Genomic DNA, 121,776 nt, shown 5'->3' with positions numbered 1-121,776 from the left:
CATCTTGGCCCTGTGTGCTCAAGCAGCATCACGGCTGGTTTCCCTGAGGGAAGGAGAAGGTGTCGGGGGAACATGGAGCCATGGCCCCAGCAGCTGGGTGCCACCCTGGTTCTGAGGGACTCTGGCCTTTGCTCCCAGATGGCGAAATCCAGATTGCTTTATGCGCCTGCTTCTGCTGTACTTTGCCACTTGCTTGGGCTGCTGTTTTGCTATCAGTTGGATGAGGATCTCTGCCTGTCTTCTGTGACTTCGCTGACTGCAGTTTTCTCAGCTGCCTTCTCTTCTTAGGAAGGGAGCAGGGAGTCGCTTTGGGGGGTTTATCGTAAGTCAAGGTCTTGGTTTGCCAGACTTGCTCTTTTCTTCCTACTTCCACTGTTTCACCTCAGGTTATCCGTTCAGTCTCAAATGTGCAGGGCCGGATTCCTCCCTCTTCTGTCCTCCGTCCATTTTCTTTGCTCCAGCCTTTGTGGTAGCTTGTCTCCAGGACTAGAAAAGGAGCCAGTATTTTCTGTGCTAACAAAATGAGCATTGTAATGCAGTTGCAGAGTGGGTGGATGTGATTGCCGACAGACATATTCCTTCTGCTAGGGTGTGGATTAAACCTCAAGGTGACTTTGTTCCTGCATAAATTCACTAACTTTCCCCAGGGAACTGAAGGGGCAGGGGTGGGAGGGGAGAAGTATGATAAATGAAAGTGTCGGAAGGAAATGCACTTACATAGCACGCACTACCAAAGCATAAATGTGTGCTCTGTAAGGAGCTTTCAACATAGCTTAAGGTAGCATTCCATGGATTAAAAAAAGCCCAGGACGATGTTTAGCTGAGAAGTTGAGCATGGCTCTCTGCAGGCTGCTATCCCAGTGTAATGGCCTGGGTAAGTGGATTAGCAAGCAGCAGCGTGGCTTGTTCAGGGTTAGGCAGGCTTCGAGAGGAGCGAGGAGGGCACTGTTCCTCACAAGAGGGTGAGACGGAGGCAGGCAACCTTTGCTGCTCTCTACCCGTCAGACCTGTTCGACACTGAAAGCTGTGGCAGACGGTTGGGTTGTCATTGCGTGCGCTTGCTGGGAAGGGTCCCATGGAAACAGTTCCTTTCAGAGCTATCACTTGTCCTTATCTGCCATGAGGTGGGTATGGTGACAGCAAATCACGTCTTGGGACACTTCTTCTCTGCCTTTGTTGCCATGGGAATCGGTGTCTTCCGTAGCTTTGTCTTCTGTGAAAAAAGAAAAGTACTGTTACCTCCCCTGGCTCACCCACCAAAATGTGCCGAGGATGAGGGGGTTGTGGTCAGCCACGTCACACCTGGAGCAAAACGTTTGTGCCAGGGACGGGGCTGCGAGGTCACTTGTCTTAAAATCTCATCTGGCCACGCACGTCCCTCTGCGGTAGTTACCACGTCTGCGTTATGGGGTGGTGATGCAGAGCACAAAGCGGTGAGGCACGCTGGCCCAGGTAGCCCTGCTCCATCGCCCTGGGTGTCAGACATAGAGCTATCTGACCTGGACAGAGTAACAGGGCTGGGACCTGTGCTTGCACCCGCTTCACGGTTAGGTAGAAGAACCTGGGTCACGCAGACGTCTGACACGCCAAAACATGATGTTGTTCCAAAAGTCTGGCACGGCCCAGGGGTTCGAACGCCCGTCCAGCGGGGACTCAGGCGGGGTCCCCTGCCTTTGCGGGAGAGGGAGGCTGGGGGGGGGACAGAGATGCACCAGACTTGTGGGGAGAGGTGCTGTGTTTCGGCTCCCTCCCCAGGTGACTGAGCAGCCCCCGGCAGGGATGTGGGAGCCACGCGGCCGGTCCTTCGTAACCAGGAGGCAAAGGCACTGTGGAGCCTCCGAAGGGACCCCGGGAGTTTCCGGGGAGTGGGCTCCCAGCCAGGAGCCTAACCCAGGATCTGCATCTGTCTGGTGCTTCAGCTCATGGCCAAGCCCCGTTGAGTATGGTAGCAAGAGAAGGGAAACTGCGCTTACAAAACGAGCCTTAACTCTCAGGGGAAACCGTTCAGTCCCTGGAATTTTCCATGCTGTATGGGGAGCCAAGGCTCTCGTTCTGAACTATCCTGAGGTGATACGAGAAATCAGCTCAGTTCAGAGAGCTCCCCGCCTTTGTACCGCACGTCTCGTTCCTTCCTCCCAGCCCTCGCTTGTGTCATTTCTTTAGATTGTAACTGATCTCTATTTTAGTTATGCTTCTCAAGCGGATTCTGATACCGAATTAAAAGATATTTATCTGCCCAAACCTCCTACGAAATAAAGAAGTGGTGTTGTTTCCATGGTACGAATGAGGAACTGAGTCAGAGGGAAGCTAAATGACACATCTGAGGTTACCCAAGAGTGCCGAGTGCTGCTGGGAACCGAATCTGGCAGTTCCTCTCCCCGCTGCCAGAGTCCTCGCCCTCGCCCTCCGCGGTGCTGGATGTGGGGCATCGCCCCGCTCTGCCCCCAGCCTTTCATCTCGGCTGGGGCCTTTGGACTCTGAAATGAGCCATAAATGCAATCAGCCTCTTTCAAGGGGAAAGAGTGATTTATCTCAAGCCCTAAACTTTTGGCACTGGAATTAAAAGTAGAATTTGAACTGGTCTGTGAAAATAACCCCACAATTACAATCCAGTGCTTTTGCTTAGACTTCGGTGTTTGTGGTGCCACCTTCTCCTGGGGAAGTGGCTGTGATGCCTCCAATTGGCAAAAGGTTCATATTTGTGCTGAAGTTGACATGGGTTTTGGAGCTAAAAATACTGCACGCTTTCAAACTGTGCTGCTTCATGTTATGCAAAGAGTCTTCTCGATGATCAGTCATTCGAGTCAGAAGCGATTAAATGTAGAAATATAGATGAGAAATGTGGAATTCTGGAGCAGCAGGAGAGAAAAGGCCATAGCAGTTTAACCTGGGATGGAAATAAAACATACAATTCTCTCTCAAAAATGTGTGCAAGTGCTGTATTTTTAAATATAAAAAGTATCTATGTAATAAGCTGTTTTAAATGAGTCATTCAAAAATGCAGGAAGTTTCACTTTCTCGTCTAATAGATGTGTGTTTCTATGTTTACCCTTTTGCATATGTATGAGTATATACACGTATAAATACATGAAATGCTCACACTGTTGTAGCTCAAACAGTTTTTCCATATTTCTCCCTCTTCAAGTGGGGTTGTTTAGTCTTCAAGGATATTCATCACAAAATCCACTTTAACTCATGCACTGCTAATTTAACAGAAAGGGGCTTCAATTACAGCTTGAAGCTGTTTTCATTGCCCTTGACCTCTGTCCGCAAAAGGGCCTTCTTGGAAGTTGTCAAGAATATCGAAATAAAATGACGGGATAAAAACAATGAATAATAGAGAGTGGGCAGCTGATGAGTCACCACGAAATACCATCAATGGAATATGCTGAGCTCCAACTCGGCTCGGTCTGGCTACCTATGCATCATTGCCGAGTTCTTCGAAATGTGCCGCTACAAACGGCTGATGCAGTCAGCTAACCGCAGTGAAATGGTACAACTTCAAAGCTCTGGGAATAATAAAAGTCATATCTGCCACTGTCTGCTTACTCACCCTTGAAACAAGCCGGTATGAAAGCAGCAGAGAGCGATTTAGGCTCACAAACAAAATGACTCGCAGGCTGTGATGTGTTAGAAATTAGTCACGTTTCCGTCTGTGCTTCTGATTTTGCTCAGCAGCCGTCTGCGGTGCCTTGGCCCCCGCCTGCCATCCTGGAAGTTGGGCCAGACGGGAGAAGCAGGGAGTGATGGGGGCTGAGGGCTTCCTCCGGAAAGGAAGATTGAGCCCTCCAAGCTGCCCCACCGCACGTGGGAGGGCACGGTCCGGCGCAGGCAGGCAGCCCTGGATGCCGGCATGGCCGTGCCGTCGCCTCTGGCCAGGCATTTGCACGGTGACCTGCTGCCGAGCGCTGAGATTTGCCGGCGCTGCCAGAGGCAGGAGCCATGAAGGCTGGGAAGCGCCGTGGGACAGAGCGTTTGAAGGCACAAAGGGATGCTTTACTGGCCTGGGGCTTCTCATTCAGCGGATTCCCCGGCGTGGACACCTCCTCAGGGAGGTCTTTTACCTTTGCCAGAAGAAAGGAGGGAACAGTCGCCCCGTTGTTCTCAGGCTCCAAAACTGCTGCCCCTCCCCAAAACTGTGGGGCCGGTGGGGGGCTGCTTTGGTGGCATTTTTCTTTCATGAGTCTGGGGGTGCGTTAGCCTGGTTTTCAAACACCTTCCTCCAGCCTTCCCCTTATTGCACAGCCATATACTTCTGCTGACAGGCAGTAAACCAGCAGTTAAAACCAAATCCCTTTCTGGCCGGCTCTGTGAGCTCCCCATCCCTCCTCCTCCAGCCCTGCCGTGCTGCTTTTGAGGACGGGCGTACAGAGGTGCATTCATCGCAGCCACAGCGTTTGCTGGAGGTGGGAGCTCGGTGGCTGCCGTGCCCGGAGCCCAGTGCATCTTGCTCACCCCAGCGAGCCGCAGACACTGTGGGCCAAAGCCAGGCCCTTTCCTCCGCTTCTTCTGTCCTGTGAGCCCAGGAGGCTGCTGGCATTTCCACCCACCGTCCACGAGAGTGGAGCCCCCCGTGTACAGCGGCGTGGGCACCCATCACGTGCGGGATACCTGTGCTGGGGTGCCCTGCGGTGGGAAACAGCGGAGGGAAATGAGCCTGGGGCTGCAACGCTATGCAGAGGTGGCACCTCGCTGTCCTCGCCCTCGGAAACAAGGTGCCCAGCGCACAGGGAGGGAACAACGACGCTGCGGCAGCACTGGTGCCACGCTGGGAATGTAAAGGGCCTGAGCAGCGGGCGGGTTGATTTGTGGGATGTGCAGCGATATATTTTCCCTAGCGCTCTTGTGTGTCCTGGGTGGTAAAGCGTGCTGAGCCTGCCAGGTGCTCTGCCGGAGCCCGGTTCTTATCAATCGCTTTTTCTTTCTGGCCAGTACCCGGTCGCAGGGGACACAACCAGAGCAGTGGCATGGCCGAGCACAGGGGATGCCCACCCGCCCGGCGCGTCCCCCTGGCACATCCGCCAACAGACGCGGTGCTGCACGGACCCCACCTAAAGCTCACAGCCGCCAGGGCAAGAAAACCTGCACTGGCTCCGGTCTTTCAAATAAGAGCTAGGCAACATTGCTAAATCTGAGCAGACGCTGCAAGGGCTGCTTTTAATCAATGAGAGGACATCTCGCAGGTGAGGCCAGCTCCCCGCCGCGGGGGCCTGCAAAGGGACCCCCTCCGAGGGGGTTACCCAGCGCTGCCGGCAAAGCCCCAGAGGCCCGTGCTGAGTTTGGGCTGCTTTAATGTTTAACAGATGCAGGTGCACCTCCGCAGCGCAGGCAGCGGAGCAGGAGGCTGGCGGTAGCCAAAAGCGAAGGGGTTTTACAGCGCGTGCTGCAGGCGCTGTTTGAAATGTTAATATCACATCATCTTGCTTCTTACTTTTCTGAAGTGGTAAAGCCCAACTCAAGCAAAAATCTGCCATTGGCGCTAATGAGAGTCGTACATATCAGTCTTTTCAGCAGCTAGGAATTAATACAGAATATTTTATCCTTTAAAATGTTGGGCAAACATTAACTAATCCTCTCAACACCCTTCTGGGGTAGGTAAATATTACTCTCTCCCAGGTGCAGAAACTAAGGAGGAAAAGTTACATGATTTGCTTAAAGCCACAGAGGGAATCAGGTGGGGGTAGAGATGAGGGGGAGGGTTTTTATAGCTTGTGCCTGTGCTTGGGCTCGTTGCAGGTGCTGCTTCTCAGCCAGTGTTGTTTCATAAAGTCAGTTGTGGCGGCGGGGAAATGTGCTGGTGCCTCCTTAGTGCTACACGGAGCGCAGCAGTCGATGCACGAGCACGCCTGCCGCTGTACAAACCGGCGACGCTCCGGGGTCTGCCCAGGGCACGGACAAAAGGAAGGGCTTTTGGGGACAGGGTTTGCAGGGATCGCGCGGCTCTGCAGAAGCCCTCTCTCTTTGAAGTCAGTAAAGTTTCAGTCGGTCAGCTTCAAGGCAGGACTTAATGCTGTGAAAAGCTTGTCGCTTCCAGGCTGAGCTTGCCGTGGGTGGGGGGTGCCTCTCAGGGGGCTTAGCCCCGAGCCTCCTGCCTTTAAAGTGGGTGGTAAATGTTGTCTGCAGAGCTGGACTTGTTTATCTTTGGGATTTACATAGCAGATACAGTGGCGGGACGGCCCTGTGTTTGCAGACCTGGAGGGGAAGCTGTGTACCCGCTCCTGCCAGCCCGGTCCGAGGAGGGGGCTGCTGCTGTGGGTGTCGGGGTGCTGCTCCTGCCCAGGCTCAGCCCTCCCGCAGCACCCACCGCTGCCCTCGGGTCAGGGCGAGGGTGGCTCTTGGGAAGCCAGCGCCTGGTGCTCCGTGGGACGCTTGCCTCCTCTTCTTCGCAGCTGGGATTTTAAATGTCCTCGTAGCGAGGGGTTTCTCTCATTGTGTGCAATTGCACCACGCTAACCTCTCCCTGCTCCCGTTCCTGTGGCGTGTTGGTTTGTCTCCTTGCTTGTTTTCTCATCTCTGACCTGGCCAGGGCTTCAGTTCACAGGTGATCAGATAAAATTCAATGGAAATGTTTGTGCGTGAAGCCGCTCTCGCCCGCAAAGATAAAGGACACCCAAGTGCCTCCGAGGTCGTGCTGGGGTTTACCGAGTGTTTGCCCAGCGGGCTGTGACCATGGCCGCTTCAGGGCAGCCACTGTCCATTGGAAAGCCCTCGCTTGTCATCCCCTGGCCCCATTTTGGATTGGGTGCGAGGCAAGGCCACGTAGTCAGGGTCTGTTCCTGCATGATGGGCTGCTGGGGAGGGCTCCTGCCTCTGCCGCGTACTGCCCGGGCTCTTTTAATTAGAGACACATGGTTTATTATTTAAAAGAATATGCTTTCCTGGTCGTTTGTTAGGATCTTGTATCCGAGAGTGCTGCAGCTTGTGAGCCTTAAATTAAGCCGTAGGCAGGACATTGAGCACCTCGGGAAGGGGGTGCTGCAGAACTGGAGCCTATTGTTCTCGCCCTGAATTGCAGGGAAGCTCTTTCCCCGCGCCGGCTCTTTTACTTGGTAGCCAACTAATACACACGGCGGTTTGTTTCTGTCTCCATCTGTTCCAACTTCAGTTTATTCACGGCTCTGTAGGTATTGTACACTCTGCTGCTGCTTTTTTTTCTTTTTTCTTTTTTTTTTTTTGATAGGAGAGCCTCCCCTTTTCACGGTTCACTTATTCATTTTGTAGGTCTCTGGCTTCCTTGTCAAGTTTTCTCTTTTGTTGTATTAATTGGTCTTAAATCTATAGTCAGGTGCTGCGCGCGTGCTTCCCTTGTACACCTTAACCATCTGCTGTGTTTCATCTCCATGGCACCCAGGCCAAATTCCAGCTCTGGTAATGACATCCTGTCTCCCTGCATTTTCCCTGTGCTTTTAATTGGCTTTAGTTCCCCCCCTCCCCTTTTTTTTTTTTTGTCCTAACATGCCCCTCTGCTCGGTGGCAGGGAGAGGTAGGCTTGGGCGGTGAGGGGCTGCAGGCTGCCGGCACCCACCTGGGGCAAGACGCCTGGCAGCCGGCAGCTCTCCTGCCTGCGAGGAGCAGCCACAGCACAACTTGGTGACCGGAGAGCAAAACGGGGGAAACGTATAGATTGGAAGCAAGATGCACGTTTTCAGCACTGAAAGCAGTTGTATGATTTTCGGAGGCATGTAGGGAATTTTGCATTTCCCTCAAGTCTTTTGCAGGAGAGTAGGTGGCTTTCTGAAACGGGTGCCATTTCCTCCTGCCTGTCCTTCTGTCCAAACAGACCAGCTGTACTTCCTGGAGGAGGGCAGAGCAACTCCTGATAATGTTTACCTCTGGCTTTAACACTCCTAGATCTTGATACCTTTGGAGTAAAACCTGATGTGTCCAAGTGAGCCCAGAGCGTATTGAAGCTCCAGGAGTCTCGCTGGTGCTGTCGCCTGGCTTATCTGACACTTTAATAGTGCAGCAGTTGTTAGCTTTACAACCGGGTTTCAGGAGGACAAGACTGGTGTCTGTGTTTGGGAATTGCTCTGTGCAGCACACATTTTCCTGCAGGAGAACTGAGCGGGTTCTTGCTACTCTTTTTTCCTTTTCTTTTTAAGTACTGGATTCTCATATTTGTTGAAAAAATCATCTAATGCTCAAAACTCGCTTAAAAGCATGGCCTGAACCTTTTATGCGCTTTGTTTATTCCTTGCCAGTCTGGAATTTTTATCTTCTCTGCCTAATGCTGTTACTCCCAGTGACAGCCCCAGCCGTGGGGTGAGCCGCTGGCAGGGCTCTGTCTTGCCTGTGCTCTCCAACTGGAGTCCTTAATGCCACAGCCCAGCACCAGCTGTCGTGCCGAGCCCTGTACCGATGACTGTGGGCACCCAGACCGTGGATGGATGGATGGATGGACGGACGTCCTTGCACTGTTACTGCTCGCTGCTTATCATCTAACCTCAGTTTTATTGGAACAACTTTGTGTGGTTTAATGTCAACGGTCAGACCTCTGCTATCTCGGTGTGGTTAGCTGCTCATTTGTATTGTTTTACGTGGAGCAACCTGTCTGGGGATTTCTCCCTGGCTGTCACCTTGGTGGGAGTTCAGGGCATGGACCCGTTTCTGCCTCCTTTCCGGTGCCGGCTGGGGTCCCCAGTGATGCAGAACGCTCACAGAGGGGCCTCTGCATTGGGCTTCCCAAGGGTGTCTGCATGTCCTGCTTTCAGGCATCACCGAACAGGAGAAACAGCGACCGTCTCCTTCGTAAGGGTGATGGCCAAGAGCCCCGGGAAGGGGCCATGCTCTTTGGGATCCACTGCTGAGCCTAGCTCGTGCCTTTCCCGTCCAGAAACCCAGCGTGCTCTGCAGATCGCACCGTGAAGTCTTGGAGAGGACTGAAACTGCTGTTGTCTCTGTCCTCCCCAAATCCAGCGTGCTCTTCGTGTGGGTTAGAGGTTCCCGGGCACCTTCTGAGGCTGCGTGCAAGCGCTGTGCTTTGGGCCACGTGCCCCTCCATTTCCTTGGCATCGGGTGGAAACCAGACTGTTTCACCCATCACAGAGCGGCTTGTAGGGGCAAACAGTCCTACTGGCCAAGTCAAAGGACTAAATTGGACGGCACGGCCAGGTGCCCAATGCAGGGCTGGGGCTGAGGCTCATGCCACAGTCTCTGGCCAGGGCTACCACCAGACTCTTGCCAGCTCCGTTCTTAAGTGAATTAATCCATACTCAATTAACTTCCTTCCTTTACTTTTCCTACAATCTTGTGTGCAGGTTATGGGATGGGTTGGAACTCTCAGGTGCATTTAAATGTTGGTAAAATGTGTATAAAATGAAATACCCCCACGCCTTTGTGCTTATTGGCACTTGGCAACCCAGCCAGTAGCACTCTTACAGCTTTCAAGCAGTCTGGGTGCGTAGCCTGGAGCGGCCGGTGCCCATGGAGAAGGTGGGTGCCTGGTGAGGATGGCAGCAACACCTGCCTCTTATACAGCATTTTGTAGCAGGTAGAATCTTCCTGGCCGAGTGGAGGACCAGTAGTGGAGGCTGGGCTGCAGGCCGCTCAAAAGCAGGGCAATGATTGGCATCACCTCTTGCCTCGGTAGGCAAAATGTCCACTGGACTTCAAATGCCTGGTGGTGGTTTGCATTGCTTTGGAAATGCCAAAGGAACGATTGGGACTGTGGGAGTATTCAAGGGAGGGTTGCCACATGAAGTTATGTCACCTCCTGGGCTTCTGTGAACCAGTGGCAGGAACGTCAGGGCTTGTCCTTGCAGAAGTCCTCTCGCCTTGTTCTGCACAGACTTTCCCTTGAAACAGCAGTAAGCTGCCCGCACTCCCGTCCTTCTAGCAGTGGAAGATAAAGTCCTTGTACCGATGTCTCCCCTAGCAAACCAGCACTGAACGCATGGGGAGAAAGACCAGTTCTTATCAATTAACAAAGCAGTGCAGCTAGCAATAAAACCACCATCAGTGAATAACCCTGCAAGCCCCGATCCAACAAAGTCCTTGGAATATTATATATTTTGAGCCTTAAGGTCTTTGTGAAGATGGTGGCCTGCTTGGCAAGGTGTTAAGAATGCGCACATGTGCATGTAGGAAAGTGTCTGCCCTGAAATATTTAGAGTCCAAGTGCACGAGACAGATGGCAAGGGGCAGGGGAAAGGAAGGGTTATGGATCGTGTTTCCCTGACAGGGAGTAGGCTGATTACAGGACAGACATTTTTAATAGTATTTGGAAGCACGGAGATGTTGGGAGGAGGTTTCCCTGATGAGTCGCTTGCTGGGACGCTTCGTAGCATGGCCTTTGGTGCATCTCTGTGTGATTAAATGTCCTTGAAAATTTAGTCTTTGACTGGTGAGACTTGGGAGTTCAGCACCAGGTTTTTGACTCTGAAGTAGTCTTTTAACCATGGCAGCATCCTTAATTTGCTACAAGCTAAGACTTCTAGATCAGCAATATGTTGGGTCAGATTTGATTGTTTCAAATGCATGGGTTGGTTTATCAGTGTAGTGGGTCAGTACTTTGCTTGTGTTGGCCCCTCCCGTAGCTCTAATTTCTGTACTGATGGAACAGTTTGGGAATGTTCATGGATTTATCACTGCTCTCACTCCTGTGAGAGGGAGAAGTGTTTTTTCATGTTTTGCAAGTAGATGGTGTGGCATAGAAGAAATAAGTGTTTTTTTAACTCAGCGTCAGAGAAGAAAGCGTTGGCATAGCGTTAGAATTGCCTCAGGTGGGCAGCATCCTGCCTCCCCCGCGGGGATGCTTGCAGCAGGGAGCAGAGGTCCCCTGGTTAAGGACTCAGTCGGTGCTCCCTTCTCCTGCCCCTTTCCTCGTTCCCACAGATCGGATCAGCCCTCTGTGCCACAGCCTGTCACCTGATTTATAGGAGCCATAAACTGCAAAGCAGAAAGAAATAAAAATACTAAACACTTAGTTTTTTAAAAGGCCAACAGTGCATTGAAGTCTTGGTGATAATTTGCTCATAAAGAAATATTATGCTTCAGATCACAATCTCAGGCTGCAGATGGAGGCTGAGAGCTGGCCTGAGTCTCTCCCACTTAGGCTGTAAAAGGAAGGGAATGGGATGAAAAAAACCACATAGCATGTGGGGATTAGGCTTGGCTATCTTGCAGTCCATCATCTCCTGTGCCTGGGAGGTTGTGTGGAGAAGTGCTGATGTTCTCCAGAAAAAAACCTTGTCCTCTGCTGGAAGGACAGCAAGCTCACGGAGGGATGGGAGGTGAGAAGAGAGGGAAGGATAAAAATCCATAGGCGGCAGTCAGACAACTGAGATTTATCGTTTGTGTGGAAGTGTCCAAATTGTTGGGTCGAGGGCTGTTCCCCTTGGACTAAGCAAGGGGTGTTGCCTACTCTAACTGTAATATTGTCAGCCTGGCTAGGCCAAATGCTTGTAGGTGCACTTGGGAAGCACTTGCCTTTAATAATGGTTGCTGAATACCGATTTTTGCTCAGTGCAGATGGGCCTCTCTGTTTCCAGTGGTGAAAACCAGCCCCCAGCCAGCACAGCACCTGTAAGAGCAGAGAAGCGGTAGGTACGTGCTTCTTCTTAAGCTTCTACTTAAGGTTAGACCTTAAGTGGTGTCAGTGTTTGATGGCTAGGGAGGTCTCCTGGCTGCCCCACGCAGGGCCCTGCTCTGAGTGGATAAAATTCCTTTCTGGTTAAGCTTCCTGCTGCAAACACTGCCTGTGCCTGTTTATCTGCTGGGCTTGCACTGGTGACTGGCACCCAGCGACTAAAAGCAATGCATTTCTCCAAAGGAGATCAAGGATTTCACGGCCAGTTCAGTGCAGCCGTATTTTCTCCTATCTGATCGTCTCCACCTTACCCTGTCAAACCACCTATTAGTCCACTGCCATCTGAAATTAATCTTGCTGTGATGCTCTAGGGTTGCAGGAGGGCAGGAAGGCTGTCAGCAATTTATTTGATTTTTTTTTTTCGTTCTGTCCTTTCCTTACATCCTGCTGGCGGGGAGGCTGCTGGCAGCGCTGCCTTGCGCCCTGAACAGCAGAGAGCTTGGTTCCCTTTTTCAGGTCTTCTTCCTACAAGAAAATTTTCTTTAAAAGACAACCTTGCTTCCTCAGATACCCATCCTAAATGTGATGATGTAGGGCCATTTACAAAGACATGGGAACCGGGAGGAAATTGTCACTTCTGGGTTTTTTGGGTTTTTTTCCTTCTTTTTTTTCCTCTCCCTCAATAATCAAAATGAACATATTTTCCGGGAAGCCTTAACTCTGCTCTGGGACTCATAATATCCATGAAGTCCACTATTCCAGCTCTGTTCCAGGTGGAGCCCCAGCAGTGTTGAATTATCACCTCCCCTTGGTCTGCTGGCCACGCTGCCCCTGACATTGCATGCCATGCAGTTCATGGTGTTGAGAAGCGGTGAGAGCATGCTGCTAACTCATACACGGCTTGGCATGCCTGTGAATCCCAGGTCCTTTTCAGCCGGGCGACTACTCAGCCAGTCAGTTCCCAGCCTGCGTTGATGCCTGGTGTTATTCCTCCCCAGGGCAGAGCTTCGCACTCCCCTTCCTGTGCGTCATGAGGTTCCTGTTGGCCCAAAACTTGGGTTTCTCAGGGTTGTTTTAGATCCCCAGTTTGCTGAGAGTACGGTCTTTCTCCCATGCTACATTTAAAGGGTTTTTATCACTCCTTGAGAACCACTGAGTTCAGCCTGGCTGTGCCTTAAAGGCTTGCTGGCGATCTCAGCAGACACATGTCAACCGGAAAGGAAGGGGCAGGGTACTGCATTTCAACAAGGACTTTCTTAATTAAAATAAGAAGGCTTTAACAAAAACAGATCCAAAGCTCAAGTAGCCTGGTTGAAAAGGGAATCTGAGGTATTTAACTTCTCCCACAAAGACACCGCTTGAGCAATTCCCCACTTGCCGGGGCGGTCCTGGACTCGGCAGTGCCTGTGCTCCTGGGGCAGGAGATGTTCCTGCCCTCCTCGTGCAAGCAGGAGAGTTTCAAACACTGTTTATCAACCCCAGAGAAGCAAGGGCATGAGTCTGGTTTAACTCTCCCTGGGAAAAAAATAACTTTTACTTTGTAAATTAATCCAGCCAAGAGTGTTCCCTCCTCTCCAGCCCTTTACAGTATTGAATGTTGTAGGAGGAACCTCTCCGGGACAGAGGGCTCGCAGGCTATTTTTCCTCTAGTTAGAATGGGCAGTTCATTATCTTGGAGAAATAAAAACTTTCAAAGCTTTTGGCTTAGTGTTTCCTGAAATGTTTAACAGCATGCTCTTTGCCTGTTACCCAGAGACTGAGTTCCTCTTCGCGGTCAAGTTTTCTCTTTCCCTCCTCCTCAGTCACCGAGAAGCAAGGGCCTTGTTAGTACATCTTTGCAGGGAAAACAAATGATCGTGATGGCCAAAAGGCACCATTTCTTCTGGTAAGTGGCTGCAGAAGTGGAACTTTGTTCCTTTCTCCAATTGTATTTGCTTCTGCAAACGTGAGGGAGAAGGGATGCTTTGTCCCACCAGACATGAAGTACACTTGGCAGTGTGGTGAATTTTTAGCGATGCCTTTTAATAATACACAGAAAGAAATCAGCTCTGAACTTCATTCCCCCCAGACCCGGCCTTTGATTAAAAGGCTGCAGGTGATGTGTCCTTGCAGGTCTGGCAATAGGCACTGGTACCATCTGAATAGCAATGAGCATCTCGCTTCTAATAGGGCTAAAATAGTGGCTCTTTGTGGGTCAGAGTAAGCAATAGTTGCATGTTCACAACTGGTGCCAGAAGTGGCTGATAAATCACTGATCGCTCCAGGAAAATGCTCAAAAATGAGGAACACTTCCAGTAACTTTACTTGGATGTTCTTAACCCTGACCTTCAGGGAGCGCAGATACAAAGAATAATACACAGATACTGTTCATTATAAAGTTTGTAAATAAAAGCACTTTAAACAACAGAACTATATGTTCTCTGGACATCTGCAGGTTTGGATAAGCAAACAAGCATGCTTATGCATCGTCCTTTAAGTCAGTGTAGGCTTGTCTCTTGGGTATCAGGTCTGATGCTGTTACCTACGCCGGTTTGGGCGGTAGCTGCAAAGTGAGTGAAACCTCTTTGTCTCTTTTGCTTGTGAGCCTGCAGGGAAGCCGTGTGTAGCAGAGGATGTTTGGCTGCCCCGCTGGTGGGGAGACAGTTATAATTGCTGTGTAACCCCTTCTCGCTGGATAACTTGATCGCTGCAACAGGCGTACGCTGGGGTAAGTAGTGCCGATCCCAGGTCAGCCAGGATTCAAAGCATGGTACCTGCTCAGTGACTCTTTTGCTTTGATTTTCTTTCTGGTGTCTCCTGCGCAGTGACACCTTTGAAAGACTACATTTGCAGCTCCATCCATCAGCGCTTCTCTCCCAGGTTTAGTTAGTGATGGGCTCTCGTCTTCCTCTCTGCTTTGGTTAGTAAGAACCTCTTTTCCTCTGTGCCTTTCTTGCAGCTCCTCTGCACGTACCCTCGCTGCCACCAGTGGGGTAGGCTTTCTGCCCACCAGTGGGGTGACCATGTTCCATGTCTGCCAGGGCACTTTCCCTTCCTCTGCCTCCGAAGGAACAGCTCCCCAGGGAGCAGTGGTCAGCACAGCAGGCGGCGGATAGAAAATCATCCCTGGGATGAGTTGCTTTTGGAGGTGACCTGGCTTGTGTGGGCTTAATGGCCTGACAGGAGACTGGCTGCAGGAACCACAGCAGTCCCCTTGCACGTGACTGTCCCCCGCTCCTGGGAGAAACAGTCCCGTTGCTCTCATCTGATGCTGAGGTACAACGCTGAATCTGTTACCCATCCGCACTTGTCCAGCGGCAAATCAATTAATTTTCCAAGTGACATAGTCTATTGAACACTTCTATAAATTAGGGCACTGGAGGCGTAATTTAGATTAGGGTTAAGTTCCAGCTGCAGGGGAGACACTTCAAATGTGCAGTGCGTGTGCTGACAAACCCGCTCATCTCACCGGAAAGCAAATAAATCTGCCTTCTTGGTGGAGAATTTCCTCCTAAACCTGGGGACTGTTTCAGGCTTCGCTGGGGCGCAGAGCTGTTCTGTCACGAGAGGAGGAAGGAGCCGTGGCCTGATGGAGACGGGTGCAGTAGCTGAGCAGAGCTGAGTCCTCAGGCACTGGGTGGTGAACGAACACGGTCCCACGACCCAAACGCACAGCGGCGCAGGGGAGGTCTCTGGGCAGATGGGGTAGGGGATGCTTTCTCTGGACATCTCTTTTATTCCTAGAAAACCTGTGCGATGTGCTTTTCAAGTCCACTGTTCCAGAAGAGCAATTAAACACGTGCTGAACTTTGATCGTGCGAGTGTTGGCGTTAATAAGTTACAAACTGACCCGAGTGCTCTGCGGGAGCCGAAGGCTGCCTGGGGAAGTTCCCTGCTTTTCAGTGAGGGGCACCTCGTTACACTCCATCCCGTGCTCATCGGCTTCATTAACTCAGGCGGCCTCTCCAGCTCGGACGCCAAAACGGCTCTTGTAGTCACTTTAGTTCAGCTCCGGTCTGACGCAACCGGCCCTCCAGCTGCTGAAATGCCGCTGTGCAGGAACACCAGCTCGGTGCAGGCACAGGGCCCGGGGGGCAGAGCTGCCATGTCCCCATCTGCCTGGGGAAGCCGGGAGGTGTCATGGAAGGGGCACGGAGAAGAGAGGCCAGTAGCTCTGCCACCAACCCACTGCCAACTCCTTCCCCTTTTGCTGACTTTTGACAGTCCAAGATGAAGGCCTTTTGCTTTATCTGGCTTTTTGCTTTAACTGCCCTCACAAAGTCTCCTCTTAGTTGGGGGCTTTGGGAGCAACTGCCTTGCTTCTGCAACTTAGATGTTACTGGGAATCTCCCGTCCACTGAACTCAGTGCGAGTCCTGCTTATAAAGCACGAGCATACTTTACAAGAGCTGCTGAAGCTTCACTGTGAAGTGCAAAACTCAAAGAAAGAAGTGATGCTGCTTAGATATCAGGGTTTCTACTCCTTTTTTTTTTTTTTTAAAGTAGGAATTTTAGAGTTTTCTTTAGCAAAAACTTATTTCTGAATAAACCTTGTTTGGAGGCCTCCTAGTTGGTGGCCATAGGAGCTTTTTTTGCAACAACTACTTAGAATTTATTTAAAAGCCACCAAATATAATGAAAAATAGGAAGAGAAACTGAAGTTTGGATAGAGCCTTCCTCTTTAATGTGCACTCCTTAGTACCAGAAAATGACAGAAACTGGTTTTCCCAGCACAAAACTGAGAAATGGGCTCTTTAGTTGTATGTATACAGCTGCCTCATTACCATCCCTGTCCCTTACAGACACCCTTCAGGCTCCTTCAGCAGCCTCTGTACAGTAAGTCCGTGCTCGTTCCCGGACCCTGCTGCTCTCTGCGCCGGAGCACCCAGCGCTGCGGTCCCAGCAGTGGAGCGGTTGCGTGCCACGGCTCCTTCTTGGTCCCAGGTACCATCTATCAGGACTAAACTTTTCCCTCAGTTTTGGAGCTTATCTTTATTTCTTTGCTTACATCCCGTTGGCCGTGTTGTCCAAAGGACACCCACCTTGCAGTTGTTTCCACGCGTGGCTGAGATCGCTTGTGCGAGCAGTGCCTGCGGGGTGGTGTGAGACAGTCAAAGGCGGGCAGGGCAGGGACTGCACGGGCTGGTGTGCCGTGTCCGGATGAGCAGTGCCTCTCCGTAGGTCACTTGCTGGAGCCAGCCCACGTGCCGTGGCCTCTGTGGGGCCGGGCAGCGCTGTGGTCCCTCGGGCAGTGGCACTGGCATCGCGGTGTCACACTGCTCCCTGGACTGGAGGGACCTAGCTTGCCCCTTCTTCTCTCCGTCCTGGTCCCTCTAACGCCAGTGTGCGGTGGCGGTGGGAGGAGAGCCGAGTGGTGTGCTGCAGCTGGGTACTGACCCCTCGGGAGGGCTTGGCAATTACGGCTCTGCCCTGAGACAAGGGAATCTGGGTCCTGGCACCAGCCCTGCAGGACTTGGGGGAGTGTAATGCTGCAGCCGCAGATGTGACTCGCGTCGGGGGGGGCACGGCCACCGCTCGACAAAGCGGCGGAGGTTTGGCAGAGGTGTCTGTGCTGCTCCTGAGGCCAGGAGGGATGCGCGGAGCACGGTGGGTGCTCAGTGCACACCGAAGTCCGTGTTGCCCGATCTGCTCCCTAACGCAGCCTGGCAGGGCTTGCCGGCCATGCCGGCCCTGCATCAGCTCTCCCACTCCCCTCTGCAGGACCAGGTGACCGCTCCCCACCTCCCAAAGGTGTCGCAGGGTCAAATCTCTGGAGGGAGCAGGAGGTGCTCAGGAGGGGGCTGCCGGGTGCCCCGTGGCTGCGGAGAAACAACCCCCCGCGTCCATCTGTCTGCGTTGCTCTGCAGCCCCCTGCTCCTTACCTGCCCTCTGGGGCAGAAGGAGCGCGGGCCAGCGCGCCAGACGGGCACGTACGGCGGGGCGAGGGCAGGAGGCTTTTCGCACGCGAGGGCTTCCTTCAACAAAGCCGTTTCTGTCCTGCTCCCAATATTTCTGCCTGTGCGGTTGGGGACTGGGGGGGTGGAGGAGCACAAAGGATCCCAGACAATAGGGCGAGCGGGAGCATTCCTCACACCCATGGCGGCCGGCGAATGCGCTTTGTCTCCAGCCGCTGCCTCCCTCATTGCGGGGCCCGTCGCTGCGTCCTCCCCGGCTCCTTTGTTCCCGCGCTGCCTGCCAGGGGTGAGACAGGCAGGTGAGCGGCGTGCGAGGCAGGGGGCTGGCGACGTGCTGCGGCCGGTGCATATTAATAGATTTCTCCAGCCTGTCGCTGGGTGTTTGACTTGATTCATGAGACTCCTCCGTCTTGGGGACGATGGATGAGGCCGGGAGGGAGAGAGCGGGGAGAGAGCTATTGTCTGCCCGGCCTGGGGCCCTGCCAGTGCCGCTCCGGCGGCTGCCACCGCTGCCCCGAGCCGCAAAAGCGCTTTGCACCTTTGCCCCGACGTCCTTCCCGACGTCTGTCCAGGGCGATGCGAGGGGGGGACCGGCCGATGCCCGCGCACCGTGCGTGTCCCTGCAGCGTGAAGCCGCGCAGGGGAGAAGGCAGGCAGGCGGCATCCCAAACGCGCTGCCTCGAAGTGCAAAAGCAATCGCGCTCCCGTCGCAACGGGCTGCGTCCAAGCAGGGCTGCTCGTACAGTGAAAACGCTTCCACCCGGTGCCTTAGTGGCATCAGAAATTGAACACGGAAAAGCCTTTTGGTGCTCTTTCCTTTTAATGCCAGCCGTAGATTTTACACTAGATTTTATGATTGGCTATGATTTTTGAACAAAATAAATACGCAGACGGTGGACAGATATTAGCCAGGCAGAAATCAGCCTCTGTCTTGAAAACGTTGATTCAGGTTCAGCATTTGATAATGCTCATATGGAAAGGGTGTGTATGGTAATACCAGGGAAGGAAAGCAAACAGGACAGAGTGTACTCCATCATGCTGACAAAGACCTGGATTGTACATGCTGGGGTGCACATAGGATTGTTTGCATATTCAGCCGACTCTGTCTTCTCTTTTCCCCGTCCCCGAGCATCGGTGGTGCCTGAGCTCCTTGGGGAGCTGTTTGAGTTGGGGGGACAAATGTGCATGGGGGAGGGGGGCGAAGGAGCACGTGGAGGAAGGATGAGAGCAGAGAGGGTGCTGCTTTCGGGGGCTACAATGGAAAGGGGCTAGCTGGTGGGATAAAGCTCCGGGGGTAGGATTTATCGGACTGAATGTAGGAAGCTCCAGCTGAGCTTGTCTGACTGCTTTCCTTTTATGTTCCTAACATGCAGCTCATCCCATCCTGAACTACACATCGAACAACACATCTAAATTGCACTCCAGAGCAAAGTAAAGCTCCCAGGTTTTATTTCTTTTTTTCTTTGTTTTTCTTTCTTTTTCTCAGCTTTCAAGGAATGAAGCTGAACTGAGGGGGAAAGGAGCATTTATTCCCAGGGGGTAAAGAGAGGAAGGCTGAAATTCAGGATTTTCTCCAGCAATAGCACTCCCCAGATGGCAAACCCCATATCTGAGTTTTCAGTAAACCTACTGGGACTACAAAGCAAACAAATCAAGAAACGTCAAGGTATATTTACTCTCCTGTTAACCTGCTGCTCCCGCTCCCTCTCTGGCTCACGTTGGTGGCACGCAAGGGTGCACCTCGACTCTGCGTCCCGGGAAGGGGGCACGGCTGCAAGCCCGGCCGGGGAGAGGTGACCGAACGAGGACCTGGCTCCCAACTCCTGCTCTCTGTCCATCGCAGCGTGGAAAGGGGGTGCTGGAGGGGAGCCTGCGTTGGGAACAGCGGTGCTCGGGGGCTGTGCCAGCCCGTTGCGCTGTCTGCTCTCAGCGAGGCAGAAAATTGGTTGTAAAGGGGAACTCGCACACACCTGTTTGCAGCTGAAGCCAAAGGAGCTTATGTTAGAGGTCACCCAGACTTGACTGCTGTCAAACATTGGCTGCAAGTGAGACAGGTTTCCTGAATGCCACAATTTACTTGGTGGCACATCCAGAACCTCTGGGAAGAGCTTTTTCAAATAAGCTTGCCCTCAAGCTTTTTGGAGGTCTCTTTTTTTCTTTTTTTTTTCCTTCTTCCTTCTTATAAAGAGAATTAGGCAATCACAGCCTTTTGATGAAGTTGCCTCTTAGCCTCTTGCTTCATAGCATGTGGGCTTCCTGAAGAATGAAGGAAATGCTGATAAATTGGGTGTAGGAGACTTGCCTGCCGTTCCTTTCCACGTCTCACGTTCCTCCTTGCGCTGCCCTCGGAGTGCATCCTGCCCCTAGTTGCTCTGTTAACTTGTCTGTACTTATAACACTCTGTACATAAAACACAACCGGGCGCTTTTTGCTCTGATTAAAATCATGCTGTGTAAAAGAAAATACAAATTAGGTCTGGCCTTTGGGCTCCTGACAAGTTTCCAGCACCGCTTTCAGCACCACAGAGATTGTGTAACTCCGCGTCCTCCACGCGGTGACGTCCGTCATGAGCTGGGCTGGCTGCCGCACATCCAGGTTCAGCTGTTAATACTTCAAGCAGCTTTTAGCACTGAAGGAGGAGGAGAGATTGCCAGCAGCTGGGTGAAATGCAGGAACCTGCTTTTTCTTGCTAGGGGACAATGATGCAGGAAGGGGTAAAAGGAGGAGGATTTCCTGGGTAATTCCCCAAATCTTTGTGCAAATCCCTCCCGGTCTAATGTGTGCCGAGTGGCTGGGGAGCCCAGTGCAGGGAGAGATAACGCTTCAGTACAGGATTAACCCTTGAAGGAAGAGTACAGTAGCATCTTATACAAACTATGGCTTAAGTTTGCCAGATCTTTTATGCAATGAAGCAAAGGATGCTTTCCTGCTTCCTCTAGGGATTCAAGCTGGGTACGCTATGTTACACCATTTCGGCGTTGCTAACAGAAGGGCTGAGGCCGCAGCTATCATGCGTTTTTGGCAGAAACCTTTAAGTCTCGGCGACTTCCTCCGCGGACGCTGAACCAAACGCTGTCCAGACCCGCGAGTGAACGAGTTGCAAACGATATCGCTGGTTCGAAACAGCGCGTGGGCACGACGTGGGCGAATGTTCCCTGCGCTGGGTGTTTTCTAAAGGTCTCTGAAGCATGAGGCATGACTGAATGACTTGTGTTTTCTTTAAATGACGAGTGGGTGAATCTTGAATTGTTGGGCTGCTTTTATTTTTGTTAGATGTGTGTGGGCTGACAACATGACTCAGTATTTTCTCTGCAGATGCAAAGATCATATTGCCAATTCTGGGTATACTTTGGGCAGTTTCATGCAGGGAACTGAAAAGCTTTTTTAGTCCAGAGCTTTGCTTTTTGGCAGCCTTAAGCCTCTTGATGTGAAAATAAAGAAGTAATTTTAAAAATGAGTGCTTTTCCAAAAGGTACGAAAATACACTAAAGAAATGACTGAACATGGGAAAACTACCTCTACCCCCATGTTTTCTCAACAATTTATCTGATTATTTTCATGTTACTCTGGAAATGTCCATTAACGTCTGATTTTTCTTTCTGATACTCCCTAGTCTCGATTGCTCCTGCGCCATCTCTTTGCCTGCTGAGTACGATCTCTGGTATTTGTTTAACCGGCCGTGCCCTGCCAGGTGAGAGCCACCGTCCTCTGACTGATGGGTGTGAGTTCTCCCCCTGCTCCCAAGAGACAAGCAGGTGTATTTGTGTGTACATGTATGTGATTCAGCCAGGACCCAGAAGTGACAAAAGTCCCAGAAAATTTCCCTTTCTCCCTTCTGGCAACTTCCCTGCCCTGCTCCCCCTTCTTTATCCTCCCTGTATGCCACCTACAGTGTATGGCATGTGCTCTGGGAGATGCACAAGGCCAGGCATGGGCTGTGGATGCTTCTATTGTGCAACGATGAGTGCTTTCTTCTCCCATCCCCTCTTCTCTGCTGCTGAGCAGAGTGCTGGTAGTCATGCCCTTGATAAGAATAGGTTGCTTGCTAAGACCCTTACCTCTAATCATAGCCCAGCATCCCAAAGCCACTGATAAGCTAATTTTCCCTGCTGATACCAGCCCTCAGCACACCATGAACCTTGCTGAAGATCTGGGAATGGCTAGACAATAATAGACTTGTGGGTGAAGGATGGTGTACGGCAAAGGTGGTCTTCTGGGAGATTAGAAGATGATGTGCCTACAGATGTATTCTGTAGAGCATGCAGGGCGAAATGAATTCCATAGACCCTGCTTTTTTGATCTCTAACAGTAACCTTAACCACAGAAAAATTCCCACGCTCACCCCCTAGCAATGGCCTTGGCTAATGTGACCTGTACTTAGCACCATGACCCAAACACCACTACGATCCTGACTCTATACTGGCCCGTACAACAGTGAGCCATACCTGACTGATAGCTAATTATAAGCCATATGCACAAGCATGTATTGTAGTGCTATCATCTTCCTGTCATTGTAGTTCCTCAGTCCTAAGCTCTACTCCCTGTTCCTGACATTTTCTCTAGCCTCCACTGTCCACCCATGGCATTAATTCACCCCAAACTTAAGGTTGAGTGCATTTATCGTCCTTCCAGACCTCATGGGAAACCGCCCGATTTGTTTAGCACAAGCGCCTTTGCAGCCCTGTCCCAGAATGACACGAACTGGGTACCAGATCTTATCATACCTCTGCAATCTTCACATTATTCAGGAATAATCCTAAATATTCAGGAATCAGCCCTTTTTACCCCGAAGCCTGATTCCAGCCTTAACCATAAACTATTAAAATCAGCCGACACTCCCCCAAACATAACCCGAAGCCCTCTGTCTCACTGAGTACCAGCACTCAGGCTTGCCCTGAAGAGCAAAGGAAGAGGCAAAGGAAGAGGCTCTTTACTCCTTGGTGTCCCGATCTCTAACCCTGACTTCAGCATTTGCAAACCTGCTGCTCTTTATATGGGCCCGTACCTCTGAGTGCCAGAGCCGTTCACCCCTGCCAGCCCCAGCCCTTGTGACTGCGTTTCTAAGGTCTTTGCTGGAGTCCAGGCATGGGGCTGGGAGCAGCCAGCAGGGCTTGCTGGGTGTGGAGGCTGGAAGTTGTGTTTGTCAGAGGCTGTGCTCGACGGAGCAGGGCACGTTGTGGTGGAGTTTAGGGTGGAAAGATTTTTTGGGGGCATGGCTTGAAGGGTCAGCTGGCTTGCTCCAGCTGCTGAGGGGATGGTAGGCTGGGTGCAACCTAGAGCGTGGGGCAAAGGGAAGCGTGACACTGCCTGTACATCAGTGAGAGAGCAGGGAGGCACGCTGGCACAGAGAAGCAGGGATGATTAGAGAAGCCTGAGAATGGCTGCTGTGTTTCAGTGACCCTGTTCCTTTCTTTAAACAAGCCTCATTGCTCCTGCCTGCTTACTTCTCCCTGCCCTTCCACTGGTTCTTCGTCACCATCCCCACCCCTTGTCCTCCTGCCTCTGGATCTCCAGAGCTACTTGCTCCTCTGGAGCTGGTTCTTCAGCCTCCCCAGCCCTGTGGCACTGCTGCCTCGCCTGCTTTTGGCAGTCAGATCTCATCCAGGGGCCAAGCATCTGAACCCTACGTTGCTTATTACAAGGCGCTCCGCACCCCATATTTCATGTCGGCATGTCTTGCTGGTTGGTGAGCTGAGGATGGAGAGGGCTATGGCCCCAGGTCTCTTCAGGTGTCAATATGTTGCTGTGAATAATGAGCTCAATTCTGAAGTTTTTTTGGGATTGGGCTCTAAACTGGCTTCATTTATTTGTTTATATTCAAGGTTGGTAGTGCAATTTTTGTTTCTAAACTGCATTTAATGAGACTGTCCAAAACCTCTCCAAGTTTCTGGGAAGAATGCTTATTAAAAATGGCTTTGTAATTCTTACAGTGTGTGGTCTTTGGCTTTTCTGAACTTTTGCTGTGTTACATTCAAGTATAGTTTAGCGTAGCTGAAAGAAAGCTTGGATAGAGAAAAGCTGACAAAGAGCAGATCAGACTGAGAGGGAGATGGAGCTGGTTTACGCTTCTGTTTTTTGCAACCGATGAAGGAGGTATTCCCCACCTGCTTAAGGAGTGCCCACAGCAGACTGACTCACTAACACACCTTGTTCCGAGAGAAATCACAACAGCAAAAGGATGTTGTTTGTGGCAGCAGACAAAGTGCTTATTAAATGGCAAGCTTTGCTTTGGATGCAACTTCTTTCTTTTCCAAAAAACCTAAGTTTGTTCCACTGATCAAGGCTGGAGAAGGGAAGGTCCCCACGGAGTGCTGAGACCAACCTGCTTCCTCATTCTTTGCACTCTCGTCGTTGGGCAACTTTCTCCTACGTCAACTGAAAACTTCCTCATCCAATCCAGTAACACTGGACTCACCCTGAACAAAACAAGGTCTCCTCCCCACGTAACGCACGTTAGGCAGCCTCACCCCCATCTCTTACAGGAATACCCAACGGTGTGCTTTGCCAAGCTGATTAAGCGTTTTGTCATTTGCAGACACCTCCTGAAATACAACATGCGTGTATTTTTATGGCCACTTTGGATAAAGTTACCACTGCAGCTGGTAACTGCGACTTCAAGATAAAACTCACCACGTGACAACCTAAGAAACAGCGAACGAAGGAGCAAGAAATTGTTCATTTTCAAACTCCAGTGTGGCTACATATACTGACGCTTCGTTGCACAAACAGAGAGTAACAACTTTAACTTGAAACGGTTGTCTCTCAGTAGCTGTTACAGTACCTGTAGTTGTTTCTGCAAGACCTTGCAGGCCCTACCATTCATATGCATCTTCCTGGGTGTGCTTTTGAATCAGATTGATAAAGGAAAACAGTATTTTTCATGAGAAAGCCTCTTGGTATGTATTAGTTCCAGAAACCCTGAAATCACCATTTGTTACCTTACTGGTGTTTTTTACCCCTATTAAGCTTGACATCAGCTTTTTAGAGGACTGATGTGTCCGTGGCCACATTCCGAGTTGCTGAAATACTGGGATGCATTGGAAAACAGAGAGTACCGGAACGGGTCAGAACTGCATGTACTTTCAAAGAAGGTCAGGGTTTGGTCTGAGAACCTGGTATTTCTTAAAGACGTGCTCTACATTTCCTATATTTCTCTACTTCATTCTCCATTCAGTCACACAGCCTGCATGCTGGATTTATTTGTTTTACGTGTCTTTGCTGTCCAATTTGCTGCCAAATCATCATCTCGTGTTGCTGCCTTATATAAATGTTAACATTAGCCAGCTTCACAATAACAGCCTGGAAAGGAAACATTTACTTCTGAGCTTCCCCCTGCCAAACAAACGTACAGTGTATGTTTTTTTGTGGCTACTGGTGGTTAAGGGCATGGGATGTAAAATTATAATGCTGTATGCACCGTTGGTCTATTACAGTTATGATCACTGTAACATGCACTTCAACGTATCTGTTGCTTCACTTTTAAACTGGTACATTCAGCGTGGAGGACTTGACTCCCCATTCCCTTATACAACATAATCTCCATAGGTCCTTGAGACTCCGCCTGCCAGCAGGAAAAAAAAAATAATCTCAATTTTAAACTCTACTTTTTTGTCCTTGATGACATATAATGAATGCATCAGTGTTACTTTTGTGTCCTGATAGAAAGGGTGACGGCATGGAATGGGACAGGGATGCAAACATATGCATAGAGCTTGACAAGAAACAAACCCATTGCAAACCCCAGCTCAACAGCCTGAAAACAGAGGCCTGTCTAGACTCCATAAAATCAGACGTGCCTCTGCCCTCAGACCCCTCCAGGAAAAAGCACGGCTGCATGTCCACTGTAGCTCTGTACGGCATTTGGTTCACGCACCGATGGGTTGGGAAAAATGTTCTTCAAAAAATGCAGTAAACTAATGCTATTTCATCGACTTGCTATAACCCTTGGTTGGGTGTTCAGCTACTTTTATTGAATCCACATGAGAAGAAACGTTACCACCAAAGAAGACGACCTCCTTGAGCCGCCCGTGTGGGTCCCGTGGTCGGAAGCAACCAGGACCCGGCTGCTCCCACCAGCCACCAAGCTCGGGACGGAGCTGGCAGCCCAGGCCCCGAGGGGCTGGAGGCAGGAGCACGGCTGCTCCAGGACACCTGCTCCGACCAAGCTCCGCCGGTTCCTCAGCGGTGCCAGCCGCAGAGGGGTCTCCGCCAGACATCACTGCCGGCCTCCCCCTCCGGCCCCGCAGGCCGAGCCCCCCCGCTCCCTGGCGGCGGCCCCTCACCGGGGCTGGTGCTGGCTGCGGGAGGCCTCCGCTCAGGAGGGACCAGGGCGAACCAACCGCCGCCGCACGCGGCCCCGCGGGCAAGCGCCGGGCCGCGGGCAGCCCCGTCCCACGGGCGCTGCCGCCCGGCGGGTGAGCGGGGGCCGCCCCCGCGCCTGCGCGGGCGGCCGCGGCCCGACAACAAAGTCGGGTCCTCGGGCGCCTTCGGCGCTGCTCGGCCGCTTCCGCCGCCGCCGCCGCGGTTACATAAGGGGAGCCGGCGCGCGCCGCAGCCCGCCTTCTCTCCGCCCGTGTCCTCGCGGCACCCTGCCCCTCCCCCTCCCCGCGTGACACTGCCCGGGGGAGGGGGAGGGGGAGGGCAGGGCCAGCGCGTGCCTCCCCCCCGCCCCGCCTCCCGGGGGGAGGGGCGGGCGGCGGCACGTGCGCGCCCCTCCCCGCGCCCAATGGGAGCCCGCGCCCCCCGCGCACGCTCAGTTCCAGCCGCTCCGCGAGACGGCGGGGCCGGGCGGAGGGGTGGGGGTGGGGTGCGGGCCGTCCGCGGTGCGCAGGCGCGGCGGGGACGGTCGCCGTGCGGGGAGGGCGGGGGGGGGCGGTCCCCCCTCCTCCCGCCTCCGCGGGGGCCGGGTGACGCACGTGCGCGCGCCCCCGCGCGCTGTTGTTCGCTCGCTCCCGCGCCGCCTGCCCGTGCCTGCCTGCCGGCGGCGGGGCGCGCGCGGCGTGTGGGGCTGGCACGCGCGCTGTTGTTATTGGTGCCGCCGGCCGCGGCGGAGGGAGGGGGAGGAGGAGCGGGCGGGCGCCTCAGTCAGTGAGTTCTTTAAAGATGGCCGGAGCGGCGGCGGCCGCCGCGACCCCCGTGTACTGCGTGTGCCGGGAGCCCTACGACGTGAGCCGCTTCATGATCGAGTGCGACATCTGCAAGGACTGGTTCCACGGCAGGTAGGCGCTGGGAGCCGCGCGGGGCCGGGCGGCGCGGGGAGGGGAACCGCCGGGTCGGCCGGCCAGCGGGCACAGGCGGTGGCAGTCACCCCCCAGCCCCCCCCCGGTAACGGCCGGGGGGACAATGGCTGCGCGGCGGTGGCAGGGGGGTAACGGGCTCCTGCCCGCTCCGGCTCCCCCCCGCGGCGGTGGCAGCGGCCGGTGCCGGTGAGGGCTGCTGTCCCTGGGCACATGGGTCCTCGCTTGCGAGGGGGCGGCCGGGCCGGGCGGGGCGACCGGGCGGGGGGAGGCCGGTTATGAAAGAGCAACAGATGCGGGGCTCCCAGGCCGGCGGTTTCGCTGGCGGGGCCGGCGCCACCCTAAAGTTGAGCCGGCTTTGGGGAGGCGTAGTGTCCCCCCCTCGCCCCGCTCCCCCGGCGGGTCTCTCCCGGGACAGGGCGGTCTCTTCGCGGAGGAGGCACCGCGCCGGGTGCCGGGGCTCACCCCCGGCGGGGCCCGGGCTCCTGCCTCGCCGTGCGTTTTGTTTGGGGTGGGCGACTGGCGGGGGACGGAGGAGGGTCGCCCCGCTCCTCTCGCCGCTTTGACGTTTCCAGCCCGGTCCCGAGCGGCCGGCGCCGACTCGCGTGTGTTTTGCGAGCCGAGCGTGTGAATAATAAAGGCCCGGCGGCAGCCTCCCGGCTGCGAGCAAGAGGAGGAGGTGGAGGTGGCGGTGGGGATTCACGGGCAGTTGAACAAAGGAGCAAGTTGGGGGCCCGTGGCTCAAGCGGCTCGGCCGGGCTGGGGCTGCGAGTTGCCGCCCCCATTATGTGGGGAGCCCCGGCGCCGGCGTGCGGGCCGGGGAGCTGGCGGCGGTGTAGGAAGTGCCTTGTGATTGACAGCAGGACATTTAAATACCCCCCGTGTAACAAAAACAGGCTCCCGGCGAGACAGCCGCCTCGCCCTCTGCTGGCGCGGGGCGGCAGAGCCCGGCCGAGCCGAGCGGAGCCGGCTGCCGCCAGGGCCCCGGGTCCGGCGGCCCCCGCGCCCCGAAGTTGCCCGGAAAGCCGTGACCGCACCGGGGCTTTGCACCTCGCCGGCGCAGCCGTCCGCTTAACAAAGCGGTGCGCCGGGGAGGGCTTCCCGTCGTGGCGAGGTGTCGTGCGGCAGCGCGCCGGCGGTCCGCCGCGCTCCTGGGCTTGCCTTTCAGCTCTTGCGCTCAGCGCTTGCAGCACAGAAACGGTGGTTGTGTGGGGTTTTTGTTTTCTTTCTTTATTTTTTCTTCCTTCCCCTCAATGGCAAAAGAAAAATGCTGGCTAAAAGTAGGTTGCGTATCTAGGTGTTACTTAACAGTAATTATTACACATGGGTGTTTTCTTGCCACGTTTTAGGATGAAAGGAAGGCTTTCAGTATTTCAGATGTTGACTTGTACATATGTTGGGTTGATTTGTTCTTTGTATATGGGTTTCCCTCGACTCAAACCACAGTATAATGGAAACTGTGAAAAGGGCTTTGTAAACTGTAAAAACTGGCAAAGCAGAATTGTTGTACCTTTAAAAACAACCACTGATTAATATTTTTAACTAGACTACTACTACTCTTGCCAGTACTGTTGTTTGAAGCTAGATGCGCAACAGCTTTTTTGGATTACAGTAGCTTCATACAAGTTTGTCAAAACTTGGTCGCTGCTTGTACTAAAGGTGCAGACATCGTCTGAAGGTCTTTGTAGGGTTACAGGTTCTCTCTGTTGCAAGTATCTTTCTGCGTTTGTGTGTTGCTCTTTCACTCTCTCTTGGCAATTGCTCGGCTTACATGCAGGCTTAACTTAAATGCCAGTCTTGTGCACTAGTGTTACTAGGGTACAAGCGAACTAATTTCTGAAATTGTTATGAGGAGGATTGAAGTATTGACTGTCTGATACAAAGGTGGGACAGACCACTCTATAGCTTTCTCAAATCTTGATCTGCATAAAGATGTACAGTGGTTCCTGTGCTTGAGCTCTGTCATGCAATTGGTAGAAAAACTGTGCTAGCACTGAACTGCTTTGATAGTCTGAAACCCTAAGTGTGGGAAGTACACAAGCCAACAGGAGCTGGCAACAGCCATGTTGCTCTGGGATTTCGTTGCATGCTCACCCAGTCTCGTGACTAGGGGACAGGATTGTGGGAGACCGTTGTCCTCTCCCAGCTGTGGTCTGCTCTGGGAGTGCCTTTCCCCTTGGTCTAAGAGTATCTGAAGACTGTTACATAGCTTGTGAAAGAAAATATGCACTCTCAAATCTTGGTTTTTGGTGAACTTCTTGGTTTCATGCTTTCTTGACACTCACCACCCCCCTCTCCCCCCCACCAGCCTGTGGAATGGGATTGCTGTGACTTTGTGTTAAGAAACATATAAACCCCATGCTTACTTAAGGCTGTGGTGTGCTAGCATGTTATGTAGCACGTATTATTGGACTACGGACTCTTTGCTGCCTTCTTATGTATAATCAAGAGAGTTCTTTAGCGATACGCTGGAGGCAGGACAAAGTCTGTTCTGACAGAACGCTAGTCCCTTTCAGTTTTATGTGATATTTTTTCTGGATGTTTTTGCACTATTTGTCTTACTATAAATATATTATCAATATATTGGTATTATCAAATATGCATTTTGTTGCTTCTGGCAAATATTTGTGTAAAAGCAAATGTTTTGCTATGCCTTACAAGACTGCGAACCTACATTCTGGGTTTTAGTTACTCTACAAGTGGGCCTGACGTCCGGCCACAATCTTGTGTAATTACCTCTTGCTGAACAAACGAGCATAACGTGTGTGTGTCTGTGAATGTCTGTGTGGTGTTGTAGGCTTCATCGCTTTCTTGAATGGCTCGCAAGAGTGGAGAGACTACGGAGACTGAGATGTCATAAACTGTCAAATCTTTCAGATGGGCAAATCCATTTATATTTTAGACAATTTCTGTATTTTCCCAGTCTTTTTATCTTCTTTAAATGAAAGCGTCACATTAATCTGCTTCCTCCTTTCTGGCTTGTCTAGAATATACTCCAGCTAGAATGCAGCAGAAAAATGTTATGCTGCTCTAAGTGTTCAACTTTTTCTTGACACCTCTTTAAGTTCTTGGCTTCATCTTCAAATGATATGTATCATAGCATGATAACTTCTCGTTCTGTCTCCATTCGTTTTTTGATGCTCTACCTCAGTTAGTAGGTTAACTACATACTGTCATATTTTCTTGCTTGTGTTTTTTACTGTGATATATGTAACCTTATGCACAGAATGCCTTTTTTTTTTTTTTTGACCGATCTTGCAGTCAGCTCTGTTCTTGGAATGTGTTTGTGGAGTTTGCAGAAATCCTGTTGTCAGCTTTGAAAATTTTGTCCTTTTTTCTGTCCATGATACCTGTATTCAACTAGATTTATGTGCATTGCATAGATGTCACTTATTCTTGTAGACCAGATTTCAGGCAGGTGGTAACAAACTTAAGTTTAAGCATATAATTCAGTTTTTGTCTGCGCAATGTGATGTTGTCTGTCATGCTTCAGGAGTAAATTATTGTAGAGTTGGCTTTTTAAGGCTGTTTGCTTTGTAAAGCTGCACTGGTACTGTACTGGGTGTGAAGGAACATGGAGAAGTCAGTCAGGCACACTGAGAATTAAAAATGCAGGTGCCCCTATGAAGTTTTCTGTGTAGCACTTTTCCAAGGGATGTTTTGTTTGTCTGCAAACATACAGTGAACTTCTAGCATGTCTCAGTGACAAATAGGGTGATAAGTTATCAGATGTGTAAATGTCAGTTACAGTAGCGGTCTCTGCCTTTTAAAATGCCTGTAACCTTTTAAATGTATTTTTTTATGTTAAAAAAAGATTTTTTTGAAACAAAGGAAACTTTTTATTCTTCAAAGGCAGAGCAGTGGGGAATAGGAAGGGAAAGCATCCTTTTTTGTTCAAAATTAGTAATTTTTCCAAAAATTTCATAATGGTGTCAACTTTGGTGTCTCCCCCTCAAGGAGAAGAAAGAAAGAAACTGGCCCATCCAGCTTTGCTCAGCTTGCATCTTTGGTGTTTTGTGTAAATGAAACTTAAATTTAGAAGCCGCAAATCCTTTTTCTTTTATACATTTTTTATGTTTATGGAAATAAGGATTTCATTTGAGCAGGTTAGAGGGCAATAAAGGAAATACAGCACTAATCTGTATGTATTGTATGTATGTACATACTTCCGTTGCAAGACAAAATCAAATTGATTAAATTTATATGGAATTGTTTTTAAATTGATAGCTCTTGCTCTCAGGATTAATTCTGTATTCTGTGTAGCCTTCTTGAAAGAATTAACTTTTTTTTTTTCCTTTCCTAGAGCAGTTCATTGATGGTGTATAGGTGTATAGAACTCTGCCATTAAGTGTTTGCTGTTTTTTACAGCTTTGTCATTATTAAAAAACATTTAATAACATCATTTGAAAAGAAAGGTGGTTCATGTACCTTTTGAGGATGATTATTTAAATTGCAGATGCCTTGAGGCTTTCTTCTTAAATGGAAAAAAATTTCAGCGCCAAAATCGCATCTGAACTAAGTTCATGTAGAACATAGGTTTTCTGATACTGTATAGATTTGAGCATGTCTTCATTTGGTCTCTGAAGAGACATAAAATTTCTCAACCACTCCTTAATCTGATCTCAATTTCAAAATCAAGGTTCCCTCTTGCAGCTGTTAAGAGGGACCTGTACCATGTAACCTAATGCACTGGTTTGTACTCTGCAGGTAGGCTTTCCCCTTAAGAAACGAAAGAAATGTACGTGCTATAGTGACTACTTTTCCTGAATTGGTTCTTTGTTTTGGAGCTTTATACATGAGGTTCTGCACGATGGGCTTCACCAACTCTGTGCTGCTGAAAGAGGCTGTCCCACTCCTGGCTGCGTGCTGCTATAATTTCTCTTTTGCTGGTTCAGTGCTTGTCTGATTGCTTGGTCAGTCAACTCTGCTCAGAAAACTGACAAAACCCATTCTTTTGCTGGGTTAGCTTTTTGTTGGGTTACTGAGCTGAACAAGCTCGTCAAGGGGGCTAGGATGAGTCCCAGGCTGTTGCAAAACACTGAAGAGGACTGTGCTGCTGGAGATAATAGCGGGTGGGAAAAGACAGGGGAGTTGCCCATTTTTCTTCCTCACTGCTCACTTTGGGATCAATGGCTCACCCAGTTTTGTGGAACCTTGTTTTTGTGTCTCAGTCACCATATGTGATTCTGCTTTGAATCTGATGGCCTCGGCCCAGACCCATCTGCTCATCTAGTGGGGTCCATAGCAAGCAAGGCCTTTTCAGTGCAGCTGCAGCATTGCAACCCCGGAGCATCATCTGTCTGCAGAGACAGGCGAAGCTCCTGCGTCTGTCTTAAAGGGACTCAGAGGAGAAAGTATGGTGATGCTCATGTCAAGAAACGTGGAAACTGCAAAGAGAGACTGTTACAAATGCCTTCTGGTACAGACCTTCTGTTTACAGAAAACTAAGGCCTTGTAATTATAAATGTTCAGGGGCCTGAACTGAATCAACAAATCATTATCTGGTCACTAAAGCTTCGGTCTGGCACCAGAGGCTCTTGAGCTGACTTTCTGGTTTTTATAATATATGAGCTTTAAATTCTTCCTGTGGCAACTGGGTGTATGTTAGGGAAGTGTTTTAGACCTCAAGGGAAAGTTAATGTGTTTGCTAACCGTACTTTTCTTCGGTTTAGCCTTGTTTCCTCAGAGGTAAGATGGAAGCCTCAGCTTAAGTCCAATGAGCTGTGTGTCCTCTGCCAAAGAATTAAGTGACTTCAACTCTTCTAACAATACAAAAGCTGAAACAGTTTTGGTTAAACTGAGAAGAAACGAATATTAATAAGGATGCCAGACTAGCACTTGTGTAATTGGATGTCTGTTTCCAATCCTTTTGTATTCTTCATTTGAGCAAGCCATTTTTTCCCTCTCAGTTCCCATCTGTGAAGTGGGAAGACATTAATATATATTAAAGTAGATGTATTCTACCATAATGAGCACTGTAGAGTAGTAAGTATTCAGAGTTCTTCAATTTTTGAAACTGTGTAATAACATGTACAATTATATGTACAAGGTTTTTTTCTTTACAGTTTTCTTGAAAAACTGGCTTTATTTGAAGTATGTATACTTTGAAAGTTAACACTTCTTTCCTTTAGATCTGTAATTTGGTAAATTTTTTCATTTGATGTTCTGGAATAAAACATAGTAGATGTTTTAGAATATGCATTCTGACATAATAACTAGGACAAGGAAAAAAAAGTATTGTCCAATAAAGACCTGCAAGAGAACTGAAGGGTACATAATTCAGCTTTTAAAATTAGAATTGCAATAAGATTCTAGTGAATTTCTAAACAATTATTAAATGCTAATAGTTCTCATTTCTAAAGTACAAATTAATTATTGCCTATTCTGTGTTACTTACAAGATACAAAGATTCAGAATTAGTGATTTAAACACTACCTTTAATTTTTTGTGATGTTACAGTTGATCAATATCAATATTTTTTGTATTTTTTCTTTGGCCATTTTTGACTGTGCAAACGAAGGCAGTGTAAGTCTTTATGTGTAATGTAACTGGCTAATAGTGAATTTTTTATTAGCTAGTTAATTTATAATGATTTTATATTCCAAAATGTCATTTGTTGATGACTATGTAGCACTTTAGTATCTTCCTTTCCTTTTGTTCTATTTTACATGCTTGATTTGGCTGAAGAATTAAAATGTTTTCAGAAGGCTCTGTTTTGTGACTTCTGTATCTACAAACTACCGAGGTAAGAGAAGTCTGAGTAGGGGGCTGCTGCTTGGTACACTTCTGTATATATCTCCTAGGCGCTACAATGCAGAGCGTGAAATATTCCTTTTTTTTTTTTAACTTATCTTGATCTGTTTATAATGCTGAGTTCTCTTACAGCAACAAAATGGCAATAAAATGTATTAAGCCTTACAGTGGAGTATCACTCTGTTAACTGTCAATGGACAAATCACATTAATTTTGTTTTCATTTGTGGTTTCTAGCTTTTTTTGTGGACAGTTTTCATATTCATTAGCAGATATCTTATGCTCAGTGCAGTTTTCTGTGCACTTTCTACATCATCTTTTGAAAGATCATGCGTTACAGTGTCTCAATTCTGTTTACATGACGGTTTGCACAAGTTGAAGATGAACTCATACTCTTCATGTAAATATTTGTACTTTCCCTACATCATTTTAAAATAAAATACCATTGTCTCAAAACAACTCTGAGTAATCAGTAAAGACTTTCATAGGTACAATGTGCATGCTTAAAAAACAGAAACATACTCAAGTTTTACATTTATCTCATTGCTGAAGTATGAAAATTCAATTAACAACATTGCTATTGCTTTATTAGCATCATAGGAGAGATATTTTAGTGAAATATACAGCTGTTAAAATAGCTAAGCGATTTTTCATTTGTCAGTCCTTTCTAATGTATTGTAACATTAGCTCATGAATACGCAGAACTAACAATCTATGGAGTATGAATAGTCTTGAAATGTCTGCTGTATGGTGGTAATGTGGATTTATGTGGCTAGTTACATCTCCTCGGGTCAATTCTGCTTTTGAATGGAATTAATATTTAATACTGTTTTCTCCATTACTTCAGCATTAACTAAAGTAGACTTTAAAACTGGTCTTTCTTTTTGAAAATATTGAGTTCATTGTTGCTCAGGCAGGCATAAATGCTGATGTTTGCCACAAAAGCAAGAAAGCTTTTTTTGAAAACCTTCCCACATCATGCTGTCTTAAAAGCCAACTGGAGTAAGGATGACTGTTCTAAATTTTTAATATATTGTGGTATGAAGTCTATTTATTTTCATTTGAAACTGTCAGCTGACATTGCAGCTAGCCTGGGAAATTAATTTCATAAATTTAATTGTGTTTGTTCCATTTACATTAATGCTTTATTCACTTAAAGGCTCTTTAAAACACTGTTCATGAAAATGTGTGCAAGGAAAGGTGACTTTCTGAGAAATGAAGTATTTGATATTGAGGATATAGGATTGATCTGATCTGTCATTCTTACCAGTTATCAGGCAGTATTTGCTGAACAGACTCACAGTTTCCTTTTGGGATATTGATGTCTGAGGGCCAATAAACAAAGGCCTAATTGAGTAAATGAAGAGCAACCAAAGAAATTGCTATGTCTTATTACCCAATAGTACTTGTTCTGATTGGCCTGCCCAAGGTACAGATTTTTAGTTTTGCTTCAATAACAAAAATATTTGGATCTTTTTCACTAAAGGACTATATCATGCTCTTGACTTGCAAAACTCACTGTCAAGAACAAGCAGAAGTGAAATGAGGCACTGCAACTTAACATATGACTTTCAGGGGTACTGACGGACAGATCTGTGAGCTGCAAAGTGCAGTATGGGGTGGTCTAGGGACAGTACCAACAGTGAGACAGCCATGCTAATGTGCCATTGTGCCCAGGCAAATGTTGCCAGTCTACCTCTCAGGATAGTGTTTTCCCTTTTTATTTCATGAGGGTGTGCTGTGTTGACATGCCACAGCCTCAAGCCCAAACACGCTTACCTAGGCATTCCTCTGTGCTCTATGCTTATGTAAGATAGGACCAAAAGCATGTTAACAAAAATGGTGTACACATGTAGTCTGTTAAATCTCATGTTAAGTTCTGACTATGGTATTTGTCTGCTTGGTGGATACATCAATGTGATACAAAGGTGAGCAGCAACTTGCTGCCTCTGATGCTGTGCCCCTCCTGTGTGAATTGCTAGGACCTCTGAGGGCATCACTTTGAATCTCTTAATGCTGCAGTAAAATGTGCTGCTCTGATGTAATGAGTATAGGAGAAGTAGTTTAGAATACTGTTCTTATTCTTACTGAGAATGAACAGGGCAGTTGTAGTACTGAGTGATTGGACTAGCATCCTTGCTGAAACGTGTCTTATTTAACTGAGTGAAAGCATATGCCTTGGCTGTAGCTTATACTTCCAGCATGGTCAGCTGGCTTTTGCTGGAAGCATCATGAAACTCCAGTAAGAAGGATTTAGGTATGAACTAGAGTTAGAAGTATCGTTTGAGTAGATCAGAATTTTCTGAAGTGAAGATGTAACTCTTAAGTGCTTCTGCAAATGTTACCTCTGGCTTTTATATTTTACCAGTAAGGGCAAATTCTAGTTTAGTTTTGGTTTTTTGGAATTGGTGTCTCAGCTAGCATTGCCAAATGAGAACGTACTGTGCATTCTATTTCCTGGCCCTTATTTGAGTGTGGAAATAACTTTATTGGCTAATGAAAAAAAACACAAACCCTCCACTTTAGGAGTAAAAAGCTTTATTCTTCTATAGTTAGTTCTGGTACTGGATGCCAAAGAGACTTATTACCAGAAGAGAGATCAAAATCTTGTATATTGGTGAAAGGAAGGTATCATTGTTGGTGCCAGTGCTTGACCTGTTAATGTGAGGTGCCATTACCTGCTTCTTACAAAGATGCCTCACATATAAGTGGTCTTTTCCCAGAATTGGTTTCCTTACAATAAGCAATAGATCTGAGATATCTCTACAATCCTGTTTATTGCACATTAGTGCTCCTGTGCCTTTTTTCTTTCCTCCAGCACGTGAATGTCAATGCATGTCTCCTTAATTGGCTGAATTTTTGTCTTTCATAGGGTAGCACTTCATCTAATTCTCTCTTTTCTTTGATGCTACACACAGTCTTAAACAGCAATGTTATGTGGGGAGAGGGACAAGGAAATGAGCCAAAATAATGAAAAAGTAGTAAAACATGGGAAAATAAAGCTTTAGCCTTTAAGTATGGTCACACGGTCAGTGAAATGATTTTGAGCAAACATCTTGTTCGTCTGGACTAAACTTACATGAAACAGGCACTGGTACATTTACATCATGTAATTAAAAGTGAATTGCAATGCATTCCCTACTGCTCTTGGTGCATGTGTGCTGAGAATGGAAGTGAATGCATCCCTGCAGTATGTGATGTCAGTTCCCAATGCAAAATACATGGAAAATTCCCAGGGAGTTGCTTGTGGACCATATAACAGCTTGAAGCAGGAAAGTCTCTATCTGCAGTTTTCCACACCATCCCAGGACAACACTAGTAAAATACAATATGTTTTTTATTACACATGATGTTAATAAATGTTTTGAATAGTCTGTTTTTCTGTTGTATTTTTTGTACAGCTAATGGGGAATTTGGAGACACAAGTAGAAGGTGAATGTGTTTTATATACTGGATTGTTGGTTAACACAGTATATCTTATAATGCCAACCTGAGGAACCTGGACAAGTCTCTTTCCAGTGTAAGTCTTACATTGCTCTGAGCCTCTGAGAAATTCATCAGCTTTCTATGAAGTTTGTGCACCGTGATACTTTGGAACAAGGCTTTTGTTAGGAAATGTTCTCTATCCCTTAATATGCTTCCCAGGATTGTGTATACCCTCATATGTGTTTGGAAGAAAAACTGTAAATCTCTATAAATGATCATTATTGGGAACTTACTGACTATATGCTAAGAGGCTGGGAGTAAAGCAGGTACTTCCTTTTCAAAACTCTGTACCAGATACAAAGAAACCTGTAACTGAATGTGACTTCTGGTTTTCAGGTGTCTGAAAAATCAGAACTGAGATTAGGAGATTTTTCTGTTCTCATGGGGTATCTACAAAGGGAGTAAGCAACATAGTGAACAAGAGACAGTCTTCTAGGTGAAAAGCTGGATGGAGAGAGGACAGGAAAAAGAAGACAATGCAGAAGGAAATGGGTAACAGAACAAAGACTACGTGGAGAATATTAACTTGTACTGCAGGAGTCTGGAGTTTTAAATTTGAACATTAATTTGTGAGTGAAAAAAGCTTCTGTGCTAAAATATCTGCTGGAATGACCAGTCACTCTGAGGTGAAGTGTGGAAGATCCATGTTCTAATGCAGCCAGTAGGCTTGCTGATACAGGTGCATGGTTGAGTTTTTGATTTGATGGAAACTACTTTATGGTGTGCAGGAAATAAGAAGTGATGATTAACATTAATTTAAATTTAAAATGCAGCTTTCTGTATCTTTCTCTGAATGGAATCTAACCTGAATCAACTGCATCAAGTCCAGTCTTAATTCTTGCATTTTCTGAAGATAAATACACAGTTTGAGGTTGTCTTATGTAACTCTATGGTTTGAATTGCTAAAAGTAAAAACTGTCTTTTAAAAGAAAGCTGACTCTGGGTGTATTTAAATTGATGTACTACCAATTATATTGTAAGGTTGGGGAATTCTCACTCTTCAAGTAGCTTGACTATGTTTAGTTTTGCTCAGTTTCATAGCCACTGCTATGTAATACAAACAAACTGATAAACTTTTCTTCTGTAATTGAATTGTAAGAAAATGGGTTAATACTTCACATTCAGTGAATTATTGAACTCATTAAAGGCTCTTTAGAGATCACTGACCTCTAAATCTTTATCTAGGAAACACTTGTGGTAAAGGACTGTTCTCATGTGAAGTATTTACTACTTCTTGCTAATTATTAAAGAAAAACCTTTTTGGTGCTTTCAGATTATGTCAGTAGAGGTCACAAAGAAAAGCAAAACGTTACTATCACTTTCAAACTAGAAAAGCAACAACTGTTAAGTGTTTCTTATATCCAAAAAGTCTGTCAGGTATGAGTCAGGTTTTAGGCAAATTTAAAGTCCTCACCAGTTCCTAAAATATTTAGAGAAATGGACAGCTCTTCCTTTTTTTAAAGAAGAACAGGTGCATTCATAGTCAGGGGATAGACTGGTATGTTCCTGTAGGAAGCACTATTAAATCAGAAGACTAAGAAAAAGTATTAGTATGTCTTAAGATGTGCAAAAGGTTGTGCTGTAATGCATGCTAACTGTATGTATTTATTCACTAATGTCAGGAACAGGGACCAGAACTCAAGATAATTTTGTCAATGTCTGAGTGCCCTAACCGGAAGATTGTTTGGGTCATGTTACATTCTGTTCTGGGCCCATAATTCTTGGATTCTTTTCTGCAGAGTAAGAGGCCTTAAGTTGGGGAGATAAAGAGTATCTTTACATAAAAAGTAACCTGGAGATGAACATTCCCTTGCGATGTGTGGGCTTGAACTCCCACAACCTGAATAAGCACTGCTTCCACTTCACTGGGAAAAGCAAAATAACTTTTCCCTTCTCCAATCCCAAAATATAACTGGTTTTTAGTTTCCGGTACTTTGAAAATATGGCAGCTGTGCTTGCCTTCTGGCTTAGATGCCAGGGAAAGTGTCGCAAGCTGGCTGGGTGTGCAGGGCGAGCAGAATAGATGGTGCTTTTGGAATTTTCAGGTCAAGTGGTGAGGTGCCAGGTGAGTGTAGGTACCTCTGTGGTTAGCTGTCCTTCTGAATTTAGGTAGGCTTTAGGGGCCAGCATCCTTATTTAGATATTGCCCTAATACCTTTATATAGATGCATCCTTTTTTTGTGTGTGTATTCTTGCAATTTCTCCCTCATTCTTCTCTACGCTGCATTTGAGAGTAGTTGTTCATTGCAAGGCTGCATCCTTTACTTCCAATTTTAACTAATCCACTTAGTATCAATTGATGTAGAACAAAAGTCCTCTGGTAGTCTTACTTTGGTTTAAACCAGATTTATAACAGTGCAGTGACAGACCCAAACTAATCCAGAAAGTTTTGATTTAATAACTTTCACAGAACTACTGAGATTGGAAGGTATCTCTTAAGATCGTCTAGTCCACCCCACCTGCTCAAGGAGGGTCAGCTAGAGCAGGCTGCTCAGAACTGTGTCCAGCTGGGTTCTGAGTATCTCCACAAATGGAGACTGTGCAACCTCTTCCAATGGTTGATCGCTGTAGCAGCTAAAAAATTAAATACATATTTTTTTTTTTCCCTTGAGTTCAGATGGAATTTCATATGCTTTAATCTGTGGCCATTGCCTTTTGTCCTGTCACTGGGCACTACTGAGGAAAGTGTGTCATCTTTTCCCTCCCATCAGGGGAATTTATACACATTGATATTTACATGCATTGCTAAGATCCCCTTGCGCTTTCTCTTCTCCAGGCTGAAGAGTCGCAGTGCTCTCAGCCTCTCCTCATCTGAAGGATGCTTTAGTTCCTTAATCATCTGCGAGGCACTTAGCTGGACTTGTTCCAGTATGCCCATGTCTCTTCTGGGGATCCCAGAACTAGACCCAGCACTCCAGGCATGGCCTCACCAGTGCTGAGTAGAGGCGAAAGATCACTGCCCTCGACCTTTTGGCAACGCTTTTCCTAATGCAGTCCGGGAGACTCTGGGCTGCCTTTGCCACAAGGTTGCATTGCTGGGTCATGATCAGCTGCTTGTCCACCAGGGCTACAAGGTCCTTCTCTTGCAGTGCTGCATTCCAGCCGCTTGGTCTCCAGCGTGTAATGGTGCAGATACCCTTGCAGACAAAGCCTAAGACCTGTAAGAATGTGTACTTTCACTCTTGAATTGCAAAGACATAATTTACTTAGTTTATATCAAAACATTTTCATATAATCACTTCTTGTGGTATTGACACCCAAGATAAAACACTTGGATGTGTTGCTCTTTGGCAGACTTCCTGTCTTCTCTCATGGAAACAATTAAACAAAATTTGAGTCAGAAATTTTCTCCTGAAGAATTAATTTCGTGTTTTTCACAGTAAGTGAACCATAATGTCTCCTCTAATTTTTACAGGAATGGTAAATGTCTGTACTCATTTTCAGGGGACCTTTTTGCAGTAGGTCTTCTTCTTACCGCTTCATACTTTTTCTTGTGCATTTCTTTGAGCTTTCTTGTTCGAATGTTACTGGTGTTTTGCCCACTATGAAGAAGGCATTTAAGAGCTGTATATACCTACCTACACTAGAGCGATACATAGATAAAATCTTTTTTTTCCCCATCTAAAAGCTATGGAACTGAGTAGCACAGACTGTGAAGTAAAGATTCCCTCCAAAAGTGTTTGTGCATAAAATCTAGAATAAAATATGTGGATTTGTGCTTTTGCAAATAATTTAGATGACTTTAGATAGCTTATGGTAGAGTAAAACTGGTTTCAGTAACCTGGATCTGAACTCTTTAGAGTTTTAGATTAAAATCAGTATGTCAAATTACATCCAGGATAAAAATAATTGATGCAGATAAAATTCAATCTTAGTGCTGATGTAACTCATCCCCCAAACTCTATTTAGCTTTGTTCTGCGCTATTTGAAGTTTCCACGTGGTCTGAAAATTACTGTGCTTCATTAATTTCATCTGAATAGTATTGTACAGTTAGATTTCTGTAGATGGAATAATGTGTAAAAGTAACTTCTTGACATGTTATGGACTGCATGGATGCAGTTTTGGCCAGTGTGCCCCTCTGGACCTCTATAAGCAGCTGAGAATCCAATAAAGATCTCTAAATTATGGGCATTATCTAGTTGATTGAAGGAGCTTATTCTACTTACTTCTCTGCCAGCCAGCCAATGTAACATCTGATATTTAAACTCATTATCTGTGTATCTGAAACAGTTTGCTTGTATCATAGCTTAAATAGAAGTTAATGTAATCAGCTACTCCATCTGCGTTTGAAATGAGGATGGTGAGCTAGAGATGATGAGCCAGTTTGCTCTCAGATTTCTTCAAAAACGAAGCGTCTGTCTCTACTTGCTATTGACTGCAAGTCTATTTGCCTTATAAAAGTAAGGTATTTTGAAGCTGTAGGAGCCATCCTGTATTATTTTATGTTGTGGTTAGAAGATGCAGAAATTATTCTGCTTACCAAAAAGCTTACTAAAAAGTTCTTAGCAATGTCTGGAAAATATTATAGACTGGAGGGGGAATTACACAGTTGAGAAGCAGAGGAGTTTAAAAATGTCTTTGTGGGGTGGTGTTTTTTTTCTTTTTTTTTTTTCTTTTTTTTTTTCCGTAAAGGAGTAGAACTATTATTTAATGAGTTGAATTTTGAAGGCAGTAAAAGATTCATTTCAGGTACAGCTGCAGAGACTCTGAATGCTATTGTGAGTGTTAAGGCTACTTAGGAGGCTCCAGGAGGTCTTTAAAACCAATCTGGGTCAGAAATTTTTAAACCAGTTAGGTGATACATTGTATTCGGTGTAAGGAGCCAGTTAAAAGGTGTGTAAAGCAGGCTGAAGCCAAATTTGCTATTGCTGCAGTCTGTAAGAGCAGCAAATCAGTCATATAGTAACCCAGGAATAAGGGATTTGCAGCAATGGAGTCTTAAGGTTGTGCTAATACTGGTTACTGGTGCTAGAACGTGGGAGACAGAAAAGGGTATCGCCTAATGTTGTTAGCAGAAAGTCATATTTTCAAATCATGCCTGACCTTTTTCAGTGAAGGGGCATAGTTTAAAAACAATCACTAGCTTCCTCATCAATTTCCTCAGGCTAGGAAGCCATTGTGGGTTTGTTACTGTTCACCTCCAAACCTTTTTTTATCACTGTGCTTGAGAGCAAGACAGATCTGGTGGTGTCTACTGACAGTATTACCCAGGATGTTGAAAGCTTTACAGACTATGCATTGCATAACATAACACGATACTGATAGTACTTGTCATGCTTCATGATCTTTCTAAACAGCTCATCTTTTATTAGGCAACCTGATCTTTCTAAACAGCTCATCTTTATTAGGCAACTGGAATAACCAGCTAGTACTCTCTCTATTGGAGGCTGCAGTCCATGCCCTTCATCGATGAGGAGCAGTCAACACTTCTAGCTGTTGAGAAGGAAGTGGAACTGCTGAAGACATACCAACAAATTCCCAAATGAATTAAAACCTGCTTTAAATGTACAGTGCAGATCACCTAAAAGAGGTGGTTGGCCTAATATCTAATATTGAAGAGATGGGTTTGTTATGTAAGAGTATTATATTAAATAGTATAATTTGTTTGTTCAGCTTGGAGAAGGTTGAGGGGTGACCTCATAGTAGTGTGCAACTTCCTCAAGGGGGGCAGTGGAGGGAGAGCTGTTGATCTCTCTCTGGTGACCAGCAACAGGACACAAGGAAATGGAATGAAGCTGCATTGGAGAAGTTCAGGCTGGACATTAGGAAAAGGTTCTTCACTGAGAGGGTGGTCAGTCACTGAAACAGGCTCCCCAGGGAAGTGATCACGGCACCAAGCCTGTCAGAGTTAGAGGAGTGTCTGGACAACGCTCTTAGTCATATGGTTTAGTTTTAGGTAATCCTGTGAGGAGCAGGGAGTTGGACTCGATGATCCTTATGGGTCCCTTCCAACTTGAGATAGTCTATGATTCTATAAATGTTTTTTTGTGAGACTTGAGTGTAGGTAATTCTGGAATTCAAGAACTGCTGTGAGTGAATGTGCAAGAACCATTAGTGAGTGTTTTCTACTCAATCTCTAAAAAATAAACCCCAAACATTAAGTCTTGTTGTTTCCCAACAAGCTCGCGTAAAGTGATATTTCTTTGATTAAGAGCAGGTAGATACATTCACACTTCAGAATGGTCATCATGTTTCTCTCAAACTAGGAGGTGGGAATCTAGCTGATAATTTGTCCTTCTGATTTTGTCCTGCTTTATGGAAAGCCATGTTTGATGTGTTTTAGAAATGTGGCTTTCAAACTGTTTGGGTTACTTGTTTGTTTTTCTGATCTGTTATAGTTACTGCTGTACTTCAGTGAATTACTGGAAAGAGTGTTTTGTAGGCAAATAACATATTGGTAGTGGCATGAAGTCATACCTCTGCCTGGTACTTGCATCAGCTACTCTTGTAGCTGGAGCTACAAATAACTGGTCTCAAGGAACTGGTAAAACTAAACACTTCATCAAAGAAAAATTGGGATACCTAAAGGCAGTCAGACTAAGACCATCTTAAATGCTGTGCTATCTAAAAAACCTTGCTTCACTTATGGCATCTAGTGACAATATATGCATCTCTTGGACTTAGTAACTTCTTTTTTTGATGTTGTGCAGGGTATATAATTAATTTATAGGAATTTTTTTCAGATGCAGAGAGGGATGTTTCCTGCAATCTACTTGTTAAGCTATTGGCAATTTATCTATTAGATCAGAGTAGTTCTGAGTATCAGAGAATAATGAGAATGAAGTTCAACACTGACTGGGTCTAGTGACTTCCATTGCCAAAAGGGGCAGTCCTACTTCTCATACCCCTCTCTCCAGGTTACATAGTCCCACTCCTCTCATGGATTGGCTGTGTTAGTTGTCCCGGCTGTGCTGTAAGCTAACTTGATAAACAGGTAGAAAACTGGTTAGGTTAGTTTCTGTCAGATAAGCGAGTGAAAACAAGTTGCCTTGTAACTAGGCAAGTACCAGGGCCATTGCATGGAAGGGGAATGGGAGCGCTTGGAAGGGAATGAAGTGGCTGCAAGCTGTTAGATCAATGCAAGCTGTATCGTGTCATTGCTTCCTAAGATTTGTTTGTCATTTGGATTGAACCTCCGTTTCTCTTTGTAGGCTGTTTGTGATTCAGTTAATTTCTCTCTTCTTTCCTCCCCTTCCAGTGCCCGGTCTCTTAGAAACAAGTAACTAGTATGTCTATTCTGTGTACAAAAGGCCCTTGCTACCTAATAGGAAACTCTGCACTGGAACTGGAACTGAAATTTGTGTTGACTGTGGTCAGAGGACTTGGGATGCCAGTAATTCTTAAAACCACATCATACGCAATGTTTCATTAAGCTGGCTAGAGACAGAGTGATAATTAACAGGAGTCTGTATGCAAGTTGGCACTGAGGAAGATTAAGACAAAAAGCTAAGAATGTAAAAGTTGAGGCAAACAAATGTGTGTAGACAATATATAACAACAAAAAAGCTTAATTAAATTTCATTTTTTATATCTTCATTCAGGAAAAGGGGTGGCTTTCACTTGCTGTATTACCGTTGTCAGAGTTGCTTTATTCCTGGATGAGTGAAGGTTTAATTAACTTGTCTGCTGACTTTCCATTTCCACCTTCTTGTTATCTCCATAGTAGTAGAGCTTAGCCTGTTTCTTCCTTTTTCTGTTAGGGACATAGTGGTAGCAGTTTTGGGTAGTAGTTTGTTCTCGAGTAGAATACAACCACACACAAGCACTCAGTTAAGATGTCTGTTTCAAGAGAGCTATGGCAGCTGTTTTAAATGGGTTGAAGATTTTGTGGTTTGGTGTATTTTCTTTTTCTTTTTTTTCTTTTCATAGAATCGAGACAGAGTGTTGGTTCTGCCTTTAAAACCTCTGTGGTTTGAAGGTATTATTTTGAAGTGCCTTTTTTACTTGTTGTAAGGTTTTGTTTTGAGGTTTGTTGTGCTTTTTTTTTTTTTTGGTTCTCATTTGTAAGCACAATTTATAACAGATTAACCTGGAATTGAAATAAGGCAAATTATGTAAATAAGATGCAGTTACCTGTCAGAAGCTTTTACTAGGTTCTGGAATATCTTAGCGGGGAAGAGGTGAACTTTTGCTGGCTTGGAGTCTTGAGGCAGAGATAGAAACACATTATGGAAAAACTTTCTTTAAAGACCTAGAAAACCTTTGTCACCAGTGTATAGGTAGACAGTTAATTTTTGTCTTCTTTCCTCCCCTTCCAATGCCCTCTCTCTTTGAACCAAATAATTAATATGTGTATTCTTCAGTGTGTAAGGCCCGTGCTACCTAATAGGAAAACAAAGCTGTTACAGACTTTGCATTATAACCAGAACTAAAATTCATGTTGGCTGTGGTCAGATAAATTGGGACTCCAGTATTCCTAGAATTACTTGAAATCCAGTGTTAATCTTTTTTCCTGCATCAGTTGTGGGAGGGACAGGATAGCTCTCATCTATTTCAACATGCTTCTAGCAGTTGCAGCTCCGCTATGACACAGTGCCTAAAGTAAGATTGGGCTATTGTTTCTCCTTTTCTTTGGTGTGTCAGTCTGGCCATGCTGGGAAAATGAATGGAGAAAGATGGGAGTCTGAACCACTACAGAGAATCTGAATTCCTGACCCAAGTGCTTTGTTTCATATGTGAAGGGTTGCACTGATTACTGGTTTTAAAGTGCTAAAAAAAAATTTCTTCAGGTCAGATTGATGTACCTTTTTTTCTTTCTTTCCTATAAATCTTATGTCTTGATTCACTTGCTGGTGTCATCCTGGTTTATCTCATCTAATTGGTTTCACACTGAAATAAGGCCTTCAACTACCACTGCTGCTTTTAAAATGACTTTTCTCTCTGCTCTCACTGACATGCTGTTTAGTTTTGAGGTCTGCTGTAGTTTTCTTAAATGTTATTTTTCTGATCTTCTTGAGGCAGCTTATTTTGCTAAAATCCACACTGAAAGATCTAGGCTCCTTCAGACCTTCATTTCTGTAAAACAATGATTTTAAAAGGACAGGGACAAAAATTAATTGTAAATACTCTTTTAAAGCAGCTTGGTGCAATCAGTCTGGTTGGGAAGAATAAGTAGAAATCTCAATTGGCATAGGAAGGAGGGAGAAATTGGGTATGTGCTTAACAGATGATACTAAACAGAAGGAATATGTCAGAAGTACTTTGGTAATGTTAACTTGGCCTTGTCAGGAAATCATCATTAGGAAAAGTACTTCTCTCATAAAATTGCTACATGTAATCCATGATGGTCGATGTTATTATTAATTAAGCTGGACTGTGTGTATCTTCCTAACAGTTTTACATTGTAGTGAAAAGCTTGTTTGCCTTTAATGTGTATTTTTGCATGTAAAGCTCTTTGGATTTCCTGAGCATGTACTTCTTTTGACTGCAGTTTGAACAGTCGTTTTACTTTTTTTGCTTAAATTCCTAAGAGTTACAAAAATAATTGTATAGAAAATCAGCTCTCTACACAGTCTTTTCATAAACGTACATGATTAGAAGTAAGATTATGCTGATTATACCAAATATTCAGTTGTCAAAGTATTTTGTAAAAGTAATGGCCCTTTCTCTCTTAACTTCATTCTAGCTATTTCAATAAATTGAACTAATTGTACTTAAATTCCAGATCTTGGAAAAAAGCATGTGTTCAGTTTCAAAAACGTATGAACTCATTTTCAGACTGGACTGGAATTATGGAATGGAAGAATCAGTGTACAAATAATGTACGTCAGTGTTGTTTCCCTGAGATCTTAGGTACCATGGTGATTGTTGAATACACAGCTACATCCCTAAATGTAGGTAGAAGGTTTTGTTGTATCTGTAACTGAACCTATATCATTATGTGACTTGATAGCTTTGTTCCATTGGTCATAATTTTCCTATTAGGTTTCTACTTTTCAGAATCCATTCTGTGGAGTTGAGCTTTCTTTGACGAGATGTCACGTACTGATTTTATTTATTTTAGCCTCTGTGTTTTGAGGGAGTGAAAAGCAGTGTTACTTGAGAGAAATTATGTATACTGATTTTCTTTTTCAATGGAAGAATGTGTGTGACTATTGCCATTAAAAGCATTGTCTGCAAGGATGGCACTAGTATAGCTATCAAACTTTAAATTTTATTTCTGGAGGTCCAGGAAGTCAGAGCCGTTGGAATGCCCTTTGGAAATCAAAATAGATCATATACCTGTCTGCATGTTTGTGTTACCACAATACCTCATTTCAGAGGAATATTACATAATTCAGAAGCAATAGGGTTCAATTACATTAGGGAAGTCTAAACTTGTGTAATGAACATTTACATTTTTAGTGAGCAGTATGATGGTTAATCTAAAGTGGATTAAGATCTGTTAGGACTTTGGAAGTGTCAGAACAGATGCCTCTGAGCAATCAAAGGTCAGAGTTTTAGGTGTATTATAGCATGCAGCATTGTTATTCTTGGGGTTCTTGTGTGTGTTGTAGGATCATGCAATATTGAATAAGTTAGTGTATTTTGAGGTATTTTGAGAGTTGGCCTTACCTGTAATTTTTCTGTCCTTAAGAACTTGGTTGGTAGAATGTGTATGAGTGAATATGTACTAAAACTATGTATGCTGTTGGGCCAACATGCATATATTCTATACAAATCTAAAAAATGTTTTGTTTTGTTTTGTTTTTTTTTTTCCCTGGAGAAAACTGGTAGCTCTGAGAGAGGGGAATGTTTGCTACAGATAACCATTATTCTGTTTTGTCTATTTTTAAAATTATTTTTAAAAAGTGTATTTATGCATGGTATTTGAGTTGTGTTTATACCAGTTGTTCCTTTTTAAAAGGTATTTTGTCTTGGAAGGTGAACGTGGCAAAAACAAAAGCTCAAATATTTTTGTTGGATATTTTTTTTCTGTAATTTATTTTAAGGCAGTATGGTTTTATATGTAGTATATAGAAGTTTGTCACTTCTTTAAAATTATTTAATTGCCAAAGTAAATCCTTATAAGCCTAAAATTACTAGTATTGTGATTCCAGAATTGTTACCAGGCTTATTGTGGCAAGACTAAGAGATAGGTGGTAGTTCCTTGCACTCTCCTATGTTGCTTTGTGTTTTTTGGTCAGTTTTATTACTTTGGTGAAACTGCATGCATTTTGAAGAGAAAGGAAAAAAAAATCTAGCTGGCACCTGAGGTTCAGGTTTTTAAAGCTCACTACATTTATTTTAACTTTTAGACCCTCCTTCAAATAAACTTCATTTTCTAGCTGGTTTTGCACTATGGGATGGTATGTAGTCTGTTAACAGTATTGTCACACTATAACTTTGTCTTTCTATTCCTAATTCAGTATTTTAATATTGTCCCTGAATGAGTGACAGATGTGGCTATTTGGTTGTGGCAGTGACATCTTTAGTACTTCCATTGTTTTAACCTGTAAATATTGCCTACTTGGCATCCTTTTCCCACTTGGAAAGAATAGGCTTGAATTAAATGACTAACAAGAATTCCTTAAAATTTGTCAAATTGATTTCCTTCCCCATGCTTTCCTTTGCATTCTTGGGATGGAGTAGGAGAAGCTGTTCTTTGCATAACTTGCAAGCTTGCTAATTAATTTTGACAATAAATGCAACAATATTTTGGGTTTTGTTATGCTCAAACAGATTAGGACTGAAAGTAGCAACTGCAGACCTTGTTACAGGTAATCTCAAAAGTGTACTATAATACTTGCTTACTGCTTATAGAGTTATTTTCTCAGTATATTAATAGAAAGATCACTCATCTGATTATTTGAAATTCAGTAATAAGGCCTGAAATTAAAAAGGCAAGTGTGAGATTCTTTCTATATATGTGTATATTGTCAGTATAAGATTGCTAAACAGACATCTCTTTCCTGTTGTTTAGCAATCATTTTTAGAAAGACAAAATACTGTAGAGATGAAAGAACAGAATATTTTCAAATACTATGTCTTTATAATAACATTAAGTTATAGATTTGGTAAATCACTGCATGTAACTGTAACAGGTAATATTTATTTTCTTTAAATTTATAGGAACCTTATTGCTAGGGTTTGTAAAGCTGTCTGAAAAAGTGAGTTGAGTGGTGATTAATTTTTTTCCTTTGGATCAGCTTGTTGAACTGACTTATCATGTGGCTGCCTGATGGTTTAGATCTGGTGAGAGAAAAAATGGAAGTCCACAGTCAGACAGTTGGAGGAACGAGGGTGGGACCTTTTTTTCAGCAGCAACAACTGCACTCAGTTTAATATGATGTGAAACTGTACCCTGCGGTAGTGACTTCAGTTTTTGGACAATAAAGACTCTCCTGTTACTAGTGAATCTTTGCTGCCTCTAGAATTTACTTATTCCTTTCCTCATCCCTGTTAAGAAACGGTAGGGACTCACTATCTATGTATCTTCGCAGCTGTTCTGTGGATAACTGGAAGTTGAAAAAGGATTTTGGGGATCTGCTCTGTCAGATAATGGGCAGGAGTTAATAGGAAACATGCCTATACCCCTAGTAATAGTCTGTAGCCCTGTATTCCTGGTAACAGGGAACATGCTCTAATACCCCTAGTATTTTTTTGCTGTTCCAGAATTTTTGTTAATCTCTTCCTACTGGATGTCAAGACGCGTGCTTTTTTTCCTCCTTTTACTGGATAAAACCTGCAGTGCTGTCTGAGGCATAGCAAGGAAAGGTTGTGGGTGCTGATGCAAGGGTGGACTTGAAGAAGAGGATGTGCCGAGTTCTTGTTCAGAAATAGGATAGTAGAGAAAGAACAACAACATTACCCATAGTGTTTATTCAGGGAGAATATAGGGGGATCTTGGAAAATGTGATTGTCAGTAATTTTATAGCTTGGAAAAGATGCAAGGTATTGTGCCTAATTAAACATGCTAGCAAGAGTCCCGAACCTGCATTTTTGCTGCACAACGACAGCAAAAAGTCAGACTGTTCAGGTCAGACTGTGGAAGACAAAGAGGTCTTTGGGCCTGAACTTTGTGCGTCCCAAGAAGAAAGTAAGAGACTTAAAAAAACTTTGGCTCAATTTTGAGCTGTAAATCAATATCTAATTGTAAAACAATATCTATCTAACAATATCTGTTGAAGAAGCAGTAGATGTTCCTGTGATGGCCTGTCACCTTGCCTCATCTGCTAGGTGAAGCTTATAGGTACCAAGTGTCACACTAGTGTTGAGAGAAGTGGAAGCTACTATGGGAAACTTCATAAGAAGTACAATTGCATCTAGAAGGAAGAGTCTGTTAGATTTTCCACATGCTGCTGAAAGAGGTGAAGAAGGAGCTTACGGAATTGAAGTGATGGGGGAAAGGAGCAGAAGTCGGAATCCAAGAGTATGGTGTCCTGTGTATGACCCAGCTTCTTGACAAATTAACTCATTTTTTTCCATGTTGAGGATGATCCATTTTCTGCAGTCCTTTTATTAGATCATCAATAATTGCTTATATCTCTCAGTTTTCAAGATTTGTATCTTCAGTATGCCTTGTATACAGGAAACCTCTGAAATTTCCTAGTAGGAATATCTTGCTGACAGTTGATAATCTGTCCTGTTAGTCTTTTCATCTGTGACAGTTAAACTGGGAAAATGAGCATCCAAACTCTACTCATATCGTGACTTTTGTAGTGCTATGTGTGTAATCGTTCCCTTTTATGCTTGGAATTTTATATAATGGTAGAGTATATACACTACTTGTTTTAATAAGATAAAATAGCTTTTCAAGTAGTTGTGTCCCTTTAAGGACACTGAAAATAAGGCCTTGAATCAAGAGTGCTTTGGATTTTTTTCTTCAACCAGGATTCTTTCAGTCGTACCAACAGAGGCAGTTAAGCGCTCTCTGAAATGTTGTGGTCATGCTTGATAATGTCAGAAGTAGGGAAGAGAAAAGCCAGACTGGATTGAGAGCAAGCAGGTATTAGATTTGGAAGGTGCAGCAGCCTGTGTGGTGACTGATGTGGATGCAATACTTGTTCACAACATTGTGCTCCTGTAGGAGAGAAGAGGTGCCAGGTGCCTTGGGTGGCTTACTGTGTACAACTGTGCAGTCTTCAGGGATAAGGCTTCCTGTAAATGTTTTGGACTTTTACAAACTCCTTGTACAAGGCATTCCAACATAATTGTGAAATAGTTGTTAAATCTGTCATACCAAATTATCTGTACTCATCTCTTAAATTATAAATTAATAGCAATACTGCAGTAGAGAACAGCCTCTGCAGGATTTTATTTGCTGTGAAAGGCTTATTTTCCCTTTACAGAAAAGCAGAGGTCCATTGGTATCTATCAGATATGTTAGACAGTCCTCTTCTGATTGTTTTTGATTTACACTTGCTCCTTTTACATAGCTACAAATATAATAATCAAATGGAAAGTTGAGGCTAAATCAAAAACATTCACCTTCTAGTGAGACTTAAGTCTGGAGAATTGGTTCCTCAAACTTTGAGTAGCAAGAGATTTCTTCAGTTGCCAGGGATGGGCATGTTATATGTGAAAAAACTTAGCACTTCCCCGATTCTTCTGCTACCTCTTGCTGACTTTGCCTTGATACTAGAAAGGTGAGGGAAGTTAGGAAAGTTTGACCACTCAGTGACTGATATCATGGAGTCTATTGTTAACTAAATTTTTCTACCTTGCTACTGCTTCTAGAACCATTTCAAGTAAAAGTGGGCCTGTTCAGGCCTTCCACCTTCATGAACAGAATTAGTGATGTATTTCTGCATAGTCTCCTACAGTAGTTTTTTATTATTATTATTATATTTTATTTTTTATTTTGTAAAACTGTAAACTTTTCACCATTCCTGAGGTGAAAGTCTACAGCCTCCCTGCAGGAGATGAGCAATTCAGAAACTAGGTAATATATACTAAAGACATTTCAACCCAAAAGGGTGGCAATGTGAAGGTTAATAATGATACTTCATTCAGGAAAACATCAGTGGATTTGGAGTGTTACTGTGTTTGAGTATGTTAATGCTTTCCAGGCTCTCTGCTACCTCTTGGTGACCTTGCTTTGATGCGTGAGGTCTGAAGTTGCACTTACCACAGTAATTGATTGCTTGCTAGTGGCTGGAATGATTAATGTCACATTCATCTGTGTACGTTGGAGAAAGGGACTCTGGAAAGTGACTTGTAATGGTGCTGTATGTGATTGATATGCTCTGTGGCATCCTTGGCAATGCTTGTTCTTGCAGGTGCTGGCACCTCATTTGCCCTTTGCATCAGTCAGGTATCTGCTACTAGATTCACTTCCAGTATCTACCCAGATACTTCTAGTATCTTTCCAGTTAGTTCTGAGTTTAGAGCATACATAGTAGACCGAAAATGTTTGCTTTCTTTATTGAATGGCTATTCCAGCTATTCTGATAACATTCCAGTGTCACCTGCTGTCTCTGTACACAAAGCCCCATGTGCCTTCATGAAAGGTTATGGAATTAATCAAGTCAGAGAGAGTGTTTAGTACTTAACAGAATTTCTGCTTTATTTTCAGACTATCCATAACATTCTATAAGAGACAATAAAATTAACATTCTTAAAAAGAATATGACAAACAATTGTCAAAGCTTGAATGTGTTTTTACTATACTTTGATGCAAAGTTCTTAGTGTTAGTCAGCAAGATAATCTGATTGGGGTGATGATGAATGCATTGGATAAACACCAAGAAAAAGGAAAGGGAGTAAGTCAAGTTTTCCCATGGAACACTGTGTTTCATTGAATAATTTGTGCAAACTTGATCAAGATACAGTCCAATATAAATATCTTTAGCTGTTCAAAAATCAGAAATTTAACTAAAATAATGGGATTCCTAAGGATGTATAAATCCAGCCTTCTCATTTGGGGCTTTTAGAGTGTACATTTAAAACAGTTTTCTTATAATACGTAGGATTATGAGTCACTTATCTATTCTATAAAAAGAGAGAGCACACAAGCAGAAGGAAATGGGACATGCATTTTTAAAGACTGCTTCTGCTTTTCTTTTTGTTTGTATGTCAGCTGAATTTTCATGTAATAACAATTCCTGTAGTGGTGGTCTTAAAACAGATACTAAATATTGCAAGAATTGTGATGAACTGTGGCAGCTGAGTTTCGTATTTAGATTTTAAAATAGTATGTATATAAAAAAGCTATATAATTTGTAAATTTCATGTGGTATGTAGCAAATGGAGAAGTACAAGAACCAGCTGAATCTGTTTACAGAGAGTTCAGAATGGTGTACTTCTCATTGATAGTTACATGGGAGATGCTCTTCAGTTTCAGATTTGATTTGCTCATTCGTGTGCTTTGAATGCTAGACTGTTTAGTATATTGTTTTGGCAGCATGTGCTGACACTTACTGGAGCATGTCAGCAGTTTTGGCACTAGGCTGCTAGGGAAAAGACTTCTTGTAGCTGGGTCATTTCAAAGCCTCAGTGTTTAAGCTGTCATTACACTTTTGATACGAAACGGGTTACCTGAATGGAGTGGTGTTCAAGTTCTCATGTTACTAGAATGCATTGAATATAAATACCTAATTGTGGTGTAAATGTTCAGTGTTGTAGTCTTGCTTCTGTATTATAAAGTCAGCAATTTTATAAGTGTCAATGAACTTTTGAGAGAAAGAACTCTGCCAGGATTCAAATTCTACCAGCAAGTAGGGATTACTTTTTTTTCCGTGAGAACTTTGTGCAAAAGCACATCTTCTCCAATTAACCTCTAGTGTTTCAACTTCTAAGAAAATGTACTTCATTTTGGCTTTGAAATTGTGTTATTTAGATACACAGCAGTGTAGATGTTTTGTCATGACTGTTGCAAATATCTTCAACTTTAATCCCACTTCGACTGTTTTATCTGGGAAAAAATGTGCACTGGGAAAATGTTAGATCTCTCGAGTGCTCTTTGAAATACTTGTTGCTATTTTAAAACAAAAACATTTCTACAAAGTGATTTCTGTGGTCACTTGTGTAACTTACACAGCTAGTATTAGTAGCATAAAGATTTCAGGAAGAATATGAAAGTATTCTTCATTGATTTGGCTTGGGGGGTAGGAGTCAGTTATGTGCTTTTTGCAGGAAAAAAAAAAGAAAAAAAAAACAAGAAAAAATCCATGATACCTTCTATAAATTGACAGCACATAGACTGCAGAGTTTTTTTTAAATCATAACTTTCAAAAGGAAAATTGCCTGAATGATTTTGCATAAACTGCTTCCTATAATTAGGATCAAAGCTTTCTGGGGGATGAGGGGTAATGGTACATATTGTAGACTCATTTTAAAATAAATTTGATTCTTGTTTCCTTTTTATGATTTTTTTTTTTTTTTTAAAATGGCATTGTTTCTTCAGTGATAAATTATGCCTCAAAATTTATGTGGCAACCAGGTAGTTGAGATAATTTGGTATCTCATTGTGATTTTGTAGACTGAGCATGTTCTGGTAAAGACTTAAGATTTAATTATTTTTTAGCTTGAAAAATAAGTCTTGCATGTAATCTCATTAACATTTTAAAAATATTATTCCAGCTGTGTTGGGGTAGAGGAGCACCATGCTGTTGACATTGATCTATACCATTGTCCCAACTGTGCAATTCTCCATGGGCCTTCTCTAAGTAAGTATGGGTTATTCAAATTTTGTTTTACACTTTCTGTCTGTTTTGTCTCCATGTGCAATTGAAAAAGACTGTTCAGAAGAACATTCAAGATGAGTTTGATTATTTAGAAGGTACTGGTTCTACATGACTAACTCTGAGCTGGTAAAAGAACCACAAAACAAAATAAACCATCCTGAAAGGTTCCTTGATCTGGAGATGCACATAGAATAAAATAAAAACCACTGCTATAGATTAAAGAAATCAAAGTGCACAGATGTGGAAGAAAACAATCTGGACTTGACAGAGAGTGAGAGAATGAAAATTAGGGAATCGTCATTTAAAGAAAAAAAAAGGGAAAATCCAAAAGACAGCTCAAGGTTCCTATATTTTAATCATCAAAATTCTAATATCTAGGAAGGCAACTTTGAGAAAATGTAGGAGTTAGCTGTCTTACCTTTCTTGATGATTGGAGGCTATAAGCCACAACAGTCCAGTGAAATCTGAGAATATGAACTTCCTGTGAGTTTTGTTTTGGTTTTTTTTCTATTTATGTCCTTGAGAGTTACACAGCTCTGGATTTCAGGTTTCTGATTTATAAACAAGTTTCCATGAAGTTCCCCATGCAATTTTATGAGTTACCAGAAGACCAACAGAGTGAAACAGAGCAGCAAGAGAGACCTTTTCTTTGGTTCTCCTTTCAGCAGATAAATTTGCTGTCCAGTCTAAATCTGCTCTCCCTTAGTTTAAAACCATTGCTCCTTGTCCTGTCATGACAGGCCCTGCTAAAAAGTCTGTCCCCATCTTTCCTATAGGCCCCCTTTAAGTACTGGAAGGCTGCTATAAGGTGTCCCCACAGCCTTCTCTTCTCCAGGCTGAACAACCACAACTCTCTCAGCCTTTCCTCGTAGGAGAGGTGCTCCAGCCCTCAGATCATTTTCGTGGCCCTCCTCTGGACCCGCTCCAACAGGTCCGTGTCCTTCTTGTGCTGAGGGCTCCAGAGCTGGACACAGTACTCCAGGTGAGGTCTCACCAGAGCAGAATAGAGTGACAGAATCACCTCCCTTGACCTGCTGGCCACGCTGCTTTTGATGCAGCCCAGGATACGGTTGGCCTTCTGGGCTGCAAGTGCACATTGTCGGCTCATGTCCAGCTTTTTGTCCATCAGTACCCCCAAGTCCTTTTCCACAGGGCTGCTCTTGATCACATCATCCCCCAGCCTGTATTGAAACTGAGGATTGTCCCGACCCAGATGTAGGACCCTGCACTTGGCCTTGTTGAACCTCATGAGGTTCACACAAGTCCCAGTTCTCCAGCTTGTCCAGGTCCCTCTGGATCCCGTCCTTCTGGCATGTCAACTGCACCACTGAGCTTGGTGTCATCTGCAAACTTGCTGAGGGTGCACTCGATCTTGCTGTCAATGTCATTGATGAAAATATTGAACAGCACTGGTCCCAGTATGGACCCCTGAGGACACCACTTGTCACTGATCTCCATCTGGAAAATGAGCAATTAACCGCTACCCTCTGGATGTGACCATCCCACCAGTTCCTTATCCACTGAACAGTGCAGCCATCAAATCCATATCTCTCCAATTTAGAGAGAAGGATGTTGTGGGGGACTGTGTCAGAGGCTTTAGAGAAGTCCAGATACATGATATCCATTGCTTTTCCCTTGTCCACTGATGTGGTAACTCCATCATAGAAAGCCACTAGGTTGGTCAGGCAGGACTTGCCCTTGGTGAAGACATGCTGGCTGTCTTGAATCACTTCCCTGTCTTCCATGTGCCTTAGCATAGCTTCTAGGAGGATCTGTTCCATGATCTTTCCAGGCACAGAGGTGAGGCTGACAGGTCGGTAGTTCCCAGGGTCAGCAGTGACTTAAGATCTAGAATCTTTTCAAAGCTGAATTTACTTCACCATTTGGAAATAAGTTTAAAACCACTGCACCCTCACTGGTAGTCTTCTGGAGTATGAACAAAGTGATAAAGCATGTAATTAATGTATGTTGCGTGATATGTATCTTGTATAGTGTGTGAGTTCAGGGTTAGCTACTTTTAGGTTGGGGGCTAAAAGGTAAGATAAATGCTGTTTTACATGCTTGTAGTTTTTAGTATTCCAGTTGTCATTTTCAGTTAGAAATCTGCATGTCTCTCCTGTAAATCAGAATACAAATAACAGCCATTTCTTTCCCCACCTTTCTTCCTGTTTTTTCTGTGGAATATAGGGACTAGGAGGAGGAGTAGAAGGGGGGGATCATATCAGACCTTCAAAATAATAAACTAGTAAATTTGAAACTTCTTTTCTCTTCTTGATTTGGGAGAACTAGTATGCTTCACTGTGATGCCTGTGAATAACCTTTCTTGTAACGCAGAGGCTGCTAGCTTTAATGCGAGCTCTGTCTCACCTGCAGCAATTTGACAGTGAGATAAGAGTGATTTTTGTGTTGGAAGTCTTTTCAAAAAGACAATCTGGGGTAAAAATTATCCTTATTACTTCATATTGCCTCAAGTAAGTAGATCATCTAGATTTAGTAGAAGCTTCAGACATGTCACTTATCAACCCAAGCAGAGGTGATATGTTGAAATATGTCTTCACCTGGAATTTTATTAATTGCTCTCAGCTAAGCTGTCAGAATCACATCTATGATAGTTTGTGGTTTGGGCTCTACTTACTTTAGTGTTTAGAGAGACCGATAATATCTCATGACTTCAAGTGTTGCAGCAATGCTCCGAGTGCTTCAATTGTGTGAAATTATGTATGTAAGTAAAAAAAGCATTTTTATTTACAGCTTCATATTCTAAAATCCCTTTGTCTAAAGGAATTTTGAAAGAGACAAAAATTCAGCTGCTTGATTTAAGAGGGCAAGTATATCTGTGACTTCAGCAGACACTTGTGTACGTAATCCCATCTAATCAAATGGTGTAGTGCAAAAAAATTACTAAAAATATACAAGAAACACTTATTGCATACTACCAAATGGATGGTTAATTTTACTATCCTACAAAATTATTATGTAGAAGTTCCAGTAATGAAAAGAAAGCTACTGAGTAGTTAGATGTAAAGATCGAATTAATACCAGAGAACCAATCAATTTATTTTTGTATTTAAAACAAAAATAAAACCTCTTCTTGATTTGGGGGAGCAACAATTTTACAAAACCTTTAGTAAGCAGCTGTGTGTATAAAATGCTAAATAATTAATCCTAAAATCCTAAATAATTAAAAAAAAAAAGAGCTATTAAAAAAGTAGTAATACACTATGGAGTTTTCTTAGCTTATTTGGTTTAGAGTCTTCATATTACATTTTGTTATTTTCAAAGTTTTCTCAGTGATCCTTAAGTCTGAAAATGCTCCATTTGCATGAATGCTGGGAGTCAGGTCTGTCACTAGACTTTAGAACCCAGAGCTTCAAGAGAGCACAAGGTACAGTAAATGTTAACAGGACTGTGGTTGTCAGGACATTACTTTCTTAATCTGGTTTTACCTTCTCAAATGCTGTAAATACCCTCCCACCTGTTTTTATTGACTGTGGTAGTAATGCCAGAGTTTGATCTGAGCTGACAGTATGAGATGATGTACCAGGCCTTAGAAGTGGTATTGTATGATTTACTGTATGCTCCTCAAAATTTTTCAGTCTTCCTATGCTAACATTTCTCTTGCCTTTTTGGTCACTGGGAATCACCTAAAGGACCACTTCCAAGACTTGAGGCCTCGTTGTACAGATGCATACCTCTTGATGGTCCCCATTTGAAGTCTAGCATGTGACCTCTAAGACAAACAGACTTAGTAGTGTGAGACGGCAAGGAATAGCGTTTGCCTAAAGTAGGTACAGTTACTGGCCCACTGTTTTGAGTGTATAAGGAATGTAATTTAAAAATAGCTTTCTGCTTACCTTTCATGAAAAGTTCCAGCACACTCCTTTCCTTTTCCCGACCCTCCTGCAACAGTCTTGTGTACTTTTGGTGTGTTTTTTTTTAGTATTGTCACAGTGGGTTGTGCCTCAGTTTTCAGGAGCAGCAAGGGTTGACACTAGTTCCTTCCACTAGTTTGGAGTGCTTGGGAGGGGGAGGTGTTATATGTGCATTTCACCTTATGTAGTTGTTTGATTTTTTTGTTTTAATTTGAGCATGAGGATCCATTCAGTTAAATTATTTTTTTTGCAACTGTTACTGTAATGTCTTAAGGGGTTATAAAAGCTCTAGAATTAAGAGCTACGTAAGTGGAAAAAGTTTTCATTACTGTTTTCTGTTCTTCAGTGTTCTTTTACTTATGGAAGGATGATGTACGTTGCCAAGTACTAGGTAAAGCAAGAGAACAACTTTAAATTCTAGTTTTTTAGTATTGGAAAGACAGATTTTTAAAAGTTGGTTTTGTGCTATAAAATCTCTTAAGCAGCTGTATCATCTTACAATTTTAATGAGCTGTTATAACAGCAGTGAATTTATGAGAAACTGCTCTGTTGTGAATTAGTATTAGCCACTAATTTCTTGTATTATTATTTATGACTGAGAAAATGGCTTTGAAAACTTAATAAACCTGGCTTCATTATTTATGAAGTTTTACTGTATTTGGATAGTTGGCTCATTAAGCAGGCTCCTCAGCACTGCTTTTCAGGTTAGCAAATAGCTATAAATGTCAGTTTATTCTCTTAAATGTCTTCTAAAGGGTACATTTTGTCACTTCTGTAGAAAACAGCTTATCAATAGGAATAATTACCTCTTATGTGTAATGACTATAAGATGTCAGTTATTCCTATATAACCAACTGTTTTTTCTGGAGAAGCAGCATTTTTTTTTCTTTTTAGAAGCTACTTTTTTTTTCTTCTTAAATCTTTAGCTTCCTGTTACTGTAGCTGTGTTTTCAGTATTGCTAGCACTTTTTTTAGATTTTGGGTACATCATTAGTTTGGTAAACTTAAGGATGAGCTCTTCCGTAAAGTTCAAATTTGTATTAATACAGTTGTTTAGCTTGGTATTGTATTTGCATTGCAGGCTGTTTTGTATATGCCTGTAAAACACCATTTGTGTTGACAAGTATCAGTAGCTTTTCCTCTTCTGTGTTTCCTCAGCAGAAGTAACTAAATTTCTGCTTAATATTAGTTAAATTATAGATCTGGTCTCCGTAAATCTTCTTGGGGCAGTCTTCCAGTAGCAATGATCTAATGCCGTGGAGCAGAGTTTGGCTTTTTTAGGAAAAACTGAAACACAACCTAAAAGTTGCGGTACCCTTAGTATGTTTCTTAGTGTGGTAAATTGATATGCTGTTAAATCAATAGAAAGGTAGCAAGTTCAGCACTGTTGGAGTTTCTTTCCACATGATGAGATGGTGGTCCTTTTTGCTGAGGCACCTGTTGGGAATTTAATAGGGCTTCTTAGCCTGTTGAATGTTTGAGGACAAGAGATACAGGTTTATTTGTATAGACAGAAAGTGCTCCAAAGTGCATTTTGGTAACAAACAGATAGATGATACAGCCAAGGGCTTCCTTTCAAAGCAGTGAGCTTGTGTTCTTTATGAATGAGGATACAAAATGAGTGGTTGATTAAGATAAATTAATGAAATATCCATTATGAAATAATTTGTCACAAAATAATGAAAATTTGAAGACAGGAAGTAAGTTTACCGTGATATCCTAGGTCAGTTTGTCCTCTGCTTCACTTAAGGCCAAAAAATTCAAATGGGGAGGCTGCATACAGCTTACAATGTTCTAAAATACAGCCTTTCAATATATAAAGGTGGCTTATAAGAAAGAAGACAACATTTTACCAAGGCCTGTAGTGACAGGACAAGAGATAATGGTTTTAAACTGAAAGAGGGTAGGTTTAGATTGGGAATAAGGAAGAAATTCTTCACTATGAGGGTGATGAGACACTGGAACAGGTTGCCCAAAGAAACCGTGGATGCTCCATCCCTGGAAGTGTTCCCAGGTCAGGTTGGAGGGGACTTTGAGAAACCAGGTCTAGTGAAAGATGTCCCTGTCTGTGGCAGGGGGGTTGGACTAGGTGATCTTTAAAGCTCCCTTCGAAGCCAAGCCATTCTATGATTCTATGAAAATAGGGGTTTTTTCTCATTTGTTTATCTGTCATTTGTCATGGGGAGACCAACACAACAGTTTTTAGGAGAATGTCTGGTTTTTCATTTTGCTCTGCTCTTTAAGTATAGGGAACTGTTAAAAATGCAATTTAGTTGCTATTGAACTGTCAGTTTCAGATTCCCAAAATAGTAATAGAACATTAATTTATCCTTTGTTCTTTATTAAAATGTTGTAATTGCACATTAAAGTTTCAAACAACTCAGAAGTTGATTGTTTTGCAGTGCCATGCTTGCATTATATGTATTGTGCTTGCATAGTAAAGATCACACCTGCCCAAAACAGTTTGCACCCAAAACTGTTATGGAGACATAAGCAGTGGATAAAAGAAAGGTGGTTTGGTTTCAAACAGCATATGGTAGTGATTAATAGTAATATTATCACACTGGATATGGGTATGGTCATATGGTGAGATAGCACAATGGGAAAAGGTCCTGTTAATCCTGTGTTAATATATAAAATGAAGTCTGTGGATCTTGAAGAGGTATGATTCTTCTGTCTATTAAAAAAAAAAAGTCTAAGCTTTAGGGAATTAAAATTCTATTTCTAGTTTTGTTGCTGACTTTTTAGATTTGGACAACTTTCAGGCTGCTGCTGTTTACTTGTGCTGTAGTGGATATGGAGTCTTAAATCATTGTGTATAATGTGCACTGAGGTTCTCACATAGAAGGAGCTATAGAAGTATGGAGGATGACTGTCAGGTGTCCTGAAGATTTCACTTGTTGCAGATAGGTAGAGTGTCATGTGCATAAACAGTAAGGTTTGTTAATCATAGTAATGTGATTGAGGCATGTCTGGCTCACTGATGGGGTGACTGCTAATCTGAGCCATCTGATTTAACTAATTCAAAGTTTAATCCTTCTGAAACTCGTAGTGAAGAAGAGGAGGAACTGGCACAGACATGACTACACAGAATTGGATGATGGTTCCAAACCGGTGCAGGCTGGAACACGGACCTTCGTTAAACAGCTGCGGGCTCGCTCTTTCCCAAGGTACAGAAGCTTACTTACATGTTTCAGTGAAAAAAATAGAGAAATGTTGTCGGCTGAGTGTGTCTTAGGGGAAGCGACTAACATTTCTCTGCTTCAGAAAATGAAGGTCAAGGATAACTTCTTCCACCTTTAGAATCCCTCTCTGCCCTATCCCTGTTTCAGATGGCTACATTTGTGTTTTCATGCAGTGGCTTCCCCTGTTCAGTTTTGCACTGGGATATGTTGTCTATTGGGACTGCTACAGGGTGAGGTGGGGGTTTTGAGTTTTTATGGGTTAGTTTGTTTGTTTTTGTGGGGGAGTGGGGGCAGTAGCAAGAGTGGTCAGGTTTTGTGTTTCTTTTTTGTGCCTGAACTGTCAGAATATTGTTTGTCTATTCCTCTAGTTCAGGAATAGTCCTCAGTTTCATTCCAGATAACATGGAACATTTATATGAGCTAGTAGTCTGTCCATTCTCACGTGCTTTAGAGGAAAGTGGAGAAACATGGTTGTACTTTCATCCTGAGCTGTCTATGACTGGCTATCTCACTGAAACACAATGACTTACAATTCTTTAAAGGAGTTTGTTGTTGTTGTTGCCAAAATGTACTTTAATGCCTTCTCTGAGAATTCCTTTTCCCCATGGTCTTAAATTACTGCGTTCAGTCATACAGAAAGACTATGGGTTCCCAGGTTGTGCATGACAGTAAATGTTTCCTTGCTGGTTTAGGTTGTTTTCTTTGTCTTTTAGTTAAGTGCTTAATATAATAGTACTGGGTCCACTTCTTTCGGATTCAAATGTAGTAATTCCCATCTCTCCTCCCCCAAAATGTGACTTTTTTTTTTCAGTAGTGCTTGGAGGATTCTTTTCTGCTAATATCACATTATTTCTTTCCATTAGTGCTGATGAAGTAATTTTGAAAATGCATGGAAGCCAGTTGACACAAAGATACTTGGAGAAACATGGGTTTGATGTTCCCATTATGGTTCCTAAATTAGATGGTCTGGGGCTCAGACTTCCTCCGCCAACTTTCTCTGTTTTAGATGTGGAACGCTATGTAGGTAAGAGTCACTCTGGAGTATTTACAAATGATCCTGTCTGTAAATTAAAATAAATGTTTGCATGATTAGGGTGCTAAAGGGTTCCAGGGTGCTAAATATATATTCTGAATTGAATTACTTCTAACCAGAAAATTAGCAGAGAGTAAAATTAAAGCTATGGTTTGTTTTTTTGGTGGTTTTTTGTTTTGGTTTTTGTTTGATTGTTTTGTGGGGGTTTTTTTTGTGTGTGTGTGATAGGTATGTGATAGGAGTACAGCCTTTTTAACTTTCAAACATGTTAATTTTGGTGCAAGCTAAACATGGAATGCTGGGGTTTTTTTCTGCTACATGTTGTAAACCAATAAAGTGTAATGACTTTTAAGATTGTTCTTTTTGTGAGAATTGAATGAATCACTCTTATGATCAATAAAGTTTAATCATTGCTTAGGATATTGCAAAACTTAATGTTTTGGGCTCAGTAAATTGGCATTTCTGAATTAAATCTTTCTTCCTGGAAAATTTCCTACCTTGGCTTCCTTTGGCGGGAGAGCTAGAGCTTCCCAAGGACCATTTCTTTCTTATCAATCATATCTCTTGACAGTCTGTAATTGTTTCAGCCTCATGTAACGGTGCAGTACAGAGAAATAGAGACTGAGCCAATTGCAGCATGACATTTCCTGTAACATATAGTACAGTTGAGAAGTCTGTATATGTCCTTGTCTGTGTTCCTGTCATAACCTAATATAACAATGTGTGCTGAAAGCAGATTTTCTCTCCATCAGCATTTTACAATGGCACCAGAATAGAGGAAAGATGTGGTATATGAAATGTTGTTACCATTATGATGATTATAAACAGTAATGTGTTCTGCTTTGTAATTATAATTTTGATACTTCTGAATCTTTTCTTTTGGAATACTGCCTCTTCAGATTCAAAGAGAAACTTGGTCTTTTCATTCTCATACATACATTTTGACCTGCCAGGTTCTCCAGTTTAGGGAAAAAATTGGAATGACACAGATTTACCTTTCTATTATTGAAATTAAAAATTTCAAAGAAAACTGAACAAATACTGAAAAAATACTGAACAAAAACTGAACAAAAACTTAACAAATACAAATACAAGAAAACTGAACAAAAAGAAAACTGAACAAATACTATTCCAACTGGAATTTATCAGGGTGATACTAACTTGCAATTTTAAAGTAATTATGTTTATAATGTACATCTAGATACGTGCCAGCATTCTAAAATTAGTTGTCAAATCTGACCGTTGTATAACTAAATGGACATAAAACAATTGCTATTATAATGTTGTTAGTCCTTTCTCTTGGCTAAAGGTTGCTTCTTGCTTGTCAGGTTCTACAGATGTGTCACTTTAAAATACATGATGTGTAAACCAGTCCTTGTTATCTTCAGAAATGAAGCATCCTCATGACTTAATTATACAATGAAATTATCATGTGTTTAAAAGTTATGCATATATATAAGGAGGATGGGGGAGGGCTTGTAGAATGTTTGTGAAGGAGTACCTGCATAGTTTTTAACGTTAAAAACTTACCAATTATGGCACAAGTTTAGTGCAGTTTGCTAAGAATTACAAGCTGTGAGCAGTAGGATTTATTATTTGTAAAGAATTCTCAGTGGTCCTTGTGTTAAATACTCAAGTGCTGTAGTGATGATTAATAGGAAGATTGAGGAATAGATCTGCCTTGATAACTTTCTCTACGCTAGTCTTTCCAATTGCAGCCACAAACCCAATTTTTTTTTAAACCAGTTGCAGTCATTCTATACTGCTCTTTTTCTTTTTGGTTAACCACAGGAAAGAGGATTTATTTTTAGTGTTTTCAGTTCTGTCCTTAGCTGACTATAGCCATTAAAGTTAGACCTAATAAAAAGTTGGTTTATACCAATCTGTCTCTGTTCCAAGAGAATGCTGGTAGTAGTGGAGTTTTTGTGCAGAAATGTTTCGATAAAGGCTGGAAAAAAGTTAAGTTTCTCTTAATCACCTTAATTGGCTGTGTTTATCTGCGATAGGTTTAAGAAAGTCATCCTATTTTTCACAGGTGGCGACAAAGTGATAGATGTAATAGATGTAGCAAGACAAGCAGACAGTAAAATGAAACTCCATAATTATATTAAATATTTCACAAATCCTGACCGACCAAAAGTATTGAATGTTATCAGCCTGGAATTCTCAGACACAAAGTGAGTATTGACTTCTTCAATTCATTGATTGTAGCAAAGTGGTTTTCACTAAGTTGAACAGTATGTGTAGGAATATAATGTCTGTAGTGGGAAAGATGGGAGGCTGCATATTTTATGTAGGCAGCTACTGTGATGTAATGCGGGTATAAAACATTTTTATTAATTCATAAGTAGTAACTTTGTAGGAAACAAAAATTTAAAGCTGTGATTTAAAAAGAGGTACGCTTACTCTTGATTATATTTATGGTTCTTTTTTGTTTGCTTGTTTTTTTTAAAAGGATGTCTGAACTAGTGGAAGTACCAGATATTGCCAGAAAGCTTTCATGGGTGGAAAATTATTGGCCAGATGATTCTGTCTTCCCTAAGCCTTTTGTTCAGAAGTATTGCTTGATGGGTGTCCAGGACAGCTATACTGATTTTCATATCGATTTTGGAGGAACATCAGTTTGGTACCATGTTCTCTGGGTATGAAGTCTTCTTGATTTATGGCTGTGCAAAACAAAACTTATTCAGTGTGCAGCTTTCTGCCATGGCATTATCACCTGTATGAATTTTTGTGCTTAAAAAGCCAGGGGAGGAGCTTGGAAGTGAATTACTGATTGTTGGTGTTGCATTTTTATGCTTTTATTTTAGCATGCTGTTGGTGACTTTAGACTGTAATTGGTTGACTCATCATTTTAGTAGGCTGGTAGGTGATATAGTGAGGTTTTAGTATGAAAAAATGAATTGAATGAAAATAATTGACATACTCAACTTTTTATTCTTCTCACAAACTTTGACCATGTATACATCATAGGAGAGGCAAAGTGTTTTCATCTTAGGTTTTCTCATTTGGCATGTGTGCACATATCCATATATTTTTTTATAAAAGCTGGAATTTTTTATACTCCAATGAAAAGTTTTGGTTGGTTTGTTTGCTTCTACATCACAAGACACCAAGTGGTTAGTGTACTATTGATGAAGCTTTTGGTGGATTACAGTTGTGAAACACCGGGGCTAGGAAGCCCTAATGTTCCATAATGGAAATAGGGAATACTTACCATTTAGATCAATCTGTTACCTTATTAGGAATGACTCAGAGGTTGCAATATGCCTCCAGGAGGACATTCATTTATTTATTTGATATTTTTGTTTAATAGGGTGAGAAGATATTCTATTTGATCAAGCCAACTGATGAAAATTTGGCTCTGTACGAGTCTTGGAGTTCATCTGTCACCCAGAGTGAAGTATATTTTGGGGACAAGGTTGACAAATGTTACAAATGTGTTGTGAAGCAAGGACACACTTTATTTGTTCCAACAGGTAAGATTTTACCCTTATTACTAGGATTTAGCATGTTTAATCACCTGGGATTATGTTATCAACATTTGGTTTCTCCTAAAGTTTTCAATAAGAAAGAATAATAAAAAATTTAGAAATTTATATTTTCAAAACAAGTAATTAGCTTTTTAGGGTGCCTTACAGTAATAACAGTTATCAGGGAAAGAAAGGGTGTTTGTTACTGTTGTGGTTTAGCCCCAGTTGGCAATTAAGTACCACACAGCTGCTCGCTCATTCCCTCCCCCCGTGGGATGGGGGAGAGAATCGGAAGAGCAAAAGTAAGAAAACTTAGAAAACTTGTGGATTGAGTGGATTGAGATAAGAACAGTTTAATAATTGGAACAAAATAATAACGATAATAATAAAATGTAATGAGAAGGAAAACAACAAGAGAGTGAGAGAGGAACAAAACCCAGGGGAAAAAAAAACAGCGATACAACTGCTCACCACCTGCCGACAGATGCCCAGCCAGTCCCCAGGCACCGATCACTACCCCCTGGCCAACTCCCCCCAGTTTATATACTGAGCATGACATCATATGGTATGGAATAGCCCTTTGGTCAGTTTGGATAAACTATCCTGGCTGTGCCCCCTCCCAGTTTCTTGTGCACCTGGCAGAGCACGGGAAGCTGAAAAGTCCTTGACCAGTGTAAACACCACTTAGCAACAACCAAAACACCAGCGTATTATCAATATTATTCTCATACTAAAATCCAATAGGAAGGAAGAAAATTAACTCTATCCCAGCTGAAACCAGGACAGTTACCCAATTACAAGACAACAAATTAATTAAGCTTAATTTGGATATCAGGGAAATAGTTCCAATTCACAGAACACACATTGTTCACCATTTGATAGATATCCAGACCGAATTCTTATCTTAATTTTATAATACAATTTTGTTTTTACAGCTTTTGAATATTGTAAGACCTACTAGGCAAAATTATTACAAAAACATCACATAAAATTCTTATGCTGTAGGCTAGAGGATTAAAAATAAAAGGGTTTTTTTTTTTTTTTTGTTTTCTGTCAGCAGGAAATCTAAACTGTGGTGGAGCCTATGGAGAGACTCTGAATGAAAATGAAAGTGTCTCTAAATAAAATTGAAGAATATATAATTGCATTCATGTGTTAATTCCTTTTATTAGAAAGAAAAGGATATTTGCAGATATAGTTTATCCTTTTATTAAGAATAAAAGGATATGTGCAGATATAGTTTATGAAACTATAGAGTTCATAAATTCATTTCAGCAGCTTCCTTTAAAATTGATGGAGAGGCATGGTCTTTTCTGATTTTCTTTAACAACATTTCTTGTAGCCATCACCTAATAGCATCTGATAAATTACAGTACATTTTTAAGAAATGAGAAACACCAAGACAATTAAAATTCTTTATCTATTTAAAAGAACACAGAAAAATCCTCCAAACAAAACACACACCTCCACCCCCCCAACTGCCGAATACCATAAACTTAGAAGTCTTTAATAAATCAAACCATATTTTGCCAATAAAGCGAGTGCCAGTTAATTTCTTGTATTTTCAGTTATCCAGCCCACCCATATAAATACTTTTTATTATTTTATTATTAAAGATTTGTACTGGGTGCTAGCTTCCCTTTTTTGGGGGAGGAAGCTTTAAATATACAGAGAAGAAAAATGGTGCACAATTCTACTTCTGGAATAAGCCTTGAAGATTATGTTCAGTACTGTATTCTGTCATGGACTTCCAGACATTTTTCTCACAGCTCAGTTCTCTACCTGTGAGGTTTAGTGTTTACTGTTCTAGTTCATGGCTTGTGCAGAATAAATACTACCTGGTAAGGAGCTATATATGCACTTAACATTTCTGAACACCCAGAGCTTTTTAAAACCATATATTTTTTGCAAGATACAATGTTAATTTTCCATTTATCTAAGTGTAAGGTCATACACCTATGAACAAAGAATGCAGAATTACAGAATGAAGAACTTTATTGTGACCCACAGATCTTTGAAAATACTTACTGCTTCCCAAGTAATCAGCTAAATCTGAGCTCTCACTATAATGTGGCCAATAAGAAAAGTATCATAAAATGGTGATTTCTAATGCATATGTGTATTTGTGTGTGTATACACATAAAATGGTACTTTGTAATGTAAATGTGTGTATACACATATGTGTGTATGTGTATACACACATACATATTCATATACATATGATGGAGTATAGTGTAAGAACCAATAAATTAAACTAGGTTTCAAGACAGGTGTTTAAAAAATGGGAAATTCTGTAAGACTGATTAAAGGCTTGAAAAAAACCGTGATCTCTACTGAAAACCACTTTTGCTGTTCCTGCTTGTACTGATGCTAGTGGATGTCATAATTATTTTATAATCTCTGAAATATGTTCAGAGTAGACTTCTGAATTAAAATTAATCTTGCATGTAGGTGAATAGCACCTACTGGGAGGCTCTTGAGAGTTATTTAAATATTATTCAAGATATTCTGTGTGGTCTACACCACATTTTCTTGCCTTGTTACACAGACGTTGATCAAAATTACAGCATAGAAATAGCGAGTAGGAATGTAAAAAAAAATGAAATCCTTTAGTTGATACAAGTATGCCATAAAAATCCTTGGTGTTGATGCAACGGCAAGGAGACTTCGTTGTCAGTTTTGTCAGTGTCTGGGGAGATGTGTTTTTAAAGACTTGAAATATGCATATTCCTTGGAGAGTCAGAGGTATTCAACTACTGTGATGGTGATGATAAAAATGAAGAATTGAAACCATATTAACAAATGCAAAATGCAACTGGTAATACAAGGCAATCTTCATTGCACTGCACTTCTCAAAGACCAGAAGTAAACCTGAACAATGTATAATATTAATTAAAAAACCCCCTTAGGTTGCATGTGCCATTGTATTCTACGTTCTCTCATATACCATTCTGTAACTTACTTCCTTCCCAGGCTACATAGTAGGCGTGTTGCTTAGTCAGCGTCGTTGCTAGGTTTCAGGTCTTTTTATGTGTGGTACCACAACAACTAGAACTGGTTGTTCTTAACTGAATTAGGACATTGATTTAATGGTAGTTTGCAATATATAGTTGCTTGTGATTTGGTCTGATCTTCCCTCAAATTGGGGAGCTTCCTGTGTTTGTACATCTTGCCTATACTCAGTCAAACCATGAAGTAAACTGCAAATGTGTGGCCAACTCATCTTTTGTAAAAAGATCATCCGTATGCATGCAAAACCAGAAAAAAAAAATCTTGAAAGAAGAAACTCTATTTGTAGTTTATTTACATTAAAGCTGCACTGTATAAATTTTAAAGGTAATTTTTAATCGGGAAGCTAATATTTTGTGTTCTTTTGTGTACTTGAAATTATCCAGTAGTAATCAGCTAGATTGATAGCATAATGTTGGCTGTGCTTTGCCATGTTGAATAGTGGAGTTCACAAGGACAATATTTCAATTATGTGACAAATTTATATAGTCAGAGTGCCTAGACTGGGTTTTAAACTGATCATAATTTCACTGGAATTGGGATGACTGTATTTAGAATAATTAATGTAACTACTTCTGAATTCCTATTTGAGACACTTCAGTATTGCTAAATGACTTTTTTATGTTGTGCAAACAGCTCAGTTACTGTAAGCAACATATAAATATTGAAAGTAATGTAATTTCTATTTTATTTTTATGACTTTATCTTTTGTTCAGTATGTTTTTTCCTCTCCTGACTTGCTTATTTTTGTTGATTGGAGGGAAAACTTTTGCAAATTTTTAGTTGAAAAATCACTGGTGGTCTTGCATTCTCGCCCCCCCCGCAGTAAAAAAAAAAGTCTTAATCTTAACCCTTTCAGAAAACTACAGTTTCACTAGATTTCTGAAACACTGTCATTTACATGTTGTTAAAATTTTGATTACTTGTTCCCAGCACAGAATACAAATTTGCTTTTTTGATTCCAGGTACCGCATTTTTTACTTATATATGTATTTAAAAACAGTTTCAGAATAATTTATATGTATGTATTAAGTTTCAGAATCTGTCATTTCAGGCTGGATTCACGCTGTGCTCACATCTCAGGATTGTATGGCTTTTGGAGGAAACTTTTTGCACAACCTCAATATTGGCATGCAGCTCAGGTTAGTCTCAGCTCTTCCTATACCTTTTCCTCAGTAAGTAGGATATTCTTTTAATAGATATCTTTCTTCATGCTCTTAACCAGGATCAAATCGGTACAGGCTCTCAAACAGACAATAGTGGCATTTTCAGTTAGACTGTATCAAGCACATACTCTTATTTCACTTCTGCAAAGTTTGTTTCAAAAGCAAAATGAAGGGTATGCAAGAATTTAAGTGAATAAAAGCAAAAAAAAAAAAGAAAAACTCTACTTTGGAGATTAGTATAAGTGATTAAAACAAAACTGAGCAAGCCCAGGTGTGCGACACTGAGTTGAAATGAGCGTCCTCAAGTCAGCATTGCTCTAAGGGCAGCTGTATTTAGTTTTTGTCCAAGATGTGGAGCTGTCTTCTAAACATATTGTTTTTATTTATTACAGTGGAATCCTGATAAAATTCCATCTGTTAAAAGATCACACATTGGGTTTGTATCCTAGTTTTATGAAGTCCAACTTTATTCTTAGAAGTGCCGCAGTCAAACTTGATAAGGTCAGAGCCTGGATGAGACCAGAGTTCAATCTTGTCTGTGGTCTTGTTGGGATTTAACTATGTGGTACTTGACTTCTTTTATTTATCATGGCCATGGTTATTTTATTTTATTTTGGACATTGTGTCAATTTGAATGATTGCATAGTTGAATAGTGAATTTGATAATTAAAATATTCACGTTTTGTGATGTTTCTGTTTATTCAGGTGTTACGAAATGGAGAAGAGGCTAAAAACCCCAGATCTTTTCAAATTTCCTTTCTTTGAAGCCATCTGTTGGTTTGTGGCCAAAAACTTACTGGAAACATTAAAAGGTAATCCTTGTTTTGTTTTAAGAGATATACATGTATCTGCGCTTCCCCACCACCCCCCCTTCATTGATGATGGAGAAAATTATACTGCTGTTATGTGAGCAGAGGAAACCTTTTAAGGTGGAAAACCAGACTTGAATTCCTTTTTTTTTGAAAAGTCACGTTATTTTTTAACCAGATTTTAGTGAATGCTGCACTGTGGCAGTTCTAGATCCAGCAGTTCTTGGTTTTAGTAAATAATCTTTCTGAAAACTACTTTGGTGATTAAGGGTTTCTAGGGTAACTTCCAGTGTGCAGAAATCTTAGTGCAGTTGGTGATGCATGTAACTAACACTTTGTAGCATGCTGCTGGAACCTTTGAACTATTTTATTAGTGTTTTTCATCCAATGCTGATGATGTATCTGGTCAATGGAAATATTCTAGATTATCAAGACAGTATCTGAGATCCTGGCACAGTGCAATTATACCCCCAACCAAATAGGATTAATTTGCCATTATCTGAAAAGACCTTGGTAAGGAAGATAGGAAACTTATTTCAATGGCATCAGTTTTTCACTCAGGCTTCTTCCATATCATTTAAGATCTTTGAGTACCATTTGGTAGCCTTTCTCTTTCTTTCAGCAAACGACTCTCTAAATGATCCCACTGACTTATATCTGTGAGTTTCTTCTTGGTGGCTTCACGGCTGAATGAAGAGGTTTTCTTGCACTTCTACAATTCTCTTTGACCTTTTCAGTCAAACTACCTGTTGTCTTCTGCTCTTTGTCATTAAGGGAAAGGTGTGATGGCTTTTGTAGGAAAAATGCATCAGTTCCTATAAGCTGTGTTAAATCATTTATATCAGTGCTTATCAATAGACATCTCAAGAGCCTCTTGTTCTTGACAGTTGCTGGTCCCTTCCAAACTTCCTCATCTAGTCCTGTAATTCCTATATCTGTACCCATGTATAACAGCATGAGAGGGTGCCTGTCTGACTTCACCTTCTTTTCCTCAAATATTTTGCCCTCTGCCTGCTCTATTTAATCTTAAAGGTCATATTCCAAATGATGTATTTCAAAGCAGAGAAATCAACCTTCAAAGGAGGCTGCTGAATTCAGCTTCTGCTTTGGAAGAGATCAGAATCTCACATAACCTTTTTCTAATACGAGAACAGTCACAGTTATTGAAAATGATCTATTCTCCTTTCAGCAAATGAAGGCATTGAACAACCCTTATTTCCTAAATGAGCATTTGAAGTTTCTGGATTAACCTAAAGCAACTCAGAAATCTTAACAATTGGAACAAACTTGCAGAAAATTTTTCCGTCTAAAAAAAAAGTATTTTCTTCTTGAAAGCTTGCTTTGGTTGGTCTTATACCTGCGTATTTAAAATTTATAAACTTGTCAGAAGACATCGGAGCTGTATTCCTGCTGGAAAATCAGTGGATTATATGTTTCTAAATCATCTGGCTAACTATGCGTCGTGTCCCATGTCCATTCCCCGCCTCTTCTCCCTCCCCTTTTTATCCCATGACTCCTTAAGTACATAGACTAGGAGCTTCTTGTGACTTGTGTCTTAGGGGAGGGGTATGAAGCTTATTCTCATGTTATTTTTACTCTATGGCTTAGCAGATATTTTGTTGCAGAACAATGCTATGATCTATAAACACATCATAAAAAAATCAAAATTGATGTTTCCATGTCTAGAGTGAAGATTATGTTGGGCTTTGGCATCAAGACTCATGTGAATTAGGTGTTTACCAGTCAGAATCCTTTGTTTTATAAATAAGGGATGATACCAGTTCAGTTGTGAAAGGTAGTGGTGATGACCAACTTGTAAAATGTTGAATGCATGGTTGTTAGCAGTACTTTATGTGAAATTCAGGTCAGTAAGCAAAATCAGCACAACGTATCCTTCTTGTTCTTTTTATAAAATGATAACAGGGTCATAAACGTTTTGGTTTTGTCTTTTTTCATTGGCAAGAAGTGTTTTATGGTACTGTAAGTGTTGTGTCAGTCACCTAAACTATTGTTCTTCATAGTTGTTGGGGCTTCAGAATAGGTAACTTGTTCATCTATCTGATACTCATTAATTTTAGTTACTCTTATGTCATACAGTCTTTTCTACTGCTGCTAAAAAATCCAGCCTGTGGTGCTGCCTTGTATTCTCAAAATTTTATCAACTGAGTCAGCTGGTGGGCAGAAAGACTTCTGCTGCAACTCAAAGGCCTGCCACTCCTTCTCGTACCCTTTAACAAGTAGGAGGCATCTTGGAGAAGAATGGCTGTTTAGTAACAGAACTTCCCTTTTTCTGCCAGCAGGCTAATACATTATCCATAAGAATAGTGTTTTATTAGTGTATTCTTTTAAGGGAATAAAATGAGCCAAATGGTTCTAGTGTTGGTCCTTTTGATATTGACAAGTGGAAATATTTGTCAGGTACATGGGGAGAGGTTGCAATCTACTTTTGACGCTTTATGGAAGATTTGTCTTTTCCCTTCTTTTTTTCCCCATGAAGTAAAAGAGAAAATTGAAAAGGAATTGCAATCACTTGGGAGTACCAGATTTCTTAAGAAGAGCAGTTTCTGTAGCAGAGTGATTTCCACTCCCTGTCCCCTTTGGTTTTGGGAGGAAAAATGATCTAAACTCTGTGTCGGAGAGCTGTGATATTTGGAAGGGTGATGAAAATGTTTGGGGAGTGGAAGTGTGCTAGTGTGAACCATTTGCTGTATGTATGGGAATAAGCAGTAGGAAGTCTAATTTAGAGATACATCCCACATCCTTCTGGTCCCCTTTGACTAAAATATTTCTGAATGAAATAAAAGTGATTTCTTTCTTCAAATATATTTTCTCCTGTTCTGTATGTTAGATCTGTTTTGTTCAAATTGACCTGTAGTATGTTGTAAACTATCCCTAATTCACCCAAGAATAACTAAAAAAAAATAATATTTTATGTAGAATCACTTTAGGGTTGGGTTTTTTTGTTACAGTATGCACAAAAATACAGGATGTCATGTTTCATTTGCTTGCACAATTTTTTTGTGCTGTTGCATAATGGCAACTTTATTAGCTGAAGGGTAGGTATCATTCTATTGTTTTCACTGTTAGTGTGTTTCTAAATTGGTATCTGTATCCTTTTTAGAACTGAGGGAAGATGGTTTCCAGCCTCCAAGCTATTTAGTGCAAGGAGTGAAGGCTTTACTTACTGCTTTAAAATTATGGATGAAAAAGGAAGTAAGTATAAGTGATTTTGTTTTCTATTTTGGTGAGCTCTGTTTTCATTTAGAAGTAAGTGAAGGTCTGTGCCCTTTTAAAGTTTACGATTATTTTTATCTGTTAATGAGTACTGAAAGACTCTATGGAGAGTATGTATTGCTGATCTGGGGAAGAATCATCGTGACACTTGTATATTCTGTGATGCTAATAAAGTCTTTTTAGACCAGTTAATAAGCTCTTGTATTGTAGCTGACAGAAGTAGAATCTTGGTTCACTTCAGGATGGGATGAAAATGCTAGAGGATAAGCTGGTAAGGTAGGGCTTTTTTCTAACAAATTTGTTTATATAGTTGATTCATTCTGGTCTGAGGCAATGGAGGGATGGAATGCCCTGATCTTTAGCTTTTTCCATTAATGTCAATGCTTTGGAGAGCACATTTCAAGTACACCTGTATTGCTGAAGAGTTGGTTTAGATTCAGATGAGGATATTAACTTCAGTTCAATACTGTCCCTGCTGAACATTGGCTGACTCTTGTAAAATCATTAATGTGTTGTCTACGCTGGCTTTGCTGGTGCTCTGCTCTCCAGGAAAGCTTGTTTGTTTTGGCACGGCACTGGATCTGGCCCAATTCCATGTGTTTTTTCATGTGCCTGAGCTAATAAGCCCTCTTGGAGCCTGTGCTTCTGGGAAGTGCTGTTCACTGACAGGCAGTTTGGTTCTGACTGAGCTTATTAATTCTAGTTTGTCGCTGGCTGTGCTTGCTTGAACTGGCTCTTGGAGACCTGTTTGGTCTTTCTGCCTGCAAGTTCTCCTTGTAAGAGAACTTACTATTCAAGAAGTATGATATTTGCACAATGCTGCATTCAACACAATGAGCTTGTGGAACTGAACATGAGGTGCAAATGCAGAGGTGGTTACTCTGTGTGGAATCAGCTAGGGTCCAGCCTGTGTAGCATTACTGATTCCAAGTGAACATTTGCTGGCCCTCTGTAATACCTCTGAGTTGGTTCTCCAGTGTCTCTTTGTCTATGCCATTCTGGATCAAAGCTAGCTAGTAAGCAGTGTAACAGAATTTACAGGATGTTGTGCCTAAACTGTTAAGCCATGTGTGAATCCAAGCTGCCTCTGCATCCGTGACATGGATAATAAGCTGATAAGAAGACTGCTGATAACTGAGATCAAACATAACCTGTATAAATCCTTATTTTAATTTGAAATTGGATTGGAATTCCTCTTTTCTAGATTGCTGTAGCATAGTATTTTAGCATTTGTGTACTGTCTAGTAGCTCATTAAGTAGTTTGATTAATACTTCATCTAGAATGTGATATGTTTCCTACTCTTCTGTGGAAAAAAATTAATTACACATGCTGCATTCTGAATGCTTATTAATGAGACCCGTGAGTATTCCCAAACCACTGGCTGAACAGACACTTCAATTGTGAGGAAACTGCACAGCATCAATGATCTAGCCACAGTGTTGTCTGCTCTCCACCAGCTATCATGTTTTGTACCTTGCATTCATCTTTTCTAGCTACTGTTTCATAAATGAGCTGATCTTTTCTTTGCAGCAGGCCATGTGCGTGATAGGATTGTAGTTGTATGCAGCTGTAGATGGGAGGAGCTCTGTATGTTGCTATGTGATCTGCTCATGCTGGGGATTTCAGACAGATCCTGAAAAAGAGATGACAAATGAATACTCCACAAATGAGAAGCCTACTCATGAGGTTTCACATTCGTATCATGAAGTATGTCTTTTCAAGACATATGTGAATTACCTTAGTGAATGGCTTTAAACTATTTGCTGGAGAATTTAAAACTAATTTTTAGCAGGGCAGCAGTATATTCATTTTTGCAATATTTAAAAATTGCCAAAAATTATAAGATGCTGAGAATAGAGATTGAGTGCTACTAAAATTATTTTAGTTTTCATGTCTTGATTTGCATTCAGTTTGTGCAAGGCTTTTATCAGTATGTGTATCCTTGATTACTTTGGTGCAGATCATCAGTCTCTAGGTTAGTTGATACACAGAATAAAGATGATGATATATCCAGTCGTCTGACCTCTTGGACTTTAGCTCTGGCTTCCTTCCAGCTTGCATAAGCAACAGGTCTCAGATTCAATTTTTCAGATGTTTGATTAATGTACCAGTAAGATTATTTTGGTCAACAGTTCTGTGTTGTTTAAAAAAAATATTAATAGCTGTTGTAAAAGAAAAAAAATCAGGGTTTTTTTGTAAGGAGGGAGGGATGTGGGGTTGTTTACTTTTATTTTATCTTGTGTGTGTGTGTGTGTGTGTTTTTAGGTATTGATATACTTCATTGTGATGCTAGTTTCCAAAGATGGGTAGATTCATTTGCCAACCAGGACTTTTTTTTTTGTCTGTATCTCTTGATTTAAGACAAGTTTCTTTTTCCTCTGTATATTTCCAACATTTACAAAATGATTTCTTGAAGGTCTTGAATGAATCATAGCTTTTTCTCATTATTTTCTTTGCCTGCAAGTTACATCTAACATACTTGGGCCATTTTGTTGCTACTGTTCTCCCTAGTACAAGAGAATTCCTCAGTCCCAAAGGCTGCTTGTTCCTTTTCCAAGAGATAGTATGCAGAGACAACTTAAAAACAAGTTATTTAATAATGATGATAATTTTTCAGACATGGCATCTGTAGGTATTCATATTTCCTGCCCAGCCTTTCCTTCTGTCAGGCTGTTAGGTGATATATCCATTTGAATTTGTTTGCATATTTAAGTTGCTTGGATGGATTTTTTTTTTTAATAATTACTCTCCCACAGCTTAATTGAAAAAGCTTTGGTGTAAATAGATGCCTTCTATAGTGGCAAACAAGTGAGCTTGCCAATGGAACTTACTTTGCTCAAAGAGTTACTACAAATCATACTGGCAAAATAATGTGCTTCTGATATAAACTATGTTTGCATTAGGAAGGCTTTTCAGTATTTTTAAATCAGAGAAACTTTAAAGTCACTGTTTTGGAGGATTGCATCAGTCACTTCCTCTTGAAGTCTTCATGGACAGGAAGGCTTTTGGGAGAGTGAAGTCCTTAAGTAGAAAGGACTGAATGGTCCTAAAATGACTAGTAATGTGCTGGAAAAATTACACAGTTTAGTGACAGAGGTGCTGTGTTCCCAAGTGCAATTGTGTAGAGGTGATGTGTTCAAAGAATGAACAATGGTAAATAATAGCAGCCAATTTAATCTTTCTTGTAGAATTAATGGCACTGAAAAGAACGGTTATACCATGGTTATACATCCATGGTTGTGAGGTTTTTTTTGGTTTGTTTGGGTTGGTTTTTGGGTGTTGTTTTTTTTTGGGGGGGGGGGCAGGTGGGAGAGAGCATTCATTTTAATGACTGAGAGGAAGCCAGGTTCAATTAAATGCACATACAGTATCAAATTTCTTCTAGCAATATTTTTGCTGCTGAACCTCATTTTTGAAATGTGGGTAGCTGAAAGTGTTTGTGGGATATTTTTCTATTTAAATAGTTGATTAAAGGGGTAGCAGAATTCATGTCAGTCATTCTGGTCAATGTGTGAGTGCTGTTTTGTCTGTTTAATTTTAACTAAAAGTGTCTTGGGGCAAATTTAAACTGTACACACAAAATATTAAACATATTTTTTACTAGATCTAACTGTAGAGTGTTTAGACGTACTCAGATTGGTAACAAATACATAGAAAACCTGTCTCTGATACTGTTTTTGAGGATTAAAGGGAACATAAACTGTTATGGCGTCCTTTTTTTTTTTATGGGGAATGATTTTTAATTGCTTTCTCTGACCTACCAGATTTTAAATAAGCTAAGAAGGTAATTTTTAAAAGTCAAATGTGAGGCAGGTGTCTAAAAAAATCTGTATGTTGGTTACTCATTATTATTCTTGATTTGCTCTTTAGATTAAATTTTTGCCACAGTGAAATTCCCTTAGTCTTTAGCTGTTTTGAAGGTCATTACTCTAATGAGTTTCTGAAGTGTGGCTCTATACTGACCATGGGAAAAAAGGGAAAAAAAGGGGAAAAAAAGGAAAAAAAGAAGCCGACTGCTGTACTGAAGGGAAAAAAACCGAAGTGGTTGTCAGTATGGCTTTGTATTACCTCTTCTTTGGATTCTTAGGGATTCTAAGAGAAGCTGTGGAATGGCTGAACTGGAGGCTCCCTTATGTACCCTGGGCATCAGACATTGAGGGATATCTGCTGCCTTCTGAAGCTTGGACTGGAAGCTTCATTGTGTGTGTGCATCTGTCCTGGCAGTTTGCAGTCATTACTAAATAAATTAATGTGTTTTTTCCTTTTAATTTTTTTCCCTGTAGAGTTGTTTATTTTGTACTACTTCCGCTTTTATCTGAGAAAATTAATTAAGTATCTTTTCTTCCCCCTTTGCATACAGCTTGTAACAGAACATGCCTTTGAAATTCCAGACAACATTAGGCCTGGGCATCTCATAAAAGAGCTCTCAAAAGTGATTCGTTCTGTAGAGGTAAGAACAGAGGCAACACTACATAACCCTGCAGGAGAAAAATCTTTGAATTAGGGAATTCCACAATAGTTATGCTTCTGATTGACCATATTCACCTTTTAATTTTATTTAACATTCATTTAATAGTAGAAGATCAAGAGGAAAACTGTTGGGAATACTAAGCTATGGGTATTTCAGATAAAGAAAATGTATAGGAAGGGTGTGTTTAAAAAAATTTTTAATGGTGAAATTATTTGTAGGTCAGTATTTCTTAAATGTTCTCACTTATAACTACCTAAAATAATTACTGTGAATATGTTGTTAAAGAGTTTAATTTGAAATTCTGTGCATATTCCATTTTCCTACCCTCTTGTTTGTTAGTTCTGGTCCACTTGTCATCTCTTTTGCTCTTTTTCTTATGTTTTGTCCCTATTTGTTATATAGTCAGTGGGTTTTTTTCTTTCTTTTTTTCCCCTCCTATACCAATGTTTTGCTCCTTTATTCCTTAATGAATATCAATTCTTGAAAAAATCTCACATTTGCACATGGAGAGAACAGTTCTGAGAACTGAAGAGAAATGTGATCTCTTGGGTATAATACATGTCTAGCCTCTGCTGTCTTCATGAATAAAACCTTATGTTTTGGTGGTAACTTCTGGCGTAAGCACTACTATTATGGGAGAGTTTAAAAGCCCCAAATGGGAAAGAGGTTCAGTAGAACTAAGCTTTGTACATCAAATCCATAGGAAATATGTAGTACTTCTCTAAAAGGTCTAACAATTTTTTAATATAATTTACATTTAATTAGATGAATAAGAAGCAGCACTTAAATATGTGGATTTATTCCTCTGAGGCTATTCTGAAATATGTGTTTTTAATTAAAGGAGGAAAACAGCAAACTAGTTAAAACTCAGGGAATTCTTGGTGTGTGTCCAACTTCACGGTCTTCGCATGAAACAACTTCCCCTCACCACTCCAGACGAAGGGTGAGGAAACTGCGAGACCATGCTACCAAAACTCCTTCTAATCTGGACATCCTGGAACTCCACACCAGGGAGGTACTGAAAAGGCTGGAGATGTCACCATGGGAGGAGGCAAGTATTAAGTTATGTGCAAGAAAAACAAAACCAGAGTAGATTTCTAATCTCTGTTGAAAGGGAAAAGCTTTTAACATGCATAAGAATACAGGCTACTACTCTTTGTCATGAGAGACGTGGATAGATTTGTTTTCGGTTTCTTTCTTTTGAGTTTTCCTGATAGGAATTTCTCTCTTCCTTAATTTTTTTTGTGGAGGTTCCTTCAACCTTTTGATTCAGAAAGTGCCCTGAATCTGCTACCTACTTCAAGTACAGTTTTTGAATTAGGACTGCTGTAGCTATCAAGTGCTACTTTGAATCAGTTCTGTGAAGAAAAGGGAGCTTGCAAAGCCTTGATTTGGTGAGGCTCTGAGCCAGACTGCTTCTCTATGTGTTTTTAGATAGCTATTCTCTATGTGTTTTTAGATAGCTGTTTTTTATAGTTCAGTTACTATAACTTGATTAGCCTTGTTTTTTGGTCATTTTCCTATTTCCTATATGACTGTGCCTCCGTATCAGTAAGCCTAAGGGTGCCTTTGGTCTCCATTGTGGGGTTGTGGACTTTGTGGTCATGTTACAAAGGTATCATGGAGTGAATGAGCGAAATGTAGTGTCTTGAAAAATTATTTTTTTCAGGTTTGACCTTATTTCAAAAAACAGCAACAGAAATGGGAGGAGTGACAGAATGGAAATAAGTAGCTTTATGGAAGGAAATAAGTAGCTTTCTGAGAATAAGAAACGTTCATGAATTTAGTTGGGACAGGATGGACTGTCATAGTGGAGAAATACTGATTTGGGTCCTTATACTGATCTTCATAAGGCATGAACAAGAGACATTCATTTAGCCCCCAAAGACAGGAAGCTGAACCTAAAATTCACCACAAATAGTTAACCTATGCAGTTCATTGCTACAAACAAATGTTTAGGAGCATTAGTCATTGTCATTTAATGTAGAAATATATTATTCACTATCAGTACTGACTCGTAAAAAAAAAAAAAATTATTTCACATGTTCCTGGTAGGGCATATAAGTGTATCGCCGATTGCTTCAGAGTGTATGCCAAATGTAAATTGCTTTGAGCTAAGAAAGTTCTGCTTATGGAAGGTTACTTTCCATTATTGATGTTTTACTGTCCTATAAACCAGTTCTGGGATATGAATTCCAGGGACCTGATACCCAATCCAGGAGTTGCCTTATCAGTTCCAAGCCCACCTTTTGGCTTGCCTGTCTCTACTGGTATTTCTTTGTTTTGAATACAGTGATAAACCTCCAAAGGAAACATAAAAGGAGTGTTATAGTGAAGTTGTAGTTGTTTCAGATGCTTCAAGAGAGTATAGATGATTCAAGGAAGGAGAAGATGCGGTCTGCTGTTTTTTACATCCAAACGTGTTTTGTCTGAGCTTTCTTCAGTTGGTTATCAGGAAGGTAACCATCCTGGTGCTGAGTTTAAGCTTTTTTGGAGTGCAGAAAAAACAATTGAATTTACAGAAATAAATAATAAGCAACGTTGCTTTTACTTCTTTAGGATACTGCAAGCTCAAAACTGAACGGGAGATTTAACAAGCCCTTTCAGCCGTCTTCTACAGTACCTGAATGGCGCACAAAAGACAACGATCTTCGCCTTCTGCTGTCAAACGGAAGAATAATTAGGTACAAAGGGTTGATTGTGGATCACTTGTTCCTAGTCATTATGGTCTGGAGCATGCTAATTATTAATAACATTTCTTTTCTGTTTGTGGAGCTCTAAGTTCCCTTTTACCTGTAAGATTAATGTTAGGAATGTAGAAGGAAAGTGTTGTCTATTGTGTCTGCTGTCCCCTAGTAGAGCCACGGTTATGGAATGAAGAGGAGGAGATTCTTTGCATGTTCCTTTGTTACAGCATTTCATTCAGTTGCTCACTTGCGTTTGTACTGAAGGGAATGCTTCAAAGTAGAAATGGTTGTTTTGTATCCATCTGTTAGAGTGATTCTCATTAAAAATATTCTGGTGTAAAACTTTGCATCTTTATGGAAATGACAGTTGTACAGGGAGTAAAATGGGAATATGTACAATTAGGAATGAAGAGATGAGCATAAGAGAACGTTACTGTTGTATCTCAAGAGTGTGATGATGTAAATAATGAAAGGAAAACAATTGCTTCAGGTTTGGAAGAATAACGTGATTTTTTTTTTCTTGTGAGACAGAGATGAGAGACGCCCATTTACAGATCGAAGTCTTTACACAGCAGATAGTGAAGATGAAGATGACAGGACAAGGTCGAAAAAGATGACTGTTAAGGTGGAAGACCAGCCCTCAGGATTTGAAGAAGGGAATGCAGATGCCCAGAAACCACTCAACAGTAAGCTTGTCTCTAAGTCCTATCAGTTGAACATTTTGATGATCTTGAAGAGGGTCTAACTATTGTGAAGTCTGACTGAAATTTTACCAAAGTATAAAGAGGATAAACTAATAGATCAGAGAAGTAATATTAGAAGTTACAACAAAACATTTGTCAAACATTATCTGTCTACTGAAGAAGCTAACAGGATAGAGTTGAAAAGTAAAACTTACCTTTTAATGTTAGTGCCATCTTGAATATCATGTACAGCATTTTTCCGAGTGGAGGTTTAATTGGTATTCTAGATGAGTATTTGTTCCTTTTGGTCTGTTTCATAATGTAAGAATGCTGATTTTTCTTGACCAAAATATACTTCTGTGTGAAAAGTTCATCACATCATTCACTGTAGAGAATGAAAGATCATAACATGCAGCTAATTTTAAACCTATCTTATATTTCACTTTTCTGTTCCATTTGGTGATTACATACTTGTTCATACAATTTTGTACGTTTTGCTAATGAATAGGTTTATTCTATACAACTGATCAGACATAATTTAGTGTTAATAAAATCTTATACTTTCAACCTTTGTGGTAATCTACAAGGCTGGGGAAGAATTTAGGTTATCTGTAAAACGCTTTTAATGCCAATTCCCAATACTTTAAACCATCCTTCACTAGGAGTTAATCTTTTCTGGTCTTTCTGCAGCCTCAAGCCTTCCTGCCAAGTTTTTGGCAGTGCTGATCACCGAGTGTATTAGTAAAGTATCAATATTGAATGCCTGTTTTCAGTGCTTATTTTTAATAGCACTGTCTGTGTGCAGTGACACATTGGTTCTTGACATAGCTGTTCAGCTCTCTGTTTAATTATAAAAGTCACATCCTTTCACAGTAGAGCTTACAAGGGCTCAGAGGGTATGTATTAGGAAACTGAGGTCAACACTTAAAAGATAACAAGACTCCTCTAGAGACTTACAGTTCCCTTAGTTTTCTGCACAACAATCTGTAACAACATTTGAGTCCGTTGTCAGCCAGGATAAAATATTTAATTATTTTCATTAACAAAGCAATTTGTAATCTCTGTTGACTGTGCTTCCAAAGGTCACAGAGGACAGTATTAAAAAATTTGCACAGGAAAGAGGTCCCTCTTGGGTACTCATGAACCAACAAGGCAAATGGCTTGTTGAGTGAAGACTTAGGCATATGTAGCGTCTTTCCACTTTCAAAATTAAACTAAGTAAATTAAACTAAGTTTTACACTTGAATCAAAGATTAAATCATACAGAGAAATGGTAGATTTTCTTCAAAATTGTTGTTCTTATTTGATACAGAATGAATATGGCAGTGTGTACCTAAATGTAAGAAATGTACTTAGAACTAGAAGTGAATGTTGAGATTGTTCTTTCAGAAATTGAGTACTCAGGACTATCGCTAATATTTTTAATTGAATAGTGAGAGTCTTCAAACTTCCCTATTAAAGATCACCTACATTTGATTATTTTGCCTTAACTGAGGGTCTTACAGAGAGAGAGAGAAGATATTCTTCTGCAGAGAATTCCATAAACAGAACTACCTGTTTCTGTAACAGCTGCCACCTTCCATTGTTCTTACTGGGATTTAGGCCAAGAGGCAATGTCCACAGAGATGCCTTTAAACAGATCAAGCTCTATATAGCTGTGTGTGTCATGCCGAGATCCTGGTTCTAAATGGTGACCCAGTGTTATCAGGCAAAGATCAAGTGTTGTGCTTAACAGAGCAAGATACTTTATGTGGATGAGGGGAAGGTGATTTAAGATATTTTTTTGAATTCACAGTAGCTTAGCCTGATCTTATAGGTAACAACTGCTTTCATTCACCCAATTTCTGGAATATTCCTCCCAGTCTCTGGAAGCATGCAGAGCCATAACTTTATCTGAGGGTAGACCAGTTCATTTTAAAGTAACAGTAGTAATTACCAAGGTAATTCACAAAAACAAGAAGCAAAAAAAAAAAAAAAGGCAAACCCCAACTTATATATTTAGACTGAATTTTTTTAAAGCTCAATTACAAATCACAGTCATGGATGAAGAGATGAGGGGTCCTAATAATACACGATATGTTGTTGTGAAGATCAGTAAATGTATCTGAAACCTCTATGTGAAACAGAAGGGTGAGAAGACTACAGTAATCTTTTGCAGGGGAATGTAGAAAGCGAGGGGGGAAGGAAGGGGTGGAAAGCAACTGGGTGGTTTTTGGGGTTTTTTGTTGTTGTTTGTTTGAGTTTTTTTTAAGAGTAGTATAAAGGAATGCAGCTTCCCTAGCTTTTTGAACAATATAAGGCAGAAGGAAAACTGGGGAGGTATTCTCTGACTGCTTTGCACAGAGCTTGCAAAATGAAGAAGCGGTAAAAATGGACAATGGTTTGGCCGCATATGAGAATATTGGCATAGCCAAACTGGATCAGACCTGAGGCTCGTACAGTGTGTTATGTCATATATGCTAGTACCCAGCCCCAAATGAACCAGGAATGTCTCAATAATGTTCGGTGGCTTTAGCTGTTCAGTCTAGATCACGTTACCAGATAGTAGGCAGATAACAAATAATTTGTCCCTCTTAGTAGGATATCATCAGTTAATCTCTATGAGAAGGCAGGAGGGCTTCTGAAGTATGAGACTCTGTATTTAGCATTAGTTTTATAAATCTTAGTATTATCTGTATGTAGCTAATTATGTACATGTCCAGTTTATTTTCTGTCTTGCTGAATCATTTGTCTTCTTATAGGAAGACTCTCATTTCTTCTTAATAGTTTTGTCATTTTAATAATTAGGATTTTCCAGTTCCTTAAGACAGAAAGAAGAAAAGTTCCTGAGGAGCCTTGATGAAGTTTATTTTTAAATTGTGGTTCATTATTTACACATTAATTTTTGCCTAATATCTGAAGCTCCACATGTGAGCATACTTAGATACCCTTAGTTGTTCTTGCCTCTTCCTTTAAATTGTCTTTAAGTTTGGAGCAGTTTTTTTTCTTTGAAAAAGGCAGTAGTCCAAAGGAGAATTCATTTGAGCTATATAACGGTATTTTCTGTATCATGCGTGCTATTGCTTATCCTAGAATCTTGTTTGCCTTTTTGAAATGAGCCGAAGGCTTGAGTTAGCATCAGACATCCCTTGGGTTTTTTCGAGCTACGGTAGTTTAGAATATTCATTTTATTATCATATGTTGAGCATTACTTTATTTAGCCTAACTTCATATACAGTGTTGTTGCTCATTTACCGTGTTTGGATATTCCTCACAGTTCTTTCTAATACTATCTTAAGTTTAATTAGTCTTCTCTAGATTTTGGTCCCAGCTGTTCATTTTATTACTTTCTGATAACCTGTCTCATTTTTATCTTTCTTTTGACTCTAAAAATAATTTCCACTTATGCAGTGTTTAGAAATTAATAATGTCCCTTGAAATATAATTGACGCCTATTTATGAGCTTTGCCACAGTCTACAATAGGAACAAAATCCTACTAGAATTGCAGTGTGTATAGGGTTACAGGTACATCTTTTATGCTTGCATAATTAATGAGTTATGAAGAATTGCGTTCTGTTTATGTAGTTTCATGTAAAACTATGCTGAAAGCAAACCAACACAGATCAGAAATTAGCTCTGGAATGAAGACAAGTAAAGTTAAAATGTTGGTTTGCTTTCGCCATAGTTTTATATGAAACTGTAAGTACTTGAAAACTTGAAAAAGTTATGTTGCTTTCCTTATCCACTGCCTTCTTGACACACATTCATAGATTTTTTTTAATTCTATTTGGCTTTTCTCCAAAAAACTTTTGCTAGTTAAACTGCATATTGTAGTCTTTCACAAATTTGTACTTAATTAAGATTTTTGCCAGCAGCCTTGACACAGGTATACAGCCCACTGACCTTGAGCCTTGGATTCCGAACACTTACAAATGTGTTTCCTACTCGTGGTTGTTTGAGACATACGTTGTCTTTTAAGAGTACATGCTTCTTAGACCTGCTCAGCTACTTCATGTTTGAGTTCTTTCAGCACTTGAAAAAGTAAACTATGTGGACTAGGTGGCTGATTTGATTGATTGCTTTGTCATATGCCAGTGTTTTTGATGTGTATTTTGACATCTCGTTCTCTGATTAGTACTTTATCTTTCTACTAGCAAATAGCATATCTAAGGTTGTTATTTCCTCTCCTCCTCTTCCTTTTCAGGTCTTTCTGTGATGAAAACCAATGCAAGTACATTGTATATCATCACAGTAATATTTTAACAGGTCTGCATTTTAACCCTGATTGGCAGCTCTGTAGTAGCACAAAACAGGCAGAATATGCCAGTAAAACTGCTTTATTTTTAAACAAGGAAATTCCAGGTTCAAAGAGTCTAAGACAAAGTAATATTGAAGATTACTTCTAATTAACTTTTTCTGAGGGCTGCTTCTCTTGACTCTAGCCTATACACAAAAGCAGAAATTGCCCAAGGTGCTATCTGTGGAGCATGTGCTCTATGGGAGAGAAAAAGTATATGCTCCTGCTGCACCTGATTTCTCTTCTTCTGGCTTCATCCAGTGAGCCACTTGGGGAGTCTATTGGTCAACAGTAGGCAACTCACTAGAGTTTTAAGCAAACTTGACTTGTGAATCAGATTAGTGTGTGGATGTGCTTTTGTTTACAGACTGTTAAAAACTAAGCATGTGTTTCTTGTTCTTTACTTCCAAAATAATTGTTAAATTTTATGTGTAATAAATGTTGGGTCTTATATTTTAATTTTTCTCTCCTCAGTGTTCTTTGAAAGTGTGAAATCAGAACTCAGGAATGGATCCTCAGAGTACTCTGATATTTCTGATTCAGAAGAATCTGAGCCTGATTGCACTACACAGGTATAGCTGGAAAAAGTCACAAAAGTTAACAAAGCAATTAAATATAATTTTGCTCTCTCTCTTCAAATTTGTCTGGTCAAAGTTTGTGTTAAAAGAGCAATAACCGTATTTAATTCTTGTTCAAGTTAATATCTCAGACTTACGGTTCTACCTCATTCTTCATGTATTCTAGTGTTGAGAAAAATGACAAAATATGCTCTCTTGAGCCAAATTTTATTAACTTCTTTGTCACTAAAGTGGGGCTGGCAAAGGATGAGCCTGCTCTGGAACAGGCAGAGTCTGAGAAAAGTTAGATCCTAGTTGCTTTGTTCATTTCTTCCATAACAAGTCTAAATTTAATTAGAATTGTGAGTATCTACTGCACAGCTTCATTTTAGAGCATGGTTAAATGGAAACAATCTTGTAGGCCTTCAGTTTTTTAAATAAGCTGAAGTGGCTAAATACTACTGAGGTGTTTTAGACTATTTGAAATAAATGGGAATCCTCCATTTGAGGGTCTAGATCGTAGTGATTTCTTTAAAACTAAAGAAATATAAATGCACACACACACGTGTACATGTATCTGTATTTACACACATGTATTTTAATACAACTTCTAGTATTTAGAAATGTGCATATGTATATACAAATATTTTTATGATTTTTTCCCTTGCAAAATTGTTCTCTGACTTACTAATTTCAATTTTAATTGGATAGCATTAAAATGCTAATAGGGTGGAGTGATTACCTCAAATTTTTGTTTTGTGCTTCTGGAAAGCTAATGCTTTGGTGTTTCTTTCAATTGTCAGCCTACTATAAGACTTTACAGGAAGTCTTCAAATTCCTACTTTTTCCATGGTGGTCAAGATCTGTTTTTAATATTTGTTGTCTTCCATCATTACCTTATCTAGATGTTGGAATAAGTGATAGGAACCTTCATGATGTGGCTTCTTCTGGTTTCCTAAACTGCATTATCAGCAACTTCAGCTCAGCGGGTTTCCTTTTTTAAGACACAGAATCAACAGTTATTCAGAAGTGATATATTTCTTCTTCACAGGAGAATGTAGCCAGTTTCGGATGATTTTGTCATTGAGTGAAATGTTTTATATTAATGCCATTTACTCTCTTAGTTCATTTTGGATGTATCATTACACAAGACAAATTTAAACATGCAGAAAAATTATTCCATTAGATACTATTAGAAATTAAGAAGCAGAAGAATATAGAAGGAACTATCTCAGTAGCTCCTGTAAATCCTATTTATGTTTTTATATTGCACCAAAGGAGATCTTAACAAAACAAGATAATAGCTTTATTACTAACATTGTGTCATAGTTACAATTTAATTGCCCATTTGTGTCACTTTCCCAGTGTCAAAGATTAACAAGCTGCTCTTGGAATGAAGCTGTTGTATAAAAACATCCCTTGGTGATACAACGCACTTCACTCATTCCAGTTCCATTTTTGATGATAGGGGTAGTGGTGTCAGTCTTGAAGGATTATGATTCCTCCATGTTCTGATCTTCCACTTTCAACACTTTTACTGAATGTCATTTATATTCCTTGGCTTGAACAAAAATTGTGGCATTCTCTGTACTTGTTGAAAATAGATTAGTCTGAATTACCAAGATGGAACATATTTATTGTAGCCCTTGCTTCACGAAAAGGCATACTGAGTCACATATGGTTGCTCCACCTTTGAGAAGCTTCTGCCCATGCAAACTGTAATCTCAGCAGGAGCTGAAAAGCCCTTTCATTCATGAAATGAGACTGTGCCACTGTAAGAGAGGCAACAGCTGCTGTGCTTCTGTTCCTGCTGTGTTCTGGATTTACCTGAGAGCTCTTCACTCATAAGAGACATGCTGCTGCTGAAAGTTATCTTTTATGAGAGCAAGAACTAGAAACAGTTACTTGGGGCAGGTTGTGTCCTGTGATACGTAATAGGCATCAATTCTGGCTGCTGCTTGGAATCATACTTCCATATTTTGTCCTCTACTTTGAATATAGAAGATAAGAATAATCAATGCTCTGTTTAAAGAGAGTACAATGGTTTGTGCATGGTTTAATGTGTGTAGTGTTTTCTGTAAGAAAATGGATTTCAGAGATGCTTTCTGTATTGCTGGAGCACGTACTCATCAGTGGTAGAAAATTTGGATGTATAGCATCTCAGTTGCTGTATTCAAATTAACTGCATTCTGAATACAATGTATATTAAAAAGTTGGACCTGGAAGCTTTTGAATTTTTTACTTAGCATAAATTAAGGTAGCGTCTCTATTTAGGAGGCATGGTGATCATTCTGCATACTGTTTCCTCTTGTTTCAGCAGAAGGATTCCTCCACAGAGGAGTCGGAAAGCTCAGGTGATGAAGAGAAACAGGAAGTAACATCAAATTTCAAAGAGGAATCTAAGGTCACAAGAGACCTTTGTCAGAATACCCAGAAGCCATCCAGAAATGAAACTCCCAGTAAAAAGTAAGCACATTGTGGGCATTTGTGTATAAACTGTTAGACCTTTTCACACATATTTATGGTTCTGCTTTTATACCAATGTAAAAATCATTCCTTCAGAGAAATTCAGGGTTCTGTTTTGAACTGCTTACTACTCCTTTATTTTTCTAGGGAATGTCCTACCTCGACAAGTACAGAAGAAGAAGCTATTCAGGGCATGCTTTCTATGGCAGGATTGCACTATACTACATGTTTACCAGGTCATACTCAAAGCACAGACTGCACAGATAAAAGAACCTCTCTTCAGGAACACAGAAGCTACCCCAGGAGTCGGCATAAAGACAGACAGCCATCTCAGAGCCACAAAACAATAGAATGTGGTAGGTATCTGAACTAATGACACTGCTGCTCTCTGCTCTTGGACAAACTGCTCGGAATAAGCACTTAAAAGTTAAATTTTTGGATTTGTAGTCAAGTTTTTAAGTAAATCAGACCGACATTTAAAAAGGTATGTTCTTTGGTGTTGTTTTGTTTTTGTTTTTTTTGTGTTTTTTTTTTTCTTTCTCTAAAACGTAAATGTTACTTCTGAAAACCAGGAAGAACTTATCCTGAGAGGTCATCAGAATACATCTTCTAAATACTGCCATCTAAAAGTTTTGTGGCATCCTTACAAGAGTGGCAAAGTTATGGCTAGATTGAAAGTGTAGTCTCCTTATTGAAAGTGTAATCTTCTTCAGAAAAGATTGACAGAACCTTCATGGTTGCAGCTTTCATGACATGTGTGTTACTTAGATATCCATAGGAATTTGCTTGGTGATTTTTCATGTGTCTTTGGAAGACATATTTGGCTTTACTCCTGAAATTCTGCTGTGACCGCAGTGCACTAAAGGAGATTCTAATCTTGAAGAGGAGAATTCAGAGGTAATTTTTTTGACAGTGGCATTTTTGATGTCTCTGGAAAACAGACATCTGTTGAATGCAGTTTGGGAATGACAGACAGCAGAACATTAACACTATTCCCCTCAAAGGAATCAAAAATCACTTCTTGGAACAGAGAGAGAGTCATTATGTTTCAAAATTCTTTGCTTGAGAAGGAAATGGAATAGGATTATAGGTTTGCTGATGTGAAACAAATAGAACCCCACCAACAAATAGGGTGCTAACTCAAAGAACTAATAGTATGTTGATTTTTGTTTACATGGATAACAGGAAAGCCTAATGTGATGTCATGGGCTGTGTTCTGGTAATTGAAGCTGTATGTCCTTAAAAGCCACCCACCAAATAAATAAATAAAACCACCACCAAAAAACTCTAACCAGCAAACCACACAGACACATACAGCGCCTTTCCATCTTTGTAACCTTATGAAAAACAATATCCAGGTTTCTAAATTGTGGTGGGTTGACTCAGGCCAGCAACTAAGCACCCACACAGCCACTTGTTCTCTCCCCCCATCCTGTGGGATGGGGAAGAGAATAGAAAGAGCAAAAGTGAGAAGATTCATGGGTTGACATAAAGACAGTTTAGTAAGTGAAGAAAAGAGGAAAAGAAACAAGTTGTGCAAAGGCAATCACTCACCACCTTCTGCAAGCAGACTGATGCCCAGCCAGTCTCTGAGCAATGACTACCTTGGAATACTGTCTTTCCCTCCAGCCTCTTCCGCTACCCCAGTTTTTATTGCTAAGCATGACGTTATATGGTGTGGAATATCCCTTAGGCCAGTTCAGGTCAGCTGTCCAGGCTATGTCCCCTTTCAGTCTCTTGCCTACCCCTAGCCTACTTACTGCAGGGGACAGAGTGGGAAAAGAGAAGGGTGTGACACTGCAAGCACTGTTCAACAACAGCCAAAACTTTCATGTGTTATCAACACTGTTTTAGCCACAAATCTAAAATATAGCACCATAAGGACTGTTAGGAAAAAATTCCGTTCTGGACAGAACCAATACACGTATCAAACTCCACAGATGAGGAAGATGAAACTGTGCTTCTTAGCTAGCAGGTTTTGCAAAACCTTTTGGTCTCTCCAAATTCAAATTGAATTGATGTCGTGGGATACCCTTAATTTTACAAGTTAACTGTATTGTAAATGTGTTTTCAGTGTGAACACTTCTTCTATAGGCCTATCAGCATAGATCTTCTGTATGTTGTACCTGAAGAGCACATCAATGCTTAGAAACAATACAATCAATAATACCTGAAAATTAAAGACAATGTCCATCTTTGTATGAACTCCTCATGATACAAAGCCATGGTAGAAAACTGAAAACTGTAGCATAACAAATAAAGTAAGCTGTCTTCAACATCAGTACTTTCCAATTTGAACGATTATGTTTGTCTGACCTTCTTACTGTGGTATATGGATCTTTAATTAGGTGTATTGATACTGTGAGATTGTTTTCCCAGTTTAGTGTGTAGAACCAAGCAACTCTGACAACTTTTATTTTGTATCTAGGAAATATTTTCCATTGTATTTTCCTTTCTTTCTTGTTTTAATTTTAAAGTTATTCAAATGTATAATTAACTTCGTATTCCTAGTTTTTTATTTTAAAATTTAAGCTTGTTGAACTTCTCTTTAGGTAGGTCTGTGAAGGAAGAGGAAAGAGACTTGGGGACTTCAGCATGGGCTAGACACCTGAATGAAGCTTCGAGGATTACCCCTCAGGTAAAGCAATACTTTAAACCTTTTGAACACAAAAATTTTTATAGGAAAAAGAGATCATGACATTGTAAGTACAGAAGGCATGGTGAACAGGTCTTTCCACACTGCATATCTGATAATAGATACTTCTGATGCTGGTAACGGAGTATTACATTTTTGTACTGCTTTTTTTCATTGTTGTTTTGATTTATTTTTTTTTTCCTTTCAAACTCTCTTCTGTCATAGTGCCTAGTATTAAGAAGCTCAGGGCACTATCTTGAAAAATAAAAAATACTTTATAAAAAAAGTGTGAATTTACATTCAGTCTAACTGGGGAAGCACTGTGTTGTTTATTCGTTGTTATTCCCAACCAGAGCATCAGAACAAGTGGAACCTGTTGATAGTATTTATAGTAAAGATACTTGCTTAGGAAATTGGTACTGCCAAACTGATACAACCTTTCAACAGCCAGCAGGTAGGAGTATTTTTGCTTTCTGATGTCCAGGTGGAATCCAGCGAGGAATATATAAATGAAAGGTTGTGTGTCTTGCACTCTGAACTTTTTTAGTATTTCTAAAATTGTCTGTATTAGCAGTATTAGAACAATTAAACAATTAAATAGAACAATAGAACAATTAAAGTTGCAAAACAACAGTGCTATTTAATAGCTGTATTTTAACTGCATGCTTTTTAGCTTTTTTTTGTATGAATATCTAACTACATGGTACTCCTTACAGTTTGTAATTCCCAGTTTGGCATTTGTTCTCTTATCAGCTGAATATTGAAAACAAATTGCCTCTTTATGTAGTCAATGGTTATGGTATGGATTGCTATAGTGGCCAGTTTAATCAAGAGCAGTTGCATTTGTTTTGATCACTGCAAACTAAAACCAAAAAGCAGAGAAATTGAGTACACTAGTATGTGTAATTAATCTATAGCATTGCCCTTAAGTCCATATGGAAAAGCTTGCACAGAGATACTATACTGTATCTTATTTTTAAGAGGTATCTATACTAAAAGAAATGATGGAATCATAAAGTGGTCAGACACTGGTGGAACTGAAATATCTTTTTCAAAGACACAGTAGTATAGAAAAACTGGAGTGAACTTGTAGCCAGAAGGTATCAACTTCTACTTTTTTTTCTTGTCCTCATTTCCATACTAGGATACAAGTAAAACTCAAAAATATATCAAGAAAGAGGGTGCATCAGAAGCCAATCATAAGATTCAGGAAAACAGAAGTATAGTCCACAACAACGGCTTGAGTTTTCAGCATGGCAAGTATACACGAGACTCCAATCTAATTCAAGGAGAATGTCGGCTGAGTGATGGCAGCCTTAGCCCTGACAGGCCGTATGGTGAAACATCCTTGTCTGTACCACTTCATCCAACAAAGAGGCCAGCGTCAAATCCACCCCCTATCAGCAACCAGGCGACAAAAGGTAATGTTTATCTCTGTTGTCCTCTTGCCAGAGTGAAAAAAAAAAAAAAAAGAAAAAGACTAGGCAAAGGAGCTTGTGAACATCAAAAAGAGCTGTTAGATGCAGAAACTGAAAAAAAGACACCTTGAGGAAAAATATAAAATGGGCATCCTGTGAACACAGGATTTTGGCACAGAATGCATGGAGGCAGAACTAAGAGAGACCTAACTGAGTGCGTGGCCAGATGAAACTTTCAGAGTTACCGTTGCACCTCTGCAGGTATATCTGTTACGCATTTAGTACAGGGAACAGAACCACAACTATACTCTGAAACACTGGCCTGAATCAGATTTGTTTATTGAAGTGAAGGTTTAAAAGCTGTGACACTTCAAAAAATAGTGTGATGATCATAATATTTAGTTTTTAGTTTCTAGTTTATTTTCTAAATTTACTCAAGGGAATAACTTGCTTGAGCAAAATTCAGGAAGCACAGTTTAGGTTCTCCCCTACCACACCCACTGCCCTTCCCTAGACTGGAAACGTTTGTAAATAATATAATCACTTTATTTATGATAATGCTAGCCAGAGTTTAGGGAGAACAATTACTGGGTTTTTTTACAGTTTTGATTTCCTGTTTGTTTCCTCCCAAACAGACAAATGAAAAACTACTTTTTTTTTTTTTTTTGAAACTGATTCAGGTGAAAATTTTGCCTGCTTCAGCTTGAAAGCTGGGTTTCATCTTTGTTCTATGATGATAAAAGTTTGTTCTGAAATTCCTGATTGAAGTACTTGATTTCATTTTTCAGGCAAACGTCCAAAGAAAGGAATGGCAACTGCTAAACAGCGCCTTGGGAAGATCTTGAAGCTGAACCGGAATGGCCATGCACGCTTCTTTGTTTAATGTAGCTGCTACTTCTACTACTGCTGTCTTTCCTACACAGACCAGTATTGAGGTCAACAGAGCCTGGAGCTGCTGTTATTCCTCTGCTTGAAGCAGACTTGCATGTACCATATAAAACACTGCCTGATGAACAAAAACAAGAAAGAAAAAAAAAAACCCAACAAAAAAAAAAACCACAACCCAATGCTGCATTTTCACTGTGCCACACCTGCTCAGCAATAACCATATGGGAATGGGGAAATCTTCAGAGAGACATGGACTGTGAGAAATAGTCTCTCATCAGGGCTTGAATATCATTTGTTGCTGGTAGTTTCTGACCTAATTAATGAGGGGAAGATGATGAAGGTGGTTTATCAATAATTTATTTCTGATAGATTTTGACAACTTTTAAATTCATTTAAAAAACCTATTTATTTGGAAGACTTTTTTGTGGGGGTTATTAATTTAGATTTAAGAATGTGAAAGTTTTTAATTGTTTTGATAATGTATGTTTGGTGCAGTGGAGAGCCACATTAATTGTGATTAGTCTGGACTCCTAAATTTGATATTCAGGTTATAGTCTTAAATAGGGGTAAGATGCATTATTAATTATTTTTTAAATTAAGGCATATGGAATCCTATTTTTTTTCCTGCTTTTGTAAGCTATTGGTTGGGCTTCTGTTGACTTGCAAGTTGCATATTCTCTGCCAGCTTGATTACTTTTTGACCTGTCCTCTTTTATACAGATTTATTTATTTGATGGACTAGAAGAGATTCCTAAAGACAGAAGAATCTTCTTAGTCGGTCCAGTAGCTAACTTGTTTTAAACTGCACCCCTTTCCTCCAAATCGGAGTGCATACTTTTCCTCCTGATGATCTATCTGTGATGATTTTCTTCTGTAAAAAGGCTCCCCGAAATTGTATTTGTACAGGTTATTTAAGAGTTGGTACAAAGGAGGGAAACCTAATATATCTTTTTGGAGGAACAGGGACATCAGTTAAGATAAATGTTTCTTCAAAACAATTACTCTGAAATAACTCATAAGATATACATTGCAGTCTTAACTTTTGGCATATTACTTAATGTAGCATGGAAGAAGCATTAAAATATTATTGTACTTTAAACACATTTTACTGAAGAGTCAGGAAGGCAGGAGAATGTGTGTTGCTTTCAAAGCTGGGCGAGACAGCCAATTAAAAGTCTTAACTGGTGCATATATAAGCATTAAGTAGCTTACTGGTATCAGAATGATCATTTGTGTCAGGCTTCATACAGAGCTGATAGCAAATGCCGATTCTGAATTACTGTAAATAATTTTGATTTAAAATTTGTATTTTTCTGTAATATAAAATTAAATATTTAACTTTTGGGGGATGGGGATGAAGGCGGAAAGGGGAATACTTTTACTTGATTCTGGAAAAAGGGCATTTTGCAGGGTCCAGCCAAAATGAAAACATTAATATGCTAGTGACAACAATACTGTTGGTTGTTTAGGGGTTTTTTTGGTTGCTAAGAGTAAAAATACTCAGGCATAGCTATCCAAGTCATTGAATTTATTTAACTTTCCATACCAGTTTTTCCTTCCTCCATATTCTATACTGGAATCGTTTTCTCTTGTTGTGGCTTAAAAACAAATTCAGTTGGACTTTCCAGAATATTTGTGCAGAGTTATTTTTATTTAGGCTACATTATGAATGCCTTTACAAATTTATGGAAATAGTTCTGATGTCAGGTGTTTTTGATTATTGCAGGGTCAAAACTATTCAGCACTATGTTATCCTGTTTCTAAATTGAGAAACATCAAAACATAATGCAACTGCAAATAAGTCAGGTAGCTTTCATGGCTTTACTTCCTCTGGAGCTTGAAAATTTTAACTTAGGAGTGGTTTTTGCAGCCCTGCTTTTACATTGTATTGACTTGACTTTATAGTTTTGTGTGTGTGCGTATGGGTGAATTTTTTTAACCCTTTTTGTTTGCTAATTATGATTTCACAAAAGCATGTTTTCAGTCTTTTTATTTTTATTATTATTATTATTATTTAATGCAAGCTATCAACCTTGTTTAGACTCTTGGGAATGGAGGTAACAAAGGATTTCTAAAAAGCAGAAGATAAGCTAAGAGGTACTCTACAGGTGCTGAAAGTGACTATAATTACTTGCTGTTCTCAGGTGCTATGTTTTCCAGATGGAGATAGTTAAAAGAGAATATTTTAACTATGTTCTAATATGTTCTCACCAAAGTCAAAGACATAAACTATGTTGTCAATATTAGTTAAAATTATATACCCATATAAATATTCTCTGTGGTTAAGCTCAAGCAAATGGATTAATGCCTGCCAGGCTTTGGAAACTGTTTTAGCTTTAGCATATTGAACCAAACTGTTTCCTTCTTGCTGGCTGTATAATTTTTAAGAATAGAAAATTCCAGTTTAGGGCAGCAATCAGATTCAGAGCAGAGTGAAGAATGAGCTTTCTCTCCTTTAAGGCAGATTTTTGAGAACACTTATCCGAAATAGAAGTATGCCAGAATAGAATCTGGAGTAAGGAATTTTAAAATATGGAGTATGCTTTCTCGTACATGTGACTGGCTTATACAAAGTCTCTTTTCTGACCATCTGCGTTATTTATCTGTATCTTACTATTGGAACACAGATGTGGCTGGACCCATATATATTATTTCTTCTTGGTTTTATTCTTTCTTTACTCTACTTTCTACCTTTTTTTTCAAAGTGGCTCTCCGCTGTCATGAATTTATGTAATAGTCTCTTCACAGGCTGTCAACAGGCAGAGGTTCATTCCCATTTTCTTCAGATATCCATGCTTCCAGCAGAAGTTAGTTCTCATGTTCCACCTCAGAACAAGTAATTTAAAAGAAATTGCCATGATAAGCAGTATTTAAAAAAAAAAAAAAGGGGAAAAAAAAAAAAAGAAAAAAAAACAGAGGGGAAAAAAAGTCTCCTGGTAGCTCATGAAGAGGATGTGGTGACCTCACTTGTTTTATGTACTTGTAGGTAGGGATATTTTTATTGTGTTCTAGATGAAAACACTACTGCACCAATCTTTCTGTAGATGGACTGAACCTTGTGTTGTTGTAGTGGAGAGAGAAAGCCCTATTTTTTTTCCTTGCTGTCTCACTTGGGGTGGAAGAGGGAGGGAGTAGGGAACACTGACTGGACAACAAAGAGAATTAAGCCTGCTATGGTAACTTGTTTTCAAGGATAATCTTTTTTGAAAAGTTAGCAAACTTGGATTTGGCATACGACTTAAATTTTTTTGTAGACAGAACAGTAAGAAATGAAATATTGTAGAGGTTTTCCCATTCTCTAAGTTCTCACGTTCCTGCAATTGAAAAAAAAAAGAAACAAACACAAAAATGGAAAGACCACCTAGAAACTATATCAAAGACTCTTCCAGCAACTTTCCCTTTTCTTCTCCTACTATACTTGCTAATAAACCCTGGCTACAAGGTAGCCTTTGTTGACCTCTGAGGTAGATTACCTATGCAACCTATAATACTCTACATGAATCCATTCTTAAAGACAATTTTGAAAGGGTTAGATGTTGAGAGATAAAATTGTTGCTTTCTGATCACATGGGAATTTTGGGGGTTTTGGGTTTTTTTGGTGGTTGAGGTGCTTGTGTTACCTTTAGCAAAGATATAAGAGAGCACAGTGTCATGATCACATTTTACAAGCTTCAGCTTTTCCTAGGCTTTGCTATATGGCATAAGCTACCTTCATTCACAAGGCCATGAAGTTGTAAATGTTGAAAATTTTTGCAGGGTTTCAGAGTCAGAGCTGATGTGAATCTTGCTACCCCCTTTTTGGTAATTGTGGAGACTAAGCAGAACTGAAGCTAGAATGACCTAGTACTACAAGGCTATAACTAGCACCCTATTTAAGCTCCACATGCCCACTTATCCCTTCACACCTCCACCATGACCCCCAATCTAGTGTCTTTCCAGAGTTTCATTCACGTAATACTTCCAGACCATTAAAAGCTGTTTGTAGCTCTGGGGTTGAGTGAGCCCAGAGGTACTTTTTCACAGAAGAAATATAAACGGAACCAAGGGCCTTACTATTTGTGGTTAAACAAGATTAAAAGCTGCAACATCCATTTTTCCAAAAAAAAAAAAAAACCAAACAAACCCCAACAAAAAACACCCTAGTAACCCTCTTTGTGGGAGCATATGAGTGATGAATCATGCAGTGGATGGGAAATATAAGTAGCACTGATAAGGAAATGCATGTTCTTATGTTCTTCATAGGCTGCATTTCTGTTTGGAAAAAAATACTTTTTCTACTTTTAATATAAATTAAGCCATAAGAGTTTCATGCTGTGGGAAGGGAATGAAAGGGATCACTTTAAGAGATTATATTGATAATGTATTGTCACTTCTGCTGGGAAATGTCTATTGCTGCCAATGCTTTGGTGAATCTTTTTTTTTTTAAAAAAACATGGAATTTGAAAAAAAAAAAAAAGAAAAAAAAGGGGCTAGTTCTTGGCTATATTTACTAGTTTTGTAGTAACGTTTTGCTGGCCCGTTTGTCTTTTCCTCTCCTTTTTCTACTCTCATAGTCTAATTTCTATCTTTCCTTCTAGTGTCTCTGAAAATACTAGCTTGTCTGCTCAGTAGGGGTCGGTGTATGTGTGTCTTCCTTTTTACAGAAACGCACTACTGTGTTAAGTATTTGGCTGGGAAATGGGATGCTGCAGCTTTAAGAGCATTTTTTTCAATTCATAACAGTATTTCCCATCCTCTTTTGCCTGCAGGCAGGGAAAGTGTATGTACAGTATTTATTTTGTTTTGATTTTACTTTAAATTTGTAAGTTTCTATAAGTAGTTCACATTGATTATTCTAGGGGAGGACAAGTGGCTTTGTTTAAATTTGTATTTGATATTCATAGTTTCCACTTTCTGTACTTTAAAATACTGAAATTAAAAAATTGTATTGCTTATGTTTTGATTTTAGCACTCTAAAGTGTTTAATTTCTTCAGACTTCTGCTCATTTGCTTCAGTGTAAATACAGAAAACTGTACTGAATATCATGAGGAGAATAATGCTTTTCTAGGTCCAATCTCTGTCCCCTTTACTTGTCGCATTTTAAAGAAGAAATTTTCTGGAGAAATGTGAGAGGGAATATTCTCATACTGTTTTTTTTTTTATTTTTTCAAAGTGCAAATCTCATTTCAATCCAAGTATATTATGTGGCAACTAAATGCATTTTGTGAAGATGTGTATATTCTTTTTGAATCCTAATATAAAAGGGAAGTATAAGTGTTTGTGATCCGTCAAACTAGCAGATCTAGAACTGTAAGAAGGGTGTCAAATGGTATTTTCATATTCTTGTTCTTGGTTTTTGTTCAGGTTTGTCTCATGCTACTGATGACTGACTCATCTCTTGATTTCCTTTTTTTTTTTTTTTTTTTCTTTCTTTAAGTGTGTGCAGTTTCTGGAAGAAGAGATTTCTCTTTCACACTTCCATGTACTTTGTCATACTTGGTTTTATCCTGGGTGAATTCTCTGCTGATTTCTCCCACCACATGTCATCTTCTGGTTTACAGTTGTCAGTGTTCCCTATTTTGACTCCTTATGGCAGTACAGTGTTTGCATGTGGGTACTCTACTTGGGGGTAACGGAAGCATTACTGTGTTGTGCTCCAACTTCGTGTAATGCATTTTCTTCTGCAAATAGTGCTCCATGCTACTGAACTGTGATGGGCGGATGCTTAGATTCCAGTGATGGTCATTTTATGAGAGCCTTAGATAAATGATACAGTAATGGCATTGGAAGAACCAGGTGGCAAAAGGTGTTTGATTTGAGCATCCTCTGCAGCTGCTCAAGTTTACTTCTTAGCCTGGCTTTTAGTTTACAGAGAATTTATGGTTGACTATAATGACAAGGAGATCTGTTCATGGACCAGGACTTCATTGTGCCAGGTGCTTTACAGACAAAGAACAAGAATGCTGACCTCATCAAACCATGTACTGCTTAAGTATAAGATTTAAATAGTTTTAAAAAACCCAACAAACTAGTAAGTTCTGTGTCCTAAAGTTTAAAACATGATAGTGTTGTAGATTTTGGGGGCAGAAACTTCTGTGCTGTTTCAAAAACAAATTTCATTTGAGTGGAGTAAGAAATCATAAGGAAAAATCATGATTTAAGTACAGGGGATGAAGATTAAATATTTATACATCCAGAAATCAGTTCATGCTGTATTTTGACATGCCTTTTCATCTTTTCAATTAATGTGTTAAAACTTACTTTAAATTTGGTTAGCCAAAGATTTGCCAAAGATCTGAAAGAGCTGTTTGTCTATCAGAGCAACCACATATTTTGAAAAAGTCTTGATCACTGTGATTGAAGAACAACGCTACAACCTACGCATTTCCATCAGACAGACTCATCTGGATTTGTCACACTGAACTCACTGCACATACGAATGTTCTGGTCTTAATGTGATAGACTTAAGAGAGCACTTCAGTGGACCACAAATAGACGTTTCATACCCACATAAAAACCTATATAAGCACCTTTACTATTTGTCCTTTTGTTTTTGCCAGCTATGCTCCAGAGCTTTTCTCTGTGACTGCTGTTTGGTGGATAATAGGTAGGATAATACACTGGAAAATACATGAAATATCTCAAAGTGCTGCTTTAAATGCTACTGGATAGCCTTCAGCACCTGGAGCTGTGTTTCCATTAAAAGTCAGAGTTTCTGGTTTTCTGCTTTTCTGTTTGGGGAGGATGGGGAAACACTTACCTGGATTGTTCTTTCCTAATGGACAGATGGATTTTAAAGATTTCAAGGCTACCAAATACTGCAAAAGAATTTAATTTCTAAAGTCAGGGAATGGGCAAGATACCCTTCTTGGAGTTGTTGGTTTTGTTTTTCTTTTTTTTTTTTTTTCCCTCTTTATCAACAGTATTCTGCTGCTTTTGAGGTAGAGTACCCCCTTGTAAAGTGCCTACAAACTTGGTTCTGTGTACATTTAGTGAAGTTCAACTCTTTCTCTAGAGGGTTTGTCGTGACCTGCTTAAGTTGTGAAGCTATTGTGGTGGTGGCTCATTAGTTAACACATTCAACCAAACCTTTTCTTGTTTGTTTTGTTTAGATATAACTTTGGATTGATGATGGAAACCTGAGTAGTAGAATGAATATGGTGAAGTCAATCATGTTGAGTGTTGGTTTCTATAGAAACTTTTTTTTATTTGTATAGAAGTATTTCTCCTGGGAGCCCTTGAAATTACGCTTTTACTGCTGGTAAGTAATGTCAACTGTCTCAAGCCAAAAGTTAATGAGGACTGAAACTGTAAAACCAGAATGTTATTGTTACTCATTCTGATACAACCAGGAATTTTAAATGCCTTTGTTTCTACAGCGGACAATGACTAAAGTCTTTACCTGCAGAAGAAATAGCTGGTGATCAAGACAGTGAATAAAGTCTGTCATTGCCAGAGCTCATAGTATTCCACCTAACAGCCAGCTAATAGGACAGTTTGCTTTGTCTAGACGAAGATCTGATTTCTCTGAAGCCAATTATATTCAGTCTTTAGAATAAGTACTGCAAATTTTTGAAGAATTGTGTTTGGCTTAATAGATCTATTTATCTGTACCGCTCCTGCTGTATTTGCTTTGGTCTTGGAAAAAATACTCTACTTTGGAACATATAAGTCAACTAAAAGAACAGTATGCAAAGAGTCTGCTTGTTTGTGGTGCTTTGCCCCAAAGTTTATTTCTCATAAGAAATGTTTTATTTGCTGCAATGAGCGTGAGTAAAGTTCCCACCCATACTTGGAGAATGTGATATTTATCTGGAAGAAACATTTGCCCTTCAATCATACACCTTGGTGGGAAGTCATAAAAATGCAAGTCGGCTTTTTGTTCCGGTAAAACTAAAAGCCAACAAAACTCTAGAAACTGCTACTCTGGTCTCTTATAACAGGATCTGGGCTGTGGAAATGTGGCTTAACTAGGCAGCTTTTTCAGGCTAGTATTAATTTGAAAAAGATACTAAATCATGTGCTTCATTCTTAAGTTGTTGATTACTAGTTACAGTGGTTCTGCTTTTTTACAAAAGATCTTCGAATAGATCCATTACAGGTCTGTCCCAGTAAGGATTTTTCTGTGCTTGACCTGCACTCATAGAAATTGTTTTGAATTCCATCCTGTGATGGTTACTGAACAGAGCTCTTCCCATGTGGTTAAAATGCTTCTCCTCAAGAGGCAGCTAACCTCTGTGTTCCCACCGAGTTACACCTATTGAAGAAGGAGAGCATTCAAAGAGTGTTTTTACCATGCCAACTGTCCTGAAAGTGATGTCAGAACTGGGTGGCTCAGATGAGGTTAGGATTGAGAGGAACCCTTTTGCTTCTAAGTCCGTATTCAGCCCAGGTCCACTGGGAGGGGGGAGAAGAAAAATCTGTGAGCTGTGCAGTGCGCTACTGCCAGATCAGTTGATCGTATTCCAAAGACTGCTGGACAGCTGTGCCTGTCATAAAACTGAGCACCACAAGTGATGCTGAATTGCCTTAGTCTTAGGAGGGAGACCAAGCATTAAATGGGACATGGCATCTGAATGATCTCTTTCTCCCCAGGCTTTTGCAGCAGCTCAGAGAAGAGGTATTAGTGAGATGCTTTGGGAAAATGCAAAAACATTGTATAACATACCTCTTCTGTGGCTACATGAAATTATTTTAGGCACTGGTTCTCTTGATCCATTTTCTTCAATATTAAGAGGGTTTCACTTAAAGGAGGAGTTCAGTTTGTACAGAAAGCAGAAAGATTTCATGTTACACATCCCACAGTTACCCTATGAGTGAGGTTTGTAAGGGGAAGTGATATGTATTAGACCAACTAACATATTTGGAGAGTGGGAAATAAATGTAATGTTTAGCGCTTATGGTTCAGATGTAAGACGTTTCCTCTCCACACAAACCTTGGCTTGCTTATGTACTCACCATACAGGGCCACTGCTACGAACTGGTAGTTTATAGACTGTTTTCAGTAATGTTGCCATTAGTAGCTTTCTTATTTTGAAGTACATTTTAAATAGCACTTAATATAGTAATTGAGGAGAAAACTTATGTCGTTTGGATGGATTGAATGCATAATATATGTAGTGTCTAGGAGGAGATGTAGGAATAAGGCAGAACTCCCTGAGGTTAATGTGTTCAGTACATGAAGAAGCACAACTTCAAGAAGAGGACCATTCACAAGATTACAAAAGTGAGGAGGTCAGAAATGCTTTAGCAGGCCACAGGATCTATATATGTATTTTTTTTACTATACTCAAACTGTCTTCAACCTTGGCAGGTATAATACCGTGTGTATGTGTACACATATATATATTTATTTATTTCTTCTGTCCCATGTTTTCTGTTGCCTCTAATTTCAAAGTTTTTTAAACAATATAGAATGTCAGCTACCAAACTTCAGTAATATTAGTATTTTTACCATAACTATGATTAAAGGAATGTCTTCACTAATCCTTTTATTACACATTTTAATTGGCAACAAAATAGTGCTGTCAATACTCTTAAAATACTGTATTTAAATTCTTTTCCACTTGGAACATTCAGAGATTTCTAAATTTTTTCTGCACTGATGCTAACTGTCACTATAATTTACAGTTCATGGCTTGAAGAAAAAACTGAGTATCATTCTGTGCCAGACTCTTGTGGTTCACTGAAAAGGACTCTAAAAGACTGGGAACAACACAAAAAGAAATCTCTGATCTGTTAAATGTTCTGTGGAGCCTGTACCTCCAGTCATTAGCTGAAGCACTAAAGCACAGGTTATAGTATAACTTGAGATCTTAAAGATGTGATGTTGACTAATCAGATCAAAATGTACATAGTGGTAGAGAATAGAGGGGAAACCATATGTATAAAATGAGGTAATTTTTTCTTAATTAGCTGCAGGAATGCTAGCTTTTTCACTGTTTCACCTGCATAGAGGAGTTATACTGAATGGGCTTAATACCTGAAATACATAAACTGTCAGGTGATAGAAATGGCTGCAAGTAATAGGGCCAAAATAGGGTTGATTTCTGGCTAGAAGCACCACGGTTTTGTTTTTCTAGGGAAGAATCTGCTTAGATTTGCACACCTTGGCTACAGTCCTACCCTTAATTTCTGACCAGTTCAGCTGCTGAACGTGCATACACTGATTTTAATGAGGTCTAAATTAATGCCTCAACTGATGTACTGACATATCTTTAAAGATGTAGCTGTGCTTCTAAGGGTTTTCAGGTGATGCTGCAGTTTGCCCTTTCGGGATCCTCGGTCAAGACTTTTGATGATTCAGAACTCCCAGTGCTCTCCTGAAAAAAAGTCTTGGTGCTTCGCAATCCAGCCTACTGTGGGAAGGAGGCAGGGTGATCCTCTCTGCTGCCTGGGAGTTGCTTTCTGCTATGCAGGAATTCATTTAACGGGAAGGCTTTGGATTGTGCTGCTATATCTTAACCTTTGTTTTGCTAATGTGATGAGGGCCTCTGGGGTGTACTGGTGAGGGAAGGGAGCAGCAAGGGTCAGAGCAATTGGCCAGTCAGGAGCAGAACGCGTGCCCTTTAGGAGACTGAAGCAGCAGCCTGCAGGCATCACTGAGACACCTGCAAAAGGCAGAAAGGATTTCTCCCGTTTCGACTGGTTGACATGCCAGCTCCTGTGGGGCTGTTCTTTTCACCTCCTTCCTCATGTATTCAAACCCTGCCAGCCCGTGTGGTGAAGAGCATGGAAGTGGTGGGACCCCAAAAGATGGACATCACTGCTTTTCCCTGTGTGGGGGCAGAAGCCGTAGCCAGACTAAGATCTGACCAGCCTCACCAGGGTCTTTCTTCGAGGAGGGCTTCCATCCCCAGCCACTGCCCACTGGGGGCTGCTTCCAGATGGGGAAGGGTTCTTCTGTGCTTCCCTGGATCGGTGGCCGCCCTGTCCTTTGCACGGATGTCGGGTTTGGCGAAGTTAAGCACGTTTCTGTGATAAACAGGACAGAAAATAATATGGAGGTATCCAAGCTGATAGCTGGAATGGTGTGAACTTTCTTATAAATGCAACCCCTGGGGTCAGCTTGAATTTGAGTATTTTGAATTATTAAATCTTACTTTCCTAAATCAGTCTTTCAGTTGCACTACTGGCGTAATATGAAGTGAACCTCTCCATTTTGCAATTTTGGAAAAGTGTTTTCTAAACCATCGTCATTTTGCTACGTTTCATTCCTCAGTTGTTACTGTGAATGAAATTAAGTGGAACGTAGCTTTGCCCAATGTTTCAGTCACCTAATAATGTAGCAGCTTAGCCTGGAAAGCCATGTTATCACTGCAGCACTGAATCCCCAGTGTTTCAGTCACTGTAGTAACAGGACGGAAGTAGGTTGAACAGACACATTTCCTTTTCTATAAAAACATCTGAACCAAACATCATCTAAACCATCTAAACCAAACATCATCTAAAGCATGTGACTTCTCTGAGAATTATTTAAGGATCTCTCTGCTTGAATTTCTTTATCAGCTGCCAGGCAGATGGGACTGTAATGGATCCAGATTCTGGCTGGTTTTGCAAAGGATCTGAACTGGAGGATATTTAGTGACTTTTTAATTTAAAAAAAAAAATTTTTTTTGGACCATTTCACTACTCTCTTATGCTTAGGCTTGTATTCTGTTGCAACCAAGTTTGATGCAAGTTAAAAGTCGCAGGTGTGAAAAATCTTAAATGGATTATTTCTATAGATTTTTAGTTTTTGTAGCTGAAGGCTACAAAATCTTACTGGGCATTTTAGGGAGCTACATTGATTTTTATTTTTTTCTCCACTTAATTTTTGGCTATGCTTTGCAGCATTTCTGCATTGAAGTACTTAGTCTTTTTCACTGGTGTAATTCTCGTATGTAAGCTAAGACATCTCTGGACTTCCATTTCTATGTTTTTCAAATTCTCCAAATCTTTGAGGGCATTTCTGGGTGCAACTGTTGCTAGCTGATTTTACGGTCTCCTCAAACGGTATTGATGTCTTAAGGTGCTAATTAATGATGCAGTGTGAGCCCAAAGGTTGCCATACCTGTGAACAGCCGATAAAATTGAACAGCCCAAAAGGCTTTCAAATCAACACCGTCAAGATCATCATCAATAACATCAAATAGCTGGGAAATTAAAAAGGCATAACAGTAAAATTTAGAAAAAGAAGCTTTTCTCTCTTGGAGACGTTATGGCAAGGGACTTACAGATCACTTGCAAGCACAGGACATGCATCACTATTAGTTTGTAAGGTATCTTAGAGGTATGCAGAAGAAAAGATACGTATTTGTGTATGTGTATGTAGCTCATTTTGACTGCTGAGGCAAATGCTGTCTACACAAGAACACAGTCTGACACAGGGCCGCGCTGTGTCTCTGATCTCTGGTGTAATCCACTTCTCTGTGTGACAGTACCTCAGCAAACTAAGTTTTGGAAGCCCATGGTCTGCACTTCTTATGCTGAATAAGAGACGGTGATCATGTAGAAACAGCAAAGGAAAAAAAGGAAGGGATGCTGAAGATAGTGGGAAAAATGGATCCTGTGATGTATATCAGCTGTTGTACAGTTCCATGCTAAGTCATCAGAAGGATATCCTGAACAAAACATTTCTAAAATGAGCCCTTCTAATGCAAGATGCTGGGTTTAATAGTTCTGACATGGGACATTTTGGCTATGTACTGAAAATGGGCAGGATTAACAAAGATTTCTACTAGCCCACCCTGAAGAAAGTGCCTGATGCCCTGTTCTGAAAATTTCAAAGTATGTCAAGTCAGTTTTTGACAGCAAGGCTCTGAACAGAGGCAGATCCGACACCAAGATTTTGTTTCTGCTACCTGGCTAGCAGAGTGTATATAAAGAATTCATATAAATTCATCTATTCACTTATTTACATATTCATATATTTATATTACTTCATGTTATAAAGAGATCAGAAGATACTCTGCAGTGCCATAATACCATATACTAACGGCCAGCTAGAAGGGGAGCGGAGACCATTGCTAGTGACAGTCTTTGCAAAAAGCCTTGTGTTGTTTTCTTTCCCACCTTTTGTTTCACGAAGGTGTTACTGCTTGTTCTTTGTAACGTAACCTTTCTGGGACAGCAGCTGTTGGATGCTAGATGCTTGTGCAGTGCCTCACAAACTGATTGTGTTAACACCTTGAGCCAGGATTATTTATAATTTAGCTTTCTGTAATATTTTTACCCATGCTATTTGAGTAGAACAGAATTTCCCTTTCTATCCATTCCATCCCAGTCTCAGAAAATGATACGGATAACTCTCCTTCCTCTTTCCATCTTCCTACCCTGCAGACTCGGCATGGAGAAGGCTGTCTTGAACAGACATAAGTAGTTAGGAAGGATGTATTTCTTTGGCTGTGGGTCATACGAAAGAGTGGAATCTGCAGCAAACAAAATTATTTATTCTGCTAAGAAGAAAATGTTAAACTCTTGATTTTTACTGAAAAATAGCAATGCGAGGGGTAAGGATGTGTTCATTACCTTTAGCCACATCTGCAAGCAGTGAGGAATGAAAGCCTTTACATCACTCTCAGAATATATGGTTTATTTCCTGTTTCCATTTTAAAATGTGTTTCTTGAGTATAGAAGAAAAAAAGAGAAAAATGTCGAAAAGCGGTGTTTTTATTTTTGAGCTGAAACACAGGGGAAGTTAATACAATTTTAATGACCACCAGGAGGAGCTCACGGTACAGCCTGCAGCGTTAGCTTCCTGCCTCTGAGCTTGTCGGAATTTCACCAAAGAAGGAACTTCAAGTCAAAGCACGGTGCGGCCAGCCATCCCCTTAAAGCTGTCAGTGCTGGCATTTGACATAAGAATGCACAAAATAAAACTACATCTGGAAAAGGCAAAGCGACCCAAAACCGAGGGCAGGTGGGACAACTTGCCGTGGGCAGATGCTGGGAGGTTAGAGAACGTGATGCTCCATCGTGCTGCGAATGGCCTCGCTTATACAGGGAATCGTGGCTTCAAACTTTACTTCCGAAATCTCTGTTTTTTCCCTTGCTAAAAAAGCAAGCCGAGGTGACATAAAGACCAGCTGGCAACCAGAAGGGGGGAGTGTTCACATGATACAGTGCTTTTTAAAGTTTTAGTAAAGCTCTTTATAGGCGGGTCAGTAACTCCACTCTACTTGCTAATGTGAATGTTCCCAGCTATCCAAGGGCAGCAGAACAAATTTGTAAGTAAAAAGCTGGTGGTAGTTATTGTGGAAGAGATGCTTGATTTCAGAAAGCACAGATCTTCACCTTGCAGCTGCTAAGTTTCCTGTGTCGAGGACAAAGCAGGACAGAGCCACCAGCATTGAAATTGCTGAGGAAATGATTTTAACAACTTTCTGCAAAACTCCAGGATGCATGAGAAGAACCCACTGTCTGTCACATCTGTTCTGCTCTCTGTCTATTTTTGTACTCGTTTTAAAATCCAGTATTTAACATTGCCTCAAGACTAACCAGTTCCCATTTCACTGAGGCAGGAGACTAACATCTGTAACCCAGTGACTGTGGGCACCTTTCTTCTTGCTAAAATAAATTAATACCGAACAGAGTCTTTTTATCATGGCCATGTTCTTATCAGACCATCTCCCTTTATATTCCTTCCTTCCCCAGCCATTGTGGAAACAGACATCCTGCCCAAGGCATCGAAATCCACAATCTGCTGCTTCTTCTATGGAGCCTCTGGATTTTTGCCAACGGCCCCTTGAGATGGTCCCAGATGTGATTGCTTTTTCTGTGCTACCCTGAAAATATCCGGTAAAAACAAAGGGCTGCACTCACCACAGTTACTGCTTTGGAGGCCAGCACTTCCTCTGCTGTCAGGGATGTACAGGGGGAGATGTTAGTCATGATGTACCCCAGAGTAACCATGACTAAAATGGCAGGGTCACAGTCAAAGGGATATTCCTACAGTAGAATAAAGCCAATCTTTTTATTGCATCTCTCAGCTGTTCCTCGAGTTTACCTCCAGTTCCCATGAATCCAGGAGACGTGTATGGGATGTCTTTCCCACAGCATTCTTCTGCGGGGAAAATGCAGATCCCTTGCACCTACGTTGTGTGTGAAAGGAGATCAGGCTTTGATACTGCTTTTCTTCAGGGGGGAAAAATGCAAACAATACTGGTTTTATTTCAAAGTAACTTGGACTTAAATAGCAAAACAGCCAATGCCTTAAAATAAAACCGAAATGTTTTTTGACTGACTCAGTAACTTTTTTGGGAGAAGGTTGGAGGAGAGAGGAGGGAAGTGGAAATACCAACTCCTGACAGTTCTTGTGGCTTGGGTTTGTGGGGGTTTTGTGCTCCTTTGGTAGGCTTGGAAATTTTTAGTAGTCCTGTCTATCAGAAACACAACATTGTAGTCCTGGCTGTTACTGTAAGTGATTGAAGATACCCATGAGGAATCAGGGGGGGATGAAGGTGTAGCAAATGCACCTTGCTGCTGGGTTTCCTTGTGTAATGTCTTGTAACCTTTTTCTTTTTTTTCTTGTTGCTTAGGTCATCCCTGCAGCTTCCCTGCTTTGATGTAAGTTGCCTAACTGCCAGAGTTCCCATAGCCTCAGAGCACACTTGTCTCTATAAGCATTTGTGTATGCAGTAAAACATTGAGAAGGGTTTTAGCTGGTTCATCAATTTTTAGGCATTCACTCACTGAGTGAGGACAGGTGAGAATCCAATGTGATCTCTTGTGTGAGTCTGTGCTTATTGGTTAAAGGCTTTACTTCAGTGTCACAGCAAAGAAAAACTTCAAATGTCTCTTTATTGGGATCCATCTTGCAATCTGTCTGCCACTAAAATGAAGAGATTGGAGGCACGTGAAAAAAAGACAAGAAAAAGATGGATGCCAATGAAATCCACACAGATCATGCCTCAACCACACAGATCATGCCTCTAGAAAGCCATGTGTTGTTCAGTTGGGCTGAGGAGTTGTTACCATTGAAGGCACTTTATTGCTACTTTAAATTAGGAAAAACCTCTGCTCCGCAACTTATTTTCCTAACAGAAAATAATTCGAAAAAGTTGATGTTGCACTTGTTCCTTGGAGTTTGCAGTGTCTTTTGGAAGAACGTTTATGTAGAACCTGAAATGAATGCAGCTTTTCAGGACTGCAACTAATTAGGTTATTCTCCCCCATGTCTCCTCACCAGTCTGCAGGTAAATCCATCCAACTTTCTGAGATCCAGCTCATGGCTGTCCTCAGGGCCACGCAGTAAGTTTGTGTCATGTTGGGGATGTGTGGGCATGTTCAATATGGCCTTCGTGTTTATTTCCAGAAACAGAAGTGTATCTCTGTGGCATCTGTTCTGTTAAATATTGACTTTCTATCAGCAGTGTTGGAGGTAAGGAACCTCCCTGGAAAGATCAGCTCATGCGGATTTGCATGGCATTTCTATGGCCGGAGCACAGTTTTTTTTAGTTCGTTTTTTGTTTTAAGTAAATGGGGACAGAGATGCCTTTTGAAGCATCTCTTTATACAAGGCAGGAACATTGCTTCAACGAAGCACGAGGGCTGATAGTCAGTCCTTTGTATGCAAGACTGATAAAGCAGAGTACCTTAGTGACTGATGATCTGAGATCCATTTTAAAGGGTGTCTTCCTTTTTGTTGTTACTCTTCAGAAATATCCTGCCCTTGCAGACTTACAGACAGGCTTTTCTTAACAAGATGTGCAATGTCAGCACCAGCCAGAAACATATCACCCTCTGTAAGCAAATGTCCTGAAATAAAAGGCCAGAGGTGGCTTGTTAAGAAGTCAGTGAGCTTGAGTCCAAAGCATGATGAAAACTTTCATAGGAGAGGAAAATGCAAGAACTAAGTATGGTGGTCCCTGAAAAACTGGTGATAACACCTAAATGGAGATGCAAACAAGAAGGATGTAAGTATATTAATGCCTTTCGCAAGCACAGTGGTAACACAAAACCAGTCTACAATGGCTCCATGTGGCAGGGGCTCGACTTTTTTTGTGTCAGAAGGAAGACTGCCTAGCCTGGTGTTTTGCATAACACGCTGTAAAATGCCATTAGGTAAGCCCCGTAACCATCCCCCTACCTATCACGTGAGCCTACGGCATATGTCCTAAGGAGGCATCTTCATTTGAAGTCATTTACTGCTGAGGATGTCCCATCTCAATTGGTCCTCTTTCTGACATCTAACTGCTCTCCCTGATTCGGCACTGTTGTGAGGTATTGGGTTTTGATCTACAGGCCTGGGTCTGTGTAGCTGTAAGTGAGCATAGGTGCTTACTGGTGCAAATACTTAAGACAGGGAAAGGCAACGGGAGCTGGTTACAGAAATTTTCTATGTAAAGTAAGAAAAGTAATGCTGATAATTTTGGCAAGTTTGAGTAATTGGACTGTAAGAGGCACAAAAATAGGGATATTTGTTAGTTAACTGCTTTACAGAAACTTTGTCTTTCCAATAGCAGGGAGAACATTTTGAGGAATGGATGTGCGTATAAGAAGCAGTGTATTGTAGTGCCATGTCAGAAAATACGTATTTTATAGAACAGGAGCTGGAGTACCTTGTCTTTAGACTTCTGCCTGCAGGTGGCTGCTGCCCTGCTGGTGGCCATCTGGTCCATGTGCTGGCACTATGCTGTTTGCTGTGTTTCTGGAGTAAAAGTAAGCTCCGGTGATGTTCCTGGCTGTGAGCTAAGTTTGTGGACAGGTAGAGGAGAGCCGATGGGAAGGGTGGGTCTCGAAGGGCTGACCCATCACTTGATGAATTCCTCCTTAGCCAGGCTCCTCTCATGGGCTTGTCTTCTTTGTGGAGGTCCTGGTTCTGGGATTGCTGCTGACGGCAGGAGGGGTAGCAGTACACACATTAGCATGAAGCAGAGAGATGGCTCAGGGGCCTGGCAGTCCCCGGCTTCTGGGGTGCAAGTGTGTATGTGACTTGGTCCAAGCAAACCAAGCCTTTGCATCTTGTTGTAACCAAATATTGCAAGGGGCACTTTGCGTCTCTGTGCTCTTCCTCCCTGCAAATGGTAGGAGAGAGAACATCTCCCAGTGAACTTTAGTGATGATTTGTACCTTCATAGATCTGAACTCTGTGTAGGCCATCAGGTGCACTGTGCGCACAGAGCTATTGATTATGCTGAATTTCTCTTCATTCTTTTGTTTTGGAGACTTTAATACTAAAGGCAAGTATTGGTCTGATGACTCTGAGAACTGTAATCTCTTTATCCCATAAGAAAGAAAACAAATGGGCCCCCTCTGTTTATTCCTGACTACTTCTGCCAAGGCTTCAGTGAGGAAACCGAGCATGTGGATGGGAGCTCTTGCCCCATCTTTCATACACTTATGTTCCCCAAACTACAGCAAAGGAGAGATGTGCTATTGCCTAGTGTCATAGACGTAGTGCTGTGCTAAAGACAGCAAAAGCAGCTGACTGCAGAGCAGGGACCTCTGCCTGCATCCCTGGGTCCCCAGCTTGGCAATCTGATAGTTGGCTGTGGTTATTTCATTTCTAGGAAAGAGGCTGATGCTATTGACCCTGAGCTATTATTTGCCTAATGAAATACAGGGAACTGAGGGGTGGGAGCTAGATGTGAGGATCTGTGGCTTGCTGTCTTTCCTTCCTCTCCTTCCCCAGTTTTGCAAGAATGCCTCGGCACTGCCAGAACACTAGTGCCGATGGCTGGTAGCAACGTCCCTGCTCCAAGGGTGTCGTATCCTGAAATGCTCTGTGTTGGGTGTCGTATCCTGAAATGCTCTGTGTTGCTGTCTGCAGCCCTTACAGGTTGAAACCACGCAGGTGGTGCCTTCCTGCCTGACAGAGGAGCTACGGTCTTAATACTCCAAGGACCTTTGCAACAAGACAATGTTTTGCTAGATGCCTCAGCCATTCATTAATGGTTCTAGGCAGCCCCTCGCATCTGGGGCACTGCCTGTGACGCTGAGCCTGGCTGTCACCTTGGCTTTGTGGCCTAAGCAGAGCATCCTGCCCATTTTGACAGGCCTGTGCAGCTCAGAGCATTGCACTGCAGCAGGCACCAGGAAGGTACGGCCCTGCCCATGTCCTGCCCGCCTTCTCCCCAGGGTGCTGCAAGGGCTCGGCCACGAGAGCGGGTGCTGGGCCAGGCGGGCTCTGCCAGACCTGCCTGCTCCAGCAGCTATTGCCACTGAAGGCAGAGGGAGGCAGGTCGTGTATCAAACAGATTTCTGGATAGCACGGGGTCTTTTTCTGTCAGAAAACCCAATTGAATTTGCAGATCACAAAGAAAACGCCGTCTGCCTCATTAGTGAGCTGCAATCTGTTCCTTCTCTACCCCCCCAGTTATATTCCTCACCAGGGATTTATTGTTCCTTTTCAAGCTGATGTTTTAATCTCCTATTCCCCCGTCTTTGCCCCTCTCATTTCCCTTTCCAGAGCTGCTGCTCTTACTTTTGTCTCTCCTGCCCTTGCCAGCTGGAGTGAGACACTTGCATGGTGTTGCACTCAGAAGTGCCTTTAACTGCCCACCACTGCTAGCTGCCAAAAGAGAGGAGATACCCTGTAAACACAGCAAATGAAAATACTGCCACAAGGCTGCACAGGTCCTGCCCTTTCCACAGCGATCCTGTGGCCAGGCATTAAAAACACGAGCTGGCAGGCTCTGGGGTTTTCAGGAGACATCATAAAGCTGGGCAGCTGTTGTACCTGTGCCTGCCCCGGGATCTGTGTAAGACAACTCGCATCAAAGCGAAACAAGGAAGGAGAATGTACATATTTTGCATTGCTGTTGCACTCACAGAGCTTGGCCAAGGTCCGTGCCATCTTCATGCTCAACAAGTTCTTGCTCTGAAGAACCTACGGGAAAGTAGGATGAAAAATGGCCCTGGCTGCTTGCTTTGCAGAGATAAATAGTTGGTGGCAGCTGAAAACGAAGCCTTTAGTGACAAGGCCATCTTTCCCTGCAGGTAGAAGCAGTCTGGGAGAAAGGACTGAGACATACTGCATCTGAAGAGCTCCCGTAAAAGCCTAACAATTACATATTTTGGGACATGTACCCTTGTACTAATAACTAAATAGTTATGCCTAAGAAGGCCAGCGACGTGGTACAGCAGGGACATAGTGTTTGCACTCGAGTGCCAAATCTACACCCCTCCTCTGTGCTCCAATGTCTTCGGCGTGTGCTGTACAACAAGTCCTTTCTCTCCTAGATAGGGACGCATTTCCTGTGGTTTGTCCTCTGGTGCCTATTTCTCAGCTTTTCCTGCCAAGGGGACACAAGCCTCCAGTGATGCCATCAGCTGGAAGCGAGTGAGCGGCCACAGCGAGCCCACGTCGCCCCAAGCTTGTCCACGTTGGCTCCGCAGCCCCGGCGGCGCGTGCCAGGCGTTGTGCAGCTGCAGGGCTCAGCGCCAGCGGCGAGGTCTCTGTCTGCGCCGCAGAATGCCTGATTCAGCAGCAAAATCCCCGAGCTGCCTCCAAGCCCTCCTGGAAAAACCATCTGCAGGCATCCTGCTTGGGTGGGAACATGCAGTGCCGGACGTGCCTGCCAGCTCGCCCTGTCTGCCGTGCAGCATGCGGCTCCCCGGGGATGGGGCAGACCCCAAAGGCTTCACCTCAAGCGTCCCGGGCTCCTCATGGCTTGAGGGCATGAACAAAGCGCAAGCGTTTGTGTTCCTCTTTCCTTCCTTTCTTGCCCTGCAGGTCTAACCCAAAGCCCACTGAAACCTGTGGAAAGCCTCCTGTTGGCTTTCCTGTGTCTTGGGACTGAAATTGCTGCTTGCTTCTCTGTCAGCTGCACATCTGTAGTCTTCTGCTAGTGCCTTTTTTAATTAGATTTCCTAGGATAAACCAAAAAGAATATAGGGGAAGAGGGGGGAAAAGAACACAATAAACCTTTTCCTTCATCTAAAACAGCAGTAGCTGGCTGGGGAGGGATGAGATTGTTACAGGGATTGCCTGAACGCAGTGGCTTGGTATCCTCTTTGCCTGGTGCTGAGTGGCAACAAAAACATCAGGACCAGTTAAATGCATCTGGGATAATCTCTTAGTACTGTTGCTACTGTCTTCTCTCTGTTGATATGCAGGATATGTTGTGTCTTCTTTCTGGAAGTGCTTTATGGAAGTACAGCAAGAGGCTAAATGTGTTTTGTGTGTCCACACAGTCGCACAGTGTATGGCACATTAGTCTGGGACTGAATGAAACACACCGTTTGATCTGGAATGGAAACTTTTTCCCAGCTTTTTGCACCAAACTTGTGTTAGGGTGCCTGGCAGGTGGTGGCCAAAGCGACACCAGGAAAGGAGAGGGCAGCTGTTTGACAACCTTGGCCGTGATGGGTGAGTTCAGCGAGCAACACGGACCATCACCTCCCTCTTCATTTGTCCCCGTGCCTCTCCAGGGCTCAGCACCGATGGGCCAGGTCAGCTGTGAGCAGGGGCCGTGCCTGGGTGGAAAGCAGGTGGCAGGGACCAGCAGCTTATGCTGGTTATGGTGAGGTCTAGGAATGCTCCCCATCACCGCTGGTTGAAAGCAAGCACTCTTGGTGGCCCAGAAGTCCAATTCTGAACAGGGATGAGGAGCATTCCTGACACGTAGTTAACTCATCCTGGCTGATCATGCTTCAGTCCCAAGCTTTGACAAGTGCAGAAGCCCAAACTCTGGGCAGAGGCCTCGTGTCCCTGAAAACCCATCTTTGCGTGGCAGGGGAGGCCCACAGGGTTCACCGGCACTGGGACAGGGAAGGAGGGCTTGGCCCCGGCTGCGCAGTCGCTCCCCTTGGAAGTGTTCTTCCGTCTCTGTAAGCAGCGCCTCAGCTGGTGCAGATCGTGCTGGTCCCAGTGACATGTGGAGGCTGTTACATGCTTACATTCATCACAGCATGCCAGTTTATTTTCTTTCTACTTAGCTGTTTTGCAATGCTTTCCCAATTAAATTGCTAATATTTTTCATAATTACATTTGAGCAGCTGCATCTGTCTGGAATTTGTACAGATGTCCTGAATTTTGCAATGTTCTCACTCGCATGGAGCACCTCTCACAAACCACTCGCTCAACGGAGAGGATCCTGCAAGCCAGCCAGCACTGCTGATAGTGCCACAGCCCCTGCCAGAGCAGAGAGCTTCCTCAGTTAAACAGCCTTCTCACCCCACCTCCGCCGGGTGAGCGGCAGTCCCCCTGCACAGTCCCCCTGTCCTCCTTGTCTTATGTGGCAAGTCTGCTGGGGACAGAAATGAGCAGAGGTTTGACTTGCCAGTGCCTGCACAGCAAGTACCCCCAAGACGGAGCTGTGTGGAGAGAGCAGGGGCCAGGGATATTCTGGCCAGTATTGTTTTAAAGCACCCAGGAGAGGAGCTGAATTCAGGTCTTCCATGTTCAGGATGGCAGCTCCTTGGTGCTGGCCATAGCGACCCCAAATCCCAGTGCCTCACGTGGCTATGGCCCCATCCTGCAAGGGAAGATCCTCCCTCCCTTCCTCTCTCCACACGTATGCTGTGTCCCTGCTGGGCCACAGCGACAAGGAAAAAAAACACACGCGGTGTTTCTTCCTTTGAGTGGCCGGCAGCGGAGCCTTGCTGGGCTGCCCTGGCCCGGCGCTCAGTGCTGTGCACAAAGGAAACCTCCTCCTGAGATGCCCCACAGCGCTCAGATTTGGCTCTGAAGCAGGAGATGCAGTGACCTCTGTTTCAACATGAATAATCGCAGTTGTAGTGCCTGCCCCTCCAGTGATGCAGGTCTTTATTAGACCTGACTGGGGTCCGTAACCTCTGCTGGCTGCAGGTTCTCCCAGCGGCCGGCATGCTGTGTGAAGTGCTGTTTGTATTTCCTTCTATTCATGCTAACCGTACCTGCCATGAATGATGCAATCATGCGAACAAGAAGAGATCACAGGGAGGTTCAAAGTCCAGGATGGAAAAAGGAGAGAGAGAAAGAAAAAAAACACAAAACCCAAAAATAGAGTTTCCAAGGCTGAAGGTCATTTGGGTGTGGGGCTCAGGGGACATCAGAGACATGCTGGAGCCTCCAGGTTGGAAGGGAATATCCACTTGGTGCCTTTCATGTGCCTGCAGCTATCTGTGCTTGAGCCATCACAGCCCACAGCTGTGTTGGGTCCCCTGGCTTCAGGGAAACCTCAAGTGAAGTGAGTCTCTGGGGGCTGGTGGAGCCCTGGTTGCTGGAGAGGGAGGGGTGGCCAGGACCATCACCAAAGGCAAGTACAAGCTTATCTGTGCGGAGAGACATGAGGTTGGACTCCTGCAGGTCTCAGGAGTGGTAGATGATATGGCTGTGGATGACAGCCATAAGTGGTGGCTTGGGACGTTCAGGGTGGACATTGGGAGAAGCTTCTCCCCAGGAGGGTGGTGCAGCACTGGAACAGGTTACCCAGAGAGGTCAGGGACTCTCTGACCTTGAGGAGTTTTAAGACTCAGCTAGACAAAGCCATGGCTGGTCTGAGCTAGTTTTGGCAATGGTCCTGCTTTTATGGGAGGCAGGACCAGAGGCACCCAGAAGTCCTTCCCAGCAGATACTTCTATAACTGTACTTACATTAAAATTGAATAAACATGCCCCTGTGTTGACTTAGCCTTCCCGGTGAGCGTGTTGATCTGCTTTTGTTGACACGCTCATTCCTAGAATCTGATTCTCACTAAATACGAGTGAAAACGGGAGGCGGCCTGTATGTTACCTGAAAAAACATGCGAGCTGGGTTTTTGGTTAGTTTCTGATGCCATCCTTCAGGCTCTGGGAAAGCTGGCAGGGGCTGCACACTCATCCCCGTGATGACATGGTGCCAAATGTCACCCCGTAGCAAGCTCTATAGATACAGTCACTGGGATAAGACTCCTCCTTGTGATCAGGAGCCTAATGGCCCTTCAGCACGTGTTTCTGCTATGTCTTTGCACTTCAGCTTCTGCTGCAGGTAAAACGAGCTGCAGCTAGTGAGGGCTTGGGGAGTCCAGTGCCAGATGTTCATTCCCTCACCTCTTCTAAACCATGAGACATCATAACGTGTTTCTGCTTCACTGCAGACACAAAACAGGACCTTTGAGGGATTTGTGTGCACAAGTGGAGATACGCCTTTCAGAGCAGGGCTTAAAGCTCTGTCCAAGCTGCTCCCAGCATGGAGCACGCTCCCCTCCCCTCCGATAACTGCCACCCTTAACCAAACCTTCTTCCCACTCCCATGCCCCGCCAAGACCCTTGTCTGGCAGCTGCCAGCACAGCCCATACCCACAGCTGGGCTAGAGAAACCCTGTAAGTGCTGGCAGGGATGAGTATAAGTTCCATTTTCCTTCTGGCTGGAGGGTTTGCTGTCTTTTTACAAGGCACTGCTCCCTGTTACCTGGGACGGGCCACCAGAAACTCCGGACGTGCATTCCTGTATTGTCTCACGGGGGATGAGGTAGCGGTTCTGGTCAGAGAAAGCCCTCCTTGTCCCCCTTCCCTCCATCAGAGGCATGGGGAATGGTGAGCAATTAATCTGAAACTCTGAGTAGTAAAATATAAATCCCCATAGCCTGAGAAATTCTGGATAAGAGCCAGAAAGGGTTAACAAGGAAACATGTTCCCTCCAGCATAATTGTATATTTGGCTTATATTTTAATAAATGAGTAACAGCTGAGCAGAGAGGCCAAAAGGAGAGAGTCCCCCCACTCTGAGGTACGTTCAAGGCAGAGTTTGGGCTGCATGTGAGTCAGGTACCGGGGTGGGCATTTAGCACAAACCACTGAGGATTAACTCTGAATTAGACAGCTACGTAGACAGTGAGTAGCAGTCAGAGCGAGTGGCTAATGCAGGTGTGAACAGTTGGGGTTTTTTTAATGTTCAAATTTTCTTTTTAATTCCCTGAAGGCAGGAAGAGAAGGAACAAAGCCAGGCACTGTGGTCGAGCCTTAGTGGAGCTGGAGGCCTTGGGTGATAAATCAGCAGCATTGCAGTGAGATTAAGGGGGAAACTAGTGTAATATATGGGGCAATATGGAAAGAGGAGTTTTATTACTACACTCAGCTCTGAAAGGATTAGGTTCCAGATGGTTAAAGTGGTGGTAGATCAGGAACCCCCATCAGATGAGGCCCACCATCTGACAACATCTGACAATAGCAGAAGCAGAGGAGGGTTTCCTCTGCACCGAGAAAGGGTTTCACCGGGAGAGAGCTGTCTCCATAGCAGGATAAAATAGCTTGCATTAGTGGAGAATTTCCTCTTTGTGAGGAAAGCTGGTGATAAGCATGGCCATTTTGGCATTTCCCTCCATTCAGGAAACATGTCTGGTCCTTGCAGAACATTTCTGGGAAGGCTTTGGGATTAGTTCGCTGCTCAAAAGCAAATGCACCAAGTGGTTCTGGATGATGGTGCCGTTGGCCTACCATTGATCCGTATATTGGCCTTGATAAAGCCCCCCCGTAGCAGCTCCACAGACCGACAGCCCCAGGGATGGGTGGCAGTTTAGCACCTGCTGCACCGCGATGGGGACCCCAGTTCCCAGGGAGCAGCTTGAAGCTGTTAAACTTATTTCTGATAAACCTCCAAGCAGTGGCTAAGAAGCAATAACTTTTATAGCTCTCAGCCAGGGCAAGAGGTAAAACAAAGACCTGGTTCACGGAGGAATTTCTCCTGCAAGAGCGAGGGCTGTCGGGAGCTGGCGCTGCCCAGCTCCACGTCAAAGGCAGGCTAATCTTCAGACCGCAGCACTGATGCAGCACGACAAACTGCTGAGAGGAGGGGGGCATGCTGCTCTATTATGGGATTTTTTTTTTTTTACATTTGAAATGGTTAAGAAGAATTCTCATTTGGGGAAATTTTGGCTGTACTTTGCTACAGCACTAGACTTCTCTGTTGGGTCTCTTCTGCTAGGAATGTTTAGACTTATTTTTGTTTGTGTTCTGTCTTACGCAGCTAAGAAAACAGTTTCAAATAGGACAAATTGTTTTGTTCCAGGGAGGAGGTCTGATCTCGAGAGTGAAAACAGCTTGCTACTTGGAGAGCCATCCACAAAAGAACAAAGCTCTAAGGACAGTTCCCTACACTGTGCCCCTCAAGAGATATTATAGAGCCAAGATGTTGGCCTTGGGAAGCACTAGTTATGTGAGACAGTCTCCTTGTTAAGTAGCTTTTTTTCCTAGGATTTATGTGCCCCAGTGCCTGGTCCTCTGGGTGCTGCTCTTTTCAGTCCTTTGGGTACGATGGGCAGGGAGGCAAGTGCCTGGGGTGTTCCCTTCTCCTGCTTGTAAGAAAGGGGAATCATGTTAGTTCATTTCACAGGGATGCTGGTGCACCTTTCTGGTAGTCTTTAATAGCTGGTGCTGTAGAAGAAGAGTTGAGTCTATTTTAATCAGGTGTGCATCTCTCCCATATTTGTGTTTTGTGTGTTACTGGCAACATGAAAGGAAGAAATGCTCACAAATGAGCCAGTGTTCCTGCACGACATTCGTGGAAAATCAGTTCTGGATGCACGGAAGTGTGAGTTTCTTGTGGCAGTTGGATGGAGAGTTACATTCGGATGCTTAGAAAAGTGAGATGACATCATATGATCTGTACATCTTGTGAAAATGAATCAGCGCTACTATTATTAAAACATCTCCACTTGTAATGGCTGCTTTGGCAGACTGATTGTAATGAAGAATTTAAAACTTGGTGTAGGATATAAATCCTGGTAGGAAGGAACTCTAAAAGCAACAGGAATTTTGCTGCTTGAAAACCAAACTCAGTTTAGTCCAATTTCTAGCCAAAGAGCCAACGCGTGGATTCAACACTTTTAGGTTCTCAATTAAAAGGTCATCATCACATCATCAAGAGGTCCAGACTCACCACATCATCAGTCTGTTTTCCAGAAACAGTCACTCTTGTCCAAAGGACAACTGGAAATGCCTAAATGAGATGATAAAAGTGGTGTGACCAGAGCCAAGAACCATTTTGCTGTCAAGGCTTCAGAAAAATATCTTCATTAAGAAAGAAATGTTAGGAAATGGCAGTCTTTTGATAGACAAATCACAAGACTAAATTTGTGAAACTCTGTAGAAAGAGGAGCTGGTGGAAATTATTCTTACATTTACACCTAAGGCAATCATGCTGGATTTATTACTACATCTTGGGCTGCAAGACTGAGTCTGATTTATTAACTACTGTCCCTTTCGGTTTCTTATCCAGGGTGGTAAACCAGCTGTAGAAAGCTGAAAAGAAGTTGAGCTGCATGTCTTGTCTTTTCAGCCTGTTTCTTGTGTTCATTTTGGTCTATAAACAAACATCTCTCAGGTTTCCTAAATAGATTTTCTGATCAAGTTCCCAGAACAGACCACCACCAGTCTCATTAAAGCTTATTTATGCTACTTTCATGCATGAATAAAAAAGCTCCCATTCACTGCTGATTTTATTTAGTTAGATCCTGTGCCTTGTGGTGGACATTGAATTGGAATGACATTTTTGGCAACAAAAAAAAACCAAACAAAAAAAGGACTGCAGAGAACAGTTTGATGCCTGCA

At 41.9% G+C, this 121,776-nt stretch overlaps 1 protein-coding gene and 1 long non-coding RNA gene across 5 annotated transcripts; both read left to right on the top strand.

Moving 5' to 3' along the window:
- The first annotated feature begins 20,092 nt into the window (after positions 1–20,092).
- LOC140646150 (uncharacterized) lies at positions 20,093–24,082 on the top strand. Its single transcript, XR_012040346.1, has 3 exons — positions 20,093–20,597; positions 21,034–21,111; positions 23,956–24,082. It is a non-coding gene; the product is annotated as an uncharacterized lncRNA (long non-coding RNA).
- A 2,227-nt stretch (positions 24,083–26,309) lies between these two features.
- KDM7A (lysine demethylase 7A) lies at positions 26,310–102,021 on the top strand. 4 transcript variants are annotated; one of them, XM_072871929.1, is made up of 20 exons: positions 26,311–26,638; positions 54,398–54,483; positions 61,426–61,543; positions 62,422–62,582; positions 64,627–64,768; positions 65,047–65,233; positions 65,908–66,070; positions 70,128–70,215; positions 70,945–71,051; positions 74,170–74,261; positions 78,644–78,733; positions 79,596–79,805; positions 81,314–81,438; positions 81,973–82,127; positions 86,876–86,973; positions 89,279–89,424; positions 89,572–89,784; positions 91,981–92,062; positions 93,204–93,480; positions 94,266–102,021. In XM_072871929.1, exons 1-20 carry the CDS (start codon positions 26,523–26,525, stop codon positions 94,358–94,360), a joined length of 2,751 nt encoding a protein of 916 aa, XP_072728030.1. In that variant the 5' UTR covers positions 26,311–26,522; the 3' UTR covers positions 94,361–102,021. The 4 variants fall into 4 exon arrangements, with proteins under 4 accessions (XP_072728039.1, XP_072728030.1, XP_072728022.1 ...); XM_072871921.1 differs by having other exon boundaries at positions 89,276–89,424; XM_072871938.1 differs by lacking the exon at positions 79,596–79,805 and having other exon boundaries at positions 26,310–26,638; positions 89,276–89,424.
- The last annotated feature ends 19,755 nt before the right edge of the window (positions 102,022–121,776 follow it).

Source organism: Ciconia boyciana, chromosome 1, assembly GCF_034638445.1.
Source record: "Ciconia boyciana chromosome 1, ASM3463844v1, whole genome shotgun sequence".
Lineage (NCBI taxonomy): Eukaryota > Metazoa > Chordata > Aves > Ciconiiformes > Ciconiidae > Ciconia > Ciconia boyciana.
Note: the sequence above shows the minus strand (reverse complement) of the source record. Positions and strands in the feature narration are given on the sequence as shown.

What these genes read in the sequence shown, in the direction of transcription:
- KDM7A (XM_072871921.1), top strand. Translation starts at nt 26,523, where the DNA reads ATGGCCGGAGCGGCGGCGGCCGCCGCGACCCCCGTGTACTGCGTGTGC. An exon ending in CTGGAATTCTCAGACACAAA is followed by an intron (nt 64,769 to 65,046) that starts GTGAGTATTGAC and finishes TTTTTTTAAAAG; the next exon opens with GATGTCTGAACTAGTGGAAG. An exon ending in TCAAACGGAAGAATAATTAG is followed by an intron (nt 81,439 to 81,972) that starts GTACAAAGGGTT and finishes CTTGTGAGACAG; the next exon opens with AGATGAGAGACGCCCATTTA.